Source organism: Eublepharis macularius, chromosome 5 (genome assembly GCF_028583425.1).
Source record: "Eublepharis macularius isolate TG4126 chromosome 5, MPM_Emac_v1.0, whole genome shotgun sequence".
Classification (NCBI taxonomy): Eukaryota; Metazoa; Chordata; class Lepidosauria; order Squamata; family Eublepharidae; genus Eublepharis; species Eublepharis macularius.
The window spans coordinates 169,946,641-170,052,990 of NC_072794.1; the positions used below are offsets into that span (position 1 = coordinate 169,946,641).

Consider the following 106,350-nt stretch of genomic DNA (forward strand, 5'->3'; position numbering starts at 1 on the left):
CGGCTCTGCGGCAGTCTCGTATCTAGGCATCTTATAGGATCGCTCTTGCAAAGGGACTGTGTTTCTTCTTCCCAACAAAGCACCGAAGATTGTCAGCCAACCAGTCGCCCCCCCCCTTGTTCTGACAAGTTACTCGTATTGGGGGGTTGAGGAAGCCATAAACTTTCTTCCAATTTCCACTTCTCACCTGCCCAGATCTGCCAGGCTGTAGCTTGACTGCAGGCTTTTATTCCCCATCCAGGGTATCAGATCAGTAGGTTTGAGAGTCGAATCACACGATACGAATTACATGAGACCGAGCGAGTGTCAGGAGTCCTGTCTTACCCCAAACGCCCATGTCCAGCATTCTATCGATGAGCACGTGTCCTGGTCCAGGCACACATTCAAAATTTTCTGCTCCAGTGTAGCCACAATGGCACGTGTACGCGGTCACAATCAGTAAGTCGGCAATGCAGAGCATCCTTATTTCCTATATCTTCCGCTTCCTATCTGTACAAAGTGGAGATGCATGATGAGATATCTTGGAGGTATGTGGAGAAAACCCGTGCCACCGTGAACATGGGTTCAATGGAGGTCCTGCAGTCCTGGCGCGTGTAGTTGAAAACAACGTTGGAACACGTGTAAGTAAGTTTTCGTGTCATTCGCGTGTAATTCGTATCGTGTAGTCCGGCTCTGAAATAAAAAAGCTGGCAACCCAGCTAGAACAAAGTAAGTGTTTAGACTTTGACCTCACTGAAGTGAACAGTCTGCCTCCAGGACTCCATGCTGCACGTGACTGAATGCCCCTTAATATAAATACAATTTCCCTTCATGCAGAAACTTAGCATGTCAGGAAGAAAGATTCTAGCCCAGTCTGTCTTCCTAGATTATGCTACTTGGAATTCTCAAATTGCCAACTCTGGGTTGGAAATTCCTGGAGGTTTGGTGGTGGAGCTTGGGGAAGGCAGGGTTTGGGGAAGGAAGAAACCTTATTGGGGTATAATAGAATAGAATCCACCATACAAAGCTTTCATTTTCTCGAGGGGAACTACTCTCTGCAGTCTAGAAATGTGTGATTCTGGGAGATCTCCAGATGGCACATGGAAGTTGACATCTCCTGGGGGAAAAGTTTCTGGCAACAGTTTCCCTGGCTCCTCTGAAGCCCTTGAACCATGCAGACACAACCTTGTCCTATGTGCAATGCCTCATGCTAATGTTCAACCAGTGGTTGTCTAGCTAACATCTCGGCAGAGCTCATGATTTGCAAATGCGGCAGTATCTATGCCACCTTTTAGAAGATGCACTTGGAAGACGGCGCACAAACATGGGAGTGTTGCAACGTACAAAAGGCTTGTGTGTAAATATATTAGCCCTGCTCTGTGGTTTACCGTTGACCTTAATTCTGAGTGTGTCATCAGGGAGGGAGGGGGAGGAAGACAACACGGTCCCACAGAACAATGAATCTCGACACGTGAGGTGGTGCCTGGAACTGAGGGCTGGATGCGGCGGTGTGAATCTCTGCAACTGGCTTGTGGGCTGCTGACTCATGGTTTGGTTGCTGCCGCTTCTGGGAGAGGCAGGAGGGAAGGGTGCCCTCCACCCACAAGACAACACTGAGTCAGGTTCCCTTTTCCCACAGCAGATCCATGGGACAAGTTCGATCCCGTCGTTTTGAGCAACTGTTCGAGATATATTTGTCTATTTTGTGGAATTATGTTTATTCTGCCCTTTTTCTGAGGCGCTCAGGGTGACACGCTTGGTGGCCTACGCAGGCGCACATGGCCCGTTGTGACTTACGTTTGTGTGATATGGCTTCCACTTGACATCGCTCAGATCCCCAGCATTCATATTAAAAAAAGATCCAGAGGCATCGCTAGCCCTCCTGGTTTCATATATAGATACTAGCAACAAAGCCCATTGTGTTGAACAATACAAAGTACTCTAGCGGGTCCTTGTGAGGGCATGCACCGCCCCAGCAGCGTTCCTGTGCTCTGCAGCAGGCTGATTTTGGCCTAAAACAGGTAAATTTGGGACCGGTGCAGAGTGCAAGAACACTCCGGGGCCCGTCACACCGCCCCATCAGCATTCCTGAACCCCACGCCAGCCCGATTCAGCCTCAAGTGGGTGGAAATGGAGCCAGTGCAGAGCACAGAAGCAGTCCAGGGCCCCTCGTGCCACCTTGGCAGCGTTCCTGTGCCCTGCACTGGCTGAATTTGGCCTCAAACGGGCAGAAATCAGGCAGGTGCATTCGAGACAGGGGGAGCACAGGCGAGCTGGGCATGCCTGACGCTGCCCCCCCTGCCCCCATTGAGGCTTTGAGGGTAGCATAGGTGAGCCAGGCATGCCCGCCGTTACACGTCCCCCTGCCCCCACCCCCTAAACGTGGTGGTGGGCATGCCCGCCTCACCTGTACTGCTGTGCCTTCCAGGGGCCTCTGGAGAGCTTGGGCCTTCCCTTTGCTAAGCCAGGGCTTCCAAGAACTCCGGAATCCCCGAAGTGACGGGAAGGCAAACCGTGTTGCTGCCGACTATCTTCTCATCCCTGCATACTGCACCTGCATGGGGATAAGAGGTGAGTCGTCGGCAACATGGTTTGCCTTTTATGTCCTAGGATGCTTTTATTGCCTTTTGAGGATCTGGAAGGCAGAAGGTCATTTGAGAAGGTGTATGATGGTGAGGGAGAAAGGGATTTTGATCATTACGGCCCATGCCCAGGGACCCTAACTCTCGTTTATCAGGGCCCCACAGACTCCCTCTGCTCTCCCCCCCTTTAGTATCACACTTTTTGCAGTTAGTAGCTTGATGCAGAATGGAGGAGTTCCTCCGCAAGTACACGGTCACTTCGGCTGATGGAGAAAAGGAATCCAATATACTCTTTATGATGCCAGAGGACTGTTGCGTGCACTCTTCCGTAGTGTACTATGCTGGCTGTGAATGTGGGCCTGGAGATCTCCCAGGATTACGACTGATCTCAGGACGACAGAGAATAGTTCCCCTGGAGAGAACAACTGCTTTGGAGAGTGGACTTTACAGCTTTACATCTCACGGAGGTATCTCCCCTCCCCTAACCCTGCCTTCTCCAGCTTCCACCCCAAATCTCCAGGAATTTGGCCACCGAGAGTTGACAATCCTTGCCTCGAGGAGGCTGCCAGTTTAGAAGGAGGGAAATGGAAGGGGTGGGGAGAAGGCACGTGGAGAAAGGGCCGTCTCAAGATGGATGACGCGGTGTGGAGATTAGTACAGTCAATATTAAGAATATTTCCATAAACAATGTTTCCCGCAAGAGGATTCATTTGTGCCCAGCTGGCCACATGAAAGAGGAGCACATGAATCTACTCATGAGTAAGCACTCCAGCCTGTTTCAGGTGGGTAGCTGTGTTGGTCTGCAGAGGAAGAGCACCTTAAAGGCCAACTACTGCTACTACTGATAACGTTCAATTTATAGACTGCCCTTCAGGACAACTTAATGCCCACTCAGAGCAGTTTACAAAGTATGTCATTATTATCCCCACAACAATAATCTTCCTGTGAGGTGGGTGGGGCTGAGAGAGCTCTGAGAGAGCTGTGACTAGCCCAAGGTCACCCAGCTGGCTTCGAGTGGAGGAGTGGGGAATCAAACCCGGCTCTCCAGATTAGAGTCCTACTGCTCTTAACCACTACACCAAACTGGCTCTAGTTGGTTGACACATGCATGCTGGCTGCCTAGTATCGGCAAAAGTGATCTGCTTTTTCAATAAGTGGCCCAGCTTGCAATGAAGCATCACTGCTTACTCCTGAGTATTCCTGTGCCTCTCCTTGCTTGTATAAGAGCAACAGGGTTATTCTTTGGAAGGAGGGAAAGAACGCAGGCAGGGAAGAGCCCCAGCCCCTTTCCACCCTATCTCAGCTGTCAAAGCCAGCACTGATCTGTCATGAACATCCCACCCTGTGCCCCCCCCAGCCTTGCTCTCTCTGTCAGCTGCATGTTCTGAGCAGTGGGAGGGAAATGTGGGGGGGGGCAGGGAGGGGGTGGAACGAGCAGCAGGAGGTGTGGGGTCTGGTCTAATGCGAATGCAATTATGATCTGTATGTTTCCAGGGAGCATAATTGCAACGGGACAGCTGGCAGCCCCCCCTTTCTTTGTGCTGACTGAGTGCCCCCTCCATCTGGGGGCTGTTCGTGTACGCATGCAAAACGGGGATCAAGGCGGGGGGAGGCAGTTGCCATAGCAGCTCCCCCCCCATGGGACAGAGGATCACTCAGTCAATGTTGCTAGGCATGCACACACAATCCATATGGATCCCCCTGGGCGATCCAGAATGTGTTATCTCTGCAAATCCTGGCCTGCAGTTGATGCAAATCTTGTGGAAATATTGTCTGGGCTGAGTGGCAGCTGACACAGGAGAACTGGAAATCTGGCCAAGTGCAACTCAACTGAAATCTTTTTAAATCCAGAGAAATTTGCTTGATTATTATGGTCAGCCACAAATTATGGTTTATCGAATATCCCAGCTGTTGATCGTCTTTGCAATCCACTTTGAGAAAGGGAAAGATTCGGGTCCAGAAGCACCTTACAGACCCGAATTTTGCTCTTCTACTAGAGACCAACATGGCTACCCACCTGAAACTATCCGTGAGAAAGGTGGGCTATAAATTAAATAAAATAAAGAGTGGACAATTCGTTTGGTTCTCCCAACAAGCTATGCCATGGGAAACCAGAGTTTTAATACTTCTTCCACCGGAAAACCTCCCACCCATGGAGTTCAAAGGCATCTTTACTGTCATTTTGAAAAGACATGGTGAAAAGTCACTGCGATGAGAAGTGATGAAAGAGCAGGCAAAGGGTGAAGCAGTCCTCCCCTTCTGCCATTTCTGTGCTCATAAGCCCTCCCACAAGCTCATAAGCCCTCCCACAAGTTGCTCTTTAGTTTGTTTAAAATACAAACTAAAGTTGGTGTCGAACGTTCGCGTGCATGTGGACATAATGTGTAGTTAATGTACAGGTACTACATGTTGCGGGGAAGGGGCAGGACTGGAACTCAGACTTGTAGGTTAAGTTTGACCTTGCAGTTGAAGTGGTGTAGAAGTTAGAATGTCTAGTAGCTCCTTTAAGACTAACCAACTTTATTGTAGCATAAGCTTTCGAGAGCCACAGTTCTCTTTTTTTTTAAATCATATTTTTAAATTATTTTTTCCAGATAAGAAAGAAAAGAAAACCGATAAAGGGAGCAATAAAGTGTTCAGTACAGTTTCAGTAGGCTTGCTTAACTCAACATTATAATTCTCCAAAGCTTCTAATTAATCTCAATAAAATTTACAACTGTAAGTTCTGATATTGCAGACATTGTTGCCATCATGTTGGATTCTATTCTGTACATTTATTATTTATCCATTCATAAAAGGGATTCCAAGGTGTAAAAAAGTCTTCTTCTACTTGTCCATTCAATATAGAAGTTAATTTGTCCATTTCTGCAGTTTCCATTATCTTCTCTATTAGTTGATCCTGTTTGAGTATCGCTTGTCATTTCCAGTAAGACGCAAGGAACCACAGTTCTCTTCGTCAAATGCATCTGACGAAGAGAGCTGTGGTTCTCGAAAGCTTATGCTACAGTAAAGTTGGTTAGTCTTAAAGGTGCTACTGGATTCTTTCCTGTTTTGCTACTACAGACTAACAGGGCTAACTCCTCTGGATATAAGGCTAAGACATGAGAGACTTGAGTTCAAATCCCCACTGTTCCTTGCCAGTTGCTGTTTTGCATCCTAATCTACCTAGGTGCAGAGAGGGTTTTGTTTTTTTTAACCACAAGGGAGCTTTCCAAAATGTGATCTGCCCCACATGGTCTGAAGAGGTACAATTCATTTAATCACCTCAGGTCTTTCTACCACCTCATTCTCCTATATCATTTTGGAAATGCAGCTCCTATATGGGAAACCCTGTAACAACTGGACTGCAAAGCCAGTGTAGTGTAGTGGTTAGCGAGGTGGAGTAGGATCTGGGAGGAGGAGGCCCCGTTGTGTTCAAGTCCCGACTCTGCCATGAAGTTTCACTGGGTAGTTTGAGGTTGTTCGGTCTCTCTCAGGCTGCCCAACCTCACAGAGTTGTTGTGGGGATAAAATGGGGAAGGGAAAGCCATGCTGGTGCCCAGAGCACCTTGAGGAAAGTGGGGATAAAAATGGCTCACCAGACGGCCTCAAGAAGGACTTCCTTCATGCAGGGCCATATTAACCCCTAGGCTTTCAGGTACTTTGGGCCCCCTCGGGCACTTCAGTCTTTCACCCCACTACAGCTGACAGCCTGAGCCTCGTATGGTAGGTACTGGACCGCAGTACATAGACCTGTGTCCATTTTGAGGGTCTCCTAAAGAATTCTATTCACAATTTTAAAAATATTTTTATTGCGTGAGTAGAACTCTTCAGGAAAGCACATTTTGGGGGCATAATTGTTCAATACTGTAATATTTTGAAGTGAATAATTTTTTTTATTATTTATTAAAAATATATAATGTATGGATAATTCTTCTAATATGATCCATTTTGTTTCACTTCAATAAGGAAGCAGTCAATTATCTTATTAATAGAGGTTATATAAGAGAATCAATTAATTGTAATTTATATGGGGGTGTGCCTCAGCAAAAAAAAATTGACAGCCCCCTACTCCCTGTGGGGGCCCTAGGCTTCGGCCTAGTCAGCCTTATGAATAATATGGCCTTGACCTAGGCTTCGGCCTAGTCAGCCTTATGAATAATATGGCCCTGACCTAGGCTTCGGCCTATTCAGCCTTATAATATGGCGCTGACCTAGGCTTCGGCCTAGTCAGCCTTATGAATAATACAGCCCTGACCTAGGCTTCGGCCTAGTCAGCCTTATAATATGGCCCTGACCTAGGCTTCGGCCTAGTCAGCCTTATAATATGGCCCTGACCTAGGCTTTGGCCTAGTCAGCCTTATAATATGGCCCTGACCTAGGCTTTGGCCTAGTCAGCCTTATAATATGGCCCTGACCTAGGCTTTGGCCTAGTCAGCCTTATGAATAATACGGCCTTGCCAGCATGCCTTGGCTGCAGCTTTGAATTGGTTTAGCCACATTAGGGCAGACTTCTCTGCTTGCAAAGAACTGAGCCACAATCCCTCTTGCAACACTGTTTATCAAGTGTGTGTGTGTGTACGTGTGCATTATGTCCCATCAAGTTGCTTCCAACTTACTACGACTCTATGAGGGAAAGACCTCCAAAACATCCCATCATTAACAGACTGGCTCAGATCCTGCAAACTGGAAGACGTGGCTTCTTTTATTGAGTCCAGCCATCTCGTTTTTGGTCTTCCACTTTTCCGACTGCCTTCCACTTTCCCTAGAATGAATTAACTTTTCCAGTGAGTCTTGTCTTCTCATGATATGGCTAAGACTTTGGTCAAGACACTTGTCAGTTAGATACAGTCATAGGGAGAGTGAAACTGAGTCACCCTCCAACTGGTTTAGATCCGTGCCTTTTCCTTCATGCTAGGGGGGTCCTGCACAGATTCATCTGTGGCTCTCACAAACACGCACCCGCCTCACATGGAACCAGACCCTTGGTCCACCAGGGTCAGTCTTGTCTATGCAGACTGGAAGTGCCTCTCCAGGATCTCTGGTAGAGTTTTTCTTATCGCCTGCAGGCATGGTGGACAGTGCCCTCAAGTCAGAGTTGACTTATAGCGACTCCCGGTGGGGTTTTCATGGCAAGAGACTAACAGAGGTGGTTTGCCATGGCCTGCCTCTGCAGCCCTGGTCTTCCTTGGAGGTCTCCCATCCAATTACTCACCAAGGCCGACTCTGCTTAGCTTCTGAGATCTGGCGAGAACAGGCTCACTTGGGCTACCTGTTCCTTAACTGGAGAAGCCGGGGGAATTGAACCTGGGATCTTCTGCATGCCAAGCAGAAGCTCTCCCATTGAGGCACGGCCCCTCTCCAGCTTTGCCACATCTCCTCTTGTTCTAAATCCGCTCCATAGCACCCCTTGCATTTCCCAACAGATTCTCTGCAGGCATCTAGTTGATCAGAGTGAATGAAATCTGCCTGGGAGCCTTGCTACAAGTGACATTTTACACATGAAGGATAAAGGATCATTTTCACAAGTCTTTCTGGGAACTGAAGTTCCTCTCCCCCACCCCTTTTCCTTTTGTTCCTTCCCCTCGCTGCCTGAAGAGACAGAGGAAGCCTGCGGTAACAGCAACTTTTGCAAATCGTTCCTCCAGTCACAAGCCTGCTCTCAATGAACTTTGGGGCAGACAGCTGCAACTTTCTCAGCTTTCTCCGGAGCATTCCCCACCCCCACCCCCACCCCAGCAAGACGATTTGCAAAAGCTGATGTTGCCGTAGGCTCTCTCTGTCTCTTCAGGCAGCGAGGGGAAGGAACAGAAGGAAAAGGGGTGGGGGAGAGGAACTTCAGTTCCCAGAAAGACTTGCGAAAATGATCCTTTATCCTTCATGTGTAAAATGTCACTTGTAGCAAGGCCGGTCTCTTTGTTTTAGGTGTTCTGTGCAGCTGTGCATCACATCCAAGGCGTAGATTCTGATTCAAGCCAATCCCCATTGAGAATCTTGAGGGTTTTCCCTCTTCCCTTAAAGTGAATCCATAGAACTCATGCTGCTGGCGGCTCCTGATTTGCTCGGAGCCGCTATCTTCAGTCTTTCCCGATTCAGACCCACCTTTAACCCCCCGCCCTCCCAAGCAGCATGGAACCCACTGAGCTGCATGCATCTAATGGCAGAACCAAAGATCCAAATACACAAAAGGAGTATGAATCTCTAATAGACAGGAAAAAAGGAGATACTAAACACCAGAGGTCAAAAAGGATTATGCTTATAACAGAAATTAGCACAATGATACGTTTACAAATTAATAAAAACATCATGCTTTAAGAAGATATATATAACAAGGAATTGACAAGCTACAAAATTACTGCAATGGAAGATATACAATGAAGAGTCCAGTAGTACCTTTAAGACTAACCAACTTTATTGTAGCATAAGCTTTCGAGAACCACAGCTCTCTTCGTCATCAAAGAAAGCTGCGGTTCTCGAAAGTTTATGCTACAATAAAGTTGGTTAGTCTTAAAGGTGCTACTGGACTTTTTAGTATTTTGCACCTACATACTAACATGGCTAACTCCTCTGGATCTATATACAATGAAGATAGAATCAACAAGCTAAAAAGACACACAAGACTGATTTTTTAAATAAATTTGCAAATATATCATTGTGCTAATTTGCATTGTAAGCATAATCCTTTTTGACCTCTGGTATTCAGTACTTTCAGAATTTCGCATCCTAATTCGAGAGACGTGTGACTTTTTTTCAAAATTTGCAAGTCTTTGAGGGTGGGGGGTTGGCTTTCTCTTCAGGCCACGGTTAGCACATAGCAAAACCCAAAAGCAAAAATGTTTAACAATACTTTTTATTAAGTCCAGCCCAAGTGACACAAAACAAGGTGCAAACTGCAAAGGTCCAGAACTGTGCTTGGAGTTTTAAAAAATATATCTTGATGGGGAACCAGCCTAGATATCGTTAAACTGTCATCTAGCGACCTCTGGTGGTCAGATCTTAATTGGCAGGCTTGCCTGTGATCGCCAAAGTCCCTGCTATTTGCTCCATATAATGTTTTCCCTCTCTTTAGAAAACTGTAGGGAAGCAGGCTATTTTCAGGGCCAGTTGCCCCAAGACAGGTACTTTCATTGTCTGCTCCTGCACCGCTGTCACCCAGATAGTGCTGCCAACTCCATCTTGAGAAATTTGGGGGCAAAACCAAGGAATTTGGGGAGGGGAGGAAGTTCTGTGGGGTATAGCGCAATACAGTCCATCCTCCAAACCTGCCATTTTCTCCAGGAGAACTGATCTCTGCTCTAACATCCCATGGATGGAAACCAGTTGAACTGGGTGCTGCACTGCCATTTTTCTAATTGTGCTGTTAATTGGTTTTCTAGGCTAAAGAGCTGGTGTTGGTTACTTTGATTGGGAGGAAATGGCACAAGGTGGTAAAGGGTTAAACTCCCCTTCGTCGGGCTGGTGATGCAAGCTGATTGGCAGGTGCCACTCTGCACATCATAAGAACATAAGAGAAGCCATGTTGGATCAGGCCAATGGCCCATCTAGTCCAACACTGTGTCACACAGTGGCTGAAAAACCAGGTGTCATCGGGAGGTCTGCCAGTGGGGAAGGGACACTAGAAGCCCTCTCACTGATTGCCCCCCCCAAACATCCACAAAATCGACTGCAGCCCGTACACTGGTTTTCTCTGTGGTGGCCCCCACCCTGTGGAATGGCTGCCTGAGGAGGTCAGGAAAGCCCCCATTCTCCTGGCTTTCTGCAAATAATGCAAAACCAAATTGTTCAAAAAGGCTTTTTACTCAGATAGGAGGGCTGTATTGTAGGGAGGGAATCTCAGGGCCAAGCTACAAGTGACGAATGACACTTGAACAGCAAGTGGATTGAGTGGAGGGCAAGTGAACAGGGAGAAATACACTTGCTGTTCAAGTGTCATTCGTCATGTGTAGCTTGGCCCTCAGATGAACCATAGACCTCATCGCTATGTTGTATTGGATTCCTGCTAATGCTCTGTCTTTGTGAACTTGTATCTGTTTACCTTATGGAAATGTTCCTGATATTGACTGTACTGATCTCGCACTGTGTAATCCGCCTTGAGTCTCAATGAGAAAGGCAGACCATAAAGGACATAAATAAAATAAAATAAATAAAACCTGTGGCTGCATTTTAATTTGGGAAGGGCAGATCAGGAAATCATTCAAATCCTCACGGCTTGAGGCAGGGTCCCCAACAAGGTGCCCGTGGGCACCATAGTGCCTGCCAATGTATTTCCTGGTGCTTTTTAGACAGTGGGCAGGGACAAATGGGGCTTTTGCCCGGCAGGGCTTCTAATTGCCTGTGGAGATTTTTGAAAAAGTTTATTCAGCAACAGCTGCTATCCCAACCCACGAATTTTCATTGCATTACTGTGTATTCTCAGTTCAAAAGTCATCCTGTTAAGCAGAGCTTCTGCCGGAAATATTGAAGAGTTACTATCTGAGTTGTAGATCCAGAGGAGTTAGCCATGTTAGTCTGTAGTAGAAACATAGAAAAGAGTCCAGTAGCTCCTTTAAGACTAACCAACTTTACTGTAGCATAAGCTTTCGAGAATCACAGTTCCCTTCGTCAGATCAGAGTTGTGCATCACTCCCTGACATTTTGTGATTGGCTCCGCCTCCTGTAGCGGCCATTTTGTAGTCGGCCCCGCCTCTCACAGCAGCCATTTTGTGGTTGGCCCACCGCTCCATGTCAGAATTCCAAAGATTATCTCAGGCTTGGAAAGGTTGGGGACTCTGTTTGACCCTCAGTCTTCTATGGTTGTAATTCAAAAAGACACCTAGTTTGGTGGCAAGGTGTAGAAAGTGGAGAATGGCTAGAGCCTGTATGGTTAATTTCCATAATGGGGCCATCTGGTCAGCCCAGACAACAAATTCCTTCTTCACCGTGCACAAGAACTATCTGGGAAGCAGAGCTGCCAACGGGTCTGTAAAAACATTGTCCTGTCCCTTTAATGCAGCGGTGGGGAATGTCCGGCCCGTGGGCCGTATACGGCCCGTGAAGACATTTGGACTGGCCTGCGGAGAGAGACGAGCAGCAGCGCTGTGGGCAAGCACAGCGGGCGGATCTCGGGATCCCACTCTCTCTCCCCCGCCCCCCGCTCCCACTTACCCACTTGGGGCATGCTCCTAGGGGCGCCCCCTCCCCGTGGGGTGCTCTCTCGTACCACGAGATCAGGTGGCGGCGGCAAAAGCAGGCTGTTCTTGCTGCCGCCACCGCTGCCTGCTGTTGGCAACGTTGCTTGCCTCTGCTTGTCTGGTCATTGCTAGGAACTGGAAATCCTTCATAGGCCCAGTGCTTAAAAAAATGGTATCAGGAAATCTGGGAGCAATATTTGATGGGTAGGATTGTGCATAATCCATTTTTAGGGAACTTGCATAAGGTAGTTCCTTTGTTCGAATATGATGAAATATGGAAACCAGTTTTAGATGTTTTAAATGCCAAAGATGTAATCCCCTCAATGCAACAAAGTTTAAATGCTTGTTTATTGTAAAGAGTTGTTTTGATAGTTTCTTTTATGGTTTAATTTTCATTCTTTTCTTGTTCGTATTTTACGGTTTTATCATTTCTTGTATTAAATCTTTATTTTTTTAAAAAAAAAAGATCTCAGAGATGCTTTGGACCACTTGCCCTTAAGGAGCTAAAATGACTTGTCTTGTGGTGACGGAATGTGCTATAGAATAAATCAACCCTTTCTGTGTGCATCCGCCCATATTCTGATGGACAAACTGGAAGACTGTGGACTGGGCTATAGGACAGTTCAGTGGATAGGGAACTGGTTAGAGGACCACTCCCAAAGAGTGGTGGTCAACAGCGTTTCATCAGATTGGAGGGAGGTGTCCAGGGGGGTGCTGCAGGGCTCGGTTTTGGGCCCGGTACTTTTCAATATTTTTATCAATGATCTGGATGAAGGAGTGGAAGGGCTGCTCATTAAATTTGCTGATGATACCAAATTGGGAGGGGTAGCAAACACCCAAGAAGATAGAATTAAAATTCAACAAGACCTGAATACTCTGGAGAAGTGGGCAGCTGTGAATAGGATGCAATTCAACAGAGACAAGTGCACAGTATTACATCTAGGCCACAAAACTGGGAAGCACAAATGCTGGATGAGGGATACACTTCTGGGCAGTAGTATATGTGAAAGGGATCTTGGGGTAAGAGTGGACTGTAAACTAAATATGAGCAGTCAGTGTGATGTGGTGGCAAAAAAGGCTAATTCAATCTTGAGTTGTATCAAAGGGGTCATAGCGTCGAAATCGCAGGAGGTCATAGCCCCTCTCTATACTGCCTTGGTCAGGCCGCACCTGGAGTATTGTGTGCAGTTGTGGAGGCCTCACTTCAAAAAAGGATGTGGACAAAATTGAGAGGGTACAGAAGATAGTGACGAGGATGATCAGGGGTCTGGAGACTGAGCCCTACGAGGTAAGGTTTAAAAGCACAAAGAAATGGTAGCATTTCAGTGGGGCTTGCACAGGAAAGTTTCCTGATGGACTGTGCCCCTATGTTAGGGGTTGGGGTTGGGATAACCCAGCTGCCCAGTTTATCATGTAGGAGAGTCAGTTCAAATGGCCCTCCCAGTGTCATGCAGGGTTGCCAACTCTAGCTGGAGAAATTCCTGGAGATTTGGGGGCAGCGCCTGGGGAGGGGAGAGCTTGTGGGAGGGAGGGAGCTCAGCCACAGAGTTCATCCTGTGAAGCTACCTTCCTCCAGGGGAACTGATCTCTCTAGTCTGGAGATTAGGTGTGATTCTGGGAGAACACTAGACCCCAACAGACCACATCTGGCCAGCTGATTCAGTCCCTGGAGCAAGAACCTCTCCTATGAGTAGCTATGCCTCCACTATTACAAGTTTACTGGAAACCAGGCAGTGCCAGCCGAGGTGTCTCGGTTGGACCATTCCCAGCACCAGGGATGTGAAAGCCAGCAGCCTAGCCAGTAAGGGCTTTTATAACGGACACAATCCCGAAGTTTCTGAAGCGAAGACTTGCCATTTCGTGGAAGATTCAGAAGCAAAAGAAAGGAGGCTGAAATGCCAGCTTAAGAGCCTGATCCCGTATTACAGCTGCTGGTTAACATTTATTCAGTGCCATTGGTGTGCCGGGTGTTGTACAGAACAAAAAATCAACATAACTTTTGCCCAGATCAATGATGTTTCTGTCACCAGGGCTGAGTTCATAACCTAAAAAGTCACCATCTCTTTCTTCCCTCCGCTGCCTTCTGGGACAGACGCACATGCCTTCTGCAGATTCTCTCTTGAGATACACAGTGTCGCCCTCTTGCTCGCTGTCACACTGCCTCATGCATTCTGTAGTCTGATAGCAACATTTTCATTTTGGAGGCTGGATTTCCCCCGTTAGCCTAGCTGATCTGGAGCAGGAGTCTCAGTGATAATCACGTTATCTAGTCCAGTCCCCAGACCTCCCCCCACCCACAAGAGCCTGGAAAATTGCTTCTCATCTACCAGGAGGGGCCTTCATAAAATAAGACTAAGCCTTACATTGTATAAAGTGTTGGAAGGGCTAGAAGACTGCTGGTGGAGCCAGGTACGGGCAAGGGCCCTCAGGGGGCCAGGCATACTGTAGATCACAAAACCCATGATGCAGTACAGCTGACATGGCAAGACCGACTGTCCAGGACACTGGCTAGTTGGAGGAAACTACTGCGCACATGGGAGAAGGTGGAATCAGAAAGATGCATTTTCTGTGGAAATTTGTGACACTAGAAAAAATGCAAATAGAAGTCCTGTGGCACCTTAAAGATGAGCATCTACGTAAGCTTTTCATGGTCCACTAATGTTCACAACAAATGCTTACTTTGAAGGTGCCACAAAAATCCTCTTTGCTTTTTATCACAAAGGATGTCTATCCCCTGTAGCAATGAACACCCCCAAACAGGAAAAACAAAGAACATTTCAAAGTAAAAAGTTACTTCACCCATTCATACTTACCACATCTTCTACAAACACTTCTTCGCATGTTTGGCATTTGCAATATACAAGCGCATCTTTCAACACATGCTTCTAGGTTAGAGATGGGCATGAACTGGAAAAAACCGAACCATGCGGTTCATGGTTTGTCAAATTTCACGAACCACAAACCATGAACTTTTACAAACCTGCCCCTGGTTCACGAACAGGTTTGTTTGGTTCGTGAAAACATCACATCCAGGTCAGCAGAAGGTCACTTCCGGGTCAGCAGAAGGTCTGCAGGAAGTCTATCCCCTGTTACCTAGGAAACTGATTGATTGGCCCCAGGCTGTCTGCAGCCATGAACCAAAAAATGAACCAAATGAACCAGCCTAAAGTTCGTGGTGGTTCGTCAGAAATGGGATCTGACTAACCGCGGTTCACAAACCACGAACCGGCCTGGTTCGTGCTTAATTTTGGTTCGTATTTTAGTTCGTGCCCATCTCTATTCTAGGTATGCCATTAAAAGAGAAGGCCCTGCCTCCCACATCCTTCCGGAATTGTCAACATCTTTCCCCACAAATTGCGACTTGCTACTTTACCAGCTTACTACTGCTCTACAGAGCAAGAAAAAGAAATTTGATGAAGGAAAAGTGTGAAAACTGAAACGAGCAGGGAGCAGAGATGTTTCAAAAGTCTGTTGCAAAGAAAATAAGCACACTCTGTGATTAAGTCAAGAGGATCAATCCTTATTCCCGTCACAGTCACTGAGACTATTCAGACACTCCAAATATCATTCACTGTCCTGCGCATAGCAAGAGTTCCTGGAAGAAAATGCCCGTAAAGCCAAGAATGATGATTCACACCTCCTCTTTAGAAGCAAAGTCAAGAGGTGTGTTGCACAATTCAACCAGCAGGGAGCAAACATGAGCAAAGTTGGCCTTCTTCCATCTTTCAAGGCAAGCAACTGCTTCAATTTGTCCAAACGTGAACATTTGTGAAGGGTTTTTCTGGGTTTAGCCACCCAGCCCTCCCTCTTCCCATCTTATCTGGTGAAAGTGGCACATTTTTCCCCATAGGTCAGATTTTGCCTTTAACATATAGAGCAGTGTCTTCTTTCAATTTTCCCTTGGAAGCCCAAGAGCGAACGGAAGGTTATCTTAAAAATAACAATTGCATTCTTTCTCTGCAGAACTCTGTCTTCCTTCTGCAGAGCCTTATTCCAGCAGTGTCTGCAGTTGCTCAGTTGCACCTGTCAGGAGCCAAAGATATTTCTGAGCATACCCCTGGAAAGTCTCTGAGGAAATGCAGCATGGAAATGTGCGGCTATGCCCCTTCACGCCCGCCTGAAGGCCTGATCATCATCCGTGTGCTTTTTAATGAGTAACCAGGCCCCTGGAAGTAATGCCAGCGAATGCCATTTAGCTTCCGGACGTTGTGTCTGGCTGGATAGTAAATGCCGTTCAGATTTGAGAGTCCACAAGCGTCAAACCACCAACCTGAACACGGAGGAACAGAAGAGAGACATTTTAGACAAAAGATTTGAGTTTAAGTGCAAGACTGCCTGTACTGCAGGCTAAGAAAAAGACCCTTAAAATCAGGGAAAGATTTTAAGCTGCCAGTAGACATGACTGCTTGGATCCCATAGGAATAAGGAAAGTTCTCCTATTTTTAGGAGTCCTTTACAGGAAGGGATTACGGCATGCCCAGGCCAGCTTATCTTGCAGTGTGCCCACACGCCTTGCCATTTGTGGAATTTCTTCCCTGGTAAAGAATTAATCATTTAGCACTATAAAAGTGTAACAAAATTACATATATTTATTATTGAGTATACACAAAAACAATTTAAATTTATCTTTTTAACTGTTTAACTTTTTAATTGTTGTTTTTGTGTACACTCTATAATGAATATATGTAATTTTGTTACACTTTTGTAGTGCTAAGCTTTTTTCCCCTTCATTTTTTAGGCAGAATTAATCATTCTCAGAATCCCTGCATCTACTTGCTTCAACTGGCAAGTTTCTAGACCTTAAAGGTAAAGGTATGTTGTGTCTACCACAAGGTAGTCCCTGTGCAAGCACCGAGTCATTACTAACCCATGGGGGGACGTCACATCACGACGTTTTCTTGGCAGACTTTTTACAGGGTGGTTTGCCATTGCCTTCCCCAGTCATCTACACTTTACCCCCAGGAAACTGGGTACTCATTTTGCCGACCTCGGAAGGATGGAAGGCTGAGTCAACCTTGAGCTGGCTATCTGAACCCAGCTTTGCCAGGGAAGGCAATGGCAAACCACCCCATAAAAAGTCTGCCAAGAAAATGTCATGATGCAACGTCCCCTCATAGGTTCTAGACCTCATGACTGCAAAAATAAACATATGGGCAGAGTCTGATGAACTCCCCTCTTCTTACTTGCCCAAGGTAATGCCAATTGCCACCTAGGGGTCAGGAAGAAATTTTCCCCAGGCCATTTCGGCTAGGGATCCTGATGGTGTTTTGCCATCTTCTGGGCATGGAGTGTCAGAGTAGGATCTGGGAGACCCAGGTTCGAATCCTGGCTGTGCCATGGAAGCTTGCTGGATGACCACAGGCCAGTTTGGATAAGGATCCTGGAGGTGTTTTGCCACCTTCTAGGCATAGAGCAAAGGTCACTGTGGGTGTAGGGAGGGGAGGTATTTGTGAATTTCCTGCATTGTGCAGTGGGTTGGACTAGATGACCCTGGAGGTACCTTCCAACCCTATGATTCTATGGTTCTATGAAATATCAGATGATAGACAGAAATCGGCCCTGCTCAAGGGTAGGCGTCCAAAGTGCAAAGTTCCTCAGAGTTCCTTCACCCTCTCCAAAGAGTAGCAGAGGAACCCAGTAAGTCCTGTAAATGCATGCATTTTCCAAATTGCTTAATGTGCATAACTTAGGAGCTAACTGACTTAGGTCATGAAGCCCTTTTGACCCTTTCTCCAGAGCAAGGAGCCCTCAGGAGGGGGAGGGATGATTCAGGCTTACAGTCATTTTTATTCCCTCCAAACCACTTCCGCTTATTCATCCATGAAAATATTTCTAACCCATCTTCCCACTTGATGCAGGCTTCCAAGTAGAGGGCTGGTCCACCCTGAGAGCAGGGTTTCTGCACGTGCTCAGTTTTTTTTTGCTAGTGTATATATAGGCATTCCATTTCCGGCCCTAGCATCCCAGCCCCCGTGTTTTAAGAGGCAAAATCAAGTCCAGAAGTTTGACAGGAAGTCAAAGTGGTTGCGGGAGCATTTTCAGGGGAAAGGAACTGGCAGGCAAAGGGTTAAAGATTCTTTCCCTCCTGTTTTGAAATTTGTGTGGGGGGGAGGTGCCTACAAAGACCAGATCAAAGCATTTGGTTGTCTCTCCACCCTACCACAGATTCAGAATCTGATTGAGCGTAGTGACTTTTTTAAGAGTGGAGAAAATATATAGTGCTGCTTGCATAATTTATGCAGTTTGCAAGTTTAGGGAGGGTTGGTTTTGGGGGGAGAGGGAGGAAAGAGGCACGCAAGACTCCACCCTCTGTCTCCCTCCACCACCTGAGCTGCTTGTACCTCTCTCCTTAGCAGAAGTTGGTGGCACAAGGATCTACTCACCGCCGGAAAGCATCTGGGCACATTTGCACATACAGTTGTCGTTATCCGAATCTCGTGTGCTGAAGCTGGTCCCTTGGAAGACCAAGCCGCTCTGCTGCCCAGCGGTGCCCTTGTAGCCTTTCAAAGAAAGCCTGAAGAACAGAGAGGAAGAAATGTACTCACTCAGGGACAGGCAGGGGGCAAGATGAATAGCTCTGTTAGCACAAGAAGAGCCAGTGAGAGAGACTGGAACTTCTTGGGGAACCATCCGAATGTTAGCAGAGTTGTATGCATAGAAGCATGTGTTTATGACCTTGCATGACAGTGTCTTTACACAAGACAACTGACACATGAAGAACATGTGTCAGGAGAGGCAATGTTAGCCGGGAAGGATAGTTTAAAAAGACGGAGCCAGAGGCAGGGTAAAGGTTTTGCTATACGCTGGAGCTGTGTGAAGGGGCTGTGAAATGCCAGAAGGGAAACTTCAACCCATTATAACCTCTCCGGGTCCAAGCCCAGCTCTGGAAGGCAGCTCCAGCCCATTTCCATTCCTTGCTGCCCTCTGGTTGCCATCCCACCCAGTTTTAGACTGGAGAGGTGAAACTGACAGAGCCTTCCTGGAGGCAAAGATGAAATTAACAAACCCTCTGAAGAGCGATCTCTCCATAGGCTCTGTCTTTTAAAACTGTGCTTCCCGGCTAACATTGCCTCTCCCTACACTTGATGAACCCGTGCCGACGTGTCTTGTGTGTATGGTCAGAGAAACAACTTACACTCAGAGCCTCGGTTAAGCTTTAGAAAAGAAATATGAGTTCATTTATTGTTGGAACTCCGTACTGCATAGGAAAGGGAAGAGACAGGATTCTTTCTAGCAGGGATAGTCTAAAGACGACGCTGGATGGTAGGATGGCACATCCTGCATCCATGGTGTCAAGATGGAGAAGAGACAATGAGAGGAAGGTGTGATAAGAAGGGGGAAGTCTTTGAGAATACAACGTTAACATCAAAAGACAGCACAGGAAGGTAGAAAGCCTGGACAATCAGACCCCTGACCTTTCTCTCTCTCTATCTCATTGGTTGTTCTTTTCTGAAACCTGAGAAAGGGACAGTGTAACAGAGCTCCTCATTTTACAATGAGGGCTTTGCATCACACATGCGGTAGGAGTTTTGTACCCCCTCCCCCAGCGCTTTGCTGTTTGTGGCCACCGTAGGCAGGGGAAAGTATAGTTTTGCAAACCAGCCCATGGAGTTTTTAATTTCTCTGTTGTGAAAAATTGCCTTACTTATGTGGCCATGCTCAAGTTTCACAACAAAAGCCAACAGCACCTCCATGGGGCGTTTTGCAGGCGTGAAAGCAGCGAGGAAGGATTGCTTTCCTCTCCCTGCCTGTTTTTGGTCACAGAAAGGAAAGATCCTGCGTGCATCTGGGAGGCACAAAAATCCCCCCCCCACATGTGTGACTCAAAGTCCTCATGTTGTCCCCCATCTGACACAAGGACTTTCTAACGTGTAGATGCAGACTGAGATGTGCACAGTCAGTGCCAGGTAGATCTGAGCCGAGAAGCCCTCTGGCACGGCCAGTGCTGGTGGAGCTCGATCTGGCTGGCTCCTGGCAAACAGCAGCCCCTCAAGGCAGAAAACTGCCGGGAACTTTCCCAGTAGGTCCACTGTGAAATCATTAATCTTTGGAGTGGTGGTGAGAGAGGAAATGCTAAGAGGGACCTGTATTGTGTGTCCCCATTCTGGTTTTATGTATTTTTTCATCTCTCCTCTTTTTCCAAAGCTCACAGTGGTTCTTGTATCCCTGTAATACCTGCTCAGCCTGGATATTTCAAGCGAAACAGGACTGACACAAAACAATTCTTTGCTGGTTTCGGGAAATATTTTTATCCATATCCCCAAGATACCGATTTTATTCGGTGCATCTTATACTGAATCAGCCCTCTCGGACTTGCTCCGAATGTGTTTTTTTGGGAGGGTGAGGAAGCTAAGCAGGTCTACTCAGATGTAAATCCCATTGTATTCAATTGGGCTCACTTCCAGCCTTTGGACTCAATGGCATTATACTGCACTGCCTTTGCCATGTAGCTTAATGCCACTCGAGACACAGCAATTGACTCAAGGTGGGGCCCCTGACTAGCTATGTACCTGTTCTAGGGAACAGTGGAAACCGTCAAAGGAAACAACAGAACGCAGCAGGAATAAAGGGAAACAAATCTGTACAATCTAAATATTTTTGCTGTTAAAAGCACTCGAAAAGTTTGGCAACCATCCCAGCATGTTCAGTTTAGGTTTGTCAACTGCCTGGGAGAAGTCATGTTCTGTCCTTTTAATTGATTGATTGATTGATTGATTGATTGATTGATTGATTGATTGATTGATTGATTGATTGATTGATTGATTGATTGATTGATTGATTGATTGATTGATTGGATTTTTAGCCCTCCCTCCCCACAAGCAGGCTCAGGGCGGGTTACAATCATAGATAAATTACAACAAATAAAACCAGTAAAATACAATTATAGAGGCTTCATGGGACATTATTTAGAAGGTGATCCTATTCACCTCTGTGCTAGGGAAAGCTTCATGAAACCTCTATTAAATGAACAGGACATTTTTATTTAAGCCTGTTTCCAACCCTCATCTTCATAGGTATTTGAATTCTGGCACTAAGATTGCCAGTCCTTGGGCCTGAATCCCTTGGAAGTCTGTACGGAGACTCGCTGTAACACCCCAAACTCTTTGGGTGAATACTAGAACATGTTCATAGATCCAGAGGAGTTAGCCGTGTTAGTCTGTAGTAGCAAAACAGTAAAGACTCCAGTAGCACTTTTAAGACGAACCAACCTTACTGTAGCATAAGCTTTCGAGAATCACAGTTCTCTTCATCTGACAAAGAGAGCTGTGGTTCTTGAAAGCTTATGCTACGGTAAAGTTGGTTAGTCTTAAAGGTGCTACCGGACTCTTTACTAGAACATGTGGTGATGTTACTTCTGGTTACAGGGCCAGAAATGACTTCGTGAACATCACAGGAGGTCCTGCATCTCAACCCCCACTACTCATCAAAGGGCAGGCGGGCAATGGTGCGACTGCTTATCTGCATCTCATTAAGGCTTCCGACTGTGCAGATTAAAGATTTTATCTTATATTCTGAGTGGCGTCCAAACCTTGAAGTGAGATCTGAAGACAGCTTCTGCTCCTTTTAGAAAAAACTGTTTCTCAGTACAAAATAAGCCCAGCAGCAGCCCTCCTGAGTAACAGAGGCCAGGTCTAACCCGGACAGCAAAGGAATAGGAGGTAGACCTGGCCTCCACGGGTCCAGAGTCCATGTCTACCAGCCTGGCAGGGTATTGGGCCTCCAGGAGTATGAAAGCCAGGTCTACCCTGTCCTAGCCAACTGGGGCATCTCCACAAGGCAAAACAAATACTACCACAAATACTGGAGGTAAACTATATAAACCGCAGAATTATCTATTTTTTTAGAATTTTTATCAAAAATGTTACTCAAGTGCAAAGTGCTAATATGTAATAAATGCTGTAAATATAGATATATACAATTACATTCACAATGGTAGTACATCCAGCAAAGACCATAATATGGCACAATTAATAACAATCAGTCATAATACCATTAACGGTCCAACTGGTGAAAAGTCATGTATAAATAGTAAGTATTTCTTGAGTTAATTAATTAGTCTTCATTTCCTTAGGTAGATGTTGTTTTCAAAGAGCCGACCATTTCTCAGATGGAAAGGAATTGGAGCTGAACCTTTCTTCAAAGAATAGCCAACAGGTTTTTGCCAGCAGATTCTCAATTCCCATTTCGTACCAAAACTTCCTCATGGGCATAACTTTTATACATGGTCGTTAACAAAGCTCAGTAACACCACTCAGTTGGTATAGTCAGGTGGAACAATACGCCAGTGAGTCGTCGGAAACACACTTACTGAATTATGTTATAGGATGTGTGACAGTGGCCTCTGAGATGTGCCTTCTCCAAAAACAGCTGCATCACAAAAACTCAGCCTAAGATGCTAAAAATCACTCCTAGTCCCCCTTTGCCACCTGAGGCTCCTGTAAGGAGTGTAGGAGCACCACTGGAGTTTCCCTTTTCAAGGAGTGCACAACCCCATCTTCAGCAGGTCGAACCCTTATTTCAAGACCAGTTTTAACCCCAGTACACAGTACTTCCATTTCATCTGGTTTCAGTTTGTTTGCATTCTCTGTGCCTTCTGAGGACAGCAGTTGTGTTATACCTCCTCTTTGGGAGCAAATGAACGATCCAGCGAGACGCTGACAGAGGTGCAACAGGATCCCTTGCCCCCAGCAAAAGCTGAAAGGAAGGTGGCAAATTCAGACCTGTAATCCGCCCTGAGCCCGCTGATGTGGGGAGGGTGGGGTATAAATCCAGTAAATTAAATTAAAATTAAATGTAAAGTATGCAGAGACACAAGAGGAAGAGGCACTAATTCTGTTGCATCTAGGGGTGAAAATGCATGTTACAAAGTACCTAGGGATGCTCAAGTGAACCTCATTTCACGTGTCCCCCCTCCAACTTCCAAAGTACTCACTTGCACAGTCACATTTCAGTTTGCTCCTCATGAGTACATGCACGCATTCAATATCAGTTCCTCCTCAACTGCTAAAGGTATCCCAGTTTTCCCCACATCCATTCATTGAAATACAGATCTTGAGAGTTTTTCACTGCTTAAGGAATTGCAAATTGGCAAGTCAAAGGAGCCTACAGTACTTTTCTTGCAGAAAAACCAGAGGTGAATTGGTATTATACCCTCGCAACTCACTTGTCGATGTAATCACACAAAGGGAGCATCCATGTAAGTGGCATACATGTGCACCAAGCAAGAACAGCCTGCATGTGAATTGAGGGCCACACATAAACTCCTGCACTTGAGCATCCCCAGAAAATTTGTAACATGTATTTCTTCTCTAGGACGAAGAGTGAGAGCCAGTTTGGTGCAGTGGTTAAGAGTGTGGGACTGTAATCTGGAGAACCGGGTTTGATTCCCCACTCCTCTGCTTGAAGCCAGCTAGGTGACCTGGGGTCAGTCACAGTTTCTAGGAGCTCTCTCAGCCCCACCCACCTCACAGGGTGATTGTTGTGGGGATAATAATAACATACTTTGTAAACTGCTCTGAGTGGGTGTTAAGTTGTCCTGAAGGATGGTATATAAATCGAATGTTGTTGTTGTTATAAAGAGTATTTTGCCATCTTCCAGGCATGGAGCAAGAATCACTGGGTGTTTGTGTGTGTTTGGGGGGGGGGTAGTTGTAAATGTCCTGCATTGTGCAGGGGGTTGGACTAGATGACCCTGGAGGTCCCTTAGATGTCCCTGGAGGTCTATGATTCTATGATTCTAAGGCACTCATCTGTGGCCCCATCTGAAGTTCCCTTTTCCTGATTTAGATCTTGTGTTTGTCTCAATCAGCATTGTCTCCTGTGACTGGCAGCAGCCCTTCTAGCTACCAGGCAGAGAAACGGTCTTTCCCCATACCTGGTAACTCGAACCTTTGACCCAGAGATGCTAGGGGCTGAACCAAGGATCTTTTGCATGCAAAGCACTGAGCCATGGTCCCTCCCCAAACTTAGCCCATTGGACTTTCTTGGGTTAAAGCAGAACCAAGAGAATGGTGATACAAAGGGGAAGCAATTTCCAACTTCTGTACCTGCCTTACCAGGAGCAAATACAGTTACAACCAGGAGATAAAAAGTACACCGCTGTGAACTATAGAGGAGGAAGAATCTCTCACATTCAGAAAGGCAGCCATGTTCCTGGTCTCCCAAGAGGAACCGGCCAACTGCAGACAGAAACCATCAGCAAGTTGCGCTCTGAAGTTCACAAGAATCAGCAAATTCCTCAGAGCCGGCTTTCTTGGCACAGGGATGGGAAACCTTCCAAGGAACACGGTGGTGCCGATAGAGGCAAAGATGATGATATGTTATGTGGCTCTTCTCCAGAGCAAAGTTCTCTTGTAATAGCCAATTTTGACGGAATTGACTTAACACCCCCGCTTAGCTCGACTTGAAGTTGGCAATGCCAAGCCTCATTTTGATGACCCCTGCGGCTTTGGCGCCTGAAGCATGTACAAAACATCCCTGTTCAATCTCCACTGAGCTTGATGACTAAGGGAATGAGACCACTTGGCCATCAGATTGCTGGTCCAGTTTGGGATTCTCTCCAAACTGGTGGTTTCTTAGGACAAGAAAAGCTCAGAGGAGCTTGGAGCAGGAGATGAGGCAGTACCACCATGTTGCATTTCCGTAGTGTCTAAAAATCTCCATTGCAAGTCTTCGGAGTAGAGATTCGGAGATGGGCACAAATTGGAAAAACCCGAACCATGCGGTTCATGGTTCGTCAAATTTCACGAACCATGAACTTTCACGAACCTGCCCCTGGTTCGTGAACCAGTTCATTTGGTTCGTGAAAACACCACATCAGGGTCAGAAAACCATCACTTCCGGGCCAGTAGAAGTTCACTTCCAGGTCAGCAGAAGGTCTGCAAGAAGTCCATTCCCTGTTGCCTAGGAAACTGATTGATTGGCACCAGGCTGTCTGCAGCGACGAACCAAAAAATGAACCAAACGAACCAGCCTAAAAGTTCATGGTGGTTCATCAGAAATGGGATCTGATGAACTGTGGTTCGCGAACCACGAACCGCCCTGGTTCATGCTTAATTTTGGTTCATATTTCGGTTCGTGCCCATCTCTACTTCGGAGTCCTGGTTCTGCTTTTCCTTGGCAACATCATTTCTTCTCATGCAAAAGTTTAGGTGTATCTTATCTCAGCCTTGGAAGGGGGTTTGCTGAGTATGAGCAAATGCTGACTCGGCTTGAAGGCCTTGTGTCTTCAAAGTCCACCCTCTGGGAGGCTGGGCCCAGAAGAGGCCAGGTCTTCAAGCTTACTCGGCATTTTCTCATTCCCAGCAAACATCTTTCCGAAAGCTGGGATAAGATGAAATTGGTTCAAACCTCAGGGAGGTAGATTTAGGTGAAACATTAGGAAAGACTCCTTAACTTTAAAAAACAGTTTTTCAGATATTCTGAGACAGAATGCATCGATTCCTTTGCTCCTCACCCCACTGTCATCTTTGGGCAACGAGGTTTTGTAGGTTTTAGCAACAGAAAAAAAGAAAATCAGAAATTTGTAACCGTGATCTGTGATCTTTGCCTGTGGCGTATTCACTTTTTCCACTAAGCTGGATGTGACGGCACATGCAGCTGCTGTTTTAAAGATATTTCAAAATGCTGCGAGGGTCCCATCAGTGTGGCACTCTTGTCTCCCACCCCCTTTTCAAGTGCCAAAACAGATGCAAGTGAGGGTGGATGTCTCAACATTTGATAAAGTACAGGGGGGAGGACATCTTTTTTGATCAGTGGCCGCGTTCGCTAAATTCTCTGGCATTTACAGAAAAAAATATGAAAGAGAAAAGGGGGACTGTTCATTACATTCTGTGATGTCGTAAATACCGTTCGTGCATAAGGCATTGGAATATCAGCAGACAGTGTAGAATCAGTGTCGAAATGTCATACTTAAATTTGTAATTGTGCTATTTGAGCCAGACTTCTTTTTGTGACGTTCAGTCTGATGTCAAGAAGAAAAATCTAACCCAGTATACACTCCAGTTCTTTAGGATGTTTCTTACGGGCAAATATCACACCCTACCTGTATCGCTGACGCTCGCTCCCCAACTGGAACTTCTCATACTGGGCATAGGCGCGATTCCCTTCCCAGTCCAGGAGCTCCACTTTCAAGGAATAGGCTCCCTGATTGGTTAGGAGATGGACTGCTTCATTACCCAACCAATATTCTCCGGCGGGATCCCCGAAGCCCTGTGTGGGATAGAAAGCATTGAGTGGATCGGTCTGTTTTGTGGTTCAGATTGGCTAAGACTGCAGTCCTGTACCCAATTATAAGGAAATAAATTTCATTGGATTCATGGGATTTATTCCTAAGTAAATGCGCATAGGATTTGGCTGCAAGGGCACAATCCTGTGTACACACACCTGTGGTTGTGGAGAGTGCCCTCAAGTCAGAGTTGACTTATGACAACTTCTGTTGGGGTTTTCATGGCAAGAGACTAACAGAGGTGGTTTGCCGTTGCCTGCCTCTGCAACCCTCATCTTCCTTGGAGGTCTCCCATCCAATTACTCACCAAGGCCAACCCTGCTTAGCTTCTGAGGTCTGATGAGATCAGGCTCACCTGGGCTATCCAGGTCAGAGCAGAAACACACCTGGGAGCCAGTTTATTGAACAAACTGGTGTCCCAGGTGTCTTTAGGGACAGTTTGCCAAGCCAGGCATGCTCAGTAAGACTTCTGAAACTTTCAAGTGCTGCAAGAGTTGAGGAAGCCCTGTTGGGCATGCATACAACCTTTTAACAAGGAAGGAAGAAGCATTACCTACTTCTGTTTGTGGGCAGAGGTGTGAGTATGAGGCAGCACAACTGGGTTGAGGCAGCACAACAGGGAGGCAGTGGAGGGAACACTTTCCCCAAATCCATCAACTGAGGTTACTGAGGACACCCACCCACAAAACCATACTTAATTACTGGATATTGAAAAAGTGCTTTGGGGAGCAGAGGGCAGAATGGATTGATGACCTCACTTGTTTCTAGCCAATCAGCTCTGTGCACACCAGTTTCTGCTGTAAACAGGAAACAAGGGTTCCCCTGTGCTCCATCGTGGAAATAAGCGAATTCATCTGACTCACATGCTGAGCGCCTTTACATGTAATATTATCCACATCTGGAACACACACTCAGGGAGCCAAGCAAGAATCAGTCAAGTTGTGAGCAGATGTTAGCCCACGTTTACTGCTGTGCAAGTGTTTTTCTCTCTCTGCCTTCTCATGTAATTCTTTTGGAGAATTATGATTAACAAAACTAAGGCAGACCCCGACAGGGCCAGCTACATACTGAGGCCCTGGCAGATTTGAGGGTTAGCTTCCCATTTACCTGTCTGGGGCAGATTCCCAGTTTCAAATTCCTACCTCCAAGAAACATTTGTTCGTTTGTTCATTCATATTTATAGTCTGCCATTGTTAATGAGACCCAAGATGGATTACACAGTGTTTGTCCATGCAATTAACAGCTGGGACAATCAATAAACAATATAATTGTGCGTGTGACCGAAATTGGAAAAGAGGCATACAGTTCAGATACAGGAACAGAGCAACGAAACATTGCTGGGACAAAATGTAAGAATTTGATGTGACCTATTAAACAACACAAACACTACCCAGTAAGAGCATATCCACCTCTGCAGACAGTATCCAGTAGTATAGTCTACAGTCCCTGTCCCTTTACCAAACCATTTTTCTGCACCATTTCCTTACAACACAGCCCTATTGCCTGAGTGAAATAGCCCTCCTGAATAATTCAATCTTGTATAGTTTGCTGAAAGCCAAGAAGGTGGGAGTTTTCCTGACCTCTTCAAGCAAGCCATTCCATAAGGTGGATGCCATTACAGAGAATGTGTGTGTGCAGGCAGCTGTGAAAAAAAATGTCATCCACGTAGTGATGCTCTAGAAAATTTCCCTAGTGTCTATGGTAAATACCATAGAGATTAGGGGAGGCAGCCTAGAGTCTCTTGCAGAGGTAACAACATATCTTCTCCAAACTCCGCCCACCCCAGGTACTGCCTCACAAATATTCTGGAATCACCAAGTTAGTCCTGGAAACCCTATTTGGAGGAGTATCGATGTGCCCTCCCATCCACTGCCAGTCAGTGGCCCACTTGCCACCCACCTGATTGCTGTCCCTGGAAGGAGATAAGAAGAATTATCCTCTCCAGCAATCAGGCCTCCATAAAAGTAGCACAGCAAGCCATACATACCAGTTCCTGGATTCTCTCAAGATGGTTCCACTTACGATAGCACGGACACTATTTCCGGTGGCGTGTTACCAGGACAGCCAAAGTGACAGCTGAACTCTTGCAGGGGGATGCAATCTCAAGAAAGTTCAGGAAGTCCCATAGGGCATGCATGGCTTACTGGCTGTTTTTATGAAGAACTGGGGGCTGAACACTAATAAGGAGAAGGTCCCCTTTGGCTCTTGGGTGAGGACGGCAGTGGCGTTATCAAGGAGGTGTGGGGAAATATGAGTTTTGCTGCTGCCTCTGGTGGTGGTAAAGCCTCATCAACTATTGTTGGACCCAGACCTGTTTATACTCCTTCCAGTTCCGCTGGAAACTGACACTGCCGTTGATGCGGTGCTGGATAACTGTCCACCCACCACCTTCTGTCTCCATGTCGCAATAGGCCTGCCAAAAGGAAGAAAGTAGAAAGAAATCTGTGTTGGGTAATTAACAGAGAGGAACTCAAATCCTGAATTATCTCCCTTGAACAGAAGGCCTAGAAGCTTTTCTTGAAATGATGAACCTGATATTCTCAGGACACTGAAGGTTGCACTCCACATCAGACTTTGCATTTAGTCTGTGTAGTCACAGCAAGAGACTAAAGACCAAGCTACAAGTGACGAATGACACTTGAACGGCAAGTGAACAGACTCACGTGTATTCCTCCCTGTTCAGAAAGGAACAGGAAGGAATACACGCCAGTCTGTTCCCTTGCCGTTCAAGTGTCATTCATCACTTGTAGATTGGCCCTCAGTGTGGTGCAGTGGTTAGAGCGTTGGACTAGAATCTGGGAGACGCAGGTTTGAATCCTCACTATGCCATGAAAGGTTGCGAGTTGACCTTGGGCCAATCACACACTCTCAGCCTAACCTACATCAAGGGTTTGTTGTTAGTAGAAATAGTTAGAATTCATTTGGTAGCAGAGGATGGTTAGTCAGAAGCGTTTTCCACCCAACATACAGTAATTAATCCCCAGGCAATCAAACTGTAGAAAAGAGAACTTACAGTTTCTTGAGATAGATTCCATTCATGGCAAAATCTTGGAGTAGAAAGAAAGAGTCCTAGTCTAAAGAGTTACTTTCCCTATAAATACCATGGCCGGATAGTCCAGCATCAAAGCAGCAAGTGGGTCTGTAAATGAAGCCTTTATGGCAGGAGCTCTGAGAAATGCATCCTTCCCCTTTGGAAGGCCATGAGGCAAGAAGAAATCCCCCAAGTGACTGAGAGCCAAGCTACAAGTGACATTTTTCACGTGAAGGACACTTGATCGCTTTCGCAAGTCTTTCTGGGAATTGAAGTCCCTCTCCCCCGCCCCTTTTCCTTCTGTTCCTTCCCCTCTCTGTTAGAATCACTGCCTGAAGAGCCAGAGAAAGCCAGCAGCAACAGCAGCTTTTGCAAATCGTTTCTCCAGTCACAAGCCTGCTCTCAACGATCTTTGGGGGTGGGCAGCTGCAACTTTCTCCCTTCCCTGGGCGTCCTGCTCAGCTTCACCAACATGTCAGCTTTCTCCAGAGCAGCTCCCCAGGAGCAAGATGATTTGCAAAAGCTGCTGCTGCCTCTGGCTTTCTCTGGCTCTTCAGGCAGCGATTCTAACAGAGAGGGGAAGGAACAGAAGGAAAAGGGGCGGGGGAGAGGGACTTCAGTTCCCAGAAAGACTTGCGAAAACGATCAAGTGTCCTTCACGTGAAAAACGTCGCTTGTAGCTTGGCTCATAGAGACAGAAGCAACCCCTTCCCTCAGTTCTCCTGAGATGCTGTGAACTCAACACAGGATACTTCACACACTGCAGGGCAGGAGGGAAGGGATGTGTGCACACGCAGAAGCAACTCAATGAACAACCGTTACAGGTAAGTGCAACCCTGTTTTCATCTTTGTTCTTCTAAGCAGTCCCGCAATGGGAGCTCACCAAGCTACACAAAAAGGAGGCGGGGAGAATCTCTCCAGAAAAACGTAACTCTTTTATTAAAACATCACAAGGTGCAAAGTGCAGCAGTAACTGTAATAATAACTCTGAGACACACGAGCAATGCATAGAACAGCATGTTCGTATGTGGTTCAGTTTCTTTTTTCAGGTGAATGAGGAATGCAGGAATCAAGATTCCCAGTTAGAGTAAATGTCCACAGCATAAAGTGTCTGCAGAGGAGCCAAGCTACAAGTGACGCCTGACACAAGTTGGACCCTTGTAAGCTTCTGTCAGACTATGGAATCCCAATTATCTAGAGTTCATCTCCCCCTTCTGCAAGAAGCACAAAGTGTCTTGATTCCAAAAGGTTTATTGAAAGACAATGCTCAGGATACAAGTGTCCATATTCCAAGGACTAGGAAAGCCTTGGCTGAACGAAAGCATTGTTGAGAATGACACACAAAATGAAAGTAACAACACTTCAAACACTCATTCCCAGCCTCCCCCCTTAGTCCTGTCTAGAAGGCCTGGGAAGGCGAGGACGTCAAGGTCGGCCGGAACGGGTTGATAAGAATTCTTCACTTCCATGGATATATGCGGCCTGGACAGCACCTGGGCCTGGAGGGAGAGAACTAAACAACTACAGATTATAATAATATAAGAACATGGTGTAGCTTTGGCTTGAGAACTGACTAGCAAACTGACACTCTGACAGCTTCCCTCAAGTTTTGATGGGAAATGTAGGCGTCCTGGTCTTGCAGCTTGGCTCTCCGACTGCTGTCCAATGGATTTTTCAACTGTCACTTGTCCAACATTCCACCAAGCTGCCTACATTTCCCTTCAAAACTTGAGAGAAGCTGACAAGTGTCCAACCTGTGTCAAGCGTCACTTGTAGCTTGGCTTGTACACCACGAAGCAAGGCTGTGTGTGAGTTATGCTTGTGCCTTTGTTGAGTGAGAGCAGAACCACAAGTGACAAAAGGCACAGATTGGACACTTGTCAGCTCCCCTCAAGTTTTGATGGGAAATGTAGGCATCCTGGTCTTGCAGCTTGGCTCTCCGACTGCTGTCCAATGGACTTTTCAACTGTCACTTGTCCAACATTCCACCAAGCTGCCTACATTTCCCGTCAAAACTTGAGAGAAGCTGACAAGTGTCCAACCTGTGTCAGGCATCACTTGTAGCTTGGCTTGTACACCACGAAGCAAGGCTGTGTATGAATTATGCTTGTGCCTTTGTTGAGTGAGAGCAGAACCACAAGTGACAAAAGGCACAGATTGGACACTTGTCAGCTCCCCTCAAGTTTTGATGGGAAATGTAGGCGTCCTGGTCTTGCAGCTTGGCTCTCCGACTGCTGTCCAATGGACTTTTCAACTGTCACTTGTCCAACATTCCACCAAGCTGCCTACATTTCCCGTCAAAACTTGAGAGAAGCTGACAAGTGTCCAACCTGTGTCAGGCATCACTTGTAGCTTGGCTTGTACACCACGAAGCAAGGCTGTGTATGAGTTATGCTTGTGCCTTTGTTGAGTGAGAGCAGAACCACAAGTGACAAAAGGCACAGATTGGACACTTGTCAGCTCCCCTCAAGTTTTGATGGGAAATTTAGGCATCCTGGTCTTGCAGCTTGGCTCTCCGACTGCCGTCCAATGGACTTTTCAACTGTCACTTGTCCAACATTCCGCCAAGCTGCCTACATTTCCCGCCAAAACTTGAGGGAAGCAGACAAGTGTCCAACCTGTGCCTTTTGTCACTTGTGGTTCTGCTCTGAGCCTTTGGTTCTCCCTCTCGTGTGCTCAAGGAGAAGCGGCCCCTTATCAAAGCTCTAAAGAATCTAAGGAAAACTTCTCCAAGCAGCCTGCTCAGTCCCCAGTGTGGGACCGCACAGAAGATGAATAAATAAATGAAGCCAGGAATCAAGAAATAGCAGGGGAACGAAATCAATAAGGTGCGCCCTTCCTCCAAGAATTCAGACCAGCACACACTGTACTCAGCTCTCCATTTTATCCTCAGAAACAGTATCAGTGAAACAAGAGCCCTGTGTGGTAAGTTAGGCTGAGAAGGGTGACTGGCCTATGATACCCCAGCTTCATGGGTGAGCCGAGATCTGAACCAACGTCTTCTAGATTCTAGTCTGGCCCTATCAGTACATCACTTGCTCTTCTGCCTTTCTTCCTCGGCATGCACAATGGTCCCAAAAGAGTAGGTTTGCCAACCTCCAGGTGAAAACTCAAACCAGAAGGCTCCGTCCGGGACTGAAAGCCTCAAGTAAAGAAATCATCCCAGAGGACTCAAAACAAAACAAAAGCCCATTTACTTCCGCAAGGTTTTCTGCAGCTTCAGTGAAAAAAAAATAGCTTTTGACTCATTGGGCCGAGTGCTTTTGCACCGACGTAAATGGACTGTTATAACTGAACGGATTGATTAAGGATTGTTGTATATTTCCCCCATGATTTGGACACATTTGTATATGTCACAATGTTTTTAAATACTTTGTAATAATTGATGGTATGAGATTTACTGATTGACACTTTTGAACTACTGGCACTTTAAAAAAACGATACATATATATATAAAAAAATATTTATAAGATTGTATAATTTTGTTCTGAGTCCTCCAGGATTATTTCTTTATTTGTAACCTCCAGCTGAGTTGTGGAGATCTCCCAGAATTGCAACTGATCTCAAGACTACAAAGATCAGTCCCCCTGGAGAAAATGGCTGCTTTGGAGGGTGGACCTTATGGCATTACACCCCTCCCTTCCACAAATCCTGACCTGCCCCGCCTCCACCCCGAAATCTTTAAAATTTCTGAACCGGGAATCAGCAAACTTACAGGAGAGGTTTTTCCACTCAGGAATTATCTGGCACCAAGCCTTCAGCAAGGCAGCTGCATAGATCCCATACCCTGGGATCCATTGCCCCTGTGAATGTTTCATGAAGCCCATCTTCTTTCCCTGCCTCATGGCACTAGATTTCACGGCCAAGGCAAACTCATGCAATCAGAACAGAACATGCAAAGCTCATGTGTACACACACACACACACACAATAGCAGCAGGAATTGCCCTCCTGAGAGCTGTGGGAATTTCCAGACAATTCCTTTAGGAACGGAGGGCAAAGAAGCAAAATATTTTTATCTGCAGGGCATGAATTGGGAAAGGGAGGGGGTGATGAAGCAGGTCTCTTCTGGTTTCACTGACCTTTTTGGCCTCTGTCAGATTATGGATATGGAGAGCATAAACCCCGCTGAGGTTGAGTCCCGACTGCTGAATTTCTGCACAGTCTTGGAACAGCTGGTCTTGCTTCTTCAATGGAACTAGACAGAAAAAACACAAATCTCAAAGACGTTTTTGCATTTTGCAGCACAGGTATCCTGAAGTAAGGGCAGGGCAATTTCTGATAACACATTAAAGGGGAGTGGGGTAGCCGCCATGCACATATTCACTTAACTAAAATGTCAAAATTCTCCTAATTCAGTATTGTAATTGTTCCCAATTATGGATGCTGTTGGATTTACATGGGGGGAGGTTAAATCCAAATTGTAAAATATTGGAAACTGGCAAAGTGATACTTCAAGATGTCAAAAACTTTATTCAGAGCAGAACCTCTTTGGGGAAAGGGCACTTTGACAGAATGCAACCTTCGTGCTATTTTTGGCACTTGTGAAGTTTCAAGTAGACATGGGCACAAACAGCATTACGAACAGAAAAAAAACCTGAACAGGCCGTTCGGCTGTTCGCAAATGGGCCATTTGTGAGGTGCCATTCCAGCCAAACAGGTGGTCGTTGCAAGCCTTGTTCGTTGCATTCGGCCTGCATTCAGCCGCTGTTCGGGAAGCCAGTCACTCAGGCGCCTTCAATTACTTGCCTCGGCAACAGAGGGAGGGACTGTCTGAACTCTGTCTGCACTCCCTCTGTCGCCCTGGACACCCCAATCAAAGTCCAACTTAGCTTGATGGGCAGGTCTTCCTTCCAAGTGTGGAGCTGCAAATTGGTTACAATTGGTAACATGGGAGCAGACACCCGGGGGGACGGAGGGAGAAGGGGGTGTTTTGTGCCCATGGGAACTCCAATCTCATCCCTGCAAACCCTGATAGGCAGCTCTGACGGCCAACCACAGACCTCCTGTGTTGCTCTATGGGACCTTCAGTTTCCTGGGGGTGTTGAATTTGGGAATGTATAACTCCGAGATCAATACTGCAATCCTGACCAAACTTGGGTGATGGCTGGAGGAGAGCCTGCTGTACATTCCCTGTGAATATGGGCACTCTAAGTGCTAAGGGGGCTGTTCTGGCACCAACAAACAATGAACACTGAACACGTTCATTAATGGGACATGTCCGTTTACGTTCGGGTGTTCATGTTCGGCATTGGCAACGAACAACAAACAGCCTGTTTGTTTTTTCCTGTTCGTGTCCATGTCTAGTTTCAAGCCATGCAAAAGCCAGATGAGTGTCTGTTGCCTGTCCCCTGAGAGACCGCCACCGCTTTCAGCCATTGGCCAAGCCACTGTGATGTAAAGTAATCTCTCACACCACTTAATAGCCCTGAAAGGAAGAGATCAGAAATAGAAAGATGACCAAAAGAGAGAGCACTGTTAAGGAAGCAAAAGTTCAGTGTAGGTGGCTGGACCAGGAGGGCCCTGGTTGTTTTGGCAACAAGGAACGAGGGAGGCAGGACTCAGGAGTGGTGTCATGTAGGGAGGCTGAGGGCTGAATGCGAGGAGAGTCGGGAGGTGGAGAGAAAGGCTCAACAGGGAGCCAAAAAGCCAGCTGTGGAAAGGGTTGTTAAGTCCAGGTTAGGCCATTCCTAAATATTTGGGGATGCAGCCCGGAGAGGATGGGATTTGCGGAGAGGAGGGACCTCAGAGAGGTATAATGCCAAAGAGTCCACCATCCAAAACAGCCATTTTCTCCAGTGGGAACTGATCTCTATTGTCTGGAGATCAGTTAAGATTCTGGGAAATCCATCCGAAAATCTCCAGAGATTTCCAACCTGGAGCTGGCAACGTTGTTTGCTGTCCTGCTGCTCCTCTCGGTGTGCATATGAAGAGAGGTGGGAGGCGTGGTGCCCAAGCTCTCTGCGCATGCACACAAGCAGCAGGAACTCTCAAGAAGGAGCAAAAAAATAATCATGGTAGTTATTCTAGACTCATGACCCAGCAGGAGGGTCTTTGCTACCCACCAGAGGCCTGCCAACCTTGAGCTGAAGACTACCAGCTGAGAGCTGACCCAGAAATCAAAGGGACAGGGAGAACCTGGCAAGAGGAGGTCTGGAAGTGATGCGCTTCACAGCATCCTTCCTCCCTTTCGCTCACCTTGGCCTTGGGAGACCAGCTGGACCAAATTCTGGACGGACTCCAGGAGCTGAAGCTGCTGCTGATGGAGGAGGCTGCTGTTGCCGTTGGCGGCCAGCAGCGTCTTCTCCAGGCCCTCAATGGTGTAGCTCTGGTGGTTCACGAGCTGCTGGAGCTGCTCCTTCTCCACCCGGATCCCCTCCAGCTCCATCAAGTGTTTGGTCTCCATCTCCAGGACTCGAGTCTCTAAAATGCTGCAAAGGAAAGACAAGATGATAATGTTGTTGTTGTTGTTGATGATGATGATGATGATGATGATGATGATGATGATGATAACAACAACAACACATTCAATTTATATACCGCCCTTTAGGACAACTTAATGCCCACTCAGAGCAGTTTACAATGTATGTCATTATTGATGTATTGTCGAAGGCTTTCACGGCCGGAGAACGATGGCTGTTGTGGGTTTTCCGGGCTGTATTGCCGTGGTCTTGGCATTGTAGTTCCTGACGTTTCGCCAGCAGCTGTGGCTGGCATCTTCAGAGGTGTAGCACCAAAAGACCTTGCATCTTTTGGTGCTACACCTCTGAAGATGCCAGCCACAGCTGCTGGTGAAACGTCAGGAACTACAATGCCAAGACCACGGCAATACAGCCCGGAAAACCCACAACAGCCATCATATGTCATTATTATCTCCACAACAAAACACACCCTGTGAGGTGGGTGGGGCTGAGAGAGCTCTGAGAGAGCTGTGACTGATGCAAGGTCACCCAGCTGGCTTCAAGCGGAGGAGTGGGGAATCAAACCTGGCTCTCCAGATTAGAGTCCTGCTGCTCTTAACCACTACACCAAACTGGCTCTGATGATGTTGTTATTGATGATGAGTTTGGTGATGATTTTAATTATAGTCTGCCTTTCTCACTGAGATCCAAGGTGGATTATACACTGTAAGTAACTACAAATATAATCAATGTCTAGGACATTCACTGGGAAAAATACAGCTTGATTAACAGTTAGGACATTCAATGAAAAACAGATAAAATAGGCTATGATAGCAGTAAATTTGAAAACAAGCATAAAGCTGAACACAGAGATGAAAATTTCTGAACCAAATAATAATAATAATAATAATAATAATAATAATAACAACAACAGTAACAGTAACAGTAACAGTAACAGTAACAGTAACAGTAACAGTAACAGTAACCGTAACCGTAACAGTAACAGTAATTATTGACACCTTGAACATAATACACCAGACATAACAGTTGTGGAAAAAATAGAAAGGTTTGGCTAATCGACATTGCAATTCCTGGGGATGCCAGAGTCGAAGAAAAAGAACAAGAAAAAATGATTAAATATAGAGATCAGCCAATAGAAACCACCTGATGGATGAAGAACACAACAGTAGTCCCCATTGGGAACTAGGAACTATTTCGAAAAGCTTCACAACTTATATGGAAAAACTGCAGCTTTCTGATATAATACCTACAGAACTGCAAAAGACGGCCTTACTTGGAACAGCGTACATATTACACTGCTATGTGGTTGATATTTAGGCCTCCGGTGGGAACTTGTATCAGCTCAGCAAGGCCAATCAATGATAACATGTGATCTTTATTTATTATTGATTATGTTGTGTGAAATTTGAATAATGATAATGATGATAATGATTCATTTTTTATACCGCCCTTCAGGACAACTTAACGCCCGCTCAGAGTGGTTTACAAATGGTGTTATTATTATCCTCCTGACAATCACCCTGTGTGGTGGGTGGGGCTGAGAGAGCTCTGAGAGAGCTGTGACTGACCCAAGGTCACCCAGCTGGCTTCAAGCAGAGGAGTGGGGAATCAAACCTGGCTCTCCAGATTAGAGTCCTGCCGCTCTTAACCACTAATCCACACTGGCTGAAACAAAGCGTAATTAATTTACATGGCATCTGTAGCAACATCAAACTACCCAGTAGGAGCATATCAACATCAGCAGAAAGTACCCAATAGCATAATCTATCGTTCTTGTCCCCTCACTAAGATATCTCTTTGCGTTATTTCTTATGATACAGCCTTATAATCTGAGTAGGAAGTCCTCCTGAATAATTGCAGCTCCTAATGTATCTAAACCATTTAATATGCTACTACTATGTTTTAAGAAAAGGGCTTGGTGTGGGGGGGGGGGGTCAGAAATGAATGAAATACACAAATATAAACATAACAATAAAATTCACAAAGCATTAAAACAGCAAAAATGTTTAATACATCATTTAGAACTAGGGTGGGTTCGGGGGGGGGTCTTACAATTTGGCAGATGTCAAGAAGCTTGCTGGGAAAGGGTTAAATGTAACTCCAAGGGGACAGCATTCCAAAAATTAGGGGCAGCCACCAAGAAGACCCTCATATGTGTCCTCACAAAATGTAATTCTGTCATTAACAGTTCCCATAAGACAACCTCCGAATTTTTATTATATAAAACTTCTAATTAAAAAAAAAAGACTATGGGCAAGAATACTGGTAAGTCATTTTGGTGTTTTCAAAGACGAACATTTATTTATGAGTCCACATGTCGAAATTAGGGCTTTTTTCCTGCCGGAACTCTCCAGACAGAGACCAGTTCCCCTGGAGCAAATGGCCGTTAAAGTAAGCCTGCTCCTGAGAGGGGGGAAAGCGCAAACACATGCGGCAGGAGGGTGGTCCGAAACAGCCTGGATTGGGGCTGAAATAGCCCAGATCGGGCCCGAAATGGCCTGGCACTGGCCGCTGCCGGGCAAGGGAGCACTCTTTCATGTGGCAGTGGCGCAGTCCAGGATGATTCAGGCCCAATTCTGGTGGTTTCAGGCCCATTTCGGCCATATTTGGGCCATAAGTGGCAAGGATTGGACCTGAAACAGCCAGGATCGGGTCACTGCCATGCAGGGGAGTGCACCCCACACCACATCAGCCTGTTCCTGGCTGAATCAGGCCCGATCCAGGCCAAATTTGGCCTGATGCAGGCCAAATCATGGCTCCCATGGAGCACAGGAGCGCTCCTCAGGCAGATATGGCCTGCATGATGATGTCACTTTCCAGAAGTGACATCATTGCAGTCTTGGGAGCGTGCATGCGCTGTGCGTATGTGCTTGTAGTGACAGGGGCACCACCTCCTCCCAAGAGCTGCCGCGGGTGGGAGTTCCCCCACCTCTTTCCCCAGAAAAAAAGCCCTGCACAGATTTTCAGAAGCAGAAATGGTTAGATCCTTGCCCCCTGAATACTTTACTTTTGTTAGATGGTGAGAGAAACAAGACAGGAAGGAGATGGGTGAAGGAACGGTTGAAAGTGAGAAACGTAGAACTCCTCTTTCTAAAGAGATGAACCCCCACTTTATACCACCTACGAATCCCTGCCTCACAATTGCAACAGAGTCCTGATTTTTTTGATGGACTCTTTATCTGTTCATCAACCTATTTGTGACTGATTGGCACAACCGTCCAGTGCAGAAGACCAACTTTTTTGAGCTGTGAGTACCTGTGTTATTATTGCACTTTCATCCTAAAGTGCAAATGCTTAATTAGCACCATATAGACAAGCATACATTAAATGTAAAGGAAAATAACAAATATTTTCTATAACAGCACTTTATCACCCGCACTTTATGTATGCTACTATTTAGTTCATGTTATGGGGTCCGTTGTAGCACTTGTATGAATTGTCCGTTCCAATGGTGAGTAGGGGCGATTTAAAGGTTAATTAGGGTACACTTCAAGGTTTCACTGTGTATTTAAAAGATTTATGAATTGTTGTTATTAAAATATCTAACAGATGTGTAAATTATATTTGGATTATTCCATCTAGTTTATGCGGGATTTTTTGCCCTTGTAGGGCTTGTAAATAAGCAAGGCAGAGACCCTTAGCTCCTGGCTCTCAGAAGAAACCCTCTTCTTGGGAGGCTATGAGTTGCATTCCAGGAGAGCAAGACCGAGATAAGGGAGTGAGGCCAGCACAGTCAGGGGTAGATAAAAATGTGTCACAGTTGCATTTCTGGACCCTCAATCAACATGAAATTGCTCCAGCTTTGTAGGGTTTCTGGCAGCTCAAAGGATTCACAAAGGGGAGATTTGTGACACCCAAGGGAGTGCGGTCACAGGGTGGGAAGAAGGGAAAGCCGCAGACATTCCTGAGAAAGAATGTCTTACTTTAAGGGAATGTCCTAGGCATGGTGTAATATACCTAGTATCCTTGGGACTGACTTGCCCGATTGGGAATGGACATCTGGGAAGCCAGGGTTGATGGGAGCTAGGGTGCGAGATTCCAGGTGCCCGGCCAAGGCTGGTGGAGACGAGCATTCTCTTTGTTCCAAGTAAGCAACCTGAAATATTTTCTTCTGGTTGTGCTGGAGCCTCAGGGAGGCCCCAAAGGGAATATTTGCCTGGGTTTTTTTGGATGGCTCTCTCCAGTCCTGTTGGGAAATCTTTCCTGGAGCTCAAAACAAAATCCACTTTTCTAGGGCAGCCCCAACCAGTCTGGAAAGAAATGACCTTAAACACATTCTCCTAACACCCTAATATGCCATTTATGTTGTACACAGTGGTACACAGGTCGGGGGAGTGTTGCCAGCTCAGAGGAGGAAAATACCTGGAGATTTTTGCGGGGGGAGAGGGCAGGGTTTGGGGAGGGGCTGGAGCTCAGCAGATTATAATTCCATTGAGTCCACTGTCCAAAGCAGCCAACTGGAGATCAGTTGTAATTCCAGGAGATCTCCAGCTACCACCTGGAGGCGGTGAGCCAAGCTACAAATGACGCCTGACACAGGTTGGACACTTGTCAGCTTCCTTCAAGTTTTGTTGGGAAATGTAGGCGTCCTGGTCTTGCAGCTTGGCTCTCCATTACAGCTGCAAGACCAGGATGCCTACATTTCCCATCAAAAACTGAGGGAAGCTGACAAGTGTCCAACCTGTGTCAGGTGTCACTTGTAGCTTGGCTCTGTGTGCAAGAAGAAAAGAGGACCATCCCGGGAGAAATACAAATGTACTACTCAATGATACTAGCAAAGAAAATCATTTATCAAAATATCAAAATTAAAGTGCCCAAGTGCTAAACTGTTAGAAACATTCATATGGTATAAATCATATTACAATTGTTCAATTCCAGTATATTCAGCATAGAATCAATATCATGCAATTCCCCTATATTTTACAACAAGACAGATCCAAGTACGTCCAAAAAATATCCAACAGGTAAGTCCTTTGTGAATGTAGAAAATCTTGAATCCATTTCTTAATCGCTGTCTCTTTCATGCTTTTCACAGATGTTCCAGTGGCTTGGAGGATTTTGCCAGTGTCCACTGGAACGTCTGTGAAAAGCATGAAAGAGACAGCGATTAGGAAATGGATTCAATGGACCTAGCAGGACCCACATCCCAGCTAGGCACTAATCAGACCCAGAACAACTGAGTTTCTGCAAAGCTGCCACATCTTGTGCCTTCAGCCCATGCCCTGGGTCCAGAGCTGCCTCGGGGTATTTTGTCACCCCCCAAGCAAGACCCATCCACCACTTTCCCAGTTGCATACCACCATCAGCAAGTTCCAAGGCAAGCCCCTGCTAAGACCCAGCTGGTGGCAGCAGGAGCCCTGGAAGGCATGCCAGTCCCCTCCTGTACTAATACTGCCTGGGAGCCCGCTGAGACCCTGCCCTGCATTGCCACCTTCTTCCTTATGTAGCCCCCAAGCAGTCGCTTGGACGGCTTTGCCAAAGGTACTGTGTATTAAAGATCCAGAGGAGTTAGTTAGCCATGTTAGTCTGTAGTTGCAAAATAGTAAAGTGTCCAGTAACAACTTTAAACTAACCCACTTTATTGTAGCATAAGTTTTCGAGAACCACAGCTCTCTTCGTCAGATGCATCTGACAAAGAGGGCTGTGGTTCTCGAAAGCTTATGCTACAATAAAGTGGGTTAGCTTTAAAGATGTATCAAAGATACTCTCTCTTCCACTTCCCTGTTCTTAACAACTTGCAAGCACTTAACAGTTTTTAGAGGGGGCAGCAGTCCAATGCTCCCACCAAATCATTAAGCAGTGTGGAGGTGTGGGAGGGATGTCAATTTTCCATCCTTGCAGAATGGAGATCTCTAAACTGGAGTCATTTGGGTGCTCTTTGAGAGGATTGCTACCAAATTGGATGGCATAGCAGGAAATCTAGTTTAAGAAACGTATTATGAACAATGTTTTGCTTTCATGAGTTTCTTCAAAAAGCCATCCAGATATCCCGTTTATTGGTGTCTGTAATTGCCATCATAAAATCTTTATTTTGAGAGCAGTCTTCTCTGGTTTCTCAGGTAGTAAGATCTGCTCCATGGTAATGTTTTTCTCATGCACTTAGCTTGTGGGTGTCCCTTCCCAACCTTCCCTCCTCCTCTTTCTCCCAGCTTATTTTCCTAATGTGATTATTGTTTGCTGATGATTGCTGTATCGTTCTTTGTTCCTGTGGATTGCTGTTAAAATAGTTGGGTGGGAGCAAAAACGAGCAAAGGAACAAGTTTTCTAGCTTAGCTTCTCCCTGACATACTAGTATTCATATGCAGGGATTTCTTCGTATTTCATTGCATTTAGTCACATGAGGCCTACCCCCTCATAATAACATAACATAACTAGTAACAAAACCAGGCAGGCCAGGCATTGCCGCATCTGCTGCACCCTGATCTGGTTGCGTGGAGGGCAGGGTGGCCAGGCCTGGTATTGCCCCCTCCCCAGTGCCCCAATTTGGTTGGGGGGAGGGCAGGGCATTGCCCCCTCCTCTGCATCCCCGTTGGGGCCAGATTGGGCCACTGCTGGCGAAGACCACTGGGGGGGGTGCCAGGCTCCTGTACCCCGCAGTAGCCCTTTCCGGACCTGTTGGGGACGGATCAGGCTGCTGCAGGCAGAGTGTGCTGCCAGGGAGCAACTCTCCGCTTAACCCCACTAGGGGTATGCTACCACACCTGCACTCAGGGATAAGCAGTGAGTCATCTGGAACACGGCTCCCCTTTTATCATTATAGATAATATTCAACAAACTCAATTTGCAAAGTGTGTTATTATTACCCTCTCAACAATCACCCTGTGAGGCGGGTGGGGGCCAAGAGAGTTCTGAGAAGCTGTGACTGACCCCAGGTCACCCAGCTGGCTTCAAGTAGAGATGTGGGGAATAAAAACCCAGTTCTCCAGGTTAGAGTCCTGTCACTCTTAACCACTACACCAAACTGGCTCTTGCACTCTGGGTATAGCCAGACACATGTCAATTGCCTTAGCAAGGTATATAGCCCAGGCACATGTCAGTCACAGATATGGTATAGCCCAGACACATATCAATCACTGTAGCAAGGCGTATCACCCAGGCATATGGTAATACCAGAAATGGTATAGGCCAGATACAAGTCGATCACCTTAGCAATCACTCTTCTGTGTCCACATATGGCGCACACACCCTCATTCTAATGGTCTTTGTTAACCAGGTGATGATGGTTATGATAAACCTTCCCAAAGCCCCTGGAGACCCCCAATAAACCATGAATATACATCAGGCTCTCAGCTGTTCTTCTCTGACTTATGGCCCATAACATCCAAAGATATGGGATGAATTTCTCTGCGCACACGTTCTGATTCCCCGTCTTAGGAAAAGGCAGGCAGCCTCCTCTTCTCCTAGTTAATGCAACTGCCTAGTCTAGCCGGCGGGGCAACCTACCTGTTTCGCCTCTGCAATTTCTGGATCTCGCTGGTCTGCAAGAGGAGCTGTGTCTCCAGCTTGTTTGTGGACAGCGAGTTCTCCAGGAGCTGAAGCTCAATGCGAGAGGTCTGGTTGAGCACCTGGCGGGGCAAAGAGCAAAACTGGAGGTCAGGCCTGAAACCGGAGCCAGGACTCCTTCGAAGCTGTTGTCAGCAGCCCAACTCACCCGTGATTAAAAATAACGCAGGGTCAGGAGGAGCATGTGCAAATAGCTCTTTCTCACCCCACTGAGTAACTTCAATTACCCACCACATTTTTAGGAGGGAGGGGTCTTCCAGGACTTCAGTCAGACAGCACATAATAAATGCAGCTGGTGCCTCATTTGTTGCTGGGAAATCCAGATGTTTCCCCAATGCTTGAACCAGAAGCTTTTCGCTGACTCTCAGAAGCTCCTACCTTGGTAATCTAGTTGGTCTTTAAGGTGCTTCAGGACTAGGGTTACCAGGAGGTGGGGACCCTGGTGCCTATCTGCCCTCCCAGGCTCATGCGATGACATCACTCCCAGGAAGTGACATCATCACACAGACCGCAGCTGCCTGGGGAGAGCTCCGGCACTCTGCGAGGGGGCTGAATCGGGACCAATCTGGGCCAAATCAGGACCGAATCTGCCCGAATCGGGTCCGAATCAGCCTGGAATAGGCTGCTGCGGAGCATGGGAGTTCCCTGTCCTGGAGCTGGCAACCTCACTGAGATCCCTCCCCCTAAACCCTGCCCTCCAATAAAATCAATATGCTTCACTTTTATTGCCATCGCTCAAAAGAGACTCCAGAGATTAGACCTCAGAGGGGGAGAGATCCGTTCAGCTTGGGGGCTCAAACAGGCTTGAAAACCAGGCCTAGCACCCAGGCCTCCTTGTCCCAAAATCTGATCTCCCTCCGGCACTCCATATGCATTTTGTTTTCCATTCAAGCCATTCTGGAACTCCCCCCACCCTGCCAACACCTGAGCCTCCACGTTTGTCAGTTTTCTGGTATGCTCCGCTGTCTGGTTCAGGAGATGCGTTCCGATCTCCAACATGGTGGCCGTCTGGTTCTGGACTGCATTCTGCTGCATCTGCGCCATCTCCGACTTCATATTCATCTGGATGTAGCTTTCCAGCTAGAAGGAAAAGAGCCAAACGTTACAGGGGACAACCGAGGCTCTCTCTCACCCCAACCCAAGTTCCAAGCTGGCCTCCCTGTATCCCTCCCATTCCCTCTGCAGAGCCGAACCCTTTGCCTCCCTGTTTCCTCAGAGAGATGAAATCCCTGCAAAGCTCCTCTCTGGAGGGACTCCACGCACCCTCTTGCCTCTTCAGTCATGCCAAGCCCGGGCAGGGGCTGTTCTAAAGAAACAGAATTATGTCTCGAGGCAAGTTGACCTCAGTTGTCTTGGAAACATTTTGCTACAGAGCAGAAACTCAAATCGTACATTATCTGGCGGTCAGGGCAGGCTGTCGGCAACCTGGATCCTTGCCTCCTGAAAAAATTCTCCTCTTGGAGCAATTAATCTCATCGAGAAATGTTGGCAAACAAATATGTTGGATGCTTGTTCTGTCCTCGAAATCCCTCTGGTCTGCAAACCTTCGTTTTCCTCCCCATTCCTGTATAAGGCCCGATTGGCGTGATGCTATACGAGGCGAAGAATTCATCCACAGCTTTGCCCTCGCACAGAGACTTCCTTTGAACTGCTCAGAATTGCGTTCACACAGTTTGTCATGTAAATCAGACTACCAGGGTTGCCGGCTGTGGCTTGGGAAATTCCTGGAGATTTGGGGGTGTTGTCTCAGGGTGGAGTTTGGGAAGCGGAGAATGCTCCATAGAAATGTGATGCCATAAGTTACCATGCTCAGTTCAAGGCATTGGTTATCACTTACAAAGCTCTTCACAACCTTGGTCCAGCACACCTATGGGACTGCCTCCCCGCCCCCTGCTCCTCCATGGCATCTTTGCTCTTCCAAACAGGGTCTCCTGCAGGTGCCACCCTGCACATGGGCAAAATCGACAGTGGCCCGTACATGGGCCTTCTCTGTGATGGCCCCTACATGGTGGAACAGCCTGCCTGAGGAGGTCAGGAGAGCCCCCACTCTCCTGGCTTTCCACAAACAATGCAAAACCAAATTATTCAAAAAAAATTTTTACTCAGATCTGAGGGCTGTATTGTAGGGAGAGGAACTCAGATGAGCCACTATTGAGTTAGGAGGAAACATCGACTTCACCACTATGCAGTATCAGATTCCTGCTAATGCTCTGTCTTTGGGAACTTGTATCTATTTACCTTATGGCTTTGTTTATGGAAACGTTCTTGACATTGGCTGTACTAATCTCACATTATGTAATCCACCTTGAGTCGCAGTGGGAAAGGCGGACTATAAATGATATAAATAAATAAAATAAATGGAGTCCACTCTCCCCAGCTGCCATTTTCTACAGGGGAACGGATCTCTGTAATTCTGGTAGAACTCCAGGCCCAACCTGGAGGTTGGAAACCCTTCTCCCAGCCATGCAAAGCAGCTACATGGCACTCGTGTGCATCGTTGTTTCGCATGCGTAGCAGCCCGGCATGTACAAGATGTTGAGTTAGTGCAGAGTCCCGCGTGAAAGTGCCTTTGCTTCATCAGAGGTCACTTCTAGACCTAAATGAAGTAGTAAGAAAAGGAACACCTCCTAGCAGAGCAAAGGGTTCGCCCAATAGATGTATTTTCTAATCGAGCATTCCAACCATTCCCCTCGATGGAAATGTTCCGAGTTCATAGCAATCCTCCAAATATTCTCTGCCCGTGCCACAAACGTTCCATATTTGTACTTGAAAACTGGTGATTTCCCCCCGCCCCCGCCCCCAACAGCAGCTATTTATTTAAGATACTTCCATTCTGCTTTGCAACCAAACATTGTCCCCAAAGCCACCCCATGGCCATTCAGAGTAGTTGTCATGTATGCACACATCCATGCCGTTTATGTATTCTCTGATCTAATGTATTGATCTCGTGTCATGCTCTTGTAATTGTATTTTGGAACATAGTCATACCGACGTTGGCCTGCTTAAAACCGGAAGTGCCTTGCTTGCTAATGCTGATTTCACAGACCAAGTCACCAGCCTGTTATCTCTACAAAAACGGGCCTCACTGACCTTGCAGCCGCAAACCGTTTCTCAGAGCAGAGAGAGACCTGGATGCCTTTGTAACCTTCTGCCGTTTTCTGTCTAGACTAAGCTATTGTGTTCTCATGTAACTTCTTAGATTTTCGCGCCTAAACGCAATCTACCCCAGGGGAGGGGAGGAAATGATGCTCCTTATATCAATAGTACCTTTGCCTGTATTATCATTCCTGCCAACTTTCCCATCTATGGATGTACCCATGAACTTGATGGATCTCTAAATAAAAGTCTTTCAACCAATGCACTGGAGGGCTTGCTGTGAGGGGCTTGGGGGTCTAGCTGCCATGGACTGCCGTTCCTAGAACTGACAGTAGTGTTGCCAACTTCCAGGTGGTGGCTGGAGATCTCCCCAAATTACAACTGATCTCCAGATATAGAGACCAGTTCCCCTGGGGGGGAAATGGCTCCTTTGGAGGGTAGAGAGTATGGCATTATAACCTGCATTATACCCTGCTGAGGTCCCTCTCCTCCCGAAACCCTGCCCTACCCAGGCTGCAACTCCAGATATCCAGGAATTTCCAACCCAGAGCTGGCAACCCTAATTCAAGCACTGTCCGAAAGGGGGGTGCAGGGGAGAGTTCGCAGCTGGGCCTGGAACCAGGCAAAACTGAAGGGTTCCTGCCTGTCTATCTTTCTCTCTCTAGAGCACTTTTACCCCACTCTTTTTCTTGCAAAGAGCTCAAGCTAGCACATGTGGTTATCGCTTCCCCATTTTATCCTCACAACAACCCAGTGAGGTAGGTGAGTGTGAGAGAGAGTGACCGGCCCAGTAAGTTTCCTGGCAGAGTAAGGTAGGGGTTCTACCCCTTGGCTGTCAAACCACTAGGAGATTGGAGACTAGGGGCTTACCTAAATAGCGCCCCACAACACCACTTCTGGCTGCTTAACCGGAATTGACGTCACCATATCGTGAGGTGGTCTAGGGTTCACCTAAAACTCTATGGTAAAAGGCATAGAGTTTGGGGTGAATCCTAGAACATCCTGCAACCTGGTGACATTAGTTCTGTTAAAGCAGCCAGAAGTGACATCAAGGCATCATAGCATGCCATTTACGCTTCCCATTTCTCCCTGCCACCCTATCGAGTGTCAATGAAAGACAGAAACTGATGTCAGGATGCTGTCCACCAACCTGGTCAGGCTAAAGTAGGGATTAACAGTGATATCCTAAAAAGAGTTATTCCAGTCTAAGCCTATTGAAATCAATGCGCTTAGACTGGGGTAACTCTGGTTAGTCTTGCACTATAAATCCCTGTTCTTCAAAGCTCCCTGCACACCCAAAAATAGATTTAAAGGTTGCAGTACTTGAGCAGAAGGGTTTCAAAGGAAGGCTCCAGCAAGAAGCTTCAGAATTAGAATTCACATTGGTAAATTTGGACTCAACAGGCATAAGGTCATTTATTTTATGTATTTATTTGTTTCCTTGTTTCGATTTCTATTCTGCCCTCCCTGCACTGGCAGGCTCAGGGCAGATCACATTCCATAAAAATATTGCAATAAAAACTTGCATTTAATGATTTAAAACAACAATATCAAACAGTACAATATAAATATTTTAAAAGGTACATGAAAACAGCACAGAATTTGCATATCCAATGTAAAATTTCAGGCACCTGAGAAAGTGGGCCGGTGTTCGCAAAGGCTTCTGCTGCTATAAGTGTGCCTGTCTCGAAGGCTCCACGAGGCTCTTTGGTGTTTTGGCTGCAGAGGACTGACGCAGCACCCCCTCTGGAATTCATCTTTGAAGGAACAATTTGTCTTCTCTGCATGGTTTTCGGATTTCACAATACCCAGTGTTGTTTATGTATTTTGGAGGATTTAAATGGTAGTTTGCACAGGGTAATTTTTTTTTTGCTTTGTTTGAATTGTCATGTACTTAAGAGTGTTTTTCAGGATTATTCCCCCTTTTATAGAGAGACTGTACCTTGTCATCTTGTATAAGTAGAAGTTGGGTGGTATGTCCGTGTGTCGGACAGGGTCGGTCCCTGGCAGTTAGATCCCTTTGTTCTTCACAGCAAACACACAGGTGATTTGGGTGAAGTAACATTTATTAGAGAGCCATCAGTTTAGGTTGATCAAACAGTGGAAAATTGGCAGAAGTGACGTGAAGAGGAAGAGCATGATTAGTTATAGAGGCAAGTCCCACCCCCTAGGTTAGTAGCCCGGTGAAATTCTGGCGCAAATGTCAGAGACAAAAAGTAGCAAAGTTTAGATTACGATATGCCAACAACATCAACTGAGGAATGAAATCATCCCGGTTCTCAAGGCAGATATGATTCAGTCTAGCTGCATCTGGCTCCAAGTCCGTCGGCTGCTAAAGTGAAAGTGTTTAACTTGAAAGGAGAGAGAACACAGTGAGCTTCTAAACAACAGGCGTTGAAAGGCACTCAGAACTCTTCACAGTTCCAGAGGTCTACTGGGCAGCATACAACCCCTTCCCCCCATGGCATGTATTGCAGGCAGGCATACATGACAGACAGTGTGGTATAGTGCTTAGAGCATCAGACTATGATTCCCACTGTTTCGTGAAGCTCATCAGAACGTAAGAAGAGCCCTGCTGGATCAGACCCATGGATCATCGAGTCCAGCGTTCTGTTTCACACAGTAGCCAACCAGATGTCCCACCAACCAACAGGGCATAGAGGCCAAGGCTCTCCTACCTCCTAGCACTGCTGTTCAGAGGTTTGCTCTCTCTGGATATAGAGGTTGCCATGGCTAGTAGCTACTGAGGGAGCCATCCTCCATGGTGGCTTATGTGGTGACCTTGGACTAGTCACATGTTCTCAGTCTATTCTACTGTACAGGGTGGTTGCAAGGATAAAATGGGGAGAAGAGAATCATGCATACACCTTGAACACCTTGGAAGACGGTGCTTTCCATGGTCATAGATCCGGAGGAGTTAGCCGTGTTAGTCTGTAGTCACAAAATAGTAAAGAGTCCAGTAGCACCTTTAAGACTAACCAACTTTATTGTAGCATAGGCTTTTGAGAAGCACAGCTCTCTTCGTCAGATGCAGCGTCAGAGTTGCATCTTTGCCTTTTGCTGCATGAAATTGTCATGAATGAAAGGTGGTATATCTATTGCAGAGAATTAATGCGAGCTTGGAAACTGATTTTTAAATCTTGGCCAGTATGCATCCATCTGGCAGGGGCGGACTGAGGGGGGGCAGGGGGGGTAGTCTGCCCCGGCGCTGTCAAGGAGGGGGTGCCGGGCACAGCTGCCAGTCACAGGGAGTGCACGGGCGGTTTTGGGCCTCTTCGTACTCTTCCATTCTGAAGTCTAGCAATACAAAATAAACAGCATCCTTTGATTAAGATTATTCCAACACAGTATTTGTGTTTTGTTTAGCCTTCTTCCTTGGCTCTTTATAATGGCAGAAGAATCACTTAATGGCCAAGAAAAGACATTCTCAGTTAGACTGAACAAAGTCATATGTTGTTGCTATTGCTTTCAAAAAGCTTCTGATGAAGAGAACTGTGATTCTCAAAAGCTTATGCTACAGTAAAGTTGGTTAGTCTTAAAGGTGCTACTGGACTCTTTTCTATTTTTGCTACTACAGACAAACACAGCTAACTCCTCTGGTTCAAAAAGCTTGCATCTATTTGTGTTATGATCTGCTGCATCATTTTTATAACAAAACACATTTTCAGCTAAAATTCTTTTACTCTTCATAAGCTTCTCGAAAGCTTATGCTGCAATAAAGTTGGTTAGTTTTAAAGGTGCTACTGGACTCTTTACTATCTGGGAAGAAGGGAGAGAGAAAGATATTCTATGTAGACAGTGCTTGCTTTTGAATTTTGCAAAGTACTTTAGCAGCACACAGAGGCACGGAATGAATGCTTTTACTGCAGAGCAACAGAATAAATCCCACATGGAGCAAGAGCGCAAAGTCATCTGTACCACAGCAACTTCAGCGAATGTTCAAGAAGTGAACAATCTTCTGCACTTTTTCTCATGTGGTAACATTGTTATCTATAATCACTCTGTCAGAGAAACAGCATGGTCAAGGTCAAAGGGGGCAGTCTGATCATTCCTCTCTTAGAGCCGAACTAGACAAGACACCTGACACGTGGAAGACATGAGTTGGTTTCCCACAAGTTTCCATGGGAAGTGTAGTGAGAAAGAACCTCTGCCAGAGAGAAGAGGGAGAGAATCTCTCTTCTCCCTGGCAGAGGTTCTTTCTCTAGGCATCTCGTCTAGTCCGCTCAGCTCCCTCTCACCGCTGCGGGTGTGCTCGGCTCCCTCTGGCTGCAGAGTGCATTTAAGGGAGCGAGGGGAGTGCACTGGAGGCAGTGAGAGGGAGCCGAGCACACTGGCAGAAGCAAGAGGGAGCCAGGACAGTGGATTGTAAGCCTTTGGAGCATGTCCCCACTGCCAACATGCTCAGCTCCCTATGATTGCCGCCAGCATGCTCCCCTTGCTTCCCTAAATGCATTCCGCAGCCAGAGGGAGCTGAGCACACCAGTGGCAGTCAGAGGGAGTCGTGTGCACTGGCAGTGTCGAGAGGTAGCCAAGCGGATTAGACAAGATGCCTAGAGAAAAAACCTCTGCCAGGGAGAAGATGGATTCTCTCCCTCTTCTCCCTGGCAGAGGTTCTTTCTCACTACACTTTCCATGGAAACTTGTGATAAACTGACTCGTGCCCTCCACGTGTTAGGTATCTCGTCTAGTTTGGCTCTGAGACTCAAGACGAATTACACAATGTATGTCAGTACAATCAGTAGGATGAGGAGACTAGGACTGCAGAAATCTGAGACAAGGCATAAGTATTAAATGTGACATGTTCAACAATACAAGAAATAGTATTATGTTAAATAGAAACATAATGCAGAAAGAGCGAGATATAAACATACAGCAACAGATAAGAAATACTAGAAATATAGTCTACAGTCCCATTTCCTCTATTGAAGCATCTTTCTGAATCATTCTGTTCTAATGCAGCCCTATTCTCTTTATAAAAATTCCCTCTTGAACAGATCAGTTTTGTATAGTTGGCAGAATGCTAGGAGTGTTGGAGACCTCCTGACCTCATCACGGAGGCACTCCACAGGGTGGGGCCACTACAGAGAAGGCACGTGTACAGGCGGTGCTGGAGGCCACATCAGCTTTTCCTCTGGCCCTCACACCGCTTTATAATTTCTCAGGAGCATCGTACTGCAGCATCAGCTAAAGAGCCAACGCTCCCCGGGAACCATCAAACATCTTGAAAGTTGTCATTCTCAGCAGGAATGCTCAATAACCTTCCAGATGGGTTCATGAATGGCTCACCGGTTGTGCTCCTGGGAGCCGATCATTCAATGCATTAGTCCTATGCGTCTGACAACCAGTTGACATCCTCTTCTCTCACAGCTGCTGCTGCCTGCCCCCTCCCGCCTCTGCCTCTTCTGTTGTCCTCACCGATCGTTGAGAAGTAACACACAGTTAAAATGAAATGACATAATCTGATATTTTGAGTCGAAGCTGGTGACGGGTTCAGTAGTGAGTCACAATCAACATCTGTAGCCATGCCCTTGAGTGCATAGAAGCAGAATTTTTTTTATTTTACTCATAGCATTTATAGTCTGCTTTTCTCACTGAGACTCAGTGCGAGATTAGCACAGTCAATTTCAAGGACATTTCCATAAACAATGCCATAGGGTAAATAAACACAATTTTACAAAGACGTAGCTATCGAGTGGAGTGCAAGTGGAGCACAAGTGAGCAGGGAGGAGCACACATGAGTCTGTTCACTTGCCATTCAAGTGTAATTCGTCACTTCTAGCTTGGCCCTTAGTTAAAACATCTCAGTGGGCTGGAAAAGACTTTTCCTTGGACAGCCATTGCCAGCTGGGGAAGACAAGTCTCTGTCAGATGGACCAAGGGTCCAATCCTCCACCCGTTTTGCATTTGCTCAATATACAGTCAATCTGGTCTTTTTTAAAGTGTGGTTGTCCAGCTGTCTTATATAACAGGCCAAAGTACACTTGATCTTGGAGATATGTGATGAGATTGCCTAACCCTGAAAACAACAGCTGTGTGAAGATGCAATGGGGATCAGTTCTTTTTTTAAAATAACTCCCTCTCCACTGGATGCCATTTCTCCAATCAAAATCCCCCTCCCCACAGGCTTCTTTTTAGCCTTATAGTAAAGAGTCCAGTAGCGCCTTTAAGACTAACCAACTTTATTGTAGCGTAAGCTTTCGAGAGCCACAGCTGTCTTCCTCAGATGCTACAATAAGCTGGTTAGTCTTAAAAGTGCTACTGGGCTCTTTACTAGTTTGCAACTACATACTAACCTGGCTAACTCTTCCAGATCTAAAATGTGTGTATTCACAGTATGAACAGGTTGCAATCTATGGGGACAAGGTCTAGAGTCTCAATGGTGACTCTGCATTTATGTGCAACTACTAACTCATCAAAAAGCCCAGGGAAGATGTAAGCAAGTCCCCTCCCAGCCCTTGCGAGCAATTGTTTCCCTCCCCCCCGCCCGCCTGACCGCTGAGAAATATCCAAATCCATCCCCTTGGGATCCAGCCACACCAGCCCACAAATATGCTGAATGGTTTTGCACAATTTAAGAATAAACATGCCATTTCCTCTAAAGTGCTCCTTCCCCCAAATGTTTGACAAAAGTTCTCAAAGAAGAGTAAGCAATCGGTTAACTGGTGTGATCATTCATGAAAACTTTGATTGGAGATTGACTGAAACAGAAGGGCCTGGCAGCGCTAGATCTGTTCACATTCCAAAAAAAAGCACCTTGCCCAGCACAACAGAATAGAGTGAGATGTGTATCCCAAGCACATCCATGCCCCACAAGATGTTACAAACAAGCCTGACACACCAATGTTCACTAGTTGGGTATTTAAAATAAGGGCAGAAGAAGAGAGTTGGAAACATCCAAGCACTGCCTGGTTGGGCTGTGTTAGGCTGTGGACTTCAGTTGCTGTGCCCCTGCCCCTAAAAACCAGAGACTCACTAAGCAAGGTGTCAGTCCCAGGGTGTCAGTCCCTGGCAGGTAGATCCCCAAGTCCCTCACAGCAAGCAGGCAGGTGCATTGGTTGAAGAAACTTTATTCAGAGATCCATACACTTCAGGTGTTCACTCATAGGTAGCACTTGACAGAAGTAACTAGGCAAACAATAGGACCACTGATATAGAGGGACGTTCTCCCACCCCCCTTTGCATTTAGGCACAAAAGCCTAAAAAGTTACATGGGAACAAAAAGTAGTTTAGTCTGAAATAAGGTACACAGTGAAGCAGATACATTTCAGCACCTAGCTGCAAGCTCTCAGTCAAGGCCACATAGAAATGAAAGAGCAGATTTCTTAGAGAAAAGGAAGAGCTTGCTAGCTCCTTTGGCAATTAATATTAGCAGTTTGGGCACCCTCAGGAGTCTTCTCATAAAATGCATAAGATACAGTACGTGACTTAACATAATGTGATGGCATATAACACAACAACGGCATGGACATGGGCATACATGACATATGCCAGCATGCATGTGACATCATGGGGCAGAGCCTTGTGATGTCACATTGTTTAGCTGCATTATTGGTAGTCCCTTGGCACACCGCTAGGTAGTACACTGCGTGGTATCTGCAAATGAACCTAGCCACCATCATACAGCCTTGAAAAGTTGGACTAATCACCAGACAAGCACACTAGCGTGGACATTGTGCACGACTAAACTTAAAATATAGCTTGCCCATGCCAGACTATTTCTACATATCTCTGCATGACATGTATGTTCTTTACCTCAAGCACCTGTGTGAAAAAGTCTTTTAAAAGCTATTACATCTATAAGCCATCTGAAGAAGCCATAGAAAGAAATATTGCATCTTTAAACCAGATGAAGAAGCCTTAAAAAGAAGAAGCTATTGTGTATTTAAGCCAGCTGAAAAAGTCTTAAAAAGAAGCTATTGCAAAAAGCCTTTAAAAGAAGCGATTGCATTTTTAAGCCAGCTGAAGAAGTCTTAAAAAGAAGCGATTGCATTTTTAAGCCAGCTGAAGAAGTCTTAAAAAGAAGCTATTGCATTTTTAAGCCAGCTGAAGAAGTCTTAAAAAGAAATTATTGCATTTTAAGCCATCTGAAAAAGCCTTAAAAAAAGCTATTGCATTTTAAGCCATCTGAAGGAGTCTTAAAAAGAAGCGATTGCATTTTTAAGCCATCTGAAGGAGTCTTAAAAAGAAGCTATTGCATTTTTAAGCGAGCTGAAGGAGTCTTAAAAAGAAGCTATTGCATTTTTAAGCCACCTGAAGAAGTCTTAAAAAGAAACTATTGCATTTTAAGCCATCTGAAAAAGCCTTAAAAAAAAGCTATTGCATTTTTAAGCGAGCTGAAGACGTCTTAAAAAGAAGCGATTGCATTTTTAAGCCAGCCGAAAAAGCCTTTAAAAGAAGCTATTGCATTTTAAGCCATCTGAAGAATTCTTAAAAAGAAACTATTGCATTTTAAGCCATCTGAAAAAGCCTTACAAAGAAGCTATTGCGTCTTTAAGCGAGCTGAAGAAGTCTTAAAAAGAAGCTATTGCGTCTTTAAGCCAGTTGAAGAAGTCTTAAAAAGAAGCTATTGCGTCTTTAAGCCAGTTGAAGAAGTCTTAAAAAGAAACTATCCTTAAACATAAAAGAGACACCGTGTTCGAGACAACTCAGAGCTTATCCCTGCGCACACGCAGTATGCGGGGATAAGTACTTAGTCAGCCAGCAATGCAGAGTCCTGGGAAGCCCTGGCAGCACAGGCAAGCCAGGCAGGCCTCATTCACTTGTCTCACCTCTCAAGCCATGATCCTGGGGGGGAGGCATCGAGTGGTGGTGGACAAGACTCACTTGCCTCGCCCCCCCCCTAGCCACAATCCTGAGGGGCAGGGGGTGCATGGAGGCAGACAAGCCTCACTCGCCTACTCCCCTCCCCTCCAAGCTGTGATCATGGGGGGGCAGAGCCTGGAGGGGAGGTGGGGAATAGACATGGGCACGAACAGACAAAAACTAACATGGTGTTCATTGTTCGTTGCCACCCACGAACAATGAACAATGAATACTGATGAACATGACCTGTTCACGAACATGTTTGTTGTTCATTGTTCGTGGGAGCCATCAGGCTCTCCTCCAGCCATCAAGATCCTTACTGCACCACTCTCAGAAACCCTACCTGAGCAGGCAGCAGGAAATGTACCAATAATAAATAATAGCTTTGCCCCAGAGCCTGGCAGCAACCCTGGAGCCTGAAGGGGTAGATCCCTATCCCACCACACACAAAGAAAATTCAAGCTCCAATGCACTCTCCCTGTCTCTCTCTCAAAATGCCAACAGCAACTGTCTCTCCCCCACTGTCTGCAAAACCAGAGCTGGGAGCCCCCTCCCCCCTGCTCTTTGCTTCCTTGTAACAAATTTGGAGCTCCACACTTGAAAGGACGACCTGCCTATCAAGCTAAATTGGGCTTAGATTGGGGTTCCCAGGGCAACAGCAGGAGTTCAGATAGAGTTCAGGCACTCTCTGCCTCCAGTTGCCATGGGAATTGATTGCAGGTGCCAGACTGTCTGGCTTGACGAACAGCAAGGCAATGAACAAGGCTTGCAAAGACCACCTGTTTGTTTAGAATGGGGCCTCATGAACAGCTTGTTTGAGAACAGCAGATTGGGCTGTTCGTAGGGTTTTTTTTGTTCGTATTGCTGTTTGTGCCCATCTCTAGTGGGGAAGACCTCAGCAGTGTATTATTTCATAGAGTCCATCCCCTCTTCAGGGGAACTGATCTCTATGGCCTGGAGCTCAGCTGTAATTCCGGGAGATTTCCAGCTACCACCTAAAAGCTGGCAACCCTAGGGGCACGCAGCAGCGGGCAAGCCTCACTCACCTGTTCTCCCCCCAAGCTATGATCATGGGGGGAAGTGGCAATGTCTATCCCCGTCACCCTGCCCTCCTCCCCCTGACCCAGATGGGGTGCTGGGGAGGAGGCAATGGCCGGCCCAGCCCCCCAACCCGTTCTAGAGCCTGTTGTATTTTTTCCTACAATGGGCTTTGTTGCTAGTCACATCTATAAACCAGCGGATAGCCCTGAGGTCTCAACTTACCACCCTGAACTTTGGAGAAGGAGCCCCAAAACTCAAATTCTGGCAATCCTCTTTTGACCGGCAATTTGACATGCTTCTATAAATCATACATTGTTTGGAAACAACAGCTGGTCCAGACAGACTGGCCACTTAACTGAGTGCCACTTGTTATTGTCTGTTTCCTGAGCTCAGTTCAAAGTGCTGGTTTTGATCTCTAAATCCCTTCAGGTCTAAGCCCAGGTTGTCTGAAAGAGCCTCCTCCCATATATATGTCCCTGCTTTGAGGCTTCCTGAAGTACAGCAGGTGAGTCCTCGGCTGGGGATCTCCTCAAGGGTTTTTCCAACCCTCTGGAACTCCATACCTAGGCTGACAAATTCATTATGGAGCTCTCTAACTAACTCAGTTCACATCAAGTCTTCAGTCGGCCGGCTACATCTTCCGAGTTTGCTTTTAAAATAAACTACTTTTTCAAGCTCTTCCAGTAGCACCTTCTACATTGGTAATCCTCTTCCCATTTATATTCTGCATGTTTGGGGAGACGCTGCTTTGGGAATGCTCTTCCCTCAAATTTCTATTTCCCAGTCTATCGTGAACTTTGCACCATTCCTTCAGTCCTCTTATTCTAGCTATGTGGAACAGGCCAAGGAGGTTGAATACAGGCAATGCAGGGATGTCATCCTACCCAAATTGCCAACTTTCCCTTCCCACAAATGAATTGGACTGCAAACATTCTGTCATCTTTACTCCTTTTGCAGCTGGAGCATTCATAAACATTTCATACTCTCACGCCAGTTTGGCCAGTCATGGCACAGGCTTCCCTGCCGTAAGGGCAATACAATGGAGTTGTTAGTTGAAAGGACCAGTTATTGTTTTAGTAGAGGGGAGGTCTATTACATTTTTATTAAGAACCACTTTGGGTGCTATGGCTATGCATTTTGAAAACAGGGAGATAGACAACCCACCGCCTTAAAGACCTGATACTTGAGGTTAAGCTAATAGGGTGGTGATCTGGCTTCATCACAGACTATCAAATGCTTGCAAAAGATGGACAGCTGCTTTGTGTTTAGGAGGCAAATGAAAGTCAGATGTCGCTTCCTCTTTCCTAATCCGCCAGGGAGATGAGTTTCCCAAAACTTTTCTATTTTTAGGAGAAGTTATAAATGAAGCGTTTGTTTGATATGATACATTCCAGGTGCCTGTTTCTTGGAAGGACTTGTGGGAGATGGGGGACAGAGGACTTCAGATCAAAAGCCGATCCGGCCACTGGGAAACAGAAATGTGCGATGAGCAAGGGAACGATGGAAAAATATCAAGGGGAAAGAATGACACAGCAGATTAGAGCCCGTCCGACAGAGATGTTGTCCCACCAGAAAAGCTACCCAATCTTCCTGCCAAACTAAATCATTCTGACGGAAGTTTCCACTTTATTCCCGTCATCAGGCGGTCTCAGAGGCTTTGAACGTTTTTCCAATTTTACATAAGCACAAGTTCTGTGTTTGTGTGGGCTATTTCATTCTCTTGTGCTGTGCCTGCTAAGCAAAGACAAAAGTTTTGCTTGTATCTGTTGGCAGGCAAGCAGCGAGGATGAGGAAAATAGAGGCAAAAGTTATACCTTGCCCTCCATAATAGACAGCTTACCTAGATGCCCCGTGGCGCAGAGTGGTAAGCTGCAGTACTGCAGCCCAAGCTCTGCTCACGACCTGAGTTCGATCCTGGCGGAAGCCGGGTTCAAATAGCCGGCTCAAGGTTGACTCAGCCTTCCATCCTTCCGAGGTCGGTAAAATGAGTACCCGGTTTCCTGGGGGTAAAGTTTAGATAACTGGGGAAGGCAATGGCAAACTACCCCGTAACAAAAGTCTGCCAAGAAAACGTTGTGGATGCGACGTCCCCTCTGGGTCAGTAATGACGTGGTGCTTGCACAGGAGACTACCTTTAACTTTTTTTTTTTTAACCTAGATGCTAGGGGGCATTGAGACAGAGGCTAGGGCTCCTCCTACTCTGTGATAAGGATCCAGACCACACACTATGCAAGGGAACGAGACAAAGACTTTACATGCTGGCAGCAGACAGGACAGGAGAAATTGGTGGCTGAGGTCAGGCAGAGACCCCACTGGTGATGGTAACCTAACAGTCCTGAAGATAGTTTCAGGTGGGTAGCTGAGTTGGTCTGCAGTAGAAGAGCAAGATCCAGGCCCAATATTCTAATAGTCTTGTGGATGGAACAGATGCAGGTTCTCCGGGCTTTCCTTTCCTCTTACAACTGGAAAGAATACTCGCATACATTTCACCCCAAGTGGGTGAAAGACAAAACACTTAAATGTAGAAAAACGCTTCCAACTGCTGGAAACGGCTATCAAATTTATTTCATAATTTGACTAGCTTTAATTCTGATATCTATGTATTTACTTTGTTTATACCTTGCCTTTCTTTCTTTCTTTCTTTCTTTCTTTCTTTCTTTCTTTCTTTCTTTCTTTCTTTCTTTCTTTCTTTCTTTCTTTCTCTGTCTCTGTCTCTGTCTGTCTGTCTGTCTGTCTGTCTGTCTGTCTGTCTGTCTTTCTTTCTTTCTTTCTTTCTTTCTTTCTTTCTTTCTTTCTTTCTTTCTTTCTTTCTTTCTGTCTCTGTCTCTGTCTCTGTCTCTGTCTCTGTCTTTCTTTCTTTCTTTCTTTCTTTCTTTCTTTCTTTCTTTCTTTCTTTCTTTCTTTCTTTCTTCCTTATTATTTTCAATTTTTATTCCACCCTCCCTGCCCAAGCAGACTCAGGGTGGAGTACATCAAATAAAAAACATTTATAGTAATTTACACCTTAAAAATGTTTCAAAACAGCGAACAGCACAAAAATACAATATGTAATTAAGATATACATCAGCAGTCAGCTAATCGGAGGCAGTCAATCTGCTACTTTGAAACTGGATGGTGGATGCCTCTAATAGGGAGGGATCCGGTCTTCCCTTCCCCTCCTATATCCAGGCCAGTGGAGGCCTAGCCTAGCCTCAACCATATGCCTGGCGGAACATCTCTGTCTTACAGGCCTGGCGGAAGGATAGTAAATCCTGCCTGGCTCTGGTCTCGTCACTACACAGAGAGTTCCACCAGGTTGGAGCCAGGACCAAGAAAGTCCTGGCTCTGGTCGAGGCCAGGTGGGACTCCCTGGGGCCAGGGACCACCAATGGTGACCCAAAGAGTGACCCAATGGTGACCCAAAGAGTTCTTAGATCATTCTCCTCTCCTTCATTTTACCCTCTCACAACAAACTTGTGAGGTAGGTTAGGTGGAGAGTGGGCAAAGGTCACTCAGTCAGCTTCCATGGCAGAGGGATTCGAACCTGCATCTTCCAGACCCTAGTCTGGGACTTTAACCACTACTCCAGTCTAGCTCTCAAATTCTTAAAATGTCAGAAACGGTATCCAAATCTGGCTTTCCTCCCTCCAATCTATACTCCTTCTGGGAAAGAAAGTTACATGAGCACAGCCGTGGGCTTGGACTCGCCAAACCGTTTCTGGGGATGGAAGGGTTTCTGCCTAGAGCATGACTTCCTTGCCTTCCCTTCCCACTGCAGCCCAAAATGCCCCTCCAGATGCTGCTTCTGGGGGACAGGGGACCCCTAAGAACAGCATTTGAGGTTTTGGGGGGCAGTGAAGGAAAGTCGTTCTCCATGGGTAGATATTATTTGTAGAAATGCTTTGGTTCATCCCACCCCATATTGTGGAAGTCAGGCCAGAAGTAAAGAGTTTAGAAGGGAGCTTGGGATTGGTTGGTACAGGATTCGCACTGGGAGCCTTGGGGGGGGGGGGGACAAGCACTGGCGCCCAGTGTTCTGATGCCGAAAGGCCAACACCAGCATAGACGGCTTTTTTTAAGAAAATGAAGGCAGAGTCTTGAAAACCTAGAACTCCTTCATCTGCAAAAGGCTCCTTGCACCGGATGCAGCCGAATAAATCAGTTCCTAGCTGGATTTCTGTATTCATGATTCCCAGAGCTTTTTTTCTGGGAAAAGAGGTGGTGGAACTCAGTGGTGGAGCTCAGGACCGCACAATGATGCCACTCTGGCTCAGCTGGAACAAGGGAGGAGTTTTTGAAAGTTTATATCGCCCACAGTGAAAATGGTCACATGGCTGGCGGCCCCGCCCCCTGATCTCCAGACAGAGGGGAGTTTAGATTGCCCTCCGCACCAGTGGCATGGAGGGCAATCTAAACTCCCCTCTGTCTGGAGATCAGGGGGCGGGGCCGCCAGCCATGTGACCATTTTCAAGAGGTTCTGGAACTCTGTTCCATCGTGTTCCAGCTGAAAAAAAGCCCTGGGGATTCCAGTCCCTGGATGCATTTTAGAGAGAGGATAGGCTGAAAGAGAGTGACTGGCTCACGGTCACCCAGCAAACTTCATGAAAAAGCGAATGTCTGAACCTGGATCTCGCCCCCCCCCCCCCCCCGCGGCCGTAGTCCTGTACTCGAACCCTTATACCACACTTGACTCTCCAGCAACTATCTGCACCAAGGTAACTACTCCAAGTTACCACCCATCAACCCTCGCTGTGTGGAGAAGCGGACATTCTCTGAAGCTTTTAACATCCACACGCCCACTTCTCCAATCAATGGAAGTGTTTCACCATCTGGCGTCTCATGACCAGATCAAAAGAAACATAGAGCTGGAAGGTACCCCCAAGGGTCATCTAGTCTAGCCCCCTGCACAATGCAGGAAATTCTCAGCTATCCCCCCTCACCTCCCTCAGTGACCCTTGCTCTATGCCCAGAGGAAGGCAAAAAACTCTCCAGGATCTCAGGCCAGTCAGGTGTGGAGGAAAATTCCTTCCTGACCCCAAAGTGACAATCAGGGCCAGATCGACAGGGAGGGGGAGGGGAGGGGGTAGTCTGTCCCCGGCACCCTCAAAGAGGGGGTGGTGGGCGCACTGCCATCCCCCGGGAGCACGCAGGCGGCTGAGCAGAGGGAAGTGGGAGCTCACCCGTGCCATTTGCCTGCCACGAGAGCAGGGGGCATGCGGCAAGCCTGCCGTCCCATCAGTGTGCCACCCGTGCGGCGAGCCAGCTACCCCAGTGCACCACAGAGCTGGCAGTGGCAGCGCGGGTAGCTGGGAGGCTGCCCACGCCGTTCACTTGCCCTGCAGGACAGGGGGTCCATGGCAAGCCGGCCGCCCCCTCAGTGAGGCAGGCGAATGGCACAGGTGGCCTCCGAGCCACTCGCTCCGGGGCAGCCGGTTTGCCACACGGGGTGGCGCGCTCCACAGTGTGTGATGACATCACGGAAGTGATGTCATCATGCAGCGCCAGGAGCGTGCGCATGCTGTGTGTGCATGCGAGGCCAGACTTGGGTTGCCCTGGGCACCGGCAACCCTAGATCCAGCCCTGGTGACAACTGGAATTACCCTTGGCATATAAGAAAAGGCAAGAGCCAAGTACCAGCTCATCTCTTCATGCTATCCCACTCCCAATCTGTGCACATTCATATTGTGCCATAAAATCATCATAGCTATCAGGTGGCCATCTAGCCTCTTCTTAAATACCTCCAAAGAAGGAGACCCCACCACCTTCTGAAGAAGCCTATTCCACTGAGGGTCCGCTCTAACTGTCAGGAAGTTTTTTCTAATGTTTAACCGAAAACTCTTTTGTGCCCTCAAGTCATAGCTGACTTACGGCGACCCCTAGTGGGTTTTTCATGACAAAAGACTCACAAAGGTGGTTTGTCACTGGCTGCCTCTACAACCCCAGTCATCACTGGAGGTCTTCATTCAGTTACTAACCACACTGACCCTGCTTAGCTTATGAGATCTGACAAGATCAGGCTCACCTGGGCTATCCAGGTCAGAGTGGGCTCTGAGGAAGAATGTCTCCAAAGCTTAGGAGCCAAGGTGCAGCCAGGAGGGAAGGCTGCAGGACCTGTCTAGGGGCTTCCCTATGGCATATGGCTGGAAACAGGGTGTCAGACTAAATGGGTCAAATAGAGAGGTGCAGCAATATGGGACGAGGGTGAACCAAGCCTTGAAACATTCTTTAAGGCAGGTGAGCAGTGGCGTAGCAGTGGCCACCCTGGGTGCAAAATTATTAGGAGGTTCTGGCTGCCGAGGAGAGCTTGCACCACGACTGTGGGAGCCAGGAGACCACTCTTGCCACACTGGTTGCCTGCTGCACCGACAGGGCGGCTGGCTCGCTGGGCACCAAGCAGGCTGTCTGTGGCTGCTGGCTGAGGAGCATGCTGATTGGGTGGTGGTGGTGGTGGCGGTGGCGACTGCGGTGAGCAGCTGCAGCAGAGGGGTAAGGGGTGGGGAGGTGAGTGGCCCTGAATCTCAGGCACGCTCCTCGGGGGACGAGCAGCTGCGGCGGAGGGGTAAGGGGTGGGGAGGTGAGCGGCCTCAAATCAGGGGAGCGCTCATGGGGGGCAGCCACGTCCTGCGCAATGCTGTCACTTCCCAGAACTTCCTGCCAGGAGCTGCCCCGGGCGCTCGCAACCCACACTACGCCACTGCAGGTGGAACCAGATCTCACAGGCTTAGAAGCAATAGAAACTCTATCAACCTCTTGAGCTGCTGTAGCACAGTGGTTAAGTGGTTGGGCTGCGAATCAGCACTCTCCTGGTTCGAATCCCACTACTACCCTGAGCTCAGTAGGTGGCCTTGGCTAAGCCACTCCTCTCAGCCCAGCTCCCCAGCTGTATTGTGGGGATAATAATAATGCTAACTTGTTCACCACGCTGGGTGAGGCACTAATCTTAGTAGAGCAATATATAAGCACAGTTATTATTATTATTAATCCAGCAGGCCTACTCTGATGCACTATAGACTTGACATTTAGGAACCAGAAAGAGTTTAAGGGATCGAAAAGAGTAGTGGTTAGAGTCCCAAAAGCTGACTGGAATGATGGAACCACATTAAGGTCAGCTGTGAAGACTTCCCCCTGCGGGAGGTGGATTTTGTCTTCCACTTGCGTGATGTGGGAAGAGAAACTTCGAGGAACAGAGAAGTTTGGGAGCCTGTCTGGAAAGCATTTCACCAAGCCACACGGCTTTCAGAGCGCTTCCCTTTCAAAGTTGCGTCATTAATCTTCCAATTTCACAGGGCAAACGTTTTGTTTATGAAAATAAACAAGTCCTGAGTGCAATAAACACAGGCAGAAAGGGAGGGGGCAGCAAGCCTGGGGGGACGCCACTGAAATAAGGCATCCTCTAACTTCCTCTTGGCATCTCGCGTGCTTGTGAAAATTGAACTGCCCGCTGCTAACCATGTGTAATTCAACATGCAAATTAGCCGGAGCCTTCGAAATAAAGGGATCAAAAGCTGCGGTTAATTAACGTTTGTCGGAATTGAACTGAGATGACTTACTGTTTTTCATATTTTTCAGCAGTGCCAGAATAACCAGTTTTTAGCAGTTCTTCAGCACTCCACATGAAAAAGTTTGCCCTCCCCTTTCAATTACGCTCAGCGATGTCACTGTGTAGCCAAATCTGATTGGTTGCGCTGAGCTGTGTGATTCTATTACACCATCCTGTTCGTTACGTTATCTTCGGTTGGCCTATTCTGCAGTCACTCCATTGGCTACTTATCAGTTACCATGCACAGTTTAAGGTATTGGTTATATCACATACAAAGTTCTTCACGGCCTTGGTCCAGCATACCTACAGGACCGCTTCCCTCCCTATGTTCCTCCATGGAAGCTTTGCTCATCTGAACAGAGACCGTTTCCATATTACTCACCTTCATCCGGAATGCTGCGGAATGTCACAAAAAACCCGCGGAAGATAGCATCTTGTTGTGCGAGTTTTGTGTGATGTCGCGCAAAACTCACATGAGAAGACGCTATCTTCTGCGTTTTTTTCACGACGTTCCGCAACATTCTAGATGAAGGTGAGTAGTGTGGAAATGGCCAGAGTCTGCTGCAGGTGCCACCCTGCATAGGGGCAAAATCAACAGCAGCCCGTACATGGGCTTTCTCTGTGGTGGCCCCAACCCTGTCGAATGGCCTGCCTGAAGAGGTCAGGAGAGCCCCCACTCTTCTGGCTTTCCACAAATGATGCAAAACCGAATTATTCAAAATGGCTTTTGTATTGTAGGGAGGGGCTCTCAGATGCTTCGCTAATGGGTTAAGGACTGTAGACTTTACCACTATGTTGCCTTATGTACTACCTGTTGTCTTAAATATGTGCTCCTGTGAGCTACTTGTGCTTCATGTGGTCTAACGTCAGCCCTAGAATTGCTTATATTCTGTTCCAGCATCTTTTCAACTCTGTATTGGATTCCTACTAACCCTACGTCTTTGTAAAATTGTGTTTATTTATCCTATGGCATTGCTAATGGAAATGTCCTTGAAATTGACTGTACTAATCTCACACTATGTAATCCACCTTGAGTCTCAGTGAGAAAGGCGGACTATAAATGACATAAATAAAACAAAGACCCCCTGCGTGAATAATTCACAAGGCGAAGAGGAAGGAGGTGGCACTGAAGTGTCAAACATGGTCTGAAAAAGAGAAAAGAGCAAGAGTTCTTCAGATACCTATCTGAAGAAGTGAGCTATGGCTCACAAAAGCTCCTACCCTACCACAAATTTTGTTAGGTGCGACAACTCTTACACTTTTCTACTGCCACAGACAGACTATCATTGCTACTCATCTATCTTGAAAAAGAGAAAATAGAGATTTTTCTGAAGGCAGTATGGTATATCCAATCTCGCCAGACCTTGGAAGCTAAGCAGGGTCAGTATTTGGATGGGAGACCCCCAAGAAAGACTCTGCAGAGGAAGGCACGGGCAAACCACCTCTGCTTCTCACTTGCCTTGACAGCCCCTTGCTGGGGTCGCCATAAGTCAATTGCAACTCGACAGCACAGACATACACACACATCCTGTCCAAATCACTAGCTTCAACTCAGAACCTGAAACTGATGAATGTTCAAAACAGCTCTGAAATTATGACCATACTTCCCACAACGTAAAGAAGGATTCTAAGTAGAGATGTGCATGAACCAAAATACGTACCAAAATTAAGCATGAACCAGGCCAGTTCGTGGTTCGCAAACTGCAGTTCATCAGATCCCATTTCTGACAAACCGCCACGAACTTTAGGCTGGTTCGTTTGGTTCATTTTTTGGTTCGTGACTGCAGACAGCCTGGTGCCAATCAATCAGTTTCCTAGGCAACAGGGGATGGACTTCCTGCAGACCTGCTGCTGGCCCGGAAGTGACCTTCTGCTGGCCCGGTGATGATTTTCTGGCCCAGATGTGACGCTTTCATGAACCAAATGAACTGGTTCGTGAACCAGGGGCAGGTTCATGGAAGTTTGTGGTTCATGAAATTTGACGAACCACGAACTGCATGGTTCGGGTTTTTTCTGGTTCGTGCCCATCTCTAATTCTAAGTGCTTCCAAAGTAGTCTTTTGTCAGATAAGTGCTCCATGCCTGAAGGAAAACAAAAACCTCTTAAGGGAGAACAATTTTCTCTTGTTATTTCTGCTTTGCTCTCTTTCTTGAGCAAATTTATGCTGCAACCCTGTGAATGCAAACCTGCTTCCAAGTCCCTTTGCAGGTGCCCTGAAGTCAAGATTCATGCTTCTATATAGAGTTCCTATTCATATCTAATGTTAGAAGAAGTGGTTAGGTTTCGTATTGTATTCACGGTTAGTATCCCAGCTATTGACTTTTCCCCTTCCAGGGAGGACAATAATGTGCAAGATTTTCAGCTTCCAATAGGAAAGTTGCATATTCACCGTAGCAAATCAGTGTGCCTAGCAGAATATTATCATTGGATCCATGTCAAAAACAAAGCGCTGACTGGATCTACAAACTGCTGTACAATTAATTGTGCTGTGATATGCAGCAGTGAGAGTTGGATGCCCATTACACCACAACCTGTGCTTTGGAAGAGGTTAACAGAAGTCACAACGGAACCAACTTCATGCAAGAATAATTGGATCCGCTTTCCAAAATCACGCAAGAAAATAAGTGGTGCAAGCACAAAGGAAAATAGAAACAACAAGAGACAGAATTTCCATGAAATTAGCATCTTCACTGAGCAAACTTGTGCTGCGATCAGTTAGTAAATTCCATCCGTCAGCAATTGGGAATGGTCCTCGCAGCCACTCTAAACAAACTGATTATTCATTTGATTGGGTCTTATTTTAAACTAGCCTCTTCTTTGTTTTTATTTATCTTACAAAATTCATACCCTCACCTTTCTGCCTTCAAAACAGCCACCAAGGTGGCTGACGAATTAAAACATCATTAAAACAATTAAAGCCAAAGCTAAAATACATACAAAAACATAAAATCAACAATTAAAACATTAAAGCAGGAAGGAGGGTTCACTGAACCAAGCAAAGTGCTGGACAAAACAAAAAAGTCTTCACCCACTGGCAGAAGATCGAAACAGAAGGGGACAGGTGAGTGTCCCAAGGGAAAAAGTTTCAGAGTTTTGGTGCTACGACCAAGAAATTCCTGGAGAAGTGAAGGTAGAACCTGGGGAGGGCAAGGGACCTGAGGAAGATATAAGAACCTCCGGAAAATACAATCCCGTAGAGTCCACCTTCCAAGACAGCGACTTTCTCTAGGAGAACTGAACTCTCTCACCAAGAGATCGGGTATAATTCCAGGAGATCTCCAGGCACGACCTGGAGGTTGGGAACCCTACCTCCTGTGATATGTGTATAAATCTTTAAGTGTTCTCCTTCTCAAGGCATGTATAGAGGGGGACTCAGTTCAGTTCACTGTGTGTGAGTCAGTTACAGTTCCTGATATACGTAAACGCCTTTCCCCGGGAGCAATAAAAAATACTACCCAAGGTTCTTATGTGCTGTCTGGGTAGCACATTCCTATGTGCCCAATCCCAGAGGATATTACACCTCCCCTTCTCAAACCCCATCCTCTCCGGTTCCAACCCCAAATCTCCAGGAATTCCCCAACCTGGAGTTGGCAACCCTAAAAGCAGCCCTTACCATCGGCTCTTGGCCATGCCCGATGCTGGCTTTGGCTCACACGAAAACTTTCGTTCCTGCTGAACCCAAAAGGATGTGACTCTCCCCAGGGAATACGGAGGCTTGAGTAAGAAATCACGAGGTTTTTAAAATCCTAGGGATTAACACAGGAAATGGGGGGGGGGGGAGGAAGCAGCCCCAACTAACTCTGAACTTTGCGAAAGCAAACAAGCAAAGGCAAGACCACGGAACAGATTTTTTTAAAAAATAAAGGGGAACAGATTGCATTAATGGAGCTGAAGTTGGTTCCCAGTTCCCAGTTCCCAGTCCCTAATTCCCAGTTCCTAGCAGGGCAAGATCGAGGGGGGCAAGGGGATAGTCTACCCATAGCGACGCCAAGGAGGGGGCACTGGGCACAGCTGCCAGCCGCTGGGAGCACGCAGGCAGCCTCCCAGCCCTCTGTGCTGCCTTTCGCCTCCTGTCCTGCGGGACAGGCAAAGGGCAGTGAGGGGGGCTGGGAGGCCTCCCACACCATTCACCTGCCCTGCAGGACAGGGGGTGGACGGCTTGCTGTGCGCCCCCTGTCCTGTGAGACAGGCAAAAGGCAGCATGGGGGGATGGGAGGACCGCCCATGCCATTCGCCTGCCCCACAGGACAGGGGGCAGCCAGCTTGCCGTGTACCCCCTGTCCTGCAGGGCAGGCAAAAGGCAGAATGGGGGGCTGGGAGGCTGCCCGCACCATTCGCCTGTCCTGCAGGACAGGGGGCAGGCAAATGGCACGGGCAGCTTCCAAGTCCAGCCCCGCACTGCCTCCGCCAACTTGCAGCGCACTGGGGCACCCAGCTTGCTTCACGGGCGTGATGACATCATGGAAGATCCTACCCTAGATCTGGCCCTGGTTCCTTATTGGCAGACCAGTTCCCAGTTCTTATTTGCAGAGTAAAACACAAATATTAGGGGAAGTTGAAAAGCTCTGTACCCCAAAATATTTGTGTTTTGCTCTGCAAATAAGAAACTAGGAACTGGGAATTGGCAACTGGGAACTGGTCTGCCAATAAGGAACTGGGAACTGGGCATTAGGAGCTGGGAACTGGGAACCAACTTCAGCTTCATCTGAACTTTGCTAAAGCAAACATGTAAAGGCAAGACCGTGGAAAGGTTTTTAAAAAAAAAAATAAAAAAGGGGAACAGATTGTTCTTAATTTAAAAAAAAAAAAACGAGAATGCATTCACAAATTCAACATCTTTTCCCAGCGTTTGAGTGAGAATTAGGAGTAGCTATGAGACCAGCCTTTATTAGATGCAAATGACCGAGTGAACACGACAGGGTCCCTAACACCCCCCCCCCCCCTTATTGGCTTAGGGTGCAACAGCATATTTCATATTTTTTTTCAGTTGCTAATTTAGCTGCCAGAATTGCATTATCAAAGAAATGTGTGGGAACAGAGCAGGGAGAGCAACTTTCGCCCCTTTCCTCCCTGAATATTTTTAATGCTTTTTTTTAACTGGGGAGGGAAAATAAGGGTAGTTATAAGTTATCTTTAGCTGGAGCAAAAGCTGCAGGATGGGGGGCTTTTCCAGGGAGAAAATGGCGGGGGATGAAAGGGTTAAAATTTCTCTCTGATATGCACTTGCCCCTCCTTTCCTTGATAAAGTAACTGCAGCTTGCGTTTGCTAAAGAAAACACCCATTAAATTAAAAATAGAAAACATTGTACCATCTCTTGCAGCCCTGAGTGAAAACATTAGCCACTCAGCAATGAACTGAATTGAATTTATTTCGGTCCACAACCAGCAGCAATGTCTCCTCTCATCGGTAGAAAAGAGCAAAAGTCCAGCAGAACCTGTAAGACTAAGAAAATTTGTGGCAGGGTATAAGCTTTCATGAGTCACAGATCGCTTCTTCATATCTGTGATATGAAGTGAGCTGTGACTCACGAAAGCTCACACCCTACCACAAATTTTGTTAGTCTTATAGGTGCTACTGGACTCTTGCTCTTTTCTACTGCTACAGACAAAAACAGCTACCCATCTTGATCCTCTCATCAGGCAAGAGAAAAATCTTTATTACTGTCAACCGGAGATGCTGGGAGTGGGGACTGAACCCACGACTGCTTCCGCAGACCAAATCTGTGCTCTCACATTCAGGCACAAGCCCTCAGTCCCAGGAGATCGTTTTAGGTAGATAGCCGGGTTGGTCTGCAGTAGAACAGTAAGATTTAAGTCAGTACCTTAGAGACCGATAAGATTTTAATGCGTATAAGTTTTCGAGAGTCAAAGCTCCCTTCTTCAAATATGAGTGCCTGAAGAAGGGAGCTGTGACTCTTGAAAGCTTACACCCTGAAAATCTCTAAGGTGCCACTGGAATCAAACCCTACAGTCCTAAGGGGTTGTCAATTATGCCACAAACCATGGCCCTGGGGAAGCAAAGAAGGACTCACTTCTGAGCTGGGGGCTTCTTGGCTGGGGGCTCCCTTCATTAAACAGCTTCCAGGTTTGTTTCTCCTCCTGGCCGGGCTCAGGTTCGAAAGAGCTGGGAGAATCTTCATTGGGAGTGCCATCCCTGGCTAGTTAACGCCCCTTCCCACCTGATGGCCACATCCTTCTTCCGTCTTCAGTTAATCCTGGTTCCTTCCAGGCTAATGAGCCTCATAGCTACCGATTTCATGAAGTGTATTATTATTATTATTATTATTATTATTATTATTATTATTATTATTATTAGCATTTCTAATGCGCCCTTCCCACAAGTGGGCTCAGGGCGAGGTACAGCAGTTATAAAAATATAATACAAATATTAAAACAATTCATAAAACAACAGTTCATCATAAAATCAACAAACAGATAATAACTGTCCCAAGATGGGGTCAATTCCAGATTCCTGCCCATCAACATACAGGAGGAGGGAAGCGGACAGACAATGTACTGCAGCCCATACGGGGGTCAGCAAACGAATGGGCACTACATAGCCCCGTGCTGTACCCATATGTTGGGCAGCTGGCCGGTGGACACTGTATAACCCCACACTTAGAGCCAAGCTACAAGTGACGCCTGACAAAGGTTGGACACTTGTCAGCTTCCCTCAAGTTTTGATGGGAAATGTAGGCATCCGGGTCTTGCAGCTGTAATGGAGAGCCAAGCTGTAAAACCAGGAGGCCTACATTTCCCATCAAAACTTGAGGTAAACTGACAAGCGTCCAACCTGTGTAAGGCGTCACTTGTAGCTTGGCTCTCAGAGCGGGACCACAAGTGATGCCTGACACAGGTTGGACACTTGCCAGCTTCCCTCAAGTTTTGATGGGAAATGTAGGTGTCCTGGTCTTGCAGCTTGGCTCTCCGACTGCTGTCCAATGGACTTTTCAACTGTCACTTGTCCAACATTCCGCCAAGCTGCCTACATTTCCCATCAAAACTTGAGGGAAGCTGACAAGTGTCCAACCTGTGTCAGGCGTCACTTGTAGCTTGGCTCTCAGTGGGAGGCTGGTGGGAGGCTCAGTGAGGATCTCTTGCTGGCCTCAACCGTACGCCTGGTGGAACATCTCCGTCTTACAGGCCCGTCAAAATGATAGGATTTATTTCATGCTATCAGAGACAGAACAAGTGACCACCTGCCTGTCAGTCCTGGGCAAGTAGATCCCCAAGTTCTCCACAGTAAACACACAGGTGAATGGGTTGAAGTAACTTTCATTAGAGACCCATCAGGTTCAAGCTGCTCAGACAGTGGAATTGGCAGAAGTGACGTGTTAAGGGAAAGCATGGTTAGATATAGGATGACGTCCCGCCCTAAGGGTAGAGGCCTGTTAACATTCTGGTGCGAAACCCAGAGACAAAAAGTGCCACAGTTTAGGCTACAGTGACAGAGTGAGCATGAAATCATCCCTGTTCCCAGAGAAGACATCGGCCGTTTTCACGCGCACCCCGGGAGATCGCACTAACTCACATGGCATGAAGCGTCTTCCTAGCCCGATCTCCCGGCATGATCCCCTTTAATGGCTCAATGATGTCATAAAAAGGGCCATTAAACGGGATCATGCTGGGAAATCGCGCTAGGAAGATGCTTTTAAACTGTGAGTTTCATGCAATCTTCCGGGCACGTGTCTGTGTGAAAACGTCCATCATTTAGGCCGGGTGCAGGTGGCTCCAAGGACGCAGGTAGAAAAGCAAAAGTGGTTAAACTTCAAAGCATAGATAACACACTGAGCTCTCAAATAACAAGTATTGAATGGTACACAGAACTCCCAATATGAGAACGTGATTCTCGAAAGCTTATGCTACAATAAAATTGGTTAGTCTTAAAGGTGCTACTGGACTCTTTTTGATTTTGCTACTACAGACTAACACGGCTAACTCCTCTGGATCGATGATTAATTGGCAACCCATATTACGTTCATGGCATGTATGCAGGCGGGCATACGTGACACTGCCATTTATTGAATGGCTTCCAAGGCAGTCAATTTTTCCCTTAAATAAAAAAAAAATCCATGCATGCTCTGTTGATCACATCGTTTACTGTTCTTAGCTGTTGGCATTCGCTGCTCTGGCTGTTAATAGTTGAGTAGACACCCTGTGACAGCCTCCCCCACCAAGCCTGGCACCGGAGACAGAAGCCTGGCCCACCTGCCTCTAAATCTGGCCCTAGGTGACGGTGTTTCTTGTCTGGCTTGGGAAGATGGTCCGGCAAGGTGATCTCAACATCCATGGGGGAACCCACGACCTGCCCTCTCTGAAAGGGGCTCTTGAGATCTTCATAATCCAGCACCGGATTGGTAGAAGTTATGGCATCTGAATGGCAGCCTGCATTGACTATACGAGTAGGGGGTCCCTGGATAAATCCTAAGACATAAAAGATGAGCCATATTGGCAACGACTCATCTTTTATGTGGCGCAGGCGCAGTTGGCGTGCCAACAGGAAGGACAGCCCCACCTCCCAGCCCTTCTCCACCATGATCGGCCGGCACTGGCCGTGGGAAGGGCCAGCCCACCTGCACAGCTGTCCGCAGCCAGATCGAGGCGAGGAGGTGGCAGGATGGATCAGCCCACCTCCCAGCCCTTCCCTGCTGTGATCAGGGGGCAGGTGAGGCGTCCAAGCCCAGCCTGGCCATCCTGCCTTCCCCCGACTGTGATTGGGGCATGGGAGAGGCATCCATGCCCGGCCCGGCCCCCCCCCCGGCCCTTTCTAAAGCTCATTGTATTTTTGCCACAACCGGCTTTGTTGCTAGTACTGAATAAATCAACATTTTCAGGGAGTAAGAATCTTCAGCAGATGAGCAAGATTTGAGTCCAGTTGCACCTTAAAAAAACAAGTTTTCCAGGGTGTACATTTTTAAGAGTCAAAGCTCAAAGGTATCTGACGAAGGGAGCTTTGACTCTCCAAAGCTTATACCCTGAATAAATAAACAGAACTGCAATATCCAGCAGGGTTTTAGAAAATGCAGTCTATTGAGTTCTGAGAACAGCAATGTTATTACAGCCCTGGGATTTGGGCTGACCTCTGTCCCACCTCCTGCCCTGAAACCCAGCAGGAAGAAACCTGGCTAACCATACCAGATTGTGGGGTGTACAAACGGGCTTCCGACCAAGACTCGCTACAGCCTTCTAAAAGCTGACTCATTAATCATATCCAGCCCCCCCCACACACCCCGCCATTGCCAGGCAACCCAGAGGATTTATTGCTCCCCCTCATTTTTGCTCCACCCCTCCCCACAGGCTCCAGTCCATGTTTGCATACGAACTAAAATTAATTTCTCCCGAGATGAAAAATAACCAGCTCGCGAAGTACGCCAAGGCCGAGATCGGTTGCTCTAATTTCAGATAAAACAAGAATAACAAACTCAAAACATCAAAAGCGCCAAAGAGGGAAGGGACAGGATTGGCGGGCGGGGTGCGGGGTTGCTTCTTGTTGTTTTGGGAACTGTAACCCTGGCCCAGGTTTTGGGTCTCAATGGGAAGCCTGCAAAGTAAGAATTTGTTCAAAGACTGCTTAAAGGATAAAGAGAAAGAAATCCAGGGGCAACTCGAGACCCTTCTGTCTGGCAATTGTGGCTGAGTCTAGCCTGGGGGCTTGCCCAAATGGTCAGCATGGGGGAAGCCAGAGCCCATCCTAAAAGAAATGGCAATGCTTCTTACAGGCTGCAAGAGTTTGCAAGAACACAGTTCTTTCAAAGCACCCATTTGAGTTAACCTGAAAAGCACGGTCCAATGTTTGTCTCTTTGTTCATACCTTTTCTGCTGAACAGGCACAAACGGGTTGCAAACAGCGTGTCAAAAATTCAGCTGCCTGATCGCAACTGGAGAACAGGTTGTGAACTAAACTGGCCAGTGTTTGAGCTTCGCTAAAGGGAACCAACCCAAGAAGCACTGGCCCCGGGACTTCTTGCCACTTGGAGAAGCGGAGAGCATGCAACAAGACTTCTGTTTCACTCTTCACTGGAGGGTGAGACATTCAGGACCAAACTAGATGTAACAATGTCCTCACAGCAGCCACGAGGGTGCCATTGCCAGTTTAAAATGATTTTAAAATACTGTGAGGGACCAATCTTGATTGGACCACAATGCGGTGCTCTTGTTTCCCTCCTCCCCTTACCTTTTCATATGCTGAAACAGTCGTGGGGTGGGGGTATTTTCAGCCCTGTTAAAGCATGGTGGGTACAAGAGCCCAACTCCCCCCCATTGCCTAGGAAACTGATTGATTGGCGCCAGGCCATCTGCAATGATGAACAGAAATACGAACCAAACGAACCAAGCTAAAATTCGTCACAGTTCATGAGAGCCAGTTTGGTGTAGTGCTTAAGAGCACGGGACTCTAATCTGGAGAACCAGGTTTCATTCCCCACTCCTCCACTTGAAGCCAGCTGGGTGACCTTGGGCTAGTCACGGCTCTCTGGAGCTCTCTCAGCCCCACCTACCTCACAGGGTGTTTTGTTGTGGGGATAATAATAATATACTTTGTAAACCACTCTGAGTGGGTGTTAAGTCATCCTGAAGGGCGGTATATAAATTTGTTGTTGTTGTTGTTGTTGTTATAAAAAATGAGCTCCTATGAACCGTTGGTTTGCAAACCACAAACTGGCCCAGTTCATGATGAACTTTGGTTTGTAATTCGGTTTGTGCCCATCTCTAGTACGCACCAACTTCTGAGTCTCAGGGCCAAGGCAGACACAATGCATTCACAATAGGTACATGACTTGTGGAACTCACTGCCACAAGATGTGAGAAAGGCTACTGGCTTGTGTGGAAATGAAAGGACAAGTTTATAGAGAACAGATCTATCAGTGGCTATTAACTGCAGTCGCTGAAAGAGGCCTCCAGGTTTGAAGACGGAACACATCAGATTTCAGACGCAGGACCTCAGTGTGTAGAGAAGGGTGCTATTTGTAAGCTTTCCTGTGGCATATGTCGAAAGGAGGATGCTAGACAAGCTGGACTCTGGGTCTAATCCAACAGGGCTACGCTTCACTTTTGTCGTTGACAAGACCAACAGTGCTGCAGTAGACCTGGGCCGTTTCCACACGGCTTACCTTGTTCCGGAAAACAGCAAAATCTTGCTCGAAATCGCACGAGGTGATACTGTTATTTATCACGCAAGAAGATGCAAGAGATTTTGCGCGAGATTTCACTGTTTTTCGGAACAAGGTAAGCTGTGTGGAAACGGCCCTGATTTAAGCCTCGCCAACTGCATATATCTATTCATTCCTTAAAGGTGAGCCACCAAAGCAAAAATCACTTCTTCCAAAATTCCCTGTTTGTGGCAGCTGGTTATGGCTACCTGCTGGCAAGGGAAAGGCGCTCTGCACATGCTCCGCTGCAGCAGCAACCTTCTTCCTAACAGTTCAAGCTGTCAACAGGAAAGCCAACAATGAACTTTCTCATTAACCGGCTAACAAATTTTGCATTGTGTTTTCTATTTTTCACAAAACCCCTTCCCTCCACTCCTAGTCTCCCACCCTCATGCCTTCTACTTGCTTTTTTTCTTCTTCTTCAGGACTGGAATCCAAAGAAAACAGGTCCCGTTAAGTGGTTCCAGCTGGAATCAAGGAAGCAGCTTTCTCCCTTGGAAGAGGAGCCTTGTAGCGTGGGGGTCACAGGGCGACGGAGCATTTGGAGAGGCAGCCAAATAGAGCCTTCTTGGCCTTGGCAAAAGCAGGCTCCGAAAGCTGCATTCGATCCAGTTCCTTTCTCTGCCAAAGCCATTTTTATACCCAGGGTGCTGCAGAATGTAGAGTGCCTCGGTTGTGACAACGCTGATGCGTCCAAGCCAAGGACCTGCTCCTTTTCCACCACTGCTCTCCTTCCGTGTAAAACTGGCCCGTTTCCACACGGCTTACCTTGTTCCAGAAAACAGCAAAATCTCACTCAAAATCGCACGAGAAGATGCTGTTATCGTGTCTTCTCATGCGATAACAGCATCTTCTCGCGCGATATTGTGCGTTAACAGTGTCTTCTCATGAGATTTCACTGTTTTCTGGAACAAGGTAAGCCATGTGGAAATGGCCCTGGTTGGAGAAGCTCCTGAATCTAGAGACAGCCCCAAACTGGAAGCAGATCTACACACTATATTGCAATTTTTAGAAATGTGGGGAGATGCTGAGAATTCTCTCTCCAGGATGCCGAGCTCTCCCCACCATGAACTACTGCTCCCAGAATTCCCCTGGGAAAGGGAATCAAAGGAAATCTGTAGTGTGAAGGATACAGCCAGAGCTGTTGACTTCATGGTGTTGTGTAAGCCAGGAAGAAGACCTCTGTCTATGCCCTTTAGCAAAAGCCATGCAGAGTTGCTTCTATGATGGCCTTCGGTCATGCTGCTTCCAATAAGCTCGGAGTCTCTCTAAACGAGACATCTGACACATGAAGAACGTGTGTCAGGAGCTGTAACGTTAGTGAGGAAGGGTAGTTTAAAAAGACAGAGCCGGCAGCAGGGCAAAGGCTTTGCTAGACACTGGAGCTGTCTGAAGGGGCTGTGAAAGGTCAGAAGGGAAACTTCAGCCCATTTATAACCTCTCCGGGTCCAAGCCCAGCTCTGGAAGGCAGCTCCAGCCCATTTCCATTCCTCTCTGCCCTCTGGTTGCGATCCCACACAGTCGTAGACTGGAGAGGTGAAACTGGCAGAGCCTTCAGGGAGGCAAAGATGAAATTAACAAAGCCTCTGAGGAGCGATCTCTGCCGGCTCTGTCTTTTTAAACTATGCTTTCTGGCTAACATTGCATCGTCCTGTACTTGACAAACACGCACCGAGGCGTCTTATGTAGAGAGACTCTTACACAGTCTCAAAAGGAGCCAGAATTTTACCAATAAGCAGCTGCCTTCAGCAATGAGCATCTTTCATATGATATGGCCCTGATTGTTAATAGTTTTGCCGACTCTGGGTTGAGAAGTTCCTAGAGATTTGGAGGGTGGAGCCTGGGAAGGGTGAGGTTTGGGGCGGTAAGGGACCTTAAAGTCCACTATACCATAAAGTCTACCCTCCAAAGCAGCCATTTTCTCCAGGGGAACTGCATTCTGTTGATCAGCTGTAATTGCAAGGGATCTCCAATCTCCATCTTGAGGTTTGCAAACGTGTGGCCTGATACTGGGTAAGAGGAGGGGTACAGATTCTGTGTGCCTCACCTTCACTGGAGAGGGCTGCGGGAACTTATTGGGCTTCTGCTTCAGCGCTCCTTCTGTATTTCTTCTGGTGTAGTGCTACTGTTAGCAAAAATTTCCCAGTGACCACGGCAGCTGTGTATACATAAGGGGAGCGGGAGACCTTAAAACAGCAGGGAGAAATTCCTCCAAAGGGCCACAGCCAGGAGAGTTCCCAGTATCAAGATGCCGAACACCTTCCAAGAATGGCTGATGTTAGAATTTGCAAAGGGATACTGTTTAAAAGGTGTCCAAGTTTTGAATGGTCTCTCCCAGTGTCTCACTCTGGACAGCATGGGGAGCCTGGCCCCACAATAGGCAGCAATGTGTAGTGGTTAGAGTGTCAGAGTAGGATCTGGGAGACCCAGGTTCGAATCCTGGCTGTGCCATGGAAGCTTGCTGGATGACCACAGGCCAGTTTGGATAAGGATCCTGGAGGTGTTTTGCCACCTTCTAGGCATAGAGCAGAGGTCGTTGGGGGTGTGGGAAGGGGAGGTAGTTGTGAATTTCCTGCCTTGTGCAGGGGGTTGGACTAGATGACCCTATAGGTCCCTTCCAACCCTATGAGTCTATGACCTTGGGCCAGTCACACACTCTTAGTCTAACCTACCTCACAAGGTTGAAGATAAAATGGAGAAGAGGCCACATTGGACCCCGTCGTGGAGAAAGGCACGCTAACAATAAATAAATTTATTTATTTTTATCTATTTATGTCATTTATAGTCCGCCTTTCTCACTGAGACTCAAGGCGGATTACATAGTATGAGATCAGTACAATCAGTATCAAAAACATTTCAATACAGTGTCAAGGACATTTCCATAAACAAGGCCATAGGGTAAATAGATATATGTTTTAAAAACATAGGCCATTTCCCACATGTTTTGCCTGCCTGTGGAACATCGCTCAAAAGACCAGGAAAGACGCTGTTATCTGGAAGTTTTGCACAAAATTGCATCTTCCTGGTGCAATTTCGCGCAAGAAGACACTGTCTTTGAGATCTTTCACGCAATATTTTGCAGGCAGGTAAGATGTGTGGAAATGGCCTTAATAATAGCAAGAATCCAATACAGAGTAGAATAAATAAATAAATAAGAATGGTTTTGTCTCCGCAGCTGCAGATTTCCCAAAGAGAAGAATGCCTCTTGGCATCTGCAGAGCATTTCGCTGTCATCGCAAGCAAACCTTGGAATGAACAGCCACGAAGGGCTTCCAAGTTCCAGCCCCTGTCCCTAGCATCTCCTAGGGCTCACCCTAAGGCCACAGCCTTCCCCAGTAAAAAGAACTGTTTGGAATTTGATTTTCGAACTGAAAGGGGCCGGAAGATCTCCTGCTCTCCAGCGTATAGGGGAAAGCAACCTTTGCATATTTGCTTGTACCACCTTTGTTGGCAATTTTAGTCAATTAATTGATTGTTAATCCGTTCTTTGTTTTTACCAAAAACTCTTTAAAAATCAGCTACAAAAAGTGCTGAATCCACCAGGCCACAGACTTTAAAGATGGTAATTATTTTCATTGTAAGAACATATTTAAAAAGATCATTCGCAGGTGGCAAATGCCTAGAAGAGGCACCCCCTCCCACCCTCCTCTCTCACAAATAAAGGAATGCCTCTTTTAACGCTTCCCCCCCCCCTCCCAGGCATCCGTGTGCATCATTTAAAATCAAAGTACACTTAAGAACTACTGGCTGACTCATGTTTCAATGTACGGGAAATGTAATCTATCGGTTTTTAAGCAACTAAAGCTTATTTGATTGACTGAGAGCCAAGCTACAAGTGATGCCTGACACGAGTTGGACACTTGTCAGCTTCCCTCAAGTTTTGATGGGAAATGTAGGCGTCCTGGTCTTACAGCTTGGCTCTCCATTTCATTGAAGTTTACAGAGTGGCACTCTATGGGAGGGAGAACATGCGGTTGGGAGGGGAGTGCAGGTGCTGGGCTCTCGCCGGGCGCCCCCCTTCCCCTCTGCTGGGGCTGTGGGGGGGGGGTTCTGTAAACTTCAATTAAATGGAGATCCAAGCTGTAAGACCAAGATGCCGACATTTCCCATCAAAACTTGAGGGAAGCTGACAAGTGTATAACCTGTGTCAGGCGTTACTTGTAGCTTGGCTCTGAGAAACACACTTCCCACAGAGTAATCCCCACTGACTTTAATAGGACTTACTTTTGTGTAAACAGCCTTACAATTGTGGGGAAGATGCTTCGATCAGATGACAGCCCTGCTCACAACACATCTGGGCTGAATCCACATTACCTCCACGCGTCCCGGTGTTGCACTAAATGTTCGCTAAACACCCGGAAGTATAGCGTCTTTCTAGCGGGCTGAATCCACATTACCTCCGCGCGTCCCAGTGTTGCACTAAATGTTCGCTAAACACCCGGCAGTATAGCGTCTTTCTAGCGGGCTGAATCCACATTACCTCCGCGTGTCCCGGTGTTGCACTAAATGTTCGCTAAACACCCGGAAGTATAGCGTCTTTCTAGCGGGCTGAATCCACATTACCTCCGCGCGTCCCAGTGTTGCACTAAATGTTCGCTAAACACCCGGCAGTATAGCGTCTTTCTAGCAGGCTGAATCCACATTACCTCCACGTGTCCCAGTGTTGCACTAAATGTTCACTAAACACCCGGAAGTATAGCGTCTTTCAATCGCGCTAGAAAGACGCTATACTTCCGGGTGTTTAGCGAACATTTAGTGCAACACCGGGACACGCGGAGGTAATGTGGATTCAGCCCAGATCCCACTGAATCATGCCCTCCCCCCTATCGGATTGCACATTGCTCTTCCTCCCAAACATTATTAGCCCCAGCTTGAAATTTTGCAACATTTCATTTCAGCTCTAATTAGAAAAATAATCTTCACCATTATCACCTTGAATGTGTCTCTCATCTTGTCCTACCTTACAAGTTTGTTGTAGGGATAGAATGGAGGAAATGCTGTGAAATGTAGGCTGCTCTAAGTTCCTTGGGGAAAGGACAGGCAAGAGAGAGAGGGAGGGAGGGAGACAGAGACAGGGCCAAGCTAGAGGTGACAAATTACACTTGAATGGCAAGTGAACAGACTCACATGTATTCTGCCCTGTTCACTTGCACTCCACTTGTGCTCCGCTTGATCACTATGGGCCAAGCTATAAGTGAAGAATGACACTTGAACGACAAGTGGATTGAGTGGAGGGCAAGTGAACAGGGAGAAACACGCTTGCCGTTCAAGTGTCATTCGTCACTTGTAGTTTGGCCCTATGTGATCACTATGTGATCAAGTGGAGCACAAGTGGAGCACAAGTGAACAGGGAGGAATACATGTGAGTCTGTTCACTTGCCATTCAAGTGTAATGCATCACCTCTAGCTTGGTCCACAGAGAGAGAGAGAGAGAGAGAGAGATCCATGAATTCTGCAAGAACTGCCCTGTCCTTTCGTCTGAAGGGGGAGGCATTAATAAACTGGCCCTAGCTTTTGCTTTTCCTCTCTGCATCGTCACTTTATCTAATAAAATGCTTTATCACACTGTGGATCTGTTGGCAGTTGTAAAGAACAGCTGCAAGTGAAAGACATTCAATGACTTCTACTCTCTGGGGTAGATGTCCTGGGTGATTTGTGTCCGCAATTCACACCACAAGTGTGATAGAGATGCAGGCATGTCCTGCCGCAGCTGCTCCCCTCCTGCATGAATCTGCAGTGCTTGTGCGCAGGTAGGTTGGCAAAGAGGGCATGCCAACCTCCAGATTTCCTGGAATTACAGCCGATCTCCCCTGGAGGAAACGGCAGCCGCAGAGGGCAAACTCGGCAGTATACCATATATTCTACGAAAAGCTGTCCCCAAATTGTTCCCTCCTCCACAGGCACTGCCTCCACAATCTCCAGAAATTTCCCATCCCAGAGCTGGCAACCCTACAGCAAAGCATCCCAGACTTTTCCTGCTTCTCCCTGCCACTTCTCTGCCAAAGCGAAACAGAGAGCCAATGATTTCCCAGGAGCCACCTTTAGGAAAGCGGGATTGATGAAGCTTATCCCATTTGGAATGCTTATTTGGACAGGGGTGGGGGGGATGCTTAAAGATGGTCAGGATTGTTCTCCACGGCCCCCGTTCCATTTCTCTGAAGAGAAGGAGCCCCAAATCCCACTCAGTTCCCTATGGGGTGCAAATTTCATTCCAGTGTTCGGCTGAGCCAATCTGGGACGGAGTTATTTGCAGGGCTGACGTCAGCAGCCGTTGCTCGGGTGGCCGATGTGAGGTCAGATGGTGCCTGGGAGAAAAAAAAAATCTTTCTCTTTGCTGTGACCATCTCTTGTTCTTCAGACTGATGGTCTCAAAACTGAACTTAATATCGAAGAGTCCAGTAGCACCTTTAAGACTAACCAACTTTATTGTAGCCTAAGCTTCCGAGAGCCACAGCTCTCTCCGTCAGCTGTGGCTCTCGAAACCTTAAGCTACAATAAAGTTGGTTAATCTTAAAGGTGCTACTGGACTCTTTACCATTTTGCTACTACGGACTAACACGGCTAACTCCTCTGGATCTAAACCTGAGCTTGTAGCCATGGGGGACTAGGCTGGCTTGCTCAGAAATTGCCCAACCCCCTTACACTTGATCTGAAATATTTCTGAGAAACAAAATTGTCTCTAGCTCTTTTACTTACAGTGCAATCCCAAGCAGAGTTACTCCAGTCTACATCCATTGATATCAATGGGTGTTGACTGGAGTCACTCTGTTTAGGATGGCTCTGTTAATCAGAGGAAATGTGCACATAATATTCAATTGCTCAGCGAGAAGTCTATCTGCACCCATCTTCCAATGCCCCCCCCCCAGCAAAATAGTGCAAGGGCATTGGGATGTTGGTCACGCAGCTAACTCATCTTCCTGGGGTTGGGTGGTGGCTCAGTGGGTGTGGCTCTGCTTGGCATGCAGAATGTCCCCAGTTCAATCCCCGAGACCTCCAGCTAAAAGAGTCAAGCACACCACCGCCCACTTCTATAGACAGGGCTCATTTTGAGGGGGAACGCACAGGAATGCAGTTCCGGCAGTTCCCCAAAGAGGTCACATGACAGGTGGCCCCGCCCACCTGACTCTCGGCCATTTGGGGCCCGTTTTGTCCTGGCTTGGGGCCGAAACAGCCCGGATTGGACCTCTGACGGGTGGTGGATCACTCTCCCGCTCAGCAGTGGCCCAATCCTGAACATTTTGGGCCCCTTTTCGGCCCTTTTCAGCCCCTTTTTGCCATTTTGGGACCAATTTCAGCCCTGAATGGCCAGGATTGGGTCCAAAACAGCCAGGATAGGTGATGACAGGGGGCGTGGCATATGCAAATCAGTCCTACAAATGAACCACTTCTGGCGATGGCAAGGGGCATGGCATATGCTAATGAGCCATGCTAATGAATGATGCTAATGAGTTCCTCCAGCTCTTTTTCTAAAATATGACCCCTGTCTATAGATAATACTGACCTTGATGAACTAAGGCTCTGATTCGGTATAAACCAAGCTTCACATGTTCACATGCTCGTGTGTCTTTGAAACTAGTGTTTGCAATAACTTTAAACAGAGAGGGATTTTTGTACTTTGCTTTCTCCTCTTTGGCATGTTTAGCCTCCCCGTCCTCGTGCGCACATGCACGCATGCACATCTGGCTACTGGCCTGCGGGAATTCCTGGAGGATATGAATTGACATGACCCTTGGAAGCAAGACATGCAAACAAAATGAGTGAATCTGCAAACTGCAGGACGCTCTTGCTTGGAAGCCACACCAACTGGCCTTAGGCCCTGATCCGAGCTGCGAGGCAGAGGAAGATGGGGCCAACTCTGTCCAATATTCTGGGCTACTCTCCAGACAGCATCTATAGTTCATTACTCAACGAGGAAGGGGAGACACTCTTCACATGTTCAGTGGCACTGCTCCATCTTGCTTGCTCACACCCCACTTATTATATTCACCGGCAATTTGTTAGGAATGATAATTATATTCATGCCAAATTCTATAAATCCCTCTTAGGCCAAACAGGACTCTATCTCTGGGTCAGCTGTGGAACTTTTTCACTGATGCGAATTAACATCGAAATGCTAAGAGTACTAGCCAACATGAAATGTTCGACTAGCTGAAACTAAACTTGGATAATGGTTGTTGGGGGTTTTCCGGGCTGTATTGCCGTGGTCTTGGCATTGTAGTTCCTGACGTTTCGCCAGCAGCTGTGGCTGGCATCTTCAGAGGTGTAGCACCAAAAGACAGAGATCTCTCAGAGTACCCAGACACTGAGAGATCTCTGTCTTTTGGTGCTACACCTCTGAAGATGCCAGCCACAGCTGCTGGCGAAACGTCAGGAACTACAATGCCAAGACCACGGCAATACAGCCCGGAAAACCCCCAACAACCATCGTTCTCCGGCCGTGAAAGCCTTCGACAATACATTAAACTTGGATAGCGTGCAAGACCAACAAAAAAGAAACAAAAAACAGCCTGCCTGTCTAGAAGGAATTCTTAAGTTGTCACAGGGAACCAGGCGAGTGGCTATTTTGAAACCGCCTATGAAACTGGAACAATTTACTCCATCTTTGTCCTGTCAGACTTGAACCTGGATATTCCCAGTCATAGTCCGGCATAGTCAGAGCAGCCCCGTGGCGCTGAGTGGTAAGCTGCAGTCCTGCAGTCCAAGCTCTGCTCACGACCTGAGTTCGATCCCGGCGGAAGCCGGGTTCAGGTAGCCGGCTCAAGGTTGACTCAGCCTTCCCTCCTTTCAATGTCAGCAAAATGAGTACCCAGTTTCCTGGGGGTAAAGTGTAGATGACTGGGGAAGGAAATAGCAAACCACCCCGTAACAAAAGTTTGCCAAGAAAATGTCGTGATGCAATGTCCCCCCATGGGTCAGTAATGACTTGGTGCTTGCACACCTTTACCCATAGTCCAGCACTCTAACTAGTGCGCTACATGGTTAGACATGCCAATAAAATTATTTACATTTCTTGCCCTTGCATTAGTGTGATTTTTCACTGTAATGATTTATTCCAGCCGGCAAATGTCCCAACAAGTCTACTGACTTTTGAAAGCAATCAGGTTTGGGGTTTTATTTCCCCCTCTGGTTAAGCTGTCATAATTATTTATTCTTCCAATAGATACTTATTTTCTTCCCCAACTGAGTCGACTCTTTTGCAAATATGGCACCAGAGCAAGGAATTAATCTGGATGTCAAACAGTTTCTATTTGTGGTGCAGAATATGGAAAATGAAAGCAGCACTCCCTCTAGGCTTCTGCTTTTACAGATAAGAAGATTGAGGCTGAGAGGCATCTGTAAGCTTCTTCGGGGTTGCTAGCCAGAAGGACTTTTCACTTCACACTTTCCTCCTGCCGTTCCAGGTCAGGCCCGTGTTCCATGGTGAAATACCAGGCCTCATATCAAGCTCCTTCTTTTATCAACTTAGTGAGGCAGGTTAGGCTGGGAGAGAACCACTGGCCTCATGTCACCCACCGTGTTTTCTGGAAAAACGGGGTTTTGAACCCAGTCTTCCAAGATCCTAGTCCAACACTCTAACCACGACTGTACACATCACAGAACTTTCCCCCTCTACCTACAGGCTAATGCGGGTGCTTTTGAGTATGAGGAAAGTGCTTTTTCCTAGCCGTTGTATCACTCCAAGCCTCACGGTCTCTATCTCTGAAGGTACAGCTTGAACCCAAGCCACACATTTCCCCACTGCCCCCTTACCTTCAGCAACCACTGCGTGTTGTTCTCCAAGACCCTCTCCAGTTGCTGGACTCGCTGGGCAGACTGGTCGGTGCTCCGTAGCGAAGGACCAAGGGGGGAGTCCCTCTGCAGAGCGTTGAGGTTGAAGGTCTCCCCGGGATGCTGGCAAGGGGGCAGGTCGGCCTCCGGCAGGACAAAGGTGTAACTGCAGCGCCCGTGCTGAACCCGGTGGGATCTCCGGCGGATCCCGGCCTCTAGTGCCCTCCGCTGGCTGCCCTCAACCCAGAAAGCTGCCAGCAAGGAGCCAAAGGCCAAAACGTCGAGAGAGACAATCCCCCACATGCTTCCTGAAGCTCCCCCACACGGCTCCAACAGTCCAGCCTTCAGTCTGGGGGCAGAGGCGGCTGCTGAGAATGAATGACTGGCCTCCTTGGGAGCACCAGGTGGCAGAAGCTGCAGTGGCCTCCAGCTTTCCTTCGCAAAGCACAACAGCTCTCTCCCTTCTTCCAAATTCCAGAAATATAGCACTTCCCCTCTGCCTTTCCCTCCTCCCCTTTTCTCCTCTCTTTCTAGCATCCCCCCAGCCCTTTTTAAAAACACGATGGTGGCTCCAGCAGCAATATTGGCCAGCCTTTAAAAAACAAAACAAAACCAGAACACTTCAGAGCTTCCCCCCACCCACCCACCCTCCTTTCCTATCCCGAGGTTTCTAGACTTACCCTCCAATGCAAAGAAATAACTATATACACAAACTCTATCTACTAGAAAAAACTCTATTTTATTGTTTTTAATATGCTAACAAGAATAACTGTAACAACGCACTTAACAACTACAAGCTGAGAATCTTTCTGGACTGTTTTTCAGAGTATTTAAAAAGTGTACACTGAGCTGGTTGGTAGAAGTCTATACCAAGCTGGCTAGAAGAAATCTGTTTTCTGTTGGACTGTTATTACTGCAATATGTTTTATTCTGGAATTGCTTTGAAAATCAAAATTATATGTGCAAAGATATTTAATCATACCGATCACCAGATTTTTGTTACAGAAGCTTTTGTGTAGCTGAGTAAATTGTGATGTATTGCGTCCAGTGTTAAGATCTGAGAGAATGATGAAGTTTGTCTCTATCTGGTAGTAAGGGAGGAAGGTAGTTAATATAATGAAACTTGAAACCAGATCTGTCCTATACTATTTTGCAGTTAACTTGGAATCTTTTCACCTAAATGAAAGTGTTCAGTGAAAGGAACTCCTCTAGTATTTCATAGACTTTTCAACCTTATGTCAAATAGCTGAAGAAAGAGTTCTATAAAGATGGTTGTCATGTGTAGCTTGGCCCTCAGACATAGAAACTGGTCCGTATAACTGGGTCAAAATACTGCTTTATTCCATGTTTTAAGTGATATCTTTTCAATTTTCCTGATTATACCAAGGGTATCAGACTTGAGCACAGCATGTTAAATGTACACTAGTAATACATTGTTTAACACAAAATACTTGACAACTGCAGATTGTATGTATTAGCGACACCTGGTGGCAAATTAACTAAACTGCAAAAACGTGCATCACAATCCTTGGGTTATGTGTCTCACAAGATAATTTTGTTCCTTCACCTTAAGACCAAAAAAATAAAAGCAGTTCCATTGCTAGTCAATCTGGACTTAGCATGTGTTGTTTGGTATTTAGAGAATATGTCCAACTGTAAACACAAGAAAGAGATCCCAGCCCTCAAGTTCAGCCCCTCATTAGCATTTCACCCACTGCTTGTTGCTCTTATGGGAAGCATCTACTCTTTCTCACGTCTCCTAAAAATGTTACAATTCTTCCCTATTTCTTTTGCACCAAATCCCTTCTGAAGAAGGCAACCCCTCAGCCCGTCTCTGTCAGACCTTCAAAATGGGTATTTTTATCTCATTTTCCACTTTTCCCATTAATTTGATAGTAGTTATATAAATTTCATTCTGCCTCCCAGTTCAAGATCATTCAGTATAATACTTGAAGGAGCAAATTCCAGAACAGTGCTCCTAAGCACACAGTACTGTTCAACACTGCCCACCAGCTGTCACATGTAGGCTTTGATTTAAATGTGCAACTGATACGGAAGATAAACTTATCTGTGCAACACTGCATGCACCCACCAGCTTGTTTAAACTATCCTCAGCTGTTAGACATTCAGTGTTAGCAGGGCTTTGGGGGGGGGGAAGAGGTGGTGGAACTCAGTGGGTTGCCCTCGGAGAAAATGGTCACATGGTTGGTGGCCCCGCCCCCTGATCTCCAGACAGAGGGGAGTTTAGATGGCCCTCCACGCCACTGAGCGGCGCGGAGGGCCATCTAAACTCCCCTCTGTCTGGAGATCAGGGGGCGGGGCCACCAACCATGTGACCATTTTCAAGAGGTTCCAGAACTCCATTCCCCCGCATACCCCCTGAAAAAATGCCCTGAGTGTTAGCATCCCAGAGATTGGTCACCCTGGGCTCATATTGCACGAATATACTAATGTTGCATGAGCCCCGTGGCGCAGAGTGGTAAGCTACAGTACTGCAGTCCAAGCTCTGCTCGCAACAACCTGAGTTCGATCCTGGGTTCAGGTAGCCGGCTCAAGGTTGACTCAGCCTTCCCTCCTTCTGAGGTCGGTAAAATGAGTACCCAGTTTCCTGGGGTTAAAGTGTAGATGACTAGGGAAGGCAATGGCAAACCGCCCCGTAAAAAGTCTGCCAAGAAAACGTCGTGAGGTGACGTCACGTCCCCCCATGGGTCAGTAAGGACTCGGTGCTTGCACAGGGGACTGCCTTTACCTTTACTTACTAATGTTGCTCATATAGCATTGTTACAGTTAAATAAGCTACTGGGTATGTGAAATGTTACACACCTTCTTGTTTGCTAGAATCACTATTACATGACTGCATACAGAGAGCAGAGCTGTTTTGAAGTGACTAGATGTTGGGTATGCTATAAAAGTTGCTGCTGACCATTTGATAATGGAAAAAATAACTGATAATCTACATCAGACGGAATATCAGTCTTCGGGATCAAACTTCTGGGAAAAATGGATCCCATTTTATGAATTCATAGAAGCAAGAGATCTGCAATCTCCCTCTTCACACCACTCATTGTTAATGTATTAAAGTTGAAGCACTGTGTTAATATTTGTAAATGCAATGTATTATATTGGTTTGTTGTTTAATTATTGTTACAGTTCTAAAATTGAATAAAAATATATATTAAAAAAAATAAAAGTTGCTGCTGTCTGTTAGGTTCTAGGTAGGTGATGGGAAAGTAAGCATGTTTTTGGCAACAAGTGGTATGATAGGTCCCGCATATGTTTATTTCAGTATGAATGTTGTTAAGGTTTTGAATGAAGCATGATAAAGCAAGATAAAGCTCAAGAAGAAACATGGGCTATTTCCACACACATTGAATAATGCACTTTCAATGCACTTTCGCAATCCTTTTGAAGTGGATTTTTTGTTCCACACATGGAAAATCAGTTTCAAATGTTCACTAAAGAGTACTGAAAGGGGATTATCCAACGTGTGTAGAAGCAGCCATGGTATATATTTTGTTACATTATCATACTGCCAAAAATTGAAGTCAATCCAATATTGGATTGAAACTAAGGTAATAAAACTGTAATTATGGTAGATCAGGACTGCAGTGGAATCCCACTGTATTTTTTTGCTTAAAATATAGTTGTGTTATGGGAAAAAATCATTTTGTTCTTATTACATTAATGAATATAGGATATGTGGAACAGTAAAATAGTACAAAACATCTTACTATCAACCTACATACTGTGACATTTCAATTTAGAACAACATTTAAGAAGTTTCAGTTTGCGGGAAGCTCACAGAGACTTCTGAACTGTGGGCTCATTTTTATGAACAAATTATTGTCCAAAAAACTTGGGATATTTGCCTTTTTATATTCATATTTTTTTCTTTTTTTGCAAAAGAGTAAAGAAATTCTAGAAAAACTACACTTGAAAATGGTTCTTAACCCATTAATCCACTGCTACCTATAAAATACACATTACTTTCCAATGTGCCCTAAGCCACAAAAGAGGGAGGGGCATAAAAGCACTCCAGGCAAGGCAGCTTTATTTTTGCAGATCTACTTGTGATATATGCACGTGACACACAGATGTCAGGCATTCATTCTATGACACTCTTGTGCTTAATGACCAATATTAAACGCTTGTTGCCACTCAGTTTACTAGGCAGCATGAAACACAGCCTGAGTGTGGAAAGCCAAGCTCAAGGAGGTACAAAAAAGAGTGAAAGTAACACACCTGTCCAACAACAACCGATTTATATATTAGGTGAAATAAACCAACATGTCAATTTCAATATCAATGATATACAAAGTCCCATTCACAAAGTTCAGTCAGAAAGTCATCTCATATAACCGAATCTTTCCCCTTAATTTTCAAGGTTGCCTTCAACGGAGCACATACAATCCGTAGACCTTCGGTTAATGGAAGCCGCTTGTTCCCTTCTGACTTGGGAAGAACCAACGCGGTGTTTCTAAACAATTGGCTACGAGCTTCGCCGGCCCCGTCTCTTTTTGCTCGTTTCGAGGATAATCTTCTTCCGGCCAATTTTTAATTTCTTGCAATAAACAGTCTCCAAACTTCCGTCTCCGGTATTGTCAATATCAGTGGGGTCTGATCAGAGAATATTTTTTCTGAGCTCAGTTTCAGCACGTCCCGTGGCTCCTGCACTGTTCTGGCAAATAAGGTCATTTTCTGGTGCGATGGGAGATTGCAGCTTATTTCACATGCGTAAGAGAGGTGAGTACCCCACTGCCCCCCCCAGCCCCCTGCACCCTGCTTTGGCCCCTGGCAATGCCACATGCAAGCCTCTGCCCTCACTCTGCTACTCTGCTCCTGTGCCCCTTTGTGCCCGCTCTGGTGCAAAGGCAAAGCCCCCTGAAACCATGTGCCTCAGGAACCTGCGTGATTTGCCTGCCCAATTCATGCATCTGCCTCTCCCCACAGATACTATCTATTTTGTACATGCCGTCATTTTATATGCTGTATGCACCTTGCTGTTTTCCTGCCTGCTGCTGATTCCTACATCCCAGACAGGCCCAGAGAGCTAGCCAGCTCCTTGTTACTACACAACCAGCTCCTAATCCCCTTTCTCTGCAAGACACCAGTGCTTAATAGTGTTTCTTTTTACAACCCCCTCCAGGGCTTATGGAAGGCCTCAAGCAGTGATTCCCTGATGGGTACCAAAGAAATGCCACTCCGAACGGGATTGAGAACGTCTTCCTTTCGGTCTCTTTATAATGTCTCAGGGAACTCAGCTCAGGCCTGGATGTGACCATTTCTCCTCTCGAGGGAGTTTCTCCCTTCAGCTAAAGAGAATGATAGCCCTTTCACGGTCCCCATAAGGGGACTTTTGGGTCGCAACCTAACATGGTTGCTGTTCTCAGCATTGTCAGATTGTCCTGAGAACAGAACGGAAATTCGCCCCTTATTCCAGAGGTTCCCAAACTTATTTGGCCTACCGCCACCTTTTCAGAAAAAAAAAATTACTCAGCGCCTGCTGGAAATCTACCTTCAAGAAGTGGACAAAAAGATGACAAATTTGCACATAGTAAAGAAAGATGTTTTTGTAAATAAGACACTTTGAAGCTCAAAATCATCAAGTGTTTTATAAAAATCACCCATATAGTGACATTTGTATACACAGAGAAAATTAAGATAATGAAGGATAATATTAAAATAAAAATCACAAATAACATTAAAAATAATCCTAACGAGAAGGATGCACGTGGTACGCTGCTATCAATTTATTAATGTTTGGCTCTATTTTTGGAAGCAGCAATCTTAAATCACCGCGATTAGCTATTTGCAGTTTGATCAGCTGTGGGGAACCCCTCCCCCACCCTCCAGGGAAGACCAAGAGAAGGCAGGAAAAGTCTGCTTTAGATCGGTTCTGGACTCTTCTTCCTTGATTGATTGATTGATTGATTGATTGATTGATTGATTGATTGATTTGATTGCATTTCATTTATACCCCACCCTCCCCACAGATGGGCTCAGGGTGGCTAACAACATTCAAATAATACATTAAAAGTCACAAAAACATAAAATCAATAGAAATTTTTTAAAAGTCATTAAAATAGTCCAGGAGCAGGCTATTAATGCTTCCACCGCCCCCTTATTTTTATTCAATGCCCCCCCCAATTGTAAACAAGGCTTCTACCGCCCACCTGGATCATTCCAGCACCCCGCAGGGGGCGGTATTGCCCACTTTGTAGCCCCATCCTGGACTTTTGCACTAGGCCCCAGAATCACTGAGAGCCAAGCTACAAGTGATGAATGACACTTGCCTGGCAGGTGAACAGACTCACGTGTATTCCTCACAGTTCACTTGCCATTCACTTGCTCTCCACTTGATCAAGCGAATGGCAAGTGAACAAGTAAACAGAGTGCCCTGACCTCTCTATCTTTCTGGTTCGCCCCCCTCTGAAACGCGAACAGAGAGCTGGACCCTCCTCTTCCAACAGTCCGGCTATCCAGCCTCCATCATGTCCCTACACAAGCAGAGCATTTACAATCCTGACCCTGAGAAAATGCGAGATGGGGGAGGGAAGGGCTGGCTTGGCATCCCTCAGCTGGGGGAACCTTCGCTCTCTCTGGGCAGTGTTATGATTGGCAGCCTACTCTCCTTGGGGACGGGCTTGCAAACAAGCAAGTTGGCACAGACGGACATGGGTATTATTAAATCACGCGCTGGATTTGGTTGCTGAGGCCCAGGGTTCGGAATGGGGCAGAGAGGGCTGCAGGCACCACATGGGGATGTGGTTTGACCACGGTGGTTGAAAGCCAGGAGACTTGGGACAAAATTTTCTGCCACAAGACGTGGCTTCTAGCTTAGATGGCTTTAAGAGGGAATTTGACGCATTCACAGAGCAGAGATCTGTCAACAACCTTTGACAACTGCCAAGTATAGAAATCAAACAGCTCTGAGCTTCAAGTATTTGCTGCCTCTGCTTTGTTGAACATTCAGTAAATATTCCGCCTTTCAGAGGGAATATTCACTATCAAAATTCAAGAAGGAGCATCTGGGAAGCAAATTGGTTTTAGCGGTAATTTGAATGCTATAAATCTGTCAATTTTTTTAATACCACCCTTCCGCTGGGGAGCCCAGGGGTCCTTAAAGGGTTTACCCTTCCCCTTTTTGTTCTCACAACAACCCTGTGAGGTAGGTTAAGCTGAAAGGGTGTGACCGGTTTCAGGTCAGCTACAAACAGCAAGGAAGAGTGAGGAGCCGAATTTGGGCCTCCCAGATCGTAGTCTGACACTCTTAACTGCCTCATACACAATATCAATGTGTAAAGAGTCCAGTAGCTCCATTAAGACCAACCAGCTTTATTGTAGCATAAGTTTTCAAGAACCATCTAACAAAGAGAGCTGTGGTTCTTGAAAGCTGACGATGCATCTGACGAAGAGAGCTGTGGTTCTCGAAAGCTGACGGTGCATCTGACGAAGAGAGCTGTGGTTCTCGAAAGCTGACGATGCATCTGACGAAGAGAGCTGTGGTTCTTGAAAGCTGACAATGCATCTGACAAAGACAGCTGTGAGTTCTCGAAAGCTGACAATGCATCTGACAAAGACAGCTGTGGTTCTCGAAAGCTGACGATGCATCTGACGAAGAGAGCTGTGGTTCTCGAAAGATGATGATGCATCTGATGGAGAGAGCTGTGGTTCTCGAAAGATGATGATGCATCTGACGGAGAGAGCTGTGGTTCTCGAAAGATGATGATGCATCTGAGAGCTGTGGTTCTCAAAAGCTGATGATGCATCTAACAAAGAGAGCTGTGGTTCTTGAAAGCTGACAATGCAACTGATGAAGAGAGCTGTGGTTCTCAAAAGCTGATGATGCATCTGATGAAGAAAGCTTTGGTTCTCGAAAGCTGATGATGCATCTGCCAAAGAGAGCTGTGGTTCTTGAAAGCTGACAATGCATCTGATGAAGTGAGCTGAGGTTCTCGAAAGCTGATGATGCATCTGACGAAGACAGCTGTGGTTCTCGAAAGCTGATGATGCATCTGACGAAGAGAGCTGTGGTTCTTGAAAGCTGACAATGCATCTGATGAAGTGAGCTGAGGTTCTCGAAAGCTGATGATGCATCTGACAAAGAGAGCTGTGGCTCTTGAAAGCTTATGCTACAATAAAATGGGTTAGTCTTAAAGGTACTACTGGACTCTATTATTTTGCAACAATAGACTAACATGGCTGATGCCGCTGGCTCTAATAGCAATGTGTGATGCTTGCTAATCTTGCATAGGAAAATGTTTGCCTCCTAACCCTGATGCTCAGAGTCGCAGGGAGACAGCAGCAGGCCTGAGCAGGCACCCAGGGAAGCGACAATACAGTGTTTGTGCTCCAGATAATATCTGTTTATATTTTCCCGCAGCCTTTCCTAGGGCTTCTGGGACCTGCCTGATCGAGGCCAAAATGTGAGCCCATGTTCTCAAGACATTTGACCTCTCTACTTGATAGCGGAAACATTGTGATGGGACCCAAGCGTGCGGACCCACTCAGCTCCTTCCGGTCCGTATATCCCAAGGAACTGGATAGGCTTTGCCACCAATTTGTCAACAATTAGTCCGCTCCAGCCGAAGAGCCCTGGTGTAATATTGCTGCTTTGGGCCAGACACGACATGTGTTGAGTTTGGAGCACCCGATGGTTTTTTAAAGACTTGGATCAAATTGGGACCACAGGATAGGAGAGTTTAAAGATCCCTGCAGAAGCTGTGTAGCTGCTTTCCATGGATGACATCCCAGTTTCAAGGGCATGCTGTCTGAGCGCAAAGTCCTTGAAGAAACATGCTTTGCCTCACCAACCTCATGGTGAGACTGGAGATGTCCGGCATACCTACGGGACCGCCTCCCTCCCTATGTTCCTCCACGGCAGCTTCGCTCACCTGAACAGGGTCTCCTGCAGGTGCCAGGCTGCACACAGGTGAAGTCAGCAGCAGCCCGTACAAGGGCTTTCTCCGTGGTGGCCCCTATCCTGTGGAATGACCAGCCTGAGGAAGTCAGAAGAGCCCCCACTCTCCTGGCTTTCCATAAACAATGCAAAACCGAACTATTCAAAAAGGCTTTTTACTCAAATGGGAGGGCTGCATTGTAGGGATGGGGTCTCAGGTGCTTCACCGAGTTGGGGATCATAGACTTCATCACCATTTTTGCCTTATGTATGTACTCCTATGTACAACCAGTGCTCCATGTTGTCTAATGTTAGTCCTAGAACTATGTTTTGTTTCAGTATTTTTTCTACTCTGCCTTGGATCCTTGCGAATGCTATGTCTTTTAAACTTGTATCTGCTTACCTTGTGATATTGTATTGAAATGTACTTACCCTGATACTGATTGTATTAACCTCATACTGTGTAATCCGCCTTGAGTCACACTGAGAAAGGCGGACTATAAATGACATTAGACAGACAGACAGACAGACAGACAGACAGACAGACAGACAGACAGACAGACAGACAGACAGACAGACAGATAGATAGATAGATAGATAGATCAGCTGTTCACCAGTCATAAACAGGGAGCCAATTTTCTCATTGATCAGTTTGCTGTTTTGCCAGCAGTTCGAGCCAGTTTGTTGGGTTACTTTTCAAGTAATCCAATGATATGGTGCAGTGCAACTGATAGTGTCATACATATGCACGTTCCTGCAGAGCTCAACTGCTGTTGTACTTTTCCTCTCCCTCACGGATCCATGGTTACTGTGTACTGCTCAGCAACCAATGATATCAATAAACAGAGGGAAAAAATTCCTGGAAAAATGAAGATTTCTTTGAATATGTAGCTGGAAATTAAGAAAAATCAAGAATAGTTGACATGGATATAGATCAGTTATAAAACTAAGATCTTAAAAACGTTGAATATAAAATGTGATGTATTTGATTGAATATAGAATGCTGAGTATAACATTTTGGGTATAAGTGATTAAGAAGAGCGAGAGGAGTAATATTATGAAATTTAGCCATGTCATTATATATCTTGCTTATATTTTTTGTTGTAGCTTAAATCTATTATTCTGTATTCCAAGATCCTTTGTGCATTCAAATGTCTATTTCTCCTCTTTTAAATAAAGTTTTTAAAAAATTGGGGGGGGGGGTCAGCCAGTCAACCAGCTATTATAAATAAAAGACTAACATCCGGTGTTGGTCTTGTTACTGATGTTATTTGCATACATGTTTTTTTCACATAGACTTGGGGGCAGCGTTCCCCCCACCCACTCATCATTTAATGACCTGACACAACTATTCACAACCTCTGGAAGAATTAATCTCACCTACTGCGCAGATGGCAAAGGTCCGCTAAGGCAAGGAAATGAAATTCCACCTCCTCAAGGAAAGAAAACTCCATCCTCACAGCTGCTGCACAGGTGCCAAATCTGTTTGATAGGCTTATTGATGGAGAGGCAGAAAGATCAGTTGTTCAGCTCACAGTTGGTCACAGCTGTCAGAAAGGTATGTTCAGCTACTGAATGGGTGCAGAAGCTGCAGTTGAAATAAAGGTTCCTTGCCACATCTGGTGGCAGCGAGTTCCATGGGAAAGAAGAAGACTGGGCTTTTCTACCTATAATTTTTGTGTCCAAGTAGGAGTTTTACCAAGTGCAACTATCTCATCCTTGCGTGAAGAGAGCCAGTTTGGTGTAGTGGTTAAGAGAGGCAGGACTCTAATCTGGAGAGCCGGGTTGGATTCCCTACTCCTCTGCTTGAAGCCAGCTGGGTGACCTTGGGCCAGTCACAGCTCTCTCAGAGCTCTCTCAGCCTCACCCACCTCACAGGGTGATTGTCGTGAGGATAATAACTCTGAGTGGACATTAAGGTGTCCTGAAGGGTGGTATATAAAATCCTCCTATAACATAATTTAGTAAGCGTGTTTCCGACCACTCACTGGCACAGGCGCAGTCAGGGTGAGCCTCTGCAGCCTCAGAAGGGCACGCAGGTTGGCTTTGCCCTTGCCAGCCCCGATTGGGCCAGGGTTGGCGAAAGCCATGCCCAGCTGGCCTGAGCGCTGCCTCCCAAGCCTTGCCAAAGCTTCCATATGCTGCAGGGTGGGGGGAGACATGGCTGGCCTGTGTTCCCCCTCCTAGCCTTACTCTCAAACTTCGATTTGGCATGGGGGGGGGGGGGGACCTGTGGAGGCCAGGTCTACTATCCATAACATCCCGTGGCAGATAGACCTGGCCTCCGGAGTGCATGGGTTGTCTACTTATCCTCTTTAAAAGGCAAGTAAACCTTGCTTCTAGAACCACGGGACCCAAGTCTACTCACCCTGTCGTTGCAATGCAGGGAGAACTGGCCTCTGGAGTGCAATTGCCAAGTCTATTCACCCTGTCTTTAAAAAATGAGTAAACTTTGCATCGTTGCAAGGCAAGCAGACCTGGGCTCCTGACCCATGGAAGCCAGGTCTATCTACTGTAATTTCTAAGTGTGGTAGAACTGGCCATTTTCTCGGAGGCCAGGTTTACTCCTAATAGCTTTGTAAGCCTAATAGACCTTACCTCACCACCGGCAGAGTCCAGGTCTCCTTGCCATAGTTTTACAAGAGGAGTAGACCAGGCCTTTGGATCTGTGGTGGCCAGGTCTACTCGCCATGGTTTTGCAAAGTGAAGAGACTTGGCCTCCAGACCTGAAGAGCCCAGATCTCTCTGCCATGCAGTTGCAGGGCAGGTAGACCTGGCCTCCATCTTACCAGGCAGATGGAGGGGGAGGGGGGAAACACACCTCCCAGGGCTCACTCCCTGATGGCACAGCACACTCCTACATGCCATAGAAGGACAATTTCAGCCCAAAGTGGGCCCAATTCCACCCACCATAGACCACAGGAGCACTCCCGGGCCCTTTCCATCCCCCCCCCCCCAGCAGCGCTCCCGGGCTCCGCAGCTGCCCAAATTGCCCCAGATTCAGCCCTGAGTACAGCGCAGGAGAGCTCAAGGGCACTTTCTGCCCTCTCAGGCAGCATTCCTGGGCTCTGCAGCCACCTGATTCGGCCCAAATGGGGGCCACATCAGGCAGCTGTGGGACGCAGGAGTGCTCCAGGGCCTTTCTGCCTCCTTGGCAGGCACCACTCCTGGGCTCCGTAGCTGCTCAATTTGGCCCAAGGAGGCAGCAGGACAAATGGGCCCACCTTCCAGCCCTTCCCCACTGCAATCTGCTGGCACTGCTGCCCTTCCCCAGCCCAGATGGGGGCACTGGGGAGGGGGCAATGCCAGGCTTGGCTGCCCTACCCTCCCCCTGCCCAGATCAGGATGCAGGGGAAGTAGCAATGTCAGGCCTGGCCACCGTGCCCTTCCCTCAACCGGATCGGAGTATGGCGGAGGCGGCGATACCTGGCCTGCCTTCCCTGCCCTTTCCAAACCCCACTGTATTTTTTCCCAACAACGGGCTTTGTTATTAGTATAATAATAACATTCAATTTATATACCACCCTTCAGGATGACTTAACACCCACTCAGAGTGATTTACAAAGTATGTTATTATTATCCACACAACAAACACCCTGTGAGGTGGGTGGGGCTGAAAGAGCTCCAGAGAGCCATGACTAGCCCAATGTCACCCAGCTGGCTTCAAGTGGAGGAGTGGGGAATCAAACGTGGTTCTCCAGATTAGAGTCCCGCGCTCTTAACCACTACACCAAACTGGCAAACTGAATGTTGTTTGTTGTTGTTGTTGTTGTTGTTATGAAAAGCGGCAACACAGCCAGGGTCTTCACATATGCCACTAAACAGTAAAGAGTCCAGTAACACCTTTAAGACTAACCAATTTTATAGTAGCATAAGCTTTCAAGAGCCACAGCTCTCTTCATCAGATGCATCTGATGAAGAGAGCTGTGGCTCCCGAAAGCTTATGCTACAGTAAAATGGGTTAGTTTTAAAGGTGCTACAGGACTCTTTACTATTTTGCGACTTCAGACTAACACGGCTAACTCCTCTGGATATCTGCCACTGACAGCCTGCTAATAGAGAAGCTGGCATCTGGACAAACCAGAACTAACAAAAGCCATTGAAGTCCAATTGGGTCATTGTGGAGATTTGCTATACTGGCCTTTCGTGGTCCTAACTTTCCATGGGTAGAATAACAACTTCCCTCACCCTGAAAAGGCCCATTCCTTCAGCCTTTTCCTCCCACCATGTAGCACATTTCCTATGTGCTGGTTGTTGCTCAAGAACCCTGCAGAATCACAACCGACCTTTCCTCCATGAATCGAATCAGAGATTGCACCATCACTACTTCTGCAGGCTGCTCTGCATTTCTTCTAGAACTTTCCTCCTTCTCAAGGTCCTGGTCAGATCCGGCTGGGCAGCTTGGAGGAGATCCAAACCCTTCTCAGAGTTGTTGCAACAGAAGCTTTGGGGCAGGATGGCCCTGCCAGGGAGGCTGGGGCTATGCCAGCTGGGCAAATAAACATCCTGTCCTACATGTCTGGATGGATTGCTCCTCGGAGATGCTGCCCTTTGGGCCACAGCCAGACTGGGCCCAAGTCCAACCTCCCCCGCTTTCTGAGGCGAATTAGAATTCTTCAGCACAAAGTTAGGCAAGAAAGAACAGACTGAATCGATGGGTGTGCGTGTCCGTAGGCCGTACAGCACTTCTCCCTACACGTGCTCATCACCTCACGTGCATTGCCCCAGTAATTCTTACACTAGCCCTATAAGGTGGGACAGTATTAGAGTCATCCATCACCAGGTGGGGTTTAGAAATCTCCTGGAATTACAACAGATATCCAGATGACAGGGATCCGTTCCCCTGGAGAAAATGGCTGCTTTGGAGGGTGGGCTCTAGGGCATAGGGGTGCCATTCCCTCACCCTGGGTGGGAAATCCCTGCACCCACCCTCCCCCCACTCCCACTTACTTGGCTGATGGGGGGTGCGCTTCCCAGGGCAACCCCTCCAGATGGCGCAGCACACCCTCGGGTGGCACGGCACGCCTCTGTGCCCACAATGGCCCAATTTGCACCCCACAGTGGGCCTGATTCAGGCCGAACCATGCCCCATAGCAGGCTGATTCAACCCCCTGGTGAATGCAGAAGTGCTCCCAGGCTGCCCCTTGACCTGCGTGATGATATCACTTCCTGGAGGTGACATCATTGCGCAAGCCAGGAGTGCCCACACACACTGTGTCCTTGGATGGCAGCAAAACAAATAGAGCCAACCCTCAGCTGGCAAGAGATTGTTGGTGTTGATTGTGGTACATTCATCTGCCAGACCTGTTCACAGCCAAGATCATGGCATTGCGTCTTATAAGTTACACCCCCATAGTAAAAAAAACACCTAATAAACCACAATATGTAGTGGAGCAAAGCTACAAGTGACGAATGACACTTGAACGGCAAGTGTGTTTCTCCCTGTTCACTTGCCCTCCACTCAATCCACTTGCCAGGCAAGTGTCTTTCGTCACTTGTAGCTTGGCCCTGAGAACCAAAACACGAGGCGCCTAATGCGTGGAAGACACGTGTAAGTTTCCCGCAAGGTTCCACGGGAAGTGCATCATTTGTCAATACCTGAGCTATGTCCGTGAGCAACTGGTCAGACCGCTTAATTCTTCTACCCCCCAGGAAGAATATCATCTGGAGGATCTAAAGTAGGGCTTACAGAAATACCCTGCTTAAAATTGAGAAGAAGTCTCAAAGGGCAGTGGTCACTCTCAACTCTATTATCTATCTGAAAGCAATCCACATGGTATCATAAGGAGGGAGAGATGGCCAGGTGATCAATTATACTGGCCCAACATGAGGACAGGTAAGTAAAAGTACCAACAGAGATATCAAATTTGGAACCATTCAGAATACACAGATAGGCTGATTCCGCACACATTGGATAATGCACTTTCAATGCACTTTATCAATCATTTGAGGTGGATTTTTTGTTCCACACGCAAAAAAATCCATTCCAAATGATCTAGAAAGAGGATTGGAAGTGCATTATCCAACGTGTGCGGAATCAGCCATTGTGAATAGAGAGCAACTCCAGTAGGCATAAGCCAGGCTTGTTAATGACTGGATCTTGAGAGGATCGGTCAGGAAGTGTAGTGAGAAAGAACCTCTGCCAGGGAGAAGAGGGAGAGAATCCCTCTTTTCCCTGGCAGCGGCTCTTTCTCTAAGCATCTTGTCTAGTCTGCTCGGCTCCCTCTCGCTGCCACCGGCTCCCCTTGCTCCTCTAAAAGCACTCCACAGACAGAGGCAACTGGCCCACCACCTCCCAAGGAAGCCTGTTCCACTGAGGGACCATTCTAACTGTCAGGAAGTTCATCCTAATATTTAGCCAGAAAGCTCTTTTGATTTAATTTCAACCCATTGGTTCTGGTCCGACCTTCTAGAGCAGCGGAGAACAACTTTGCACCATCCTCATGAAAGAAGTGTGACCGTTGCCCCAGAATTTGATCTCTCCTTCGACCTTCACATCCCCTCCAGATGGCTTGCACAGACCCCATGGTAGCCCACCCCACAGTTTATGAACCACTGAATGAGAAGCGAAGTTCAAGACTGGTCTTTCCCCGTGCAGCGGAACGGAAATGCTCACTTTTGGGTCCTGAGGTGCTTAGGAAAAAGGTGGGCTTACAAATATTTATCAGTGTAAGCATTTTAAATAAATAAATGCACAGAGGCTTAGCCAAGTGTTCCTGCTAAGCTGCCAAATGGCAGAAGCAGGAAGACTTTGGTGATTTTCCCCACAAGGGCCACAGAGAGCACTACAGCCCATTTTTAAAATGATTTAACCATTGTTGAAAGAAAAGGAGGAGTCAGAGGCTTATTCATCTTCCAAACTGTCTCTGTTTCTGTTCTGGAAGCTCTCTTCGGGTGTCCCAGAGGTTTTTCGGGTAACAGAGTTGCTGAAGAGAAGGGAAGTTTTTGGACAAAGTTCCCATGCGTTCCTTAGTGAAGGTAGGTAAGGGCCAGAAACGGCTGCTCTCTTGAACCCAGGCCTCTCTGCCACGGAGTTTTTGGCATTGCTCTCAAATGTTCAATTAGACTAGACGATCTAATTTGTATTTGTCAAGTTAATCAACTTGCATTGTATTTGTCAAGTTAATCAACTGTTATCATCCATATCATTTATTCCTTAGCAGTTTTTTTTTTTAAAAAAAGGGTTCATGTTATTGCAAGGAGCTAAGTGTCTTTGTGTCCTGTGACTAGTTAAATGCCAACCTACTAGAGAGGGTGTTTTTGTTCTTCAAATCATTGCTGCAGAATAAGGGGGGGGGAAGCCAAGAGGTTTAATATTCTTAAACATAAAAGGGGAACCGTGTTCCTGATGACTCACACCCCTGCACAGGGGCAGTATGTGGGGATAACTACTTAGTCGGCGGGCAACAGTGTTTGCCTTCCCACGCTTCCTCTGGGCTTCCAGAGGCCTGGGAAGCCCCAGCAGTGCAGGCAAAGCTGCGGTTCTGGGTGACAGGGGTGGGAATGCAGCAGTGGGCAAGCCTTGCTCACCTGCCCTGCCCCCTCAAAGCCTAGAGTTGCCAGTCCCCAGGTGGTGGCTGGAGATCTCCCGGAATTACAACTCATCTCCAGGCAACAGAGCTCCGTTCCCCTGGAGAAAATGGCTGCCTCCGAAGGTGGGCTCTATGGCATTATACCCACCAGAGGCCCCTCCCCTTTCCAAACCCCGTCCTCTCCAGACTCCACCCCACAGAACTCCAGGAATTTCCCGACCTGGAGCTGGCAACCCTACTTAAAGCCACAATGGAGGGTGGGGGCAAGGGGGCACACAAGGGCAAGGGGGCGTGTGGTGGCAGGCATGCCTCACTTGCCTGCCCCCCCCCAAGCTGCAATGGGGTGGGGGCAGGGGGTGCAGAGGCAGGCATGTAACCCTGCCCTCCTCCCCCTACCCCAGATCGGGCCACTGGGGAGGGGGTAATGGCCAAGCTGGCCCCCTCGCCAGAAGAATCCTGCCAACAGTTACATGGGTGGCTCATACTTGAGTATATGGCAGGGGGCTGTAAAACTCAGCCTGCGTGTTATTTATTATTTATTTATTTACTTCAGTTACACTCTGAATTTCTCCTGGATGGGGATCCGAAGTGGCTTAGGTCACTCTCTCCTTTCCGCTACTTTATCCTCACAACAACCCTTTGAGGTAGGCACAGCTGAGAGTGTTTCACTGGCTCACGGTTACCCAAGAAGCTTCCATGGCAGAGCAGGAATTTTATTTATTTATTCTATTTTATTATATTTATATTCTGCTCCCCCTGCAGAGCAGGTTCAGAAAAAATTATATCACAATATAAAACAGGTGAGATATAAAACCAGGATCCAGGATCCAGGTGGCAAAGTGACGGGTGCTATACAAACTGGGGGCAGTGTCTCCCCTCCTCAGGGCTGGCGTGTCCATGGAGGCGGGTCGGGCAGCCACCTCGAGCGCTGAGGCGCTGGAGAGGGCACCGGGGGCCATAGAGCCTATTGACCGCCTGCTGTGCCTGGACTGCCGCTGCTGTGCCCAGCTGGGAGTGTGTGCTGACGGCAGCAGCGTGGGGCAGTCTGAGCGGGCAGCCTCCCAGCCCTTCCGCTCAGTTGCCCCGTGCTGCCGCCGCCTGCATGCAGTGGCGGGCCAGGCGCAGCAGGCGGCCGGAGTGGTGCAGGGCAACTGAGCGGGAGGGCTGGAAGGCCACCCGCGCACCGTCCCAGCTGCCTGCCACGCCAATGAGGCTGGTTCGCAGCGGCATGCTGCGTGATGACATCACACGCAGTGATGTCATCATGCAGTCCAGGTGCAAACACACACCCAGAAAGCACATGCTCATGGGGGCAGCAACAGCCCTGAAGCTACCCCTGGCCTCAGGCACCAGAAACTCTGGCACCAGCCCTGCCCCTCCTGGCAGAAGGCTGGTTGAAGAAGAGGGGGAAGGTCCTCCCACCTCAACCACCATATGCTTGGTGAAACATCTCCGTCTTACAGGCCGGCAGAAAGATGGCAAATCTTGCCAGGCCTATGTTTCCACAGACAGAGAGTTCCACCAGGTCGGTGCCAGGGCTGAGAAGGCCCTGCCCCTGGTTGAGGTGAGACAGGCCTCCCTGGGGCCAGAAACCACCAGCCGATGTTGATCTGCTGAATGAAGGGCCCTCTGGAAAACATATGGTGAGAGTAAGGTTGCCAGGTATCCCTCACCTCCTGTCAGGAGGGTGGAGTCCCTAACACTTACCTTGTGTGCTGTACGAGGTTGTGTGACATTGTGCAACGTTGTGCATGTTCTGGAAATGATGTCACCACACCGACTGCACAAACACTCCTGCATGCCATACGAGGCCAATTTGTCCCATTTGGGGCCCAAATTGGCCCCAAACAGAGCACAGGAATGCTCCCACACGTGGTGCAATGACATCAGTTCCAGAAGTGACATCGGTGTGCAGTGCGTGCTCCTGAGGGCCAAGCTACAAGTGACGAATGACACTTGAACAGCAAGTGTATTTCTCCCTGTTCACTTGCCCTCCACTCAATCCACTTGCCGTTCAAGTGTCATTCGTCACTTGTAGCTTGGCCCTGAGGTGCCTGCCGGTGGTGGGCAAGTTCTGGGATCTTGCCCCCTCCCACCAATCGCTGGGCGACTGGCGGACAATGGGCAAATCTCTGGAAATTTGCCCGCCACTGGCGGGCACCTGGCAACCCTAGGTGAGAGACGGTCCCGTATTTGAACTGGTCCAGTCTTTAATCACTAATTTACTCTAATTCCTCCTCTACATTGTTTCACCAATTGAAATTGACTTTCCACATGATTATTAGGAACAAAAATGAGGTGACTGTCTTTTTGCTTTTCCAGAATGAGGAGGCCGTGTCCTTGGGCAAGAACGTGGAGAATGGGGGAGAAGAGTTAAGCACAGAATCCTTCCCCGCCTCCGCTGTTTCCGCCCGTTTAACAAAATTGGAGTAGATCCTGCCACAAATTGCCCAGCATCTTTGCACAGAGCAAAACCAGACTTCTTCCAACTACTACAATCGCTCTCAGGGCGGAAAACCACACGTGGAAGGTGGCAAAAATAAGTGTCACCCAATAAGGGGGTTAAATAATATGCCCTGCTATGCAGATGCTGTTGTCCATACTTTATACTTCATATATTTGCTCTGGGAAGAACCGCTGTACGGAACGTCGAATTCATACTATGTGCTGCCTCTTTATTTATTTATATGTATATATATGAAATTTATATATTTGCATAGCTGTAATTTTAATGATTAGATGTAGAGTTTTTAAAGTTTTTAGTGATATTTAATATGTTGAATTCTTGTTATCCGCCCTGAGCCCGCTGATGTGGGGAGGGCGGAATATAAATGTAATAAATTAAATTAAATTAAATTAAGTGAGAAACAATTATCATACGGAGCCCCGTGGCGCAGAATGGTAGGCTGCAGTACTGCAGCCCAGGCTCTGCTCACGACCTGAGTTCGATCCTGGCGGAAGCCGGGTTCAGGTAGCTGGCTCAAGGTTGACTCAGCCTTCCATCCTTCCGAGGTCGGTAAAATGAGTACCCAGTTTCCTGGGGGTAAAGTGTAGATGACTGGGGAAGGCGATGGCAAACCACCCCGTAAAAAGCCTGCCAAGAAAACGTCGTGATGCGATGTCTCCCCATGGGTCAGTAATGACTCTGTGCTTTACCTTTTACCTGCCACAAATTGCTCAGCATCTTTGCACAGAGCAAAAGCAGACTTCTTCCAGCTACTAAAATCGCTCTCAGGGCAGAAAACCACACGTGGAAGGTGGCAAAAATAAGTGTGACCCAATAAAGTGAGAAAGAATGATCATAGAGCAAAGGATTATGAACTGTGAATATATTATGTGAAAAGGTTATAAGTATGTTGCTACACTAACATCAATAACTGTATCTATGCACATGAACAATTCAAAAACAGTGCAAGATAAGGAATAAAAAATCAATAGGTATAGTCTAGGAAGACATTCAACAAGTAAGTTTCCACAAAGTGGTATGCAAAGACTCAAGGTAAGTACTGCTAAATACATATAATAAGTACATATGTACATACATATACATATACATATGTAATACATATGTAAATATCTTTCAAGCTGACTTTCTTCTTTTGTCCTTAAAGGTGGTAAGACGGAACGTCAACAAACGCTCCTGAATCGCCCAACATACAGGGCCAGCTGGAACTTGATATTTCATTACATCACCTCCTCAGGGGTGAAGGATTCACCATACTATAAATAAAGTTGTAACAATAAATACTCTGTGACCATTGTTTCTTAGGTTGTTGTGGCTTTTCCGGGCTGTATTGCCGTGGTCTTGGCATTGTAGTTCCTGATGTTTCGCCAGCAGCTGTGGCTGGCATCTTCAGAGGTGTAGCACCAAAAGACAGAGATCTCTGTCTTTTGGTGCTGCACCTCTGAAGATGCCAGCCACAGCTGCTGGCGAAACGTCAGAACTGCAATGCCAAGACCACGGCTATACAGCCCGGAAAACCCACAACAACCATCGTTCTCCGGCCGTGAAAGCCTTCGACAATACATTGTTTCTTACTTTATTGGGTGACACTTATTTTTGCCACCTTCCACGTGTGGCGACAGCATCTTGCACAGTCAAGCCCTGAAGTGGCTATTTTATCTTGTTCCATAAACACTTACATTTTGACATATTATGCCTTAAAATAATATTCATCTACTGGGCCAAAACATCCAATACAACACATAGCACAAAATTATTTTTCAAACGTCTTTATTGAATAGTGAATAAACCAGACAGCTGCCCTGCTTCGATGCAATATAGCCAAACCTATGAAAAACCCACAACTGCAATTGCTGGTGTTTTTGTGTACCCCCTTTGCGCTCCCCAGAAAGCAACAGTTTGAAAAAGTTGTTATTAAGAATAAGGATTATCCATCGCCTACTCTGTAGTGCCTCCATGTGGTCATCGATAAAAATGACACTGTGCTTGAATATGTAAAAAAAAAAGATGCTTATACTTAGAGTCATTTTTCTATTTACTGAGATGAAAACTTAAGGAGTGGAGTTTTCTTGCCTTCCCCCTCTTTGGATTTTACACTTTTCAGTTTATGCCTTGCCAAGGTTTGAAACAGATAACTATTTACAAAGTTTCTTAATTTTTTAAAAAAAAAAAAGTTTACAAAATACACATATATAGATAGCAAAGGTCATTTTTTTTAAATACAAGGACATTCTAGAAATAAATTCTCTATATTTTATATATATATATATATATATTTACTATTTATAGAAACAATAAAATGTCATTTAAAAAACAGAATCCAGATTCACAAAAGCCTATAGGAAATTAGCAACTTGTTTAGCGAACGGAACAAATGTACCCAGGGAAAAGAGGACTTATTTCGCCATTTTAAGCACACTTACATTCTTCCAGGTCCATTAAAGGCAACGCGATTTGACAGGTGTAACTTTGCTTAGGAGGACAATGTTATCTGAAACATTTCCACAAGTTCATGTTGGCGGATTGTGCAAGTTCATAATTCCATCACACAAAATCTCAGAGTGCTGATTTTTTTTCCAGAGTTAGACTTTTGGAATAAGAAGGACAAGGGCTACACAACCCCCCAAAACAACTAGATAATCTTTTTTTTTAATGGCTTTCTTTTACAATCCAAAAAATTCTTCTGAATTCCCGTCTGGTGTTCACTAGGAATGCTGCAACGGCATTTTGGCAGCCACTGCTCAGCAAAAGCTAAACTCCTGTCTCCAGAGGGATACTCAGGGTGTGTCTGGCACTGGTTTTGTTTTTCTGGACAACATCCCAAGAAAAAGAAGGTCCAGCTTCAGGTTTTTTAGGATCTCTGATCTGTCCTTCCTCAAAACACAGTGTGTCACTTGCTTACTTCTCCCATCCTTCTACCCCCCATCTCCTTTCAGTAGCAGAAGAAAAACAAAAGGTACACGCTTACACGGGGAGCAGTCTAAGGGTTATGTTTGCCAACTCTGGGTTGGGAAAGTCCTGGAAATTTGGGGGAGGAGAATGGACAGGGCAGAGTTTGGGGAGGGGAAGAACCTCAGTAGGTTATAATGTCATGAAGTCCACCCTCGAAAGCAACCAATTTTTTCCAGGGAAACTGGTCTCTGTTGCCTGGACAGCAGTTCTAATTCCTAGAGAGTCCCAGCTGCTACCA

General features: G+C 46.8%; 1 protein-coding gene across 1 annotated transcript; it reads right to left on the minus strand.

Annotated features, from left to right (window-relative positions):
* Nucleotides 1-13,638: 13,638 nt before the first annotated feature.
* ANGPT4 (angiopoietin 4) lies at nucleotides 13,639-84,703 on the minus strand. Its single transcript, XM_054979047.1, has 9 exons — nucleotides 84,248-84,703; nucleotides 43,817-43,972; nucleotides 42,833-42,954; nucleotides 35,166-35,398; nucleotides 33,050-33,165; nucleotides 28,249-28,350; nucleotides 25,755-25,921; nucleotides 18,094-18,224; nucleotides 13,639-15,980 (listed from the first exon to the last, which is right to left on the minus strand). Exons 1-9 carry the CDS (start codon nucleotides 84,566-84,568, stop codon nucleotides 15,808-15,810), a joined length of 1,521 nt encoding a protein of 506 aa, XP_054835022.1. The 5' UTR covers nucleotides 84,569-84,703; the 3' UTR covers nucleotides 13,639-15,807.
* Between the last annotated feature and the right edge of the window lie 21,647 nt (nucleotides 84,704-106,350).

Coding starts and splice junctions, on each gene's coding strand:
- ANGPT4 (XM_054979047.1), bottom strand. CDS start 84,568: ATGTGGGGGATTGTCTCTCTCGACGTTTTGGCCTTTGGCTCCTTGCTG. Junction 28,351..33,049: donor ATCTGACAGAGGCCAAAAAG/GTCAGTGAAACC, acceptor TCCTTTTGGCAG/GCCTATTGCGACATGGAGAC. Junction 25,922..28,248: donor ACTGGAAGGAGTATAAACAG/GTCTGGGTCCAA, acceptor TATCCCACACAG/GGCTTCGGGGATCCCGCCGG.